The 144,179-nt window shown below is 43.7% G+C and overlaps 2 protein-coding genes across 3 annotated transcripts; both read right to left on the reverse strand.

Annotated features, from left to right (window-relative positions):
- Positions 1–7,699: 7,699 nt before the first annotated feature.
- On the reverse strand, positions 7,700–103,771 carry PAX3 (paired box 3). 2 transcript variants are annotated; one of them, XM_046019501.1, is made up of 9 exons: positions 103,687–103,771; positions 102,154–102,389; positions 100,665–100,791; positions 99,419–99,553; positions 36,993–37,198; positions 26,461–26,626; positions 25,003–25,217; positions 8,278–8,524; positions 7,700–7,781 (listed from the first exon to the last, which is right to left on the reverse strand). In XM_046019501.1, exons 1-9 carry the CDS (start codon positions 103,769–103,771, stop codon positions 7,747–7,749), a joined length of 1,452 nt encoding a protein of 483 aa, XP_045875457.1. In that variant the 3' UTR covers positions 7,700–7,746. The 2 variants fall into 2 exon arrangements, with proteins under 2 accessions (XP_045875457.1, XP_045875458.1); XM_046019502.1 differs by having other exon boundaries at positions 100,665–100,794.
- Positions 103,772–125,163: 21,392 nt separating this feature from the next.
- Positions 125,164–126,366, reverse strand: LOC123950304 (RING finger protein 225). Its single transcript, XM_046018058.1, has one exon. The coding sequence runs from the start codon at positions 126,283–126,285 to the stop codon at positions 125,272–125,274; it is 1,014 nt and encodes a 337-aa protein (XP_045874014.1). The 5' UTR covers positions 126,286–126,366; the 3' UTR covers positions 125,164–125,271.
- Positions 126,367–144,179: the final 17,813 nt, after the last annotated feature.

The following is a 144,179-nucleotide window of genomic DNA, read 5'->3' on the forward strand; positions in this document are numbered from 1 at the left end:
GGGAGCCAGATGAGCAGGGTCAAAAGAAAGTTGTGTTTTCAGTCCCGTGATTAAAACTCTCCTGAATGCCACAGGATCACAAGAGCCTGGGGCATGAGATGTCAACACACCAGTTGGGAAAAGCCCAAGCACTGCTGATTTTTGTGTGGTAGGGCTTTGTAGATTTCCAGCTGGAGATATGATGTAGTCGTAAAGCACTGCCAATCCAACAGTAATTCCACAGATTTCCCCCTTGTCCAGCATCGCTGACATGCTGCCTCTCCACATCTTTCCCTCTGGCTCAAGAACTGTGGAAGATCAGGCTAAGGAGACTCCAAATGCCAAAGTGACCTCTCCTCTCAGCTGTGCTGTGATGAATGACCCTCACCACACCTTCGAGCCCAGAAAACACATTTGCCAATTCCCTGGTCAAGTGTGGCCCAGGCTTTAATTCAGCTGAAAGATTCTCTTTGAGCTCTTGCTTCATCAATCCTCCCCGTGCCTATCTCTCTGGATTCAGAGTCACAGGTCTGGGTTGGTCCAGACACCCAGGTTTCTTATAATTAGTTAGTGCATAATTAAAACCAGTGCTCTCAGAAATCACCCAACCGGTTCTTCCCCTGCCCTGTGCCATCTGCCTCAGTCAGAAATACCAGAGATGTGGCTTCAAGCGACTTGTCAGGGCCCCTTGCATCCCACTCTTTGCCTAAGGCTTTGTAGTAATCCAATCTCAAGGCAATATGTGATCCTTGGGTCTTATCTTAGACACCTAGCTGGTGCCCTACCCAGATTGCAATCGATCATTGCAATATCAGATTTTTTCAATCCAATTCAAACCACACACCCTTGAGGTTGAACTCCTTTAGAAGATCATGTTGGGACAGTACAAGAGAGGCACTCTTCATTCATTCATTTATTCAACAGGCAGGTACCGAGTACTCATTATGAGTCAGATATAGTGCGAGGCTCTTGGGATACTTGGTCAGTGATACCGAAGAGTGGAGCTGTGAGAGAGAGAGTAGCTTATATTACCAGCATTTGACAAGAAGCCTGAGCCCAAATCTGTTTTTTCCCTTTCTCTCACATATCATCCAACACTGATTCCAGACCCATGTCTGCTTGCCTAGGGCCGAGGCTGGCCTTGTGGATCACTTTGCATAAATATTGCCACTCTTTGGTTAGGTTTATTCCTAGGTATCTTATAGTTTTGGGTACAATTGTGAATGGGATTGACTCCTTAATTTCTCTTTCTTCAGTCTTGTTGTTGGTGTACAGAAATGCAACTGATTTCTGTGCATTGATTTTATATCCTGACACTTTACTGAATTCCTGTACAAGTTCTAGCAGTTTTGGAGTGGAGTCTTTTGGGTTTTCCACATATAGTATCATATCATCTGCGAAGAGTGATAGTTTGACTTCTTCTTTACCAATTTGGATGCCTTTAATTTCTTTTTGTTGTCTGATTGCTGAGGCTAGGACTTCTAATACTATGTTGAATAGCAGTGGTGATAATGGACATCCCTGCCGTGTTCCTGACCTTAACGGAAAAGCTTTCAGTTTTTCTCCATTGAGAATGATATTTGCGGTGGGTTTTTCATAGATGGCTTTGATAATATTGAGGTATGTGCCCTCTATCAGAAAATTATAAAGTACTCATGAAAGAAATTGAGGAAGACACAAAAAAATGGAAAAATGTTCCATGCTCCTGGATTGGAAGAATAAATATTGTGAAAATGTCTATGCTACCTAAAGCAATCTACACATTTAATGCAATCCCTATCAAAATACCATCCATTTTTTTCAAAGAAATGGAACAAATAATCCTAAAATTTATATGGAACCAGAAAAGACCTCGAATAGCCAAAGGAATATTGAAGAACAAAGCCAAAGTTGGTGGCATCACAATTCCGGACTTCAAGCTCTATTACAAAGCTGTCATCATCAAGACAGCATGGTACTGGCACAAAAACAGACACATAGACCAGTGGAACAGAATAGAGAGCCCAGAAATCGACCCTCAACTCTATGGTCAACTAATCTTCGACAAAGCAGGAAAGAATGTCCAATGGAAAAAAGACAGCCTCTTCAATAAATGGTGCTGGGAAAATTGGACAGCCACATGCAGAAAAATGAAATTGGACCACTTCCTTACACCACACACGAAAATAGACTCCAAATGGATGAAGGACCTCAATGTGAGAAAGGAATCCATCAAAATCCTTGAGGAGAACGCAGGCAGCAACCTCTTCGACCTCAGCCGCAGCAACATCTTCCTAGGAACAACGGCAAAGGCAAGGGAAGCAAGGGCGAAAATGAACTATTGGGATTTCATCAAGATCAAAAGCTTTTGCACAGCAAAGGAAACAGTTAACAAAACCAAAAGACAGCTGACAGAATGGGAGAAGATATTTGCAAACGACATATCAGATAAAGGGCTAGTATCCAAAATCTATAAGGAACTTAGCAAACTCAACACCCAAAGAACAAACAATCCAATCAAGAAATGGGCAGAGGACATGAACAGACATTTCTGCAAAGAAGACATCCAGATGGCCAACAGACACATGAAAAAGTGCTCCACGTCACTCGGCATCAGGGAAATACAAATCAAAACCACAATGAGATATCACCTCACACCAGTCAGAATGGCTAAAATTAACAAGTCAGGAAATGTCAGATGCTGGAGAGGATGTGGAGAAAGGGGAACCCTCCTCCACTGTTGGTGGGAATGCAAGCTGGTGCAACCACTCTGGAAAACAGCATGGAGGTTCCTCAAAATGTTGAAAATAGAACTACCCTATGACCCAGCAATTGCACTACTGGGTATTTACCCTAAAGATACAAACATAGTGATCCGAAGGGGCACGTGTACCCGAATGTTTATAGCAGCAATGTCTACAATAGCCAGACTATGGAAAGAACCTAGATGTCCATCAACAGATGAATGGATCAAGAAGATGTGGTATATATACACAATGGAATACTATGCAGCCATCAAAAGAAATGAAATCTTGCCATTTGCGACGACGTGGATGGAACTAGAGCGTATCATGCTTAGTGAAATAAGTCAATCGGAGAAAGACAACTATCATATGATCTCCCTGATATGAGGACATGGAGAAGCAACATGGGGGGGTAGGGGGATAGGAGAAGAATAAATGAAACAAGATGGGATTGGGAGGGAGACAAACCATAAATGACTCTTAATCTCACAAAACAAACTGGGGGTTGCTGGGGGGAGGTGGGATTGGGAGAGGGGGAGCGGGCTATGGACATTGGGGAGGGGAGGCGAACCATAAGAGACTATGGACTCTGAGGAACAACCTGAGGGTTTTGAAGGGTCAGGGGTGGGAGGTTGGGGGAACAGGTGGTGGGTGATGGGGAGGGCACGTTTTGCATGGAGCACTGGGTGTTGTGCAAAAAGAATGAATACTGTTACGCTGAAAAAATTAATAAAAAGGGAAAAAAAAACATTGCCACTTGTCACTTGCTCTACTGCTCAATGTCTAACACTAGCTCTCCTTATCCATAAATAATTCAACACCAAAAATCATTTGTTTACTCAGAATGATTGAGGCCCAAGCCTTCGTCCCCAAATAGATTTCCTTTCAATAGACATCTTGGTTCTGGTTCCCTGTGGTAATTGTGTAGTTTCAGGATTGAGTCTTCCATGGCATGTGTGCAAAAAGGACATCAATTAATCCATCCCCTCCCTCATTTAAGATTCTATAAACCCACAGCCATGAACCATTGGCTGGTTCTGTTGCCAGAACTAATGAAGATCCCTCTTAACGTAGGGTGTTCCCCAAATAACCAAGTGTGTGTGAATACATCTTTCCAAGTGGGCCCCGAAAAATATGTTTGTGTCCATCACAGATGTGAAGTGATACATATTTCTAGGAAAATGGCTGCCCAGGAAGGAACGACTCTGCAATTGACATTAGTATATCCATGACTTAATAATTTTTAAGTTCTAATTTTCAGTTTTTACTTTAAAGTTTTCGAATTAAATTTGGTAACTATATGGGCAAAGAAGAGTGATTAGATACAAACCAAAAAAAAAAAAAAAGTCAGGGAAAAATTGATTTACAGAGATTTTCAACATGAGAAATATGAACTGAGCAAAAGATCTCAGAGACATGCAGAAATAAGGGCAGAAAGAAATACATCAACAAGAGATGTGAGCAGGGTGCTGGGTAGCTTAGTCGGTTAAGTATCTGTTTTCAGCTCAGGTCATGATCCCAGGGTCCTGGGATGGAGCCTTGTGTTGGGCTGCCTGCTCAGAAGCTGCTTCTCTCTCTGCCACTATCCTCCTCATGCATGGGCTCTCTCTCTTTCTAAAAAAATCTTTAGAAAAGAGAGAAAGAGAGAGATGAGCCACACACACACACACATGCCAAATTCTGAGACTGGGAAGGGAGGGAAAGTGACATGGAAGACAGTTCTGTTGTGTAATCCCAGCTCCTGGAAGCATTGCTCTCATACTGGGAGTGAATTTTGTTTTGTAATACCTGCTTTCAACTTGAGTTTGGCATGAGGGTAGGTCGATATAATGAAGAGTCACCAGCAGGATTTGGAAAGGTAAATGAAGGCAGGTTCTGCCATCAGGCTGAGTGGAAGTCAAAGCCTGCTTCTACTATTTCTGATGTGTATGACCGCAGCCCAACTAACGAACAACTCTGGACCTCAGTCCATTTATGTGTCATTTGGGGCTAATAATCCCCACCTCACAGGATTTCGTGAGGACTAAACAAGATACCAAAAGTGTTTGGTAAGGATTACCTTCCTTTCCTCTTCCTAAAATATTTTTGGACTAGCTAATCGTTGGAAAAAGAGCAAGAACATCTAACACATTTAAAGAACTTGGACATTTTGCATACCGCACTTCATGTCCTTAGGCTGTAGATCAGCACTGAGGAGCAGAACTTTCTGCAATGATCAAAATGGTCCAGATCTACACTGCCTGATACCACAGTTTCTGCCCTCATGTGGCTATTGCCCCCTTGAGATGCCATTAGTGCATCTGTGGGACCGACTTCTTAGTTTCATTTGTAGTTATTATACTTTAAGTTGTTATTTATTTATTTGACACAGAGAGAGAAAGAGATCACAAGTAGGCAGAGAGGCAGGCAGAGAGAGAGGGGAAAGCAGGCTCCCTGCTGAGCAGAGAGCCCAATGCGGGGCTCCATCCCAGCACCCTGAGATCATGACCTGAGCTGAAGGCAGAGGCTTAACCCACTGAGCCACCCAGGTGCCCCAAGTTATTATAAATTGAAATAGCCATATGTGATTAGCTGCTTACTGAATTGGACAGCACTCCTTCACATCTGCCTGGTTCGTTGACTATAAGGTTCTCCTGCCTTGGGGAAGCAGCAGAGTGAGTCGAAGCATGTAGACTCTGGAATCAGTCTGCCTGGAATGAAATTTCAGCTCACCGCTGGCAGAGCTCACGTCAGCACATTATGCCTTGGTTTCTTCATCCGTGAAAGAGGAATGTCAATGACAACAACCGTGCCTCATAGAAGACGTTGGGAGAAATAAATGGGTTAAGGCAAGGAAGGGCACTGTGATTATTTACTCGATAAAAACAGTCCTCGTGCTTTGCTGCAACTGTGCATTTACCCCCCTGGGATACCCACCAGGCTATAAGCATTGTCATAACACCAGTGCCAAGGACCATACCCGGTACAATTAGACTCTCAAAAAGTAAGTGTTTAAAAAAGTATTGAAGGGACAGAGGGAGAGAGGGAGAGAAATGGAGAAGGAAAGGGGGAAAGAGGAGGAAGAAAGAATGAGTGATGTAGGCAGTAATGTTTTCCATGAAGAGTGAAGAAAGCCTCTAAAATAAAGCAAATGACAGAATATGAAAGCTTTCAATAAGATTTTCAGTAGAGATGACCACTGAAGATGAAGACGGAGAAGGTCCTCTGGGGGAAGACATAATCCCAAGACAACAGTGAAGGGATTTGATAGTTCATAGAACCACAGAGAGAGAAAGGTGAACTTAGGGGTCTTGTTAATACCACATCTACAAAAATAAAAGCTTCTATCATTTAAAATTGTGTTCAACCAAGCTTCTTCAAGAGAACACAGTTTTGGACTGTGTGACCCTATCTGTGGAGGTTACAGTCTAATTCAAAAGGCACCGTTGGCAATGAAGCATGTGTTTGTAGGTTTTCCATTCGTAAGTTTTTATTAATGCTACGTGCACCAGTTCCCCCAAGAAAACAGTATTGGGCAAGTTTTCATAACTGTTTATTCATTATAAATAGTAAATATTTACTGCACTTTTTACATGAAAGACATTTTTACAACACATTGTTGTTGGTTGAGACTGCAACACAGAGAGAGCACTTCTCTTGCCCCATCACCCTCTATGACCAACGCATGAACTAAACTGGAACTACGTCTAGTCTCACTACCCCACTACGTCATCGTTCTTAACTCTAAAGGGAATGTACTTGTGCCTACCTCGTTCATGGTTCCAAAAAGAGAAAGAAATAAATAACACTGCCTTCCACCTTCTCGTTCCTCTTAACAGCTCGAAAAAAACAAATTTATTGACATTCTAAAATGTCACCACACAAACGTATGTAAACCTCGGTTCCTATAATCTTTCCATATTGGATATCCTTGTATAATTTAAAAGTACATGAGAGCCACGTGGACATTTCTGCTCTTGCCCTGCCTTTCATAGAAAAGAGAGGAATGTAAACGTCGTCATTGTAAAAGCATGGTTCTCGAACACGGTCTCTAGTCAAAGGGAGCAAGCCAGGTGTTGGTTGTCCATTAAATGGCGAACATCATGCATTCTACCGCAATGAATCATGGGCTGCGAAAATAAAGCACCTGCAAAAATATAGTTCTGGTTCTGTTTCTACGGCCCTGGCCATTGCCAAAGCATCCGTGAGGTACACAGTATTGCACACTGATAAGCAGCTGTGGGAATGCTCGTCACTTCCTCTCCACCGCGCTTCCTTCTCCCCACCCTGGCGAGGTTGGCTTCAAAATGAAAATGAGCTGGGAAAATGTCCCATACCTCTCCCCACACTGAGAAAGAAAACAAGCTTTTTCTCCCCGTTATCCCATATCCTGTTCACAAGGCTGTCCGCCCTGGGACCTTTATTGACAACTGGGTTACAAATGAGGACAAGATCACAAATAATTTATTTGGGAGGTCCTTTACATCTAGTCTAACTTCCTAAAAAATGGTGCCATTTATGTTTATGTCAATTTCCAGTGTGTAGAAAAGTCAAGGATTCCTCCATTCCTGCTTCGTTACAGGAGCAGTTTCAAAATTGTGTAAGTGTCAACATTGAACATCAAACGTGTTACAGTTTAGAGTACTCTCCGGCTATATTTTAGAACATTCTGCTTGCCTGAACGAGTCCAGATAAATCTCACACACAGAGACACACACGCACACGCGCACGTGCACACAATTGGAATGTTTTGGCTCCTTGATCACCAGCACTGAAGAGTCGGGGTATTTGATGTGTAGCCATGTTAAATCATTGCCTTCAAATGTTGCATTTGTCTTTTCACTGTTCCAGGCCCTTCCTTTCTTCCACTGCTTTTGTCCAATATGTTCAAAAGAATTTGAAACCAACTACTGGAGGAAAAAAAAAAATCAATCACTCTTCTTCATCTCCTGGCGAGACTGCCCCCCAAAAAGGTGATTTTTTTTTTTTTTCTGAGAAGATTCTTCATGTGTAGGCTGTGGAGACCGGAAACAGGGCCAGTTTTAGCTCCAAATGGACAGTTCACTTATGCGATATCTGGCTTGAGATAATGAAAGGCACCTGTAAGGAAACACACATAGCTTTTTAGGTCATGCTGGGACAATTCACAGCAAGGGGCAAAATCAGCTACAGGCTGACAATGTCATATTTAATACCATGGTATCAAAGGATCAAGACTAATATTTTTATTCCGGAGACAAGTTTGACACAAGTCTGTGTCCTTGGGATTATATCCCATATGATCCTTGAGCTGACCTCATTAAGAACATGTGTTCCTAATGCCAGGGGTTATTTCATTTCGGCCAACCCTCGTGTTTCACCTAGTGGCAATCAGGCTTCACATCGCGGCAATTAATAACCGCAAGATGTTGTTGACATCACTTAAGAAAATAACAATACAAGGGAGCCCTTGCTGGAACCGTCGGCGGGCTTTGCCACAAAACGGATACTGGGATGTCAGGCCTAATCACGCCGCCGCAGCCGCCCCTTTCTTAAGGAAGGGTGGAGATTTTTCATCCTGTCAGGAGTAATTAGCCCCAGAGAGACCAAGGCTTACTTTGTCCATACTGCCCATATTGGTAGCCTGTGACAGGGTCCATACTGTAGCCCGTGGTGCTATAGGTAGGTGGACAGTAGGACTGAGATGTTGGCAGACTGTCCAAGCTCTTCATATGGTCTAGTCTCTGACTGCAGCTGGCCGACACCGTGGTGGTAGGTTCCAGGCCCCCGGTGAGAGGGGAGAGAGCATAATCGGTCTGGGGCTGATGGGGTACGCCACCGTGGTTGGTCAGGAGTCCCATTACCTAAAATAAACAGGCAGATTGGGAGGAAGTAAGAATGCAGGGAGGACCAGATCATAGCTGAGAGCTGAAAGGATAACTGGGAAAGTCCCATTTTTATTTCTTTGGGAACCTGCTGGGACAGAAGACACTGACCACAGCGCCAAGGGACACAGACCCCGCACCATGCCCAGTGATAACATCTGACTGCGGCTTCAAAAAAAGGAAAGGCAGGAAGGGAAAAGAAAAAGAGGTGGAAAGAGAGCCTCACCACGCTTCTAGTGATAAAATGGGACTAGAATTTCAAAGGAGGGAAAAGGAAGGAAGGACAGAAGGATGGAGGGAGAAATGATATCTGTTCATATAGCACAATGGCTAATCATATATTACAGCTGGAAGTTCTACTTGTGATTTTAAACAGACATTCACTTATTTTTTTTTTTTTAGTTCAATGGATTAAAATGAAATTCTTTTCGTGTATTTTAAGATACCTGTGTCTATTCGCGGAGTGTTCCCTCCAAGAAAGTTCCTCTCCCTATCTTGGCCATCCTTAAGTAATCAGAGATAGTTACTTCCTCCCAAATGCTCCTGAGTACTTTTCTCATCCCTCCCACTGTGCAGTCATGACTTTGGTCCCCTACTTTGAATTATGAGAGTTTTGGGGTCAATAACCGACTCATCTTTATATTCCTAGCACCTACCTTTGTACTTGACACATACTAAGTACTGAAGGAAGGAAGGAGGGAGGGAAGGGGGAAGGAAGGGACGAGGGGAAGGAAGGAAGGGAGGGAGGGAGGGAAGGACAGACGGAGGAAAAGAGGGAAGAAAGGTGGGAGGAAGGAAGGGAAGGGCAGGGAAAGGAAAGGAAGGGAAGGGAGAAGGAAGGAAGGGAGGAAGGGAGGAAGGAAGGAAGGAGTGGTGAACAATTCTCTAAGTAACTGCCTCCATTCCCTGCCTTTTCATTTCTTATCTAAACATTTCATATGGAAAAAGGTGTTAAAAGGAGAGAAAAACCTGAAATGCGGGGCGCCTGGGTGGCTCAGTGGATTAAGCCGCTGCCTTCGGCTCAGGTCATGATCTCAGGGTCCTGGGATCGAGCCCCGCATCAGGCTCTCTGCTCCGCAGGGACCCTGCTTCCTCCTCTCTCTCTCTGCCTGCCTCTCTGCCTACTTGTGATCTCTCTGTATCAAATAAATAAATAAAATCTTAAAAAAAAAAAAAAACCTGAAATGCAAGCATGTTCTAAAAACTCTGTTCAATTTTGTAAAGAACGCTGGAGACTGAGAGAACTTAAAAAACAAAAAAACAAAACAAAACAAAACAAAAAAATCACAACCACCTTGTGACTAACAGAACAACTTTCAGATCCCGGGGAAGTGTTTCGCAAACTCAAGCTCACTGACCCTTACAGCTCCTGGTGATGGAAGTTAAGTGGCTAATTAATTTGGCAGCTGGAAAACTGCCACTGAAGAGTGGGAGCGACTCTTCTCAACTTCAAACCATCCAGCATCAGGGGTCAAGAAAAAATTGCAGAAGAAATCAGGTACTCTGTGAGGAGCCTGTTGATCAAGTATTTCATCATCTCCCTGCTGTTTTGGGGTGAGTTTGAAGCATATAGGGGTTAAAGTTATAAATAAGAGCAAGAGCAGAGGGTAGCAGTGAGCCCCCAGCCGTGACTCTGGCCTCACGCTGTCTACTGAGGCAACTCAGGCCACAGAATCCTGGACGGAGGGCTCCCGCAAGGTGGGAGAGAGGGACTAGTCTTGCATCCCGGAAAAGACATCTGAAATTAGATTCCAAAATCAAACCCTCCCATCTACACCAAATCTTCTTGAAACGCAGCTTTAAACTGATGTATGTTCAATTAGCCACAACCGACAAAAGTGGGGGTAGGTCTGCTTAACCAGTTTCCATAGGAGACTCTTTCTTCCTCTACCTTAACAAGGCGCCAGTTTCCCCCGCCTGATGAACAAGAGTGGATAGGGAAAATAAAATATGACAAATGTGACCATGGCAATGAGAGGGGGAATAATGACATGGAGCACAAATATTTTATTGTAAATAAACTGTGCTAAGTAAAGTCAAACACTTAGCAAAAACGATTTGGTAATTCTATTAATCCCAAAAAGAAAAAAAGGCCAATGGAACTGGATAAAATGGAATTATATTTAAATTAATAGCACCCTTCCTGAAAATACTTACTTGAAACCTAGTTAATGTTATATTCTTTTAAGGGAGAAATGGAATACTCGATACACAATTATTGTTGAAGAGCGAGAACAAACTGTTATTCAAAACATGCACACACTCTCTCATGAGCTACATGTACATTTTTGTGATAAATGTATTTTTTTAATCCTCTGCCATATATTTCTTGTTTGCATTAACTTTGAAAGCAGTAATAATTTTGTCCATGGGAGAAAACCATGAAGATCCTAAAAGAGAAAAAATGAGTCCTTCCTCCAAGCCAAATTCAGCTGATGATTCATGGCACAACTTTGTGCAGTTGCTGAATTAGAAAATACTTGAGAACAAGATTTCAATCTAAGACCTAGAAATATATCTCCTGGAGGATGGAGAAGATGCAGTAGGATTTGCCAGAGTCAGATTTCAGGGCAAAAAGAAAGATAGTCCCTTAAGGTTCCAGGACACATTGTCCTGAAGACATCGCAGAGCATGACCCAATGAAGAGGGATGGCTGCTGAGCAAATGGAACAGGAGGAATCCCTTTGGGGTCTTCCTTTCAGTATTCCCTGTACCCCACACAAAAAGCCAGTGACAATTTCCACCCGCAGCCCAGTACCTGCAGTGGCTAACGTGAAAACTGAAAAAGACCAAAGACCAACCCATCTTTGCTCCCTTTGACTTCCCCGATAGAGCCCAAGAGACAGACATTCTCCCACAAGTTCTTATGTCCACTGTGGTGGTCACATACTGTCCTATGATTTCTTCCTCACAATTATACAAGGATGGGCAAGAGGCACTAATATTTTCCTACACTAATATTTTCCTAATTTCCTGAAATGGAAATTAACAAATAATTAGAAACTAACATGATTTATTCCAATGTTTCACATGGAGAAAACTTGAGAATACGTCTTTTTAATAACTTCTAATTTAAAAAATGAAAAGGAAATCTGCGTTGGAAAATAAAATAGCAAATATATCAATACAAAACGGATTACTTTCCCCTAACATAATTTAAAACCTCAAGTCTCTATGGAAGGGTCCCATTACACTTTTATGTACATTTCTTTAAAAGCTATTTTGTATTTCATGTGGTTCAAGGGAAACTATGGAAATTTCTTTTTGCTACACAAAGAGGTTAGTAAACGATCTTCTTAGAACTCCCCCAATATGGTTATGGAATGTCTTGCAGTCATATTTTCTTTCTAAGAACATTGTGGCAATTTCTTTTGTACATGCTTTTCCTACAGCAATTTGTCATTCAAAGCCTAAAATAAAATGGGGTATGTTTCCCCCCTCATAAACCATTAGTAAGCTTTTTCTACAACAGACTGGCACTTTTGCCTTAATTTTGGTGGGGGGGGTTTGAGGGAACCATAACTGTCTGGTTTTCACAAACAATTTCAAAGAAAAATAAACTCAGGGCTAATGATTTCTGTCTACAGAACACCGACCGCACTCTTACTAAATGCCAGATAATCAGTCCAGGAGATGCAATGACCAAGAAGAATTTTCCTGTAATAAAGATCTCTGTTCCATCCCACTGGGAAGGGGTGTGGGAGGAAGATTTCACACTGAGTACAACTCCTAGGTGAGGGGTCTGAAAAAACCACTCTTAGGTGTCTTTCTAAATCGCTACCCCCCAAAACACTTCCCAGACACTCTTTCTAAATTGCTTTATGGGTAACCTTTTTAAAAAGTCCAAAGTCTTGGAATCATGTGCCAACACGTGCACTGATCCTTCCATCCTTTGAATTATTAGAGACATTCTCGAAAGATCTCTTTACGGTCATTCTCAAGTTTCAGAATTCCAAATAGTTTGTTTATATCCTGATTGGAAGATTATATGGTTCAGGGGGGGAAAAATTCTTTACAATTGCTTCATGCCATATTTCTCTTGAATTAATTTTCCTATTGGGAGATTAAATATATAAAAGACAAAAATTATGGGCCAAATGAAGATTTGTGTTTAAACCAATGAGTCTGGAAAATATTTGTCTTAGCCTAAGTGTTATGGTTTTGCCATCAGCTCATCAGAAATCTCAAACAATTTGGTAAATTATGGTGAACATCTTGGTGCATCTTTTTTCCTTAGTAGGAAATCCTGGTTCATGTCTTTACTTTCTTTTTTGTTCTTAAGTCATCAGACGTTCTTGTGATTTAGCATTCAATGATATACATTTCTGTATGTTTTAGAAAAACATGGCTTTGAAATAAAGCTATGTATGATAGCTTCACCTCCAAAACTGTATATACTGACTGCATATATTCTTAATTTGGATAATGTATTTTCAAAACCAAACAAAAATACTTGAATGTCTAAATGGTTTTTGTTTTTTGGTTTTAGTTTTTTGGTTTTTGGTTTTGTTTTGTGGGGGGTTTTTTTGTTGTTTTTTGTTTCGATTTGTATTTTGTTTTGCTAACACAGATGCTGCAGGAGTCCTCTGTCTGATGGTTAAATTTCAGTGACTGTATCTTGGAGTCTGGAAAAGTCTAAATTTGAACAACCGAGAACCAGAACGTTGCCTTCAGATTCAAATGCCTTAGGAATGATCCTGCAGTTGATTAGAATCTAAATAATTAGATTTTTGGCCCTGTCTGTTTAAAAGCTGTAAGAGGGAAGTTGCCTGAGGGCAGAAGTTTCTTTAAGGTAAGTATGGTGACCTTCTCACCCACACCCACAGTTATGAGAAGGGCATGCCTGACCTTTCTTTACCTAACCAGATAGAAAACCAGTGTTTGTAACATGTCCAGCTAAACACATCCTTATTCTTTTATTTTACTCTTTAGCTGACATTTTGCAAGTAGCTATGTTTAATGCATGATTCAAGAGTATGAGTGCCAGACAAGTGCGGGTCATATGCTACATGGGCTTCTAAGTTTTATTTGTAAAGAGCAGAGTCAGTACTGTTTCAGATCAACTCTGAGTGACAGATGTGATTTAATCTCCAGCCCTATGACCAATCACAGAATAACTTCTATTTCCTCAATTCTTTAGAGTACCTATTTCTCAATAGTGCTAAGCTGTTAAATTGACAGCAATATTCTTTAGGCACTGCTGACTAAAACATAAATCCAGGCAAAGACTCAGCCCAGAAATGGCTTGCAATAATGACATGTACACACACATGCACACACACACACACACACACACACACACACACACACATACCTCTTGTTTACTTCTAGCCAATGATGATCATGTCCATCTATTATCAGTAAAATATAGCCCATTAAGAAAGAGCTTATTCCACCCAAATGAAAAAGGTGCCAGTTAATGCAGTTGGTATTTGACTGTTAGACCCACCATGGGTCATAATAAAATTCTCATATGTTTTAATTCATTTACGCATGCCTGCATTTAATATGCTTTGTGACCATGTCTACAATTAATATGATTTATGAGAAAAGAACATGTGCAATATTGGGGGTGGAGGGGTAGAGCATCCACTTTTCTCCTTCTATGAATGAAAAATACAACAAAACGGCTCAAGGAAAATCGTTGGCTGTTAGCATATTGAGATGGACTGACAGAGCCCTGAGTAAACTTGAGGGAGTTAATGATATCCTCTTATCTGACCCTGACACATTTGCAGCATGTAATTTACAGAAGCTCTGTCCAGGGAGTCTTGACAAATGCTCCTAACGATGTCAGGGCAATGTTCCATTCTAATGTAAAACAGATGTGGGTCAGATACCCTCATTCATCACTTAACACAGAGAGTCTCAAACTCTCTCCGGGAGGAACGGCATTACCTGCTGTTAACTCTTCCCACCACCAGAGCAGTCCTCTGAAAGGTAAGCACTCAAACCCATCACCACTTCAAAAACCTGCCTGAACACGTGACTGTGGAAAATCAAACATATATCTTGCTTTAATTTCATGACGACTTCAGGACATGTTTGCTAAATATTAATGGACCCTCTGGGACCTGGGATTCCAAATCTAGAAAGGGAAAAGCTTTACACTTGGGCATCCCACAGTACTTCAGGGAGCTGGATTAAAACTTCCTCTCTGATTGCCCGTACGGGAAACCTGCATTCAAGGAACTGTGGGGTTGAGTCACTGTCGCATGACCACTCATAATGCACATCTTGTGGCCCCTTAACTGCCCAACTCTATCTAAGATTCACGCACACACACACAAACTTATAATAAATTAAAAGTCCACGTTGGCTTTTAGAAAGAAGGGCTAAACTCTGTCCCTTTGAAACAAAAGATGTTGGGCAACACTGTATTCTCTCACCCCTGAAATTTTCCCTTCCACCAACATCCTACCGACACCAAGGACAGAGGCTCCAGCCTACTAAAGGAGGACAACAGCGGCCCATCTCAACAAGGAAATCTCTTCTTTCTTCCAGACCAGGTGTGAGGTAGGCAAATATTTCTATGGCTGCCAAAGTCAAGGTCATAAGATGCAATCTACAAATGCTTAAGAAGCTTACCTGTCCTTCTCTTCATGGGAAAGAAGGTATGTTCTCAGGGTAGAAGAAAGAGTCCAGTGATAAGACCAAGTGATACTAATTTAATGAGTAGATGTCAAAAAGGCTATTTCTATTAACCACAGGAAAGCAGAGGACAGCCTTGCAAAAGCCTAAGAATGAATATATCCTCTAGGAAATGTGTTCTGGCCTGTCTCACGGGCTTTGTGGTAAGGCAGAATAAGCATCCATCCAAGATGCATGGAAATTTGTAGTTACTCTACAGATATGGGACGTCTGAGAATACAGTCTTCCAAGAACCAGAAGCTACTACCCCACTAAGCTAAGATCCTGTGTACCTCGATTCTCTCCCTTACCCAATTCCAGGGACACTGAGCCAATTAAGATGTGTTGCTTTTCTGCCTGCAAATTTATTTATGTCCTTGATCACAAATTGGGCAGCGGCTGTGTCTCCTATCGCACAGGAGACTGATGTTTATGCTGGAAACACCTAGGGCCCACAGTGAAACCACTTATAGAGTTCTTTAAGCTTCAGAAACCACATCTGCTCCTACAGGTCTTGACAAAGTAGGGTCTTTGTAATTTAGTGATTAAAAGAATACTCCCCAATTGGTAACTCAAAGTTGTTTGGTCAGATTGTCCCTTACTCTCTAAGACCTTTCCATTGTACCTGTTGTCTTAGCTACTACCTCTACTCTTCTCTGAAGAGGGAAGCATAGCATTTGTCAGATTCCCTTACCTTTGATGTATCCAGTACTATAGAAGCTGGCTGCAGATTTTTAAAAATGTGTCCGTGTCAATATTGTATTTCAGTAAATCAAAATAAGAATTAGGAAAGGAAACCATCAGGAGAACCCTGTTCTTTCCCCACTCCTAGCCCCATGGAATAAAGAGCCATTGGCTCATTCTTGCTGTAGTGAGTTTTTATGTATTTGTAATCTGAATTTCTCAAACAAAATCAAGTTGTGTATATCATACTTCTGGGGACTACTGTATCTCAGGCACATTACACTTCCTTCATTCTGAATGGATACCAATATTCTTTAAAATGTCTGAATATGGGGTTCCTGGGTGATCAGTGGATTAAAGCCTTTGCCTTTGGCTCAGGTCATGATTCCAGGCTCCTGGGATGGAGTACCGCATCAGGCTCTCTGCTCAGCGGGGAGCCTGCTTTCCCCTCTGTATCTGCCTGCCTCTCTGTCGACTGCTGTCTGTCAAATAAATAAATACAATCTTAAAAAAAAAAATGTCTGAATAAAACAACTGAAAACACTCCACTCGACCAAGAAACTGCCATCCTTTTGCTATCACTCAGTTTCCACATTTGTCTTTGGCAGGGACAAATATAATGTGTTTGTTTTTGGTCAGAGGTTCATGGGCTATTTTGGAGTAAACAGTAGCAAAAGTCCTGTTGCATTCGTATTACTGCTGCATGAAAAAGCATTTTCAAATTTCCAAAGTACTGTGTTTCTCAGCCAAGCTCTACTGGACAATTTTTTGTTGTTATCTTCCCCCTTTAACAAGAAGATGAAACAGAAGCAAAGAGTGTTTAAGCAACTTTCCTGAAGACACACAGCTAGCAAGTGGTGGGTAAGTGTTGAAATCTGGTGCTTTTGACCTTGAGGCTCCTTCTTTAGATGGACGAGTTACCTCCACACTGCAATCAAGTCACTAAACAGGAACTCTTTCCTTTCTTTATGCCCTTCTCTGCCTGTCTAAACATTATTAAGCAGTTCACAGCTTCTTCTTTAAAATTACTCTTTTCCCTGCTAATTTTTCTGCAGAGGGGGGTACAATGTGTGGAAGGAAAAGGTAACATCGGACATTACATAAAAAGAAGAGTCATTCATGAAAAAAAAAATCAAGGGAAGCATTTTAGACATGGATAAATTATGAGCAGGTCTCCAACTGTGTTTTCTCTCATTCTGCACTTCCTAGGAAATGTTCCTCAAAACTTGGTAGTTTAATACTCAACGAAAGGTCTCCATAGTTAAATCAGAAAACATGGAATGAAACGAATATGTTTCTACACTGCAAGATTTGTCAGAGCCTTTAGTAGGCTAATGTGCCCTGGGACTTTGAAAGAAAAAGGGATATAATTTGTAACATTTATCAAGTGGTTGATTCAGAATCCATTTACCCCAAACCACCTTTCAAGGAGCCCACTATGGGGAACAAGCCTTTATGATGAGGCAGTGCTTGGTTCTTGGGTGTTCCAAGATGATTGGAGCCTACTATCACTATAGAAGCTCATAGTAAAGAGGGGAATGGATACATTATCATATAATACAGTGTGGTATGTGGTACGTGTTTTCACAAGGTACGAACACACCAACGGACATCAAGAGAGGCTAAAAGACAAAGTTCTGCCTGCATGAGTCATGGCAGAATTGCCACTGAACTAGAAATTTTCCTGTGGAGTCACACACTGTTCCTGTTCCAGGTAGGAAATGTTCCCTTCCAGGTGGAACTCTACCCTGTGAGTCTGTAAAATGCAGTCTCACAACTGCCCATCTTTCTCGTTGATCAGCGGGAACAGTGCAATCGCCAGCCTCAGAAAGTCTAGTTCACTGCACTCTAGCTAAATGTCAAGAGTAATTTTTAAATATTATACTGTACATTGAAAAATATACACCTCTGATGAGACCCAGACTGTTTCACAGAAACAGATTTCTTCAGAAAAAAGAAAACAAAAAATAGTACACAACTAATGAGTAAATCCAGTCTTCTGTGTCTGCAGTACAAAGCACACATTCAGCCCCTAATTGAATAAATATGCAAGTATTCAGATTTCTGTAGATATTGCCATTTTGCAAATGCAGTAATAAATTAAAAGCTTTACATTGCATTCCAACCACACATAAAGAGTTGATTCAGACCACTGGCCTCACACTAGAATCCAGCACGGCTTTGCTGGGCTTTACTGACTACAAAGAAAAACTTTTTATTCTAGTAGTTTAGTGATAGACCTAGCAATCACACTCAATTTTTTTCTCCCCCAATAGCTACAGAAATTCAAATGGGCCCCAAAACCATGAGGCTGTTGCCTTTGATTTGTCCAACATATGAGGGAAAGTAGCTGATGGACTTTCTCTTTAAATCAATACAGCAGACCCATGAAAAAAAAATGTAATTCAGCAAGAAAGGTTTGCTTGTGGCTCATTTCAGTGAGATGATGTAAGATTCAGTCATTGATGCTGCTCCCTCCCTTCCTTAAAAAAATGAGATTTGGGCCAAGTCGTTGTTTCTTGCACAATTCTCCCAATCTGTAACAAACTCAAGAGGCTGCGGCCAGAGCTGACAAAAACCAGGGCTTGCCTCCTCTTCTTTAATGGGAGCAACCACAACCTTCGGAGAAAAACCAAAGGCACCGGGTCAATTACAGCCCGCACCGATTCAACAAATGGATTAGCAGCAACGTTTTCAGTGCGGAGCAGAGCATCTCGAAAACATAGCATGGCAGGATGGAAACATGCAAATGGCCCATAGTTATTCTGGTGTAGCTGAAATGGGCTCATTTATAATCATAAACATCCTGGAGCCTTCGTAAACACGTGAGGCTGCAGCGCTGGCTTTGAGCTCACGGGCTGCTTCAGAAATGAAACAGAAGGCCGGAGCTTTGGAGGGGCTGCCACTTTTGCATGGACTGTCTCTCCGTCCGAGCTTTGTTTGACACCCAACCAATCTCTTTAATCAAAATCATTCCTTTTTCCCTCCACAGGTGAATCTCTGGAAAGTGTCAAGGGAAGGAAGTGCCTCTGTTGGGAAACGGGCTGGTGGTGGCAGGCCACCTGCTTGTCCGGTTCTCCGCAATGATAAAGGAGGGCTGAAGGTGCCGAGCCTGCAACCTGGGTGTGAAATGGACAAAACAAATGGCCGGCATCGAGCAGCTTCTGCACGCGTGCCCGAAAACGGGCAGAGAAATAGCTCTCCTGAAACAGGAGCCGCCTCCACACCCCCGACCAGGGTAAATCTTACCGCTTTTCCATGGATCAACGGTACAAGAAAAGGTCAAGGAATTACCACGCCACAGTGAAAAAGATTTCTCCTTCTACGCCATGGAAAAGTACCCATCACAACCATTCTTAATGATGATACTGCCTCCACTTAACAGGCTAATCTGCAGTAAGTCCTTATTCCTCCTCTGGACAAAGAACCACCATCCTGCCTTGCAGCTATGGAATCTGAGATCATTGTGAACACCGTGGTGCAAAAAATGACAAGCAAAATCAAAAGCAGTCTTGAGTTTTGTGTACACATATTAACACTTAAATGCTTCTCCCTAATAAGTGTCGGGATTAACAAATGTTTGTCAAAAGAAACTGTGCTGAGCAATTGAAATCTGATTTGAAATGGAACCACGATGGTCTAATACATATATGCATGAAATGAAGATGCGCCCTAATAAGCGTGGCTCCCACCAAATATCCAATTTACATACATTACACACTAATAATCTCAATTTTAATATTGTTCTTTAAAAGTGACTGGATGGGTGGTTGAGTTAAAGGTTTTCTTTTATAAAATGGGGATAAGAACAAAAGTTGATCCCGGTTGTCCTCCGTCATTAACCACCGTCTCGTTAGTAGGACGATCTACCTGCTCTTTCTTGGGTCCATTCCATCCCCACAAAGCCGTGATCCCACAACCAGATGGAAGAGATGCATGGTCCACAGGCTTGACGAGATGTACAGACCTACGCTTTGTTCCTGAGGTGTTGAGCAGCAAACAAACATTCAAGTGTTTTTAAGCCTGGTCCATAAGGCTTTATGAGCATTTTTTTCTTTCCTTGGTAGATTATTCATGAAACAGGACAGGTGTACTGGTTATTCAATTACAGCTTATCCAAGACCTGGACAAAAATTTGAAATGAGGCCTCGGAGCATAGCTCTTACCATAGGGATTTATTAATAACAGTTAGACGTTCCTCAAAAAACCCTTTTTTTTGGTAATTTAAGCCCATTTTCTTATTTTGTCGTTGGTTTCACTCATAAACCAGAAACGAAAATCTGCCCATCTGCTCTAAACATAAAATGTGTTCATAATAATCCAGATTTATGCCAAATGTATTTCTAAGTATTGACGAATTGAGAGAGTACTCAAAATTTACAGCCTCTGAGGTTGCAACGAGGACCTCCTCTCTTTAAGGAGGAAAATGCTTAAAATGAACATAGGAAAGGCTCAGAAAGCTTCTTGGATATCAAATGGCTCTGTAGGAAAAAAAAATGTCAATGATATAAGAGTAAATGAATCAAAACCATATGGATCAAATTTTCCCTAAAATACACAGTTTGAAAAATTAAGGAGGAAAAGTGCTTGGCAAAATGTGTTTTAGGTTTTACCAAACCCAAAACATTTGAAGAATCATTTGCAATGGTTGATGAACCCTAAATGCAGCCAAGTTGGCCCATTTTTGTATACAACATAATAGTAAAAAAAAAAAAAGCTTTCTAGAAACCATGCAACCCCAATGATACTGTATTTCACTCAAGAAATCATTAGAAACCGTCACGAAAAACTGTGGCAATTATAGCCATGGGATGGGGCTGGGGCATGAAAAGATAAAAGTTTGTTAAATTAATTGGCCTTGTTTTTGGTGTTTGGTTCTGTGTGTTCTGGACATGGCAGGGTGGGGGGGCAGTAAGGGTAGTGTTTCCTACAAAGGAGAGTTAATTGGAAGAACATGGGCCAAATGTTAATTAGTCTCATGTCTTAAGCATATGGTAGGATTTCCCTGGCGCTCTGTATTCCAAGTCAGCATTCCTTCCTCTCTCCTCCATGTGCAGCAAGGTGCTGGGAATGTGCCATCTGAGTCTGGAGGGGAAATACATGGTCTCTGTTTCTCTGTGTTCTTTCTGTACGGTCCCCACACCAAGACAACACAACCTTTCCAAAGAAGGCTGCTACTGCCTTCTGCTACTGCCTAGTGAGAAAGCCCTCACTAGAGTGATGTGTATGGTCTTCTCAGAAGCTGTTTTCCATTCAGTCTGAGGAGACCCGTCTCTTACAAGGAGTATGTGGTTCAGACGAAATGCAATTCAGAGACAGCAGAAAAGGCTCAGGTCATAGCCTATCCCCTCTGTCACCCATGCCTGGGACTCTGGTCTCAGATTCCCCGACAGATCCAGTCTCTGGGAAAATGTGAAGCCAACCCTCCATTTGGCGAAGCCTTTGGATGGCGCCTGAAGGAAAATCAGGTCAAATATCAGTGCTGGACCTCTGGAAGACTAGATGAGCCATTACACTTCTTCAGCAAGTGAAATGTATCATTTCTGTTTATATGAGAATTACTAACAACTGGAAGAGAGAGATTTTTGGCTCTGACATCCGCCAGCTGCTCGCCCTGCCATTTAGATCATTGTGCGGCAGTGGTCTCCTCAGTTTTTCCACAAGAAAAATGGCCCTATTCTTCAGATATAGCTACTGATTCCCTTGGAACAAGAGAAGTTTGAGGAAGGATGCCCACATTTCTAAAACGTTTTGTGAATATTCTGATCTTTTGTCAAAATACACGTCAGTCTATTGCTCCTCAAATCTGACCAGCCAGACAGGTGCGACCTCCTGCATCACTGTGTCACACCAGTCCCTCATGAAGTTGAGACCCTCCCTGAGAAAAGCACTGAGGGCATTTAAGAAATGCCCCCGGGCTGATGGCTCTGATTCCAAGCTCTAGAGGAATCCTGCCCTGAGGGAGGAGATATGTCCAAGACTCAAGAAGAAAACCGACACTAGGACTCACACATAGAGAGAAACAAGTCTCATGAGATCCAAGTCTGAATGGCCAGCACCACTAAGAAGAAAGTCAAACGCGATGCACACATTATTTTGAACAGGTCAAACAGCCTCCACTGAAAAGACCTACAATGAATTGATTGAAACAATTCAAAAGCCTTTAAATCCAATTCCATGTAAGTGAGTTGGTGGGGAAAGGCCAATGCTGAAATGTTAAGATAGAAAGCAACATGGAAAGCTATGTACACTATTATTTCCATTATATTTTTTTAAAAGGCATAAGACCCAAAAGAGCTGGAACGCAATATGTAAAAATATTAACAGAGGTTGCCCAGGGAAATTTCTTTTTTCTACTCTGAAGACACTTTAAAATTGTTTTTTCCATTTTCTACAATAACCATGCAGTAACTTTATTATCAGGGAAGTTAATAGGAAAAGTGTGTAAAGCAAAAAGCATGTAAAGAACATATTAGCAAAAAGAGTGTCATTTAACATGAACCAAAAACTTTTAAAAACTCATTCATCTCTATTAAGTGGTTTTAAGATGTGATGAAAGCCCCCTGCCTCTAATTTCATGAAACCTCTTCCCTCTCTGCCCAACCACGTACTCTCATGGGGGCGATCCTAGACTCTGAGCCAAGGGTCCCAGGTTCCAGCCCCAATTCTCCCTCTAGCCCCTGGTGGTCTTCAGCAGGCCTCGAGCTCTCTGAGCTTCTAGCTGTCTCCTCTGCAGATTAGATGTCCAGAGAGAAGCAGAGGAAGTGGAGGAGGAAAAGAAGAGGAGAAATGGTAAGATTAGTTCCATTTTGAATATCCTACGATCCAATCTATTCATAAGTCCTTCTATCTAATCAGCAGGAAGACTGAAGGGCTTTTCTTTTCTCTCTTCTTTAGTTGACAGGTAAACCAGGCTGTTCAGAGTGGGCTATCTTTGAATTATCTTTAGGATATTCCTAATAAAACCAGGCCACCAAAAGTAGGATTGGTCCCCCCTTACTTAAATAGAGGCAATCCTCAGAAGAAACAAAAAGGAACTTCATTATACTATCTGCCCCTTTTCTAACTCGCTGAGCATGCAGCAAGGATGAAGACAACATGGATTCCTACTGGTGGTTTCAGGAGGAAATATATGATAGAAACGCAAAATATCCAGGATATGTACAGAGTAATAAGTAGGGAATTAACATATAAGAGCATAATAAAGAAATACAGGAAGGGTTGCCTGTGGAATTTTCCATTGTTTGATATTGGAATGATTCCCACCCTACTGCCAACTCTGGAATCATACAATCAAAGAACAGTTCCAAGATTAAGTGCCAATGACTCCAGTTACATAATACTAATAGAATAGAATAGAATGAAATAGAATATGCTTATTATAACATACAAGCTCATAGACTTATAAAAAGCTATAGGACCTTCACTTCGAGAATACAGATCTGTGTCATTACTTCTTGTCTGATTAACACGGAAGAAAACCAAGGGTGTCCTGGGTCTCACCTTGCAGAAGAGGTTAGGGTTAGTTTACTTTTTATGAAAACTTTCAACCCAGTCGTGTTCAAAAAAGTTCCGCTACGGCCCCAAACAATTGATGTTAAGAACCACAGAGATAATTGCTTCTGATGTGCCTTCTCAACTGTGGAGGAGGCTTCTATAAATCTGTATAAATGCTATAAATCTGGCCTTTTAAAGAGGAATCTACTAACATAAGTCCATGATATTCATGCAAAATCCCATTCACACATGCCAGCGCTTGGAAATTAAATTTATTAAAGTCCTGTAGGAAGGCATGTTCATTGTTTTTCATGTTGTTATTTTTCGGCCAAGGTTTAAAGCCACCTCTTATTTCTTATCCCAGGATGGGCTATAGGAATCTATGAAACTTAATTACATTGACTGTTACAAAAAAGGATTTATGAACTTTTGCCTTGAGGCAGAAATGTTTATTTCATTGCCTTTGCTATTCATTCTTTTCAACTCCGACGGCTTTGAACTTTTCAGCTGCTCAGAGTTATCACCGTTGTGCAGAGCCTAGGACCTGCACTCCCAAGACACAAACCACAAGTTGAAGAAAATGAAGAAGGCAAAGATATAGGAGTCGTTATTTTGGCCACCCTTTGTGCCATTAAAATCTCATTTTCTGCCTATTAGAATGCCCTCTTGGTGCTTAGGCGGCGGTGATAGTCAGTGATTAGTGTGTAATTGAGTATAATTGTCTTTTCACTTTTCATTTCTGTCATTCTGAGCTTCTCTCTGTTTTTCTAACCACCAAGAGGAAAAAGGGGGTTAAGAAAAGATAAAGCTGTTGAAACTCTCACTCTCGGACCTGAAGAGATTCTCGATCGCAATTATAGATTGCAACCCCGTTGTGACATTTCTCCAAATTTAGTGGGCAAATATCCTCGCCACCTGGGCCAAGAGCTCTCTAATAAAATCAAGCGATCTGTATTTAAACAACTGCTAATAATGTCAACCTCAGACAGATGCCACATGGAGGAAATTTATCCAACCCTCTGACATGCAATTATCAAGGCAATTTATTAATATGATCTCTCAAGAAAGACTCATAGTCCAATGCAAATTAGAAAAACAATTACAACATTCAAGTATCTATATATTCCCAAAGTAGCAGTAATTCTCCTAATTTGTGCATTTATAACTCATTTATCCCAGACTTCTGGACCATCATCTGGTTTCTCTCCACACAACTTGCTTGCTTCCTCTACAATTGTTTTAAAAAAGCGTTGGTGTTTTCCTACTAGGTGCTTTTGTTCACAACCAGATCAGCTGATCAATTACCTTTTTTTTAAAAAACAAACAAACAAACAAGAAATGTGTCTAAGCTTCTGACCCAAAGCTCAGAACTAGGGGGTGGACGGGACCAGTGCCTTGACGAGATATAAACACAGACTCTCCCTGATTACATTAAAAATCACTTGGATTGTAAGCCCAAGCTACAACTTTTGATACAGCCCGTAGGAAGGGTGGAGAGAAAGGAAACCAGAAAACTGAAATCATGTGGCTTGTATAAAGAATACATTATGGTTTAAATTTGGCAATTCATTATATGACCGCCTAGGGGAATTGACTGTTTGGTTCTGGGATACAGCAAATCGTCTGTCTGGAAACACAGGACTGACCTGAGGTGAAAGGCCATTGCCAATGGCGGGGTTCATGGGGTTGGAGGGCCCAGACGGAGGCACAAAGCTGTCTGTATAGCTGGAAAATCCATGCCGGGTGCTGGGGAGGCAGTAGGCAGAGCTGCTGTCTGGGTTCGAAGGAATAGTGCTTTGGTGTACGGTGCTCGGAGGAAGCGGCTGAGGTCTGTGAACGGTGCTGCTGGGATCCGACACGGCTGCAATGAAGAAGACTGTCAGCTCTTAACACGGCTCGCAGGCTGGCCGGAAAAGTGCCGGGCCAAAGTTCGCATCCCTGAGCCACCAGGAGTATCCGTCGCTCAGACCAAAGATGAACTTGAAACTGCGTTTCTTACCATGCATAGAGAACCACTCATGGCAATTAGAGCCCCGTCACTGACCAAAGCGCAAGGACGTAACTTCTTTATATACCTTCAGAGCAGACTCACCCAGAACACGAATGCAGAAATCACATGAACAATGAGAACCAACCTATTTTGGGTAGCGAATATTACGAATCAGTCTAAGAACAAACCAGTGTCAGAATCGCAAATGCGCTTTCAAAGCACCTAAATATTCGTGTGAAATGCCTGGAATGCTATCTTTCATAATCCCAGAGGATTCAGTCTTCTCACTGATCCCTCACCTCTCTGTGACGTCCAACAGCGACCTGATCAAAGCTTACCGTTGCTCTAAGGCTACTGTGGTTAGTAACTCACAGAACTTCAGTGAACTGCTGACGGGAGTGCAAAGGTAGAAGCAAAATTTTAACCAAAAAAAAGCAAATGGCGTATTTATTTAGGAAAGTTGTTTGGTTTGGTTTCATTATTTTGTTTTGTTTTAAAATACGGAAACAGGGGTTCCTGGGTGGCTCAGTGGGTTTAAGCATCTGCCTTCAGCTCAGGTCGTGATCCTGGGGTCCTGGGATGGAGCCCCATGTTGGGCTCCTGGCTCCGTGGGGGGTCTGCTTCTCCCTCTCCCTTTGCCCCTCCCCCACTCATTCTTGCTCTTTCTCAAATAAATAAGTAAAATATTTTAAAAATAAAATAAAACAGGGCGCCTGGGTGGCTCAGTGGGTTAAGGCCTCTGCCTTCGGCTCAGGTCATAATCCCAGGGTCCTGGGATCGAGCCCCACATCGGCCTCTCTGCTCAGCAGGGAGCCTGCTTCCTCCTCTCTCTGCCTGCTTCTCTGCCTACTTGTGATCTGTCAAATTTTAAATAAAATCTTTAAAAAAAATAAAATAAAATACTGAGACAGTGTTATAACATAGCTCATCTAGAGCAATCCAGCTATGTCACCGAACAATGTAGCTTTCTGAAATGGGACAGGTAAACCTTCAGGACAGCCTGATACCAGGTCATTAACACCCAAACAACGACGATGTCAGCATCAAGGAAGATCTCACAGCAGCAGAGAAAGCAACAGGGAGTTCTATTTTATCCCCTCGACTCCCTCCGTACCTTGCGGAATAGCTGTGGGCTGGTAAGACGTCTCCGACAGCTGGTATGTTGGCAGGGTCGGCATGGCAGTGGGAGGGAACCCCCCCGGAATGAGGTGGTTGAAAGCCATCAGCTGATTGGCCCCAGCTTGCTTCCTCCATCTTGCACGACGGTTGCTAAACCAAACCTATGGATTTAATTTAAAATTTGAGGACTTCACTGATGAAATAATAGTACATTCTTAATGAAATTTTCATGCTAAAATAGATTAAAGGCCCCTGACTGTCAGGGCAAAGAGATGCAAGAGCCTTCCATCTTCTGTGTTGTATTGTGGAGAGAAGAGAGAGTTCAATGTCAGGGGTCAGGAAAGGGGCTTCCTGGAACTTCCATGGTCCTGCAGAGACCCCACAAGCCCCGGGATGACCATGGGCAGGGATGGCTGAGCAGGATTGGAAACCATGGGAACTCATGGTCACCATCACCAACACCTACTTGCCTTCACCTATCACAGCACTGTAGGGAGCGTGCATGAGCTTCCTTGACCCGTATGTGACCTATGTCCTAACTGGGTCTTGCCTATCACACTAACTTTAATATATTTAATATTTGATATTTTTATTAATTTTTTATTTAATTTATTAATTAATTTAAATATTTAATATTTTTATCAGTCCATCTTTGCATTTCTATGATCATTACAGGCATAGCTCCTCTATCGTCCTATAAACTGACCAGGAGGAGAAATGGAGCCATTGTACCATCCCTTTCAAAGTTGAGACATTGCTCTGATCTTAATGGAAATAAATGCCAAAGAGGTAAGTCAAGAAATGAAAACATTGTTTCTAAGAAGATCCCTTAAATAATTAGTTTATTATTTCTTCCAACAACAGCTTTAAGCACCTGTAATACTCCGTGTCGAGTACGGAGGTACATTCAGAAAAAATTGGTATAATATAATAAAATGCCTTTGGAGAATTCAAAGCCGGTGTATTTTGGTAGGTAGCTGGGGAGAAATGGTGATAATGGGAGTAAGAAATGTAACTGGACATCGAAAACGTTAAGGAATTGTGATATTAGGCCTTTAATGGGCCCCATCTCCTTGCCCAGGTTTTCATCTGCAGTTAAATGTGGAACTTTGGAGGATTTGAGAGTGCTTTTATGATGTTTCTCCCAAAATTATAGAGTATTTCTACGAATTAAAGGTATCTTAATTCCTATATGGAAAGTTCATTGAAAACTTCATAAAGATAAAATATCGTGCTTGCAGTCGGAAGGATAAAGGGATGAACCTTGCACCCCAGTAACATCCAGGCTTATCCTCTGGAATTCACAGAGCCCTCAAGGAAACCGAAATAAGAGCTCACAAGAGGAAGAAGCTCCATATTTGGAAATGCAGAGAATCAGGGAGAGTTTTGAGTGGAGAGAGAGTTTGAACTCATTTTAGAGTATGGATATGATTTCAACAAAAGGTCACTCCAGACGGAGGTGATAATGAAGGAGACCAACTTGTCTAAGGAAAGGTAAGACTTAATTTCCTTATAGAACAAAATTAACAATCATACAACTAACTGGATTTTTCTGAAATCGTGGAAACTCTTAAAAGAGTGGAGGCAGGAATTTCTCCCTTTTGGAGCAAAAAAGCCCAGTTTAACAAATACCTCGCCAAAGTATCTGCTTAAACTTTTGCTATTAACCCAAGCACTTGTCTGAAAAGGAGTCTGGTCTTCTCCAGGCCCATCATATGATACTGGTAAAGAAAGCTGTTGGAACTTTCTCAAAATACTAACATTTAATACTCTTTAAGTTTCCAACAGGAAAAGAAGGTAAGTCAATATTTTCCCATGTTGATACATAATTGAGTTAGAGTTTCACTTAACTTAATAAATTGCCACCTGGGATAATAGACCCATGAGCAAGCCAGCACTCCATTTCAGGTCTGCAGCAACTGTGTTTGCTCACTGCGAATCTGAGCGTCTGTAACCAGGTTGCGCCCAAGTGTCTGGAACGAGCTGTTTGGGGATGAGGAGGTGGAGGGTAATAAATGGGGGCCACTTCCGTGCCTGAGTGTGCTGTGTTATATCACACACCGTGGTCGTATTTTACATTAAAAACCTTGAGATTAATAAATCATCCCCAGCTCAGATGTAGCTGTCTCCAACACTGATCTCAACCAACCTATATCCAGGGCATCTCCTGCTTTATGCTGGGAAGAGCATTGAATTTCCCAGAGTTCCAAGGTGATTTCACCCATTCAGACTTACTAGCCTCCATTCCACTGGTGAGATCCTTTAGGAAGAACCCAGAGCTCACACTTCCATCATTTAAATAACACGCCTCTAATCTCTTTGGGCCAACTTCCTCCTGTAACCTTTAGATAAGTAAAACAGGTTTGATCTACCCAAGTGGATGGCTATGCCTGATCACCCTCATTAAGCTCAACCTACTGTTGATCCAAGATCATCCTCACTCCTCCATAACTCAATTTTTTTTTTTTTACATCAAACATGTCTTTGCTCAAGTAATAGATCAGAAGAAACATCGTAACTTTCTATAGATAACTTCAGATATCCAAAAGACTGGGGATATAAGGTGTTGGGGGTTTTCTTTTCATTTTTCCAAAATGATCCAAATACTGAAGACACTGAGTAAACCCTCACCAGTTTCAGTAGAAAGTTCTCACATTTACAATACAATATCTATTATGCCTACCAGAAAAGTTGAAGAGAAATAGTTGGGAAGCAAATCTTTACTAAGAAACAAACTTTCAACAGGAGGTTCAAGAGTCTGCCAGTGGAAGGAATTCAACTGATGTTTAAATTTAGGCTACATAAATCCAGAGGGCTATTTAGTCCTGAAAGAACCAGAGAATCCTGATGAGTGAGGACTATCCTTCCTGTCGCTGGCCATTTAACCAGAGTTTTTATCATCCTGCCTTTGTCAGCCTTCTGCATCTCCTAAAACCAGCTGTGTCTGCCAAAAGTAGCATTAAAGATACATACATACATACATGCACTGAAGCTTCAAATCAGAAAGAGGTCCTTGCCTTCTTTATAATTTGAAACTCATAAAAGACATATCTGCTATTTTTAAAAGGAAAAGGATGCCCTTGAAATAACCTTCATTTTAACGATCTAAACCGACCAAGCACAGTGATCCTGGGATACTGCTATGACTCTGTCTTTACTTGAAAGGCATTCCTTTTAGTACCCAGAGGTTTTTGATAACTCCATATTGTTTCACTAATTCCTAACAATCAATAATAGTCTACTAAATGAGCTGCTTGGGTGTATAACACTAGAGAAGTTCATCTAAACTGGGTGGAAATCATTATGACTCAGTTGTTACAACTACCAGAAACTTCTCTCTGTTTTTAAAAGAGTAGCAATGGCCACAGAAACAAACTGGCCTTTGATGTTCTAAAGGAGAATATGAGTGTTCTGCCAATGTCTTAGCCAGTAGGGCAGAAAGAGCAAGTTTTACGAAGTTCGCTATCACCTGTTAAATGTAATTCTAGGACCTATAATTCAATGTAATCCCACTCTCCCCACACATAACCTGGCCTTCCACACTACAGCTAACACGGTTACCAAGTAGGGCAGGAGGCAGATGTTGGTCGATAACTACCATTACCTACAGTTAAATGCTGATAATTGCCTATATATCACACAACGTCAAAACCCTCCCACAAAGCAAGTTTTTAACTTTAATTGATGAACTACAACCTGGTTCATTTTCATCTGCCCCTGGATCTTTCCCTACTTGTCTGTCTCTTTGCAGAGCCCTTCCACAAAGCTATATTCATGCTTTTTGGAAATGATCTTCAGACCCATTTCTGAAGTAATATAATATCCAATAAATTTTCAAAGCAAAATTTCGATGGAAACATCCTCATGACATCACAGTAACTAGGGAAAAAGGATAAGGACCCACAAAAAATAATGATAATAATAAGATTTTCAACATTTTTTCTCTTCGTGGATCAAAAAAGTAACCAATATGTTCAGACTCTCAAAAATATGAGTTGGGGAAAACTTTGTACTTTATTTAAGATTTATTTATTTATTTGAGAGAGAGAATTCATGAACGGGGGGATGGGACAGAGGAAGAGGGGGAGAGTATCTCAAGCACTCCTCCCCTCTGAGCACAGACCCGACATGCGGCTCAATCTCAGGACTCTGGGATCACCACCCGAGCCGAAACCAAGAATTAGACATTCAACCAACTGAGCCACCCTGATGCCCTGAAAACTTTGTACATTCAACAATGTAGTAATATTTTTTATTCACATAGATGAAATGCAGACCAGGCAAAAGTTGACTCCCAGGCCCCCCACCTTGCTACCTCTGTGACCCTGAACAATCTGTTTACTACTTATGGGACTCTGCTTTCTCATCTACTAAATGGGAGAAATAAAAAACTTCTTCACAAGATTGTTGTGACAATTAAATGACACAATGCGATCAAAGCCCTCGGAAGAACACCGAAGAGATATTAAGTGTTCAGTAAATGGTAGCTATTGAGTATGAATGTCACGTTGCCATCTCTGTCTTAGCCATCCACGAACTAAAGCTTTGCTTTGTTTTCTTAGCTCCGTGGTCTATAGCCAAAGCCTTTTGTGCCCATGAGCAAACAGGAAAGTGCCTACACAACACCTCAAATAATTCAAAGCCAGCTTGGCTTGAATGGAGAGTTAGGTCAAATTTGCTTCCAAGTTTCATGGATTAGTGCTAATTGTCCCATGGTGTAAGCCTAATTTTGCCCATCGAGAAATTACTCGTTCCCACTTTTGGTGTGGTCCCCAAAGGCAATCTAACCTGCATTAGTCCAGATGAGTTGTTTCAAATGCAACTTGAAAAATGGGAAGAGAATGAAATGCTTAATGCTCAGAAAGAGAATTCACAAGATTTAAAATGCCTGATTAAGGGCACCTGGGTGGCTCAGTCAGTTGAGTGTCCAGCTCTTGATTTCGGCTCAGGTCATGATCTCAGGGTCACGGGACTGAACCCTGCGTCAGGCTCCCCGCTCAGTGGGGAACCTGCTTCCCCTCTCCCTCTGCCCCTCTCTCACTCAAGCTATCTCTCTCTCATGCACACTCTCTCTCTAAAATAAATAAATAAATTTTTTTAAATAAAATAAAATGCTTGATTAAACACTAGATTCAGTGATGTCTAATGTGACGATGCCCAATGCCCAATATAGTACTTTCCAAGTAGGTAAATTCAGGGCCAGCTGTTTATCCCTGGGCCTTCTCATTTACTCTATAGCCCATCTCTTTCCACATCACACTCTCCCAGTTTTTCTATCATTGCTGTTCTCCAGCTCAGACCACTGGACAAAGAGCAGGTTGGGGAGAGAATGCATAAGGTTGATAAGGAGAGGCACCATGCTTCCGGGAATGTCCGAGGATCGTGGCACACAGGCACACTCAGCTGCAGCTTCATTCATCCCAAGGGCAAACTCCAGCAGCGAATTTCATGATGATCATATTTTTGCACCATTAAGGAATTCAGGGCCAAATATTCTATGCCTATCTTAACTTCTAAACTATACAGCTCTGTTGGATGATTTTAAATCCCCACTGGATCAAAAACACAAGAAACAAGTGTTGGCGAGGGTGTGGAGGAAGAGGAACCCTCGTGTACTGTTGGTGGGAATGCAAACTTGTGCAGCCACCATGTAAATCAGTAGAGAGATTCCTCAAAAAATTAAAAATTGAACTACCTTATGACCTAGCAATTCCACTACTGGATATTTTTCCAAAGAATATGAAAACATTAATCTGAAAAGACATATGCACCCTTATGTTTATTGCAACATTATTTACCATAGCACAAGTGTCCTTCCATAGACGGTTGAAGAAGATGGGGCAAGTATATACGATGGACTATTACTCAGCCATAAAAGAAAAATGGAATCTTGCCATTTGCAACAACATGGAGAGATCCAGAGAATGTAATGCCAAGTGAAATAAGTCAGAGAAAGACAAATACCATATGATTTCACTCATATGTGGAATTTGAGAAATAAAACAAACAAAACAAAGAGAAAAACCAAGAAAAAACAAACTCAACTATGGAGAACTGACGGTTACCAGAAAAGAGGTAGATGCAAGGATGGGTGAAATAGGTGATGGGGTTTAAAAGTACACTTATCGTGGTGAGCACTGAATAATATATAGGATTTTTGAATCACTCTATTGTATACCTGAAATGAATAAATCATTGCATGTTCACCGTACTGGAATTGAAATTAATCAATCCATCCCTATTGGGCTTCTGTGAGAATCTCTAATTACTGATGATAAGCCATGCCCCTACTTACTTTTAATTGGGAGATAGGAAGGGGGGCAGTGGTATTTGAGAATATAACAAAACCAGGGATACCCCTCCAGTTAATGCTTGTGTACACACACACACACACACACAGAGGCAGAGGCAAAGGCACAAAATTGTGTGTACAAATCTCAAGTCTCCTAGATTTCTTGAAGTCCATCCATGATTATTCTGGTCACCTGAGGACCCAGAGCGAGATCATCTGATCTAACCTACCCCGTATTTTAAAATTAAAAGAAGGGGCACCTGGGTGGCTCAGTGGGTTAAGGCCTCTGCCTTCGGCTCAGGTCATGATCTCGGGGTCCTGGGATCGAGTCCCACATCGGGCTCTCTGCTCAGCAGGGAGCCTGCTTCCCTCTCTCTCTCTCTGCCTGCCTCTCTATCTACTTGTGATCTCTCTCTGTCAAATAAATAAAAAATAAAAATCTTTAAAAAAAAAAATTAAAAGAAAAAAACAATCTGAAGCCAGCAAGATTACAGCAGAGTTAACCTCAGCAGAACGCATTTGGCAAGCTGACACCAAAACCCCCATCTTCGGACTCCTGCTTCAACACCGTTTCTCGAACAGCTTCCTCTGCTCTCTCTCATTATCCTGGGGATAAAAGAGGGCTCCCTCCCTGCTTTGTGGAGCTCTTGGGTGGAATATTTACTAAAACTGTGGCACATCATAAATATTTGCATTCTTCCCCATGAAACTTTGAGGCTGGCCATTATTTGCATAATAATACCCAGGAGGTGAATTAGGCAAATTAGTCTTTGGTGTACAATAATTCTCCGATCGCATCCCCAGACTTGGCTGTGATCAACACAACAGAGCTCCTGGCTAAACAAGTACTTAGGAAATACTGACAAAGGCCTGAGTTATTATAGGTTTAGTGCCATCTCTATCCAGAAGACTTTAGAAATACTTTATTCAGGGGAAAAAAATATGTAGAATGTAGACCTGTTTGAGGGTTTTTTTCCCACTGGGTGTTTGGTTTTCCCAGGTGCCCCAAATTAAACTCACTCACACTTTCTGGCTATCACTCAAATGGAGCTGACGTTGCTACTGCTTTCCCAGATCCTTCTAAAAACTAAAGGATTTTGTTCTGGCATTTTAATCAGTGATTAACTACTCCCTTCTTTTTCCTGCTGTGTTAAGTAAAAGATCCATATGCCGGGTGTTGTAGGGAATTTGTTAGGCCGTAGATCATAGCTGTGGTGCAGGACATGATGTGTCTCAAGGGAACTAATGAAGCCATAAGGAATGTAAAGAGTCATCGGGTTAAAGCCACATTAGGACAGCTGTTAGGTTAATGAGGGCCCTGCTTTGGAGAGGAGGTCACTGTATAGAAAAATATGAACCACTCTTTATTGGTTTGATCCCGTGTCCTCTGCAAGTTAATGGGCCTTTCTTATTCTCCTCAGACATCCATTGAGCCAGATGTGAATGCTGGGCACTGCACAAGCCACATGGGTTTGAGATTTAGTCTGTCCCCATCTTTGTTTTTGGCAAAAGCAGGAATGACGGACAACACAGAACCCTTCCAGTTTTCCAGCACTCTCTTTGTTTGATTTCTTTAAAATCAATGTTTTCTTGTTTTTTTGTTTTTTTTTAATACTCTGAGTGCAGAGCTGATCTCCTATCTGTCTGAAGCATGGACTCAGGATGTGGGCTTAGCCAGACAGGAAATATAGGGATCAAATCCTGGAATGCAATGGGCACTCTATAAAGGTTTGCTGGAAGAATGGAGATGTGAACAGATCTGACTTCGGATTTAAGCCAGGTGTCCACAGAACTGTAATAAAAGCAATTAGATTTGATACATACAATATTTATAACATTGTTATATATAGATCATATCATGATTCATATACTACATACGGTATTACATCATGCAATATTTATGTATGTAAGTTATCATAATTTGTGGTTAATGGTGGTCATTTCTGGAGAGGAACACCATATCCCAATGTAACAGGTAGATACAGTCAATAGTTCCCGCTGTAAAACACCTGTACTGTAAGGCTCCACGCATCTGTGACTCCTTTCTTTGCTCACCCTTCCACCCACTTCCAGCTTACCCAACCTGTTGCCTACCTTCCACCTTTTGCCACTGCCCTTTCTTTCCGTTCCCATAGCCCCGACCCATTCATGCCACGGCCTCCACTGCCCATCACATCAACTGTGAGAGCCCTTGCCTGAAACCCAAGCCCACCACAGGATGTCCTCAGCCTAGGTTTCCAACCATATTCCTCCCACCACCCTACTTCTTCCTACCCTCCAACCAAACTGAACTAGTCCCTATTCCTTCGACATGAGCCAAAATGAAAGATCACCAGGTATGTAATTCACATGCACCCAACTCTCTGCGCTTTTGCTCACGTTATTATTCCCTCTTACTAATACACTCTCCCCACCCTCCCTGTCCAGAGAATTTCTATTTAGCTTCAAAGGTTCATCTTAAATCTGCCTTCTTTGAGAGATTCTCTTGTTATCCAGCAAGATCTTGTTCTTTCCTCTTCTCTACTCCCACTGCACTTTGTTTCTCTCTTAGACTACTTATAATAACTGGCTTTTTTAACTATCTGTGTTTACCTCATTAACTCATTAATATTAGACTGGAGCTCTTTGGGAGACTTGTCTTAATACCTCTTAGCATTCCTTCACTTTCTTACCTCTACAGTGATGTATGGCAAGTCAGGTTGAATAAGACAATCACTCTGACTAGGCTCTGTACCCTGGGAGAGGCTATTTCTGTAAAAGCCTCGAATAGGAGAGGTAGTGAGCTGCATAGAAAGCAATGATCCATCTAGAGACCCTATCAACTGATCAGTTTACCTCTGAGTCTCCAGGCTTGCTTTGACGATGAAAGTCAAGTAGCTGGAAAGAACACATTTCTCTATAAAGTAACTTAACTTGGGGAGTTTCAGGATACCCTAAGACATTTTTAAGCCTTCAAATAGTGTTTTACTATCTTCATTAATGCTGAAAATGTTACTCTATCAATAGAAACCTATTAAACCAAAGTAGTCTTTCCAGAGAGTTCAGAGTCCTTCTAAAAGTTCAGAAGATGCTTCAAACTATTCCTAAAATAATAGTTATTTGAAATGTTTCAGGACTATAAGAGCCTTAGAAGGAATTTTTCTTTATACACCTTTGCCCATCCTCATAATTGAAAAGTCATCGAGAGCAAGTATATAGAATCCAACTACATCTATCACTGACTAGTTTTAGGACTTTGGGTGCTCACTTCAATAGTCTGACAAAAAAAAAACTGGGAGTAAATAATAGTATCACCCTACAGTTCTAGTGACGAGTAGATGGGCTAATTCACATAAAGCACTTAGAACAGTGCTTGCCACGAGGGGACTACTCACAATTGCTTGCTATTATCTATGTGCCACCCCTGAAGTCCATATAGTGCCCCATATGTAACAAGGGTTCCTGAAATGGGGAGTGACCAACAGGAACTGACACACTTTTATCAGATATAATTGTTTTCTCCTATTAATGATAACCAAAGACTAAAATAAGAATGCACATTTTCTTAAGTCATAAAAAAAAAACCCTAAGAATGCAAAGCAAACAATTAGATCATTTTAAAACTGATCCACATAAAATACTTGTATCCAACAGCATAACAGAAAAGGAGCCAAACATACTGATCACATTGATAAATTTAATTAGACTTACCAACCTCTTAAGTGAGAAAAAAATAAATAATTGTCTGACTGGTTAGCAAAGTAAAATACTGCTGGATACAATAGACGTACCTAAAGCAAAAGAAATTTGGTGGGGGGTGATCAGGCAAATACATATAAAAATTAAAAAGAGGTCAGGGTAGTGCCATCAGGACAAGGCAAAAGACAAAGAAAACACACTAGAGAGAACGTGGTGGAAACTTTATGCTACCAAAGGCTACAATTCACAGTGAAGTGCCATTCCTAATGTATTTATTCTCCAGGTTTAAAATCTGCTTTAGGGGAGTCTGGGTGGTTCAGTGGGTTAAATGTCTGTGTCAGCTCAGGTCATGACCTCAGGGTCCTGGGATCGAGCCCCACATCCTCCCTGCTCCATGGGGAGCCTGCTTCTCCCTCCCCCTCTGTTGCTCCCCTTGCTCATGCTCGCTTTCTCAAATAAATAAAATCTTAAATAAAATAAAATCTGCTTTAGATGAGTAGACACTACTTTGCTTCCTGTCCAGGTTTAATCAGGGCGTGGATGTTTAGAGTCGGTACCTGAACTCGGGCCTCGGTGAGCTTTGCCCTCTGTGCCAGTTCCTCCCTGGTATAAATATCAGGGTAGTGGGTTCTCTCAAAGGCTCGTTCCAGTTCTTCAAGCTGTTCTGCTGTGAAAGTCGTTCGGCTCCTGCGCTGTTTTCTCTTTAGTGGCAAATCTGGTTCAGAGTCGATGTCGGAGCCTTCATCTGATTGGGGTGCTGAGGCTAAGTGCACGGGAGAGAAAAAGTGGTAAAACAGGAGTCAAAAGACAAGTTTGACCAAGACTGAATGATTCAAATCCTGAAGCACATCCCCAGTGTCTTCACACAGACACCAAGCCCCTCTGTGCCGTATTGCATTATTAAATGATATTTAATCTCTTCCCCTATTTTGTCTCCAAGCCCCCAAGGCAGAAATCATTGTTCTTTGCATCTGTCACCCTAGGTCCATTACGAGATCTTAGAAAACAGGGACGGACATGATTCCATTTTTATGGCCCTCGTGCTTCGCACTTCATGGGTCCTCCACGTGTGTTTGGTGAATGAATCAAATTTAGTGTGGTTCCAAATAAACTTTTGCCACCTTTTACAGGAGGAAATTCATTAACAAATGTGATTTTTCTTAATTCCAAAATTGACTTAATATCTAAAAAGTCAATAATAGTAAAGCAGGATTCCTACAAATTTATAGACTCTACTCCCGTAAGAGAAATTATATTTAAATTTATGATCTTATTACCACATATTGAAAAATGTTTAAGGAGAGTTTAGATATTGTTACTGTGAACCTCAAGAACGGACTCGAGAAAAAGCAGGCATAGTCTAGCAAACTGTCCCTAAACCAAAGTTCAGAGTCTGGGTCTCTGCTGAATGGTGAGCAGCTGCTCAGGACTGCTGCCTAATTTGAGGAACACAGTGCAAAATAAAAATAAAAATGCAAGTCCCTGTGTTCAAAAATTATTGCAAATCTTGGGATGGCCGCACAGAGCGTAAAAACCAAACACAGAGCCCTTCTAACCATGGGCCATGGGTAGAAGACTACATAGGTCTCATGTCCCAGAAACCAGCCCTGCTGCAGGTCCCTCCCCAGCAGAGTTTGAATTTGCCTGTGTCAGCCTGCATCAGGGAAGGAGGTCTTGCTTATTTAGTGGGTGAGTATCTACAGAAGAGAAAGAGGGACTGGGAAATTAGATAGGAATTTACACTGGTGATACAATATGGCATCTATGGAACTGAGTACCTGTCAGCCTTAGAAGGTTCTGAGGTTTGAGCACATAGCAGACACAGGGATCTGGGCAGGAAAGCAGCTCTCTCTCAGAGGCCCTGGACATCAGGGCAATAGCTGAGGGCCATCAGAGAGCTCTCGGGCACCTACTCTGAGCAGAACTCGGGAGCCCGTCCGACCATGCTCCTAAGCATATCAAATACACTCTGAAAACTCCCCAGATAACTGGGGGATCCTATGGAGAAGGGACTGAAATGTGCTGTTGGCAAATGGGGAAGGAAATCCAGAAAATTGTAGATTATTAATGTCATTGTCAAGGTAAAACTCCTTTGCACTCTCAGGCTATAGGACCTGGGGAAATCCAGGTGCTACCAAAAGCAATGTCAAAATGCAGTATTTCCCACACCACTCATTCTCTTTTTTTTTTTTTAAGATTTTATTTATTTATTTGACACACAGAGAGAGATCACAAGTAGGCAGAGAGGCAGGCAGAGAGAGAGAGAGGAGGAAGCAGGCTTCCCGCTGAGCAGAGAGCCCGATGCAGGGCTCGATCCCTGGACCCTGAGACCATGACCCAAGCCGAAGGCAGCGGCCCAACCCACTGAGCTCTGCCCTACAGAAATCTAAAATTTCATTCTACTTCAGTACATTATAGTATAAGCTGCCCAAAGGGGTGTACATCCAAAATAACCCATAAATAGAATTTTAAGTTCTTTTAACATTTAAAACTTTACAATTTATTCACATTCAAACTGTAAAATTAAGAGAGTAAATTAATAATCTATATGACAAATTAAAGAAAAGTGCTTATAGATAAAAGTGAAAGGGAACTATGATATACAGTATATCTACTGTACGTTAACCATTATGCTTAGGGTTTCAATTATGTTGTCTAATTTGATATAAAATGGTCTCATTTGATATAAATCTTATTTTAGGATACTTCAAAAAATGAAACTAGACTTGCTTTAAGTGTGGGAATATTTTAAAGGAAAATTAACATGCTGAGAAATGTGCATTGCATTATAAACTTCAAAAGCTCACAATACAACTTACATGTGTTTGTGTTTGATAAATGTGAGTCAAATTAAAAAAGCAATAATTTGCACATCACTGTAGAGCAATGGATCTTGAACTTTTAAAGCATCAGAACCATCTGAAGAGCTTATTAAAACACAGCCTGCTGCCCCCACAAATTCTATAGTTTCTATAGTTTTGGGGGGTGGTGGATACCAAGTCTGCTGGTCCTAAATGATCCTCTGAGAGCTACCTCTATAGGATAATCTAGATTATTTTTTTCTCTCCCCAAATTCCCAATTACATAAAATATTTCCTGCTGTAACTTATCAAAACAATGGTTCCACATACATATTTTTAAATTTTAAATAGTTTACTTCCCAAGAAACAGATTATTCATTCCCCTAAGATAATAAATCACCATAAAATGTTTCCCTTCCCTGACCCCAGTTTCTGTTGCCCTGACTTTTCTATCTTCTGTGAATTCAGGTGAAAAGCCCAATAGCATTTAAGGACTGACCCAAAGCTTCCTTTGCCTGTGAGAACCTTAAATCTTTGGCTGCACTTTCTCTTACTATGATCCCATTAGGATAATAGTATGTGGAAATTTTCATGTTTCCTCTGGGAGTCTCAAAGGTTATTAAATCCTCCCAAGTAAATATGATGTGCCATGCACTGTCAGGTCAATTAATCAAAATCATCTCAGTTTCTGAAGAAAAGGGGCTCCTGAAATGTACAAGTACCAGTGAGAGTTAATTCTGAGGGTCAAGATCACCATGTTTCACCTTAACAACATCCCCCACAATGTAAACTTAGTGAGCTCAAGGCCTTTCTCTGTCTTGTTCCCTGCTAGACACCTTGGAACATAGTAGGTGTTTAATAAACACAATTGACAGAATGGAAATGCCTGGTAGAATTTAAGGTTTGAACCAAACTGATTTCTCTGCCCCTGCTTTACACCTTACATGGAAATTCTGCCCTTCTGAGTCTCCCAACATCTACTGAAATGAGATTTGGGAATCTGTAAATCCTCAAAAAATTATTTGGAAGATTTTGCAAGTATTTGAATTCCTGAATGTTTCTGGGAAATAATTATCAACTTTTTCAGAAGATTGTGATTTAAAAAAAAAAAAAAAGATGAAGAATCACCAACAGCTAATGATTAAAAGACTCAGAATGTCTGGGAGTTCAATAGGACAGCCTTCATCACTCAAAATAAAAATTTTTTTAACAAGCTAACAAATCACTACTTGTACTTCTAGACGATTTATGCAAAAGCAATCCAACAGTTGTACCTCACTAAGAAAACTTCCATAAAGCATCATTTCAAAAGACACTGAGAAAATGACTTGCCTGACTTTTCTGCTGGAAAGTTATCTGAACCAATGATCCTTCTTGGCAATATGAAGCCACCATTGCACAAGTGAATTCTGACCTTCCTCCATCTTTACACCCCAAAAGGATGGGGGCTTTAAAATATGTTAAGTCAACGACCCAAGATTAATCTACGAGCTAGGAACTACTAGTTATTTCTAAAGATGGAAATACTGCTTTTTTTTAATGTCACTCAATAGAAATAAGATTTACAGAGAACATGATAATGTCATGAACTTGAATCATTCTATTTTTATCAAAAATAAATCTGGTACTTACATCCCATTATAATAGTACCCAAAAAAATCATTTTGTTGAAGTCCGTCTATTTTACATATTCAACATTAGATCCTCAATACAAAGCACCTCATTTGTTAAATATTACACCAAAGTAAAAAAACAAGACTTTTTTTTTCCAGACAGCTTCACAGAAATAAATTATATTTGTCTCTGCCCAGAATATCTAATGCTCTGACTTGGACATTGCAAGCACCACCAGCAAGAGAGTTATCTAAATGAGCTCATAGACTATGAGGATATAGCAACAAGATTAAATACGATCTCTTCGGTAAAATCTCTTTGGGTTATTTCTACTCTCTGGCCCTAATATTAAGGGGAGATTTAAAATTACATTTAAGCTACTCAGTCATATTTTACACATGCCTTCACAAAGTTTGCTTGATTATTCATTAAATAGAGATATTGTTCCCCAGTATGAAATACCAAAATAGGGCTCATAAGAAATCCATATTAACATATACTGTATGTTAATTAATTGAATTTAAATTTTTAAAAAATTTTTAATCTATATTAACATATAATACATAGCTTTTTAAGTGAAGATTGTATTGCTTTAAATTGAATGATTCTCAGATTTTATCCCAATCCATATTCTTATCAGATTTTGAAAGTTTTTACTCTATTTTCATAACCTCCTCACCATCCATTCTCTGACTTAGACATTCGTGTAACTCAATGTCTCCAATGAACCTGGAGCAAAACTTTCCAAGAAGATGAGGATTTCTCTCTCTTCCCAATGCAACTACACAAAAATCCTGTGAAATAAATACGTTATTCTACAGAAAAAGGAAACTGAGACTTAGAGACATTGTTCAGATCACACGACTGGGGAAGCTAGGATTTGACCCTGGTCTATGGGGCTTCAGACTTTCTCTCTTCTAGCCTGGTATGTTCCAAATAGGTGCTGAGTTTCTTTCTCTCTTTCTCTCTCTCTTTCTCTTTCTCTCTCTCTCCCTCTCACATACACACACACACACACACACACACACACACACACACACACACAGAGCAAACAGTCCTTCTAAAGAGGAGTACCAGAAACAAATCCAAACAGGAATTCCAATGCAAATTATTCAGTTGATTGCCACCCTACCCCTCCCATTTGCCCCAGATTTTCAAAAACGGCCTAGAATCAAATGAAATTTATGAAAACACAATAGTTTGATTAATCTTATATTCCAAATCAAACAATTTTCTAATTGAATTTAATTCAAGTCACGAACATTGAACTCTTTGCATCTTCAAGTATAGTTGTTAAATAAGGATAAATCTCTGAGAAATGAATCAGTTTGCCAAGACACTGAATGAATTTATTTAAGAAAACAAAATAGTGTGACCATTTGCAGTAGCTCTTAAGAATCATCACGGATGGGGCGCCTGGTTGGCTCAGTGGGTTAAAGCCTCTGCCTTCAGCTCAGGTCATGATCCCAGGGTCCTGGGCTGGAGCCCCACATCGGGCTCTCTGCTCAACAGGGAGCCTGCTTCCTCTTCTCTTTCTGCCTGCCTCTCTGCCTACTTGTGATCTCTGTCTGTCAAATGAATAAATAAAATACTAAAAAAAAAAAAAAAAAAGAATCATCACCGACTCCTGGTCCTAATCATGACCTACTCCTGGTCCTAAGATCCTGGGTCCATCTAGAACATACTACTACTGATCACAAGCAGTTGAACTGATCCCTCATTTTATATCTTAACTACATCCTTCTTTTTTGTTATTAAAAACATGTTAGTGAAAGGATCTCAAGTGCTGCAAAGTAACCTCAAACTATTTTCAAATAAAAGTGTGAGAATAAATAACTTGAAATCTGTTGACATATTCACAAGTTATTCAGCAGACACCCCAGAGTGATCACAGGAAAATACTGTCTCTCCCCAGGTACCTCAATATTTCAGCTCTTTGCTTTGTAAGAAAGTACATTTCTTCTTTTTCTATATTGAGCTAACTATAGGTCTTAGGAGACAAATTTTTAGTTACCCAAATAATTTAACATTAAGATTAACCTTGGAGAAGTGGACGAGATCAATTTAAAAAATAAAAATTAAAGAAAAAGATCAAGCATAGACAACAATCATACCCCACAGGATTACAAATTCTTCCTTCAAAAACAAATCAGACTGGGAGGAGAAGGCAGAAGTATTACCACCAGCGGACCAACCATGAAGTTTAATTAAAGAAGGAATTACAGAATTAGAGAGTATGTCTTTGTCCGTTAACCCCTTGTGACCTCTTCTGTAGCCTGAAGAAATGTTTCATCCTAGTTAACACTATAATACATGAGATCTTACCTCAATTTTATAGGGATTTAGTCACGTGGAATTCTATAATTATTGGTTTCCAGACCAAAATAATTCAGAGATGGGAAACAGGCAAAAAATGGAGAAACAAAATAATTCACAAGCATGAATTTGGCACACTATCTTTCTTCTCAGCAAGACCTTTCATTTGAATAATTAAAGAATCAAAACATGACAACCATTTAAACTCTATGTTTGTCCCAGATATAATACAATGCAATTTACAGACACAGAGAAGTTGGGGGGGGATCTCTCTCTGCGGGCTCTGAGGCTGACGTCCTTAGTCATCGGTCATTTACTAGAAGATAACCCCACACCAAATCAGATGGTCCTTCCATCTCTACTAATCTTGGCAAACTAGACCTGTCAGCATCGGTACTTAAAGCTGTGTCTCATCAATTCAAAAAATAATCATAAAATAAAATTAGGAATCATGCCTTAGCACTCCCTGAAATCATTTCCTCCCCAATCAGAAGGTTTTAGGGTATCTGGCAGGTATATTCTACAAGATCTTTAAGGGGTCAACTCGAAGTTTGGTGCACCTGCTTGGCTAATTGCAGAATGTCTCCTGCATTTGTGAGTTTTACCGTCCAACGTGAAGGGGGTGATGGGACAACTAACTGTTTTCTGATGTGAAGTGGCCCTTTTACACTGAGAGAGATGTGAATGACCTCTCTCGTGTTTACTCGGGTGAAAGCCAGGAGGAGTGAAGCAAGACTGATATTCCCTCACAGGCCCAGAGTAAATGACAAATGACATTTTCCCTTTGTGATCTTTGGGATTTTTGTTGACTTATTTGGAGGCTTTTGTTGGATCCCAAGAAATGGCCTGTGGCTGAGGCCTATTCTACCGATTTCCACGCTCCATCTGTGGAATCCATCAACGGGGCATTTACCCTCATTCAGGGCTCTGACACCTGCCTGGCAGGGAGCAGCAGACACAAAGAAAGCCGGGAGTGGATGAGAAAGAGGAGGTTGGTTTTCTTTTCTTTTTTTTTTTTCCCCCAAAGAAGGGGGGTGGGGGGAGAGGTTGAAATGGATGCACAGTAGGGGTTAATCCAAGCCAGTTGAGAGACTTCAGCACCTGGAATCTCCTCTTCCACATTAATTCACAAGCTGAGAAGTAATCGTCGACATTATTTTTTTTAAGTGTGTTTAAACCGTATAGATGTCAAGAAAAGGAAAGGCACACACCTCTGAAAGGACAAACGGACGATTTAGGACGAAATCCAAAGGTAGATCTAGAAAGTGTGTGGGACCCAACACACTTCATCAAGCCTTAAAGCCAACCTCCCAGAACTCCTAACTCACAGATAGGATTTGAGGAGCTGTTAGTGAGTCACAAACTAGGAGAGATGGTTTATAACCTCATCAGTGGTCCATCTGGGTGGGGGTCCTCGTTTGTTTCCGTGGCCTCTACAACATCTCCAAATGTGCCAGCCAAGAATCTTTAACAAGTACAACCCCCCCCCCCCCAAAAAATGTAGGGCAGTCTAGGGCAAGAATATTGTGGGTTTTCCGGCAGAAAGGTTCTTTTCAGAACCCGAAATCTCCTTAGCAGCCTCCAGCCCTGCCCACTCCTGCTCCTGCCCCGCGGTCCCCACTTGGGGGGCTGGAGCAATGGAACGCTATTCCCCTCCCCTCTGACCCAAGTCCTTCCCTCGGAAGCCGCCTTCGCCCAGCACGGGGTCATTAGAAGGAAAATAAGCTCCTGCCAGGTTGGTGCTAATCAAAATAGCACAAATAAACCCTGACACTCAACAACTCCCCGAGTGCCTGCTGCCCCGGAGGAGAGTACAGATTGGTTGTGAATATGGCGGGCCACGGGGGCGGCCCGAAGCCCGCGTGTGCTGCGCGCCCGCCCGCCGCCCGCCGGTGATGGCAAATGCGCAACACGGCCCGTTGGGTGTTTATTTAAGATAAGGGCTGACAAGCCGAGCAGGCAGAAGTGGCCCAGCGGCCTCCGAGGCGTGGAGCAGCACGGCCCCCAAAGACCCCCAGAGCCTAAGGTCCCAATAACGTTGAATTTCAGGCGCGTGCTGGATCCCTCCCCACGTTACACTGAGAAGCCTTTCTTGGGGTGGAGTTGGGTCCCAACCGCCATCACCTGACCAGGCATCCCTGAAAAGGCCCCCTTTGTAACAAGGAAGCTGGAAAGAAAGCCTTGCTTTCCCTTCGTTCATCACAGCCCTGCTGGTGATGATTGTTAGTTAAAAAACTACATTTAAGTAAAAATGTGCTCGTGCCCCTTCTCTTCCCCTGACAGAGCAGCGACCAAACTGCGTGTTTCAGCACTTCCTTGCAAAGGCTTGGCGGGAAGGAGGAATCACTACTTTTTTCAGAGACCCTGAGGCTGTCCCAAAAGAGCTCAGTGGCTTCTAGAGCCCTTTAAGACCTGCGTGTGACAAGAATGGCTTTTACAAAACGAATCTCTCTCACCAAGAAAAGATGAAGGCCCACTTCCCTTCCCCACCCCTGCCTGCAAATGATTTTTTGTGTGTGTGCAATTTTTTAAATGGCTTTTTAAAAACTCCATGGTAACTGCCACCAGAGCATTTCAAAGAGAAAAAGAGAGGAAAGCCCCAAGAAAATGTGTTGCTATTCAATTAGGAAAACTGATTAGTTAACTAATTAATCAGTTAACAGCTTTCTAAGAATAGTCTCCCGTGATAAGAATTTCCCCCTCAAGAGCTTAAAGGTCAGTCATAATTAAAATTAAGAACCAGAGCTCTATCCATGTTCTGTCTCCATGACCCTCAAAGCAGGGAGCTAGGTTCTGAGTCACCGGGACTGGACTGCATGAGCAAAGAAAGGTAATTTGCACACTGAAGGAGAACAGGAAAACAGTAGTTCTCGTGAAAGGATAAGAGCCAAGTGACTTTTATTTACAATTGCCAAGAGAGAGGCCATTATTGACCATATGTGCCACAATTACCCTCTTATCATGGGCTGGCCATCATGTCCTTTGGGAGCTGTTAATGAACTGGGTAATTGAGCTGCTGACATGTGTTACCAAAACAAAACAATAGGAAGAAGAGACAAATGAACGTTTTATTTGCCAATCAGAGTAGGTTCAGCTTTTCACAGAGCTGCCGCTAAGTAACTGACTGAATACAGAAAACAGTGCATTGAAAGCAAGCAGATGCAGACGCAGTAATCGTTAGCTGACAGCTTATGGCCCATCTGTGCTGAACATTTTGTTAAAGAAATTACTTGACTTGCTAAAGAGACAAATCATACAGCTGCCCCGAGTGCTGCCTTATAAGAGATAAATCATTAGCTAAACTGTTTCATGCTTAAAATGACAATGCTTATTAACAGTTATGTTGGGACATTTTGTCAGCACAGCTAGACACAGTTATTACTTGCTAAAAATGCGACAACTCATAGATATTCAGCGGAATGGACTTAGGGGGGAAAAATCAGAACATTGTGAACGATGTGAAAGAACGATGGGCATTTTTAATCTCTCCTCGTGAAATAATCATTTCTAAGATGATACAAATGGGAAAACAAACAAACCCAAAACCTGAGAAATGGACCGCAAGATCATGTTCCATGTGGTAATTATGTACCTTTCCTCCATCGGCACCTTATTTATTCAGAACTGGGGAATATTAGAAATTGCCCTCATTCTGGCTTGAGTACCATTAATGTCACCAATGATATCAGAACAAAAAATAAGCAGCTTAAGAAATAAATTGTGTGTAGTCACTGCACTTCCCCCAACAGAGTCACCTTCCTCCTTTGGAAAAGGATCTCTTTAATAGGGAAAGAAAAACCGTGTTGCAAAAGACTGCTTTATGAGGAGATTTAGCTTATGTTTTTGTTACCGCATCTGAATTGAAACCACATTTTTTAGTCCAAGAGTGGTTCATCCAGGGCCATGCAGAACAACTTACCTCTGAAATCATTTCTGTGTAAAATGGTTAACGAGAGACAGAACACGGATATCTCAAAGCCCTTCTTGTGATGGCTCCTTCAACATTCTGGGCAAGATTAACTCAACAGTTATATAAGAAAGGCTGCTATTTGGACTCACTGAGAGCTCTACAGCTCTCTACTATATATTCTGTATACTATCATCCCAGGAGTAGAGCTCTAGTATAGAGCCCACTCCTGCTTCTTTCATCCTCGATGTCCATTTTCTTTCATTTTCCCCAAAACCCGTATTGTCATCCCCATCTTACAGATAAGAAAAAAAAAAAAATGAGGTCTAGGGAGTAATGTAACCTAACTGGTCTATGAGAACTCGGAGAGGTTATCCAAATATAAGATCACTTATGTCGAATATAAGATCTAATTAACATTGCCATTTGAGGAATAAGGTTGATGTGGGGTTGGAAGAAAAACTGTAGCCAATACCATCACATTTTTTTTTTCTTCCTGGTCTACCGTGCCAAGACTCAGATGTCACAGTCAACCCTGTAAATCAGTTGTGAAAACATGACCATAAAAGGTGAGTGGTATTCTCAGTGGTGGTTGGAGGATGTGAAAATTATGTTACGCACAGTTACTAACAGAGATTTCTGGCTATGAAACATAAACCCTAGCTATATATACACAACTTTAAATAGGACACAATTAGACTCGTGACACGGTCGACAAAGACGAAGACTCACCCTGCCTTCATCTTTATTTCCCACTATTGGATATTTTTACTATTATGTGCACCAGTCATTTTTAAGTCAACAAATAAACCCAAACGGGATACAAAAAAAGAGGTAACAAGTTACACAAAGAGCCTTTCAGGGGAGAGGAAACAAAAGAATGCTTTTGCCACCCTTCTTAAGACTACTAAAGACACACAAAACTTAAATAGTTTTATCGACAACTAAATTTTTGCCAAGATTCGCATGACAGGAGATGTTTGGAGAAATAGAAGAACGGCAGATTTAAGAAGAAAGTCAAATACTACAATTTTTGTGCCAGAAATCTCCATGAAGTTCTCTATAAAGAGATCAATGACTAAGAGTCTGGATATACCAGGGCAAAGCATTTACAGAACTGCAGAATCATCAGAAACCCTAGGCCAGTGCCTGCATTTTGTAGCTGAAGCCCAGAGAGCAAAGAGAGTTGGCCCAAATCACAGACCTTCCATAAACAGTTACGGGCTGCCTCAGATGTGGCTGATACTGTTCACGGCACCAAGGATGCAAATATGAATCATGGATAGAGCTTAAACTCAAAATAAAACTCAAATCACCTAGCTCCCACCGCAGTGCTCTCTCCATGGAGGCAAAGTAGGGGTATATATAGAAGATAATCCAGCCATGCCCTACAGCAACAGGAGGATTAAATGGCCTCTCCGGGCTGAAAAACCTAGATACATTATTTACCAAACAGCAGAGCCATAGAGTCTGTGAGCCTGTGATCTTTAATATAGAGATCAAATTAATACATCAATGCTTTCACTGACACCTCCCATATGGTATTTCAAGATTGTTTCTTTGCTTTTTATTTTCAATGGGGTTCCATAAGGGTAAAAAAGGGGCAGCTCAGGGAGCTTGTTTTGAAAATCCAAATCTTATCTGGGTCAATTACGGGTTGTTGGAAGGCAGAGAGGTTATAACTGGATACAAATGAAAGAGGAAACTCTTCTCCTGAGGGCAAAAGAGAAGGCTCAGCTTCATTCTGGCTGGCACGGGAGTTAGTAGCAACATCAAGGTCACCATCAGAAATCACTCGCGGAATATCCACTGAGCAAGGACTTTGCCAGAGGCCAGGAGGAGAGGGATGATGAAGAAGAGACAGTGATTTGTCCCCTTCGTCCTGCAAAGTTACGAGGCTCAGGCGTGGGAGATTGGCAAACCAGTTGAGATGACTAAGTAGATGATATGAATGATTTATCACCGCCCTTAGATGGGGACAGCTGCTTTTTGAAATTTTATGTTCTTCTCTTTGGGTGTGAGCAACAGTCACGATTAAACTCAAAAAAGGTGATTCCAGAGGTTTGGGCAAACGAAGACCTATGTCATGGTGGTCACATGCTCTGGAGACAAGTCCATCTACTCCGGATGCCCACTTGGCCACTTCCTCTTTGATTTGGGGAGAGCTGCTTATCCCTCCAAACCAGTTTTTTCATTGGTAAAAATGTGGTTTAAAACACCTGCTTCCAAGGCTGACTTAAAGGAAAGTTGACAGTTTGTAAAGCACAGAACAGTTCCTGATGCACAAGACACCCTCAGCAAATGCGGCTCCCTCTGCCTGCCTTCACCTCCATACTGTCCAAGCCCACCAGGCACAAAGGAAAAACATGAGAAAAATCGTCCCTGTATTTTAAGACCAGGAGAAAAGTGATCACCGAACCTTTGCAGGAATTCCCAAATTTGTGAGATGAGATTCTCATCCACTGTGTCATCTGCTTCCTCTTCTGGAGATCCTGCCCATAATCAGCCAATATGTATGTATCTACTTAAAAGGATATTCAGCTCTTGCTCCATATCCAATTCCCTTAAAAATCCAAAATTTTGGCCAGGGCAATTCTATTCCTCCTGGCCTAGGACACGTGCCTGTGCTGTGGGATCAATGATGTAGGCAACTATGAAAGCAAATAAATTCTGTGCCCCCAAGTACCTCAGGGCCTAAACAAGAAGGCTGACTGAACAAAAATCAGGCAACTAGCCTGAAAGAAATTAAGTATACTTGGCCTCTCCTTTATGCCAACGTTCATTCTGGTTTCCATGGGAAAGAACTTTGAATACTGTTTGCTTGGAGGCAAATTCTCATCCTCTTTTATGTCTATTAATACATGTCTGAAGAGCAAAATGAAATATAGTTTTGAGCAATTCACTCTCTGATCATTTTGATTGGTGTCCACAGCCGATAGGAATAGGTCAGACACTCCATCTCGAAAAAAAAACAAAAACAAAAACAAAAACCAAGGGTTTCTTCAGTAGCCGGCTGCTACATGAATGACTAGACAACTGCCTTGCCTTTTTAGGAACAGTGTTTCAGAACTGAAGGGAAATGAATAAGGAAGTGCTAGGTAGCAGAGGGTAATGAAGAGGAGAAAAGAAAGAAGGAAAGAGAAAAGGGTCAACTTTCCATCGTGCAAAGACGAGTCATAATGCAGTAAGTGATTTCAGAGTCAGTGGGCTGACCCCAGGCACTCCTTTCCCAAAAGACTGATGACAAGTCCTTTTGAGTTGGGAAAGCCTGCTCTGAGGGACAGGAGTGGGAAGAGTGAGGGTCTGAAAACATGTCCTGATCCTTGGCAGTTTTGAATAAATTACAGACCCTCTTGGATGCAGACCAAAGATACTCCTACTCATGTTTCCCACCCACGCCAGCCGGTGGTTTTAACGGGGAATCACCCCATCAATACGTCAGGACAGTGCCAATATTTAATTCAATTCAAACTCAAGTCCTACTCTTCACGACCCAACCATAAATTTATTCCTAAGAAGAGTTTCTTGGACAAAATATATTTCCTATTTTTTGTCCATTTTTGTTTTCACATTATAAATGTACATTACATTACAAAATGAATTTTGGGCAGTGCCTAAAAATTTTTAAAAAATGATAATTCCAGAATCTAAAACAATCACTATTGATTTTAAATTAGGGACTTAGCAAGCAGAGAGAGTCAATTATCATATGGTTTCACTTATTTGTGGGGCATAAGAAATAACACGGAGGACATGGGGGGATGGAGAGGAGAAGGGAGTTGAGGGAAATTGGAGGGGGAGATGAACCATGAGAGACTATGGACTCTGAAAAACAATCTGAGAGTTTTCGAGGGGCGGGGGGGAACGGGGGGGTTGGGCCAGCCAGGTGGTGGGTATTGTGCAGGGCAGGTATTGCATGGAGCACTGGGTGTGGTGCATAAACAATGAATTCTAGTACACTGAAAAGTAAATAAAGAAATAAATTTTTTTTTTAAAATTAGGGACTTAGATTAAATAAATGATTGGATGGATGGATGGATGGATGGATGGATGGAGCAAGTAAGAGTCAGATATAGATTGATCAAACTTCTTTACTTTCTTTCTTTCCATCCTTTTGTTTTGTGCATATCATAAACAAAATGTAAGTTTTCAAAAACTCTTTCTTGATTAGCTACACATTAAAAAGGTAAAGGAAGCTCTTCCCTCCAGCAAGTATTCAGATAAATTTATCTTTGTTGTTTTAGTTATAACAACAAATTTGGTTGATAGTATTACTGATGTGTGAAAATTTTAACTTGAGTTCTGAAATTACGCAACACTGTCCCTTCCAGGTTGGTCATATACACCTCTAGATACATTTGAACATGCAAATATGAGCATTTGCCCATCTCTCTATCCGAGGACCACAATAAATGGCGTGTATTCACATTGTGTCCACACGATGCAGGTATATAATTCATTCAAACACAGAAGCTGTTCCTGTACATCTCACTATAAATAAACCAGTCGTAATTAAAGATTAAGTCCTGAAACATCAGAGATGGTTGTCTTACTGACCATTCCTCTCAATCCTTATCCCCATTTCTAACCAGGCTGTAACTAAGAAGGAGCACGTAAAATGCTTCCTTCTCTTTGATAGAAGCCAGAGCAGGAAGAGTGTGTGAATATTTAGGCATAAGACTGTGCACAGAGACAGAGAGCAGCTAGAGAAGAAAACCAACAGGAGAAAACTAGCCAACGCACAGCAAGACAACATCCTGGGTAAATAATAATGCAAATTGCAAGGGGAGAAATTAGGAATATGTCACTGCTTAACATCTTTCTTTCCACTACTTGCTAGTGTCATGCTTTCTATTAAACGTAATGCTTCTCATAGAGCTTGAAAAGCAAGAAACCACTTGAAATCACCATCAGACCATGCTTTACAGATTAAAAACACAACAAAACTGAGTTTCAAATGGATGACAGGATACCTCTATCAACACCTGGCTTATTAGTGGCAGAGTTAAATCTCAAAATTCAAGATCTGTGAGTTCTAAATTCTGGTTCTTACCTCTGTATCATACTGTCAACTCACAATTTTCTGTGGATCTGTGGTTGAATTGACTTCTATTTTCCAATCAGCTACGGTAGCTAGAGTCCCCCTCCCAGAACCACTGAATATGAAGACAAATGAGGAGTACCTGGCTGGCTCAGTCAGTAAAGCATGTGACTCCTGATCTCGGGGTTGTGAACCCCATGTTGGGTGTAGAGCTTATTTTGAAATAAATGAACAAACAAACAAATAAATAAATAAAATACCTTTTAAGAAAATAAAGAATGAGATGAAGCACTTTAGACTCAAATTGGGCCGGGGGGCGAAAATAAACTTTTAGCCTCTCAACCATTCTATATACATTTAACCATTACATCATGCTGGTTTTGTTCCTGACTTTTAACATTGTTTACGTCATTAAATCCTTATTACAACTCCGTGCGTTAGACATCATTATCCTTTTCTTAAAAATAAAGCTGACACTCAGCATGTTTAAAACGGCTTGACCAAAGTCCTAGCAAACCAATGAGGTATTGAAAGGATAATTAAACCAATTAAGTGTTGAGAGGATAATAACCAGTCTTCCCTCTTAAAATGCACAAAAGTGATTTCTATCATCTATTTCTTAGCATCATTCACAAATTTCTTCACTCAAGTAACATGTATATTCAAATATTGATCACTAATAACCATTTTATAAGAAATAATGATTTATGTATTTCTAAGTCAGCTTTAAAATGTAGAAAGTTATCAATTAATGTGAAGTTGAACATGTGCACAGAAATCTGCCAAGAGTTCACCAAGTGGAATTTAAAGTTTTCAATGGATCTGAACAAACCTACTTTCCAGAATCCCATGTGCTTGCCGAAATGGACCAAGGTTTGGTCATATCTTGATTTTTCCACCCTCACTAACTGGTCCACCAGGATGGCCTTCCTACCCATCTTGACATGATGCCCACTGAGACCTCAAAACCCATGTCCACAAAGCTTTCCCTGAACCTCTGACTCATCATTACCTCTCCCTTCTCTGTACTTCAAGAGCACGTCATATTTTCCATACATTCAGCACTTGTCATTGACCAAACTTCGAGGTCAACTCTTTTGCAACCCCACATTTGTAAGACTGACCACTTCCTCGAATTTGTATAAATGTAGTTGTGGGTCCCAGCAGTGCTTTTTCATGTCAAGGGTCTAATAGTCAGAGGTCAGCAAAGCAACGAGTAAGTTCATACAGACAAATTTAACAAACGCAAACAGTGCCTAAGAGCAGGTTTGGAGGGATCTTGGTTCTTGGCTTGCCAGTTGAGTAGTTTTGCAAGCGAAAAATTAGAGGCCATTCTAAGTGCAATGGCTTTGTGTGTCCAAGTTCAATGGTTATTTTGATGGCCATGATGCTGGAGAACTGACAAAAGAAGAGAAAGTGAGTGACGGTGTCGTGGCTTTATCACAAAATAAAGAAAGAATAATTGAGAGAAGCACAGAAACTATTCTACCTCAATCTTTCATAGGATTCCAGTTCATCTGAGAGGCATCCAGGGACCATAGATAAAGACACCCTTTCTTGACTTCAGTAGTTACCAATGAGAGAAAAATATGTGAAAGTATTCAGTAAACTGTAACATTCACAAAACATACATGTTTTTATCATCATCATCACCACCACACAGTCATTATTATTATAGTAGATACTATAGCACCAGTTCTATAAAACTTATTAACCAATATTTTTAAAAGATTTTATTTATTTATTTGACAGACAGAGATCACAAGTAGGCAGAGAGGCAGGCAGAGAGAAAGAGGAGGAAGCAGGTCCCTGAGAGCAGAGAGCCCAATGTGGGACTCGATCCCAGGACCCTGAGATCATGACCTGAGCTGAAGGCAGAGGATTTAACCCACTGAGTCACCCAGGTGCCCTGCCAATATTAAATTAAACTGGCATTATATTAAGCCTTTCACTTTCTCTAGAAAATAAAAACTTGAGTGTATAAGAAGTTCTTCTCTGATCAGCTAAAGACACTTGCCACTCTCTTTCCTCAAACTTCTCAATTTTCCTTGAATACAGGAAGACACCAACAGGGTCTACAAGTTCCTTTCCCAGAGAAAATCCTTCCTTTTCACAGTTTCTTCTTCAATCTTAGGCCTTAGAAAAGATTAACTCACTCTCAACATCCAGAATCCCTCATGTCTCTCAACAAAGATGTTCTTCTCCCTTTCCAAAGAAGTTTGAGTAAGTCCTGTCTGAAAATATAGAGCCAGAAATAGATCAGTATTTCATGGAGCCTACAGCTTCTACAGTTTTTTTTTTTTTTGGGGGGGGGGTCCTTTTTAAAAAAAAAAAAACACAAAACTAGCTTAGTTTTGCATGTTTTACAAAATCACATGACCATGTGACACATTTTGGGGGCCCTTTGCAGGAATTTGAAAGGAGTCCTTATAAGTGAAGGCCCTGAAGTCTGTTTCATTGTAAACCCACTTCCGCTCATGAAACCTCTAGTCCAACCAGAGAGGCCCTAAATGCAATGAACAACAGAAAGACACTCTCTTTCTACATCCACCCTTCCTGCCATCAAAGGTGTCAACATCCCTCAACAGCAACAATGACACCCCATTCTACCATAGGTAGCAGGGACAGACAAGTCAGCCCATACTCATGACTATAAACTACCTAGAGTCTTCCATGGGGAGGGATGGCATTTCTTCCCCAATTCTGCTGAAATCAAGCCTTGATCTAGCCACTTCCTCAGTCTATAAATAAAGCTTATCCTATACACTATAACAGTGGAGACATGCACATCATAGATAGTTCACAGAACTCGTGATAAATATGAAAACCCACTTTGCTTTGTTTTCTACCGTTAAGGAAGTATCTTGGAACCTGGAACACACCCTAGGTAGCAATGTCATGAGTGTGGGGCTATCCTCAAGAAATCACTACCATGAGTGTGACCCCTCCCCATGCATGTTGCTGATACTTTTTAGGTCTCAAAAGGAATGCATTGAAATGATTTGGGAAGTTCCATTTTAAATACTTTTGTGCAATAAACATTATTACTTTTATAATAATGGAAACAGTTCCAGTATTGAGAAGTATCCGCAAAAAAGCTTGGGTATTTCGACGAGAATTTGCAAACAACCTTGTGAGTCAACGCAACATTTTTAGCCAGTGTGTGAAGTCTTGTTGTACCTAAAAGCATGGCACCACTAGCATGTCACGAACTTGAAAAAAATATCAGAATAATAGTAACAGCCCCATGAAAATGTCGTGCATGTAATTAACTTTATAAATCTAGCCTAGGAAATATTTGCACCACAGAGACTTGGAAAGAAATATTGTGAAAAACGAGACTTGCACAAGACTCAGGTTAGATATAATGCTCTTGGAAACTGAAGTGGAGGGGTACCTGGGTGGCTCAGTCATTAAGCATCTGCCTTTGGCTCAGGTCATGGTCCCAGGGTCCTGGGATCTGGGTCCTAGGATCGGGCCTGACATTGGGATCCCTGCTTGGCTGGAAGCCTGCTTCTGCCTCTACCACTCCCCCTGCTTGTGTTCTCTGTCTCTGTGTCTCTCTCTGTCAAATAAATAAAACCTTAAAAAAGAGAGAGAGAAAGAAATTGAAGTGGAAGAAATGGAACAATCACAAAGTTAGAAGGAAAAATAATGCTTTTCATTCAATTGCTTGGCTATTTCAGGCACAAGGGTGTTAGAGCTTCATTTACCCAAATATTACCTTGCATTTCTTACATCTTTACCTGCATCTGAAGATGTGGCTTTATTCTCATCTGAGATCTCTTAAATTCTGAATATGATACAGGATCGCACATAGCTTTCCCCCGAAAGACTCACTTGGGACCAGATTTCTTTACATTTCTTCCCATTTGTAAATAGATCAAATGCTTATTTCTGTTTATTTCACACTCCTAACATATCATGTAAGAACGATTTACTAAACATGAAACTTGGAGTCGACTTTGCTAAGACTCCACAAAAGTGAAAATGCACGTTTCCCTTTATGGACCACCTACCCCATCACTCCGATTGTCTTCTAGAAGTGTTCCATTTGGTGAGCCCATTTGGGGTGAGTGAGGAAGACTGTTGACATCCCATCACACGCTTTGCTGCCTAACCAGAAGCTGCCCACAGAAAGAGCTTGAATGATGGGCACCACCACAAACACAGATGTGGTCCTAAGGAATAAAATAATTTCTTCCATATTGAAGATGTGAAGGTCTCTACCACGAATCAGCCAAACACAAACCACTGCCTGTATTAGCATGTCCTATAATCTAAGGATGGTTTTTACATTTTTAAATGGTTCGCGAAATCGAAAGAAATCTTCTTTCGAGAAATCGAAAGAAGATTGATATCAGCACATGAACACTTAAATCTTGGTGTCCATAAAGAAAGCTTATTAAAACATAGCCACACCCATTCATTTATGTATTTTTATGATCACATGCTATAAATGTGAGCTGACAGAGACGAAAGGTCTTCAAAACCAAAAATACTCACTCATATATCCCTTTACAGAAAAAGAAAAAAAAATTACCTGGCCTAGCCAATAACCAACATTGTATGGGTACTCACTCTGCACCAGGTACCATGTCAGACATCTTGACTTGCTTTCATTCATCTCCTCCTCCAGTTAACACTATTATCATCCCTTATTTACCGATGAAAAACTGAGGAACAGACACAGTGACATAGCTAGTATGGAGTGGAGGTGGATTTGACATAATGTATGTAGATACTCATGGTCATAAACTCTGTGCCAAACTTCATCTCCACATTTCTCGTCACAACTAAAGCCCGTCATCACTACCACCATCCAAGGGCGGGCAAAATGTAGAGCTCAAAACTCGCGCACTTCCATAGCATGACACAAGTCCCAATCCTTCTGCAGTGTGGATAGAGGGATGACCTGCCCATTCTCCCGCTGCTGTCATTTCACCATGTCCTGGTATGAATGAAGCCAGACTTGGGGGTGGGTGGGGGGAGCTTTTTCCCATGAGAGCCCCGGTCTCTATGCTGTTGCTCACTTTATTGAGGGAGTGCCAAGTGTAATCCAGGGATTATTTACACCCAAGGAACATGCCATTGCTCAGTTCACAAGAAGATAGAAAATAAGGAAACTCTTTTAACTGGACAATGGTTTGCCAGATGATCTGAAGTCTTGCTGCCATGGTTACTTTAGTTTAATGTTGAACCTTGCTTTGACTTCAGATTCTTGGATTATCTTAGAGCTCCACGAGATTGCCATGAACAGAGGACTCTGCCATGGTGGCCTCTGCCATAAATGACTCACTGGCTACACCCACAGAAATGCTAGAACCACAGCTGTCAACTCACTCCCTAATCCTCTGTCCTGATGCCCCATACACCACTCCCATCCTCTCTATCTACATAGCCAAACCATGGCAGCAAACTTACCTATCTGGTAAACAAGGAAGCGAAAGGCAGCACAAAATAAAGGAGTGGTATTCTATTCCCAGGATTCTAGTCTCAACCCAGACGGTCTGTTGAGCAAGCTGCATTGCTCTCATATTCCCCATTTGTAAAGAAGTAATAACAGGGGCACTTGGGTGACTCAATTGGTTAAGCCTCTGCCTTTGGCTCAGGTCATGATCTCAGAGTTCTAGGATCAAGCACCACATGGGGTTCTCTGCTCAGCAGGGAGCCTGCTTCCCCCTCTCTCTCTGCCTTCCTCTCTGCCTACTTGTGATCTCTGCCAAATAAATAAATAAAATCTTCAAAAAAAAAAAAAGAAGAAGAAGAAGAAGAAGTAATAACAATCCACAGATGATCATGAGGAACAAATTTACAGGGGTATGAACAAACTCTGAAACACAGAGAATACTATAGAAATCTAAAATAAAGGTAAGCTACATTGTTGAAGTATCAAATGTATATCCTAGTTTGACATTATTATGCTAACTTCCTCAACACTAAAGACATTTTGGGATTTTGATTCAGGGATCCAATGAAGACCCTGACTGTCTCTAGGAGTCAACCTAGATGACGCACCATCAGGATTAACGGTAGGACAAGTTGTCAAAGATATAACCAGAGTCTACATAACAGGACATAACCCACACCATACATATGTTTAGACATACACTTTCTCTTTTCCAGAGCAAAAAAAAAGAAGCCAACGTTTTTTAAAAATCTCCTCACAAAATTTTCCTCTATCTTCAGTTATTGAGGAAATGTTAATTAGTGCCCCTCTATGTCCAAGTCTGTGCAAAGCAATATATGCAAAAAGGGGAGCAGAACGGAGATCACACCCTTGCATTTTTAAATTCTGACATCCAGTCTCCAGGAAATTTCAATTGCCAATGTGTGTTGTTTTTTTTAAAATGGAGAGTTTCACTTCAAGTTTTCAGTCAGACATGTTAGATGGTTAACCAGATAATAGTTGGACTTCTAATCCCATTTTCTGTTCAGTGGATATGTTATTTGCCAGGGAGTGGGGCAGGGGTGGGGGAGAGGTAGCTGTCTCAGACTTGTCTCACCTTACATTTACATTGGTTTTGTTGGACTGAAATAAGCGTGTCTGTTCTGACATGCTTCCTCCTGCAATAAGTACCATCAGTTATACCCTGAAGGTCTGAAATTCAAGGTCTGTTAGATGTCCAGAAAGACCTTTGGAAATCTGATTTTCCCAGAGTCTCTGAATATTATTTTATCTCAAAGGCATTTCAGAGACCCATCTCTGGGTCTGCCCCTAAAGTGATGGAGACATCAATGCCATGATTACTTCAGATGTAAGAGAGTACTCAAAGATCTCTTCCAGACTTTATTTTCCTATCACTCTATAGTATAAGCACATTAAACATCTCAGTTAATATCACACACACATTTATCACAGAATCCCATATGCTTAAGGTTTACTATCAAATATTCTATTCTCAGTTTGGTTGAGCACAATGCAACATTATTAGAAATAGAGATTTTGTTTGGTTCAATAGCCAGGCTCCTTGACAGATTTCATTGGAGAAAGAGGGAATGTATTGTCTTCAAAAACATGAGTCATGGGATCTGATTTTATTACTGAGAATGAGTAAGGTACTCCTACTCTCAAGGCATCTGGTAGAAAATCTAAATTTGATCGAGGTCTCGAGGAGATTTGGGTGAAGGGGCATCAAGGAGCTCCTTGCTGGACAGCTGTCATCAGGTGACAAAGCCTTAGCATCACTATTAAATGGGAATATCGTCCCAACTGTCTACCAACATCTGCATCAGAATTACCTGAGGTATTTCGTGGGTTTGTGGGGTTTTTTTTTTTTTGAGATTTTATTTATTTATTTGACAGAGAGAGAGCAATCACAAGTAGGCAGAGAGGCAGGCAGAGACAGAGGGGCAAGCGGTCTCCCCACTGAGCAGAGAGCCTGATGTGGGCCTCGATACCAGGACCCTGAGATCATGACCTGAGCCAAAGGCAGAGGCTTAACCCAATGAGCCACCCAGGTGCCCCAGAATTACCTGAGGTTTTGAGGGAAGTGATGATTTCTAAGTTGTACCCCAGAGCTGCAAAATCAAAAGCACTTGAAATTGATCCTAGCAATATACTTTTAAGCAAGGAGCCCAGAAATTAATTGTCATAGTGAGGACACCTGTCTGGCAGTCACCATGTCGGTCAATGTTCGGAGCACTTTATATATACTCACTCCGGTTCCCTTATGTGTGACTGGTAGAGTCCATGAAGCTGGTGAGCCATGGGGCTGGATTTTGGAGTAACACGCAGAGGGGCAAATCCTGGATGTGTCATTTTTCTCGTAGCATGGCCCTCGACAGGTTATTGAACCTCCTCCGAGCCCAGCGAATTCATGTGTGAAACAGGGGTCAGAATTCCTAGTTTGCATGGAGTTGAGATTATGGCCATCCTTAATTGGGCAGTGATGGTACTCTTCGCCCACAGCTGTGAGATACCAACTTAAGAATGAGCCATCACCTCCCTACAGTTTGCGTAGGACCCTGTTATTGGAAGCACCAGAGCCTGTGGACTCTTCATCCTCCTTCTGGGACTGGGAGTCCTGGAAGCAATTGGGAGTATCCCAGAACCAGTCACATTCCAAGGGGCCAAACCAGCTTGGCAGGCAGGCGGATGCATCCTCCTAAGTGTTTTCAAAGTTTCCATGAAGGACTTTTTCTGCTCACAGAGAACCATTCTTCCCTCCAACCAGCCCAAGGACTTTGCTCACCATCCCCTGGAAGATTCCTTGATCCTGCCGGACCTCCTCTGGGCTGCTAATGCCCCCCCCTCCTTCTCAGAGCCCCCTGCGGTCTCTCCTTGATCCCTCGGCTCACACCGGGGAAGGCACTTCCTGATCCCTCCCGCTCCCCTCTCGGCTCCCACCGAGACAATCCCCCAGGCACAAAGACCCCCTAACCTCCTCCAGGCTCAGCCCGGGAGACTCGGAAACTGCTCTTTGATTTCTCTACTGCAAGGAATTAACTGTTCTTTCCTAGTAGCCTGGAAGTCTCCATTTCTCAAAAATACAACATAAAATACGATATGTAACGGTGGTGTTTAAATGGGCAATCTTTTCAATTTCCTCCCCCTAAAAATCCGAAAGGGCATACAAATACAGAACTTTACGTGGGATGCTTGGGGCTAACACAACTTGTTTTCGGGGAAAGTAACCTGACTCCGTCTCAGAAAGCAGTCATTGAATTTGACAGACTGGCTCTCCATTTTGAAATTTTACACTGTCCCTAGACGGACTCTCCCTCTGAAAGCACGCCTGCTGGGGGGGGGGTGCCCCCCAAAACACCAAACTCTAAACTTCGGCTCACCCCGAATCACTGGAGCTGACCCTGTGGTTGTGAGATAGTTTCGTTTAATAAGGCAAGTTGGAGACAGTAAATATAACTAGTAATAGTTATAACATGCTGGATAATATGCTGGAAAATATTCACAGGAGGGGCACACACAAGAGGAACAGGCCGCAGGCTGTTTTTTGGTGAGGGAAACAGTACGATCTGAGGGTGGGGGGGTGAGCATCCACAAAGATACGCAGTTTAAACTGTCTACACTTACTTAAATGTCTCCGGGAGCCTTCTCCCAACAGGGATGCAAAACATATTTGTTCAGGAAATTGCTCAGCATGTTTCAACCTTCAGGATTTCTCATTCTTCACCCTCTTTGTCCGATCCTTGGAGTTTTGCACATCATGGTAATTCAAGATGGATTTCATTTTCCTTCGCTTTTAACTCATGCAGCCAAACTTAAAGGGCCCATTAATAATACACTTTTGTGTTTTAAGCATTAGTACAAGCCCAGAACAACTCTTTCACTGCCCACCCGCCCCCCAGCCACCAGGAAAATGAAACCCTGCATAGCTTGTGAATTTTTAAATCATTATTTGAGGCTGTATCACACTAATTATGGAGACGCCTGTTCTCAAAGCTCTCCCCTGAGAAACTGCCTGTTTTCCAGACATTGTTCCAAAATCATCCTTCATTTTGGGGTAGAAAACCTCATCAAATAAACTACCTGCCTGGATTCCTCGGTCGGAAGGCCTAGAGGCATGCACGCTGCGGGCCACAGATGCAGAAATCCCCCCGATGTATTTTCCCAAGAAACAATGGGGAGTCGTGGTGACTCCGGGACCCTTCGCCTCTGAGCGCCCCGCAAAGTCGGGGCGACCGGGGCTGGGAGGCTCGCGGGCCCCGTCGTAGCCGCCGGTGCCGCCTGCCGCTGCGGGCCTGGGCCTGACCGCTCCCGGCGTTCCCACCCCAGCCGGCTATGGGAACCCAGGCAGGGGACAGAGGAGCTTTGTCACGGGACCCGACCAACCGCAGACCCTTTTGGGGGGGAAAGAGGAGAAAAAAGACGGCTTCAAGGAAGAAGAATATTTGAGAGACTCCTTTCCATCCTAATACCGATTTGGTTTTCTGGAATGCTCTGGAGCACATTTATACTTTATGTTCAGTCAAATTAGAACTAATTGACAACACCACCATCATTTTTTTTTTTTGGAGGAACTAAAGTGATGGAAGAAAGTGCAATTATCTGTCCCTTGCTATTTTCAACTTTACAAGAGGTGCTCATGTGTCTTAAGCTTCAAATATCTCATTGGCAAAATGGGCATATTTACCTCACAGCATTGTTTTGACGACTGAACTACATAATGTATGTGAAGCTTTATTTTATTATTATCATTACTCCATGTTAATCATAAGTGAGAACAATTTTTATCCCATTATTAAATAATCTCTGATAAACCGTAGAGGGTAATTTAAAAGAAACACTGAGTACCTTGCCACAAATTTATTTAAATACAAAGCTTATATTCAGAGCCTGAAGGATGGCCCTCCCCCACCCCTTTTCATTGACCGAGAGATAAACTTTGACCCCTTGTTTGATAATCACATTTTTCTGAAGATGCCTTGTTCCCCTCAAGAAGGACAGCTTGACCCCAGAATCTGGAAATTGACATGCTTCAATATACCTCTTTCCTCCCTCTTTGGCTTGCCAGCAAGAACCTTTAACCTTTAGACTTGATTCCTAAACCTTGTATATTGTTTGCAATGTGAGAGTATTTGGGGCAGAGGGAAAATTTGTTTCATTCTAAGTTGTAATGGGTTGCTGACTCTATCTGGATCTGAAACTCAGTTCTTTAAAAAAAAAATTTCTCTTACTGGTAATGCTGAGATTTTTTTTTTTTTTTTCTGAGTCTTATTCTCCTGGGTCAAATCTGGGATTGACTGCACAGCGCTGATTTAACACACACTATAAAAATCTCAACCCCTGAGGCATAGTGTGAAGTGAGCGGTAAAAAGACCTCGACAAGAAAACTGGATCAGGCAACTTTTTCCCGCAGAATTGTACTTCTATAGCTTCCTTTAAAAAATTCATCTCAAATTTTAAATTTTCATGAACTAAATTAATTCTATATTTTACTCTATCCACAGCAGCTGAGATTTAGTTTCCAAGCATGATTTATTGGAAAGGAAAAACCTGTTCTTACTGCTTCTAGCTGAACATGCACATGCGCGTGCACACACACACACACACACACACGCACACGCACTTGGAAGCAACCAACACAACTTATCCAACAAAACATCATTGTTGAATAAGCCCATTCCCTACTTCTGGCTGCATTCTGACATGGAATTTGGAATTTCTGGAATCATGTTACATTAAAGACAGGAATCACATTGCTTCTGCCTGTTTTGTATCTAGATCAAAAGGTAAGACCAAAAGATTATAACAAAGCAAACAAGCACTTTGCAGGTATTATAATGCTATATCAAATATAAAGACTAGGCATAGCATGATACCAGTCAACATCTATTAAGAACATCAAAATAAAAGAGCTTTATAACTACGAGCCCAAACACAGAAATTATGCTGGGAAATAACACTGATTGTGTTTTGAGAAAAAAAAAATGCAAGTGCCCATATTTAAATATATGAAACATGAAATATTTTTCATATAGTATATGAAATATTTATTATTTAATATATTCTTCTATTCATATATTCATATATTTCATATATTATATGAATTATTATGTATCATGAATTTTTATAATATATGGATATATATTGACATATGAAATGAATATATTGAAATATTGAATATATGTATATATTGATATATATGAATACATCAATGTATGAATATATTGATATATATTAATATAATATATAGATTATATTATATGAATGTTATATGAATAAATACTTTATTTCATAAAATATATGAAATATATATATTACAGTAGTTCAGTACTTTGGAGTCATCATTCTCACAGATATTCAGTAGACATTTCTTTTATCTAAGAATAAAATGCCATTTCACATTGGCCCCAGGAATGCTGTTCTCATCCTGATTCTGCTACTTCCTAGCTGCAGTGGCCTTGGATGAGTCACTAAAGTTCTCAGAGCCTTTTTGATCTCTGAGACAGGAGAATAGAGCCCTTCTGCAGCCCACTGCAACACTGATGTGGCCCATAAACACTACATGTAAGAGAACAATAGAAAAATAAAGCATTGGAATGATCATTGCTGGATTGTGGTAGTTTTACTCAGCTACATTCCTAAGTTTCTCTTTAAGAAATCAAATCACAACTTTTCATTTACATGTGGCTGTATTTTTAACACCATAAGGTCTTAGCTGAGGAACAAAGTATTTCTGACCACATAAAACTTAAGAGTCATACTTTTCTTAGGACCATTGAAGAAGTACATAGAGCCACCTAAACTCTGTATTAGTGATGAAATTGAACTCAAGTAGCCATGCACATGGGCAGTCTCAATGCAAAACTCCTAGTATTACTTAACTGATAAACTGGAACATTGGATATTCATCTCAATGTACAGTTTTTAAGGAGTCACCTGAATTAAGCAGACTTATCTACTCCAAATTTTCCAAAATTAGATCAACAAACTGAACTATTCTGGCAGACCCGATATGCACAGAAGAAGCTGCCAAGATGTCCAGGATGACGGGTTTTAACAACCTCCCTTGAAAACCAAGGAGTTTTATAGGCAATTTCTGCCAATTTGAGATTCACATGTTGAATCTTCAGTTATGTTTGAGATTCATGTGTTGACTCATTGGTAAGTGTTAAATGTCAATTCTAGGGGCGTCTGGGTAGCTCAGTGGGTTAAGCCTCTGCCTTGGGCTCAGGTTGTGATCTCAAGTCCTGGGATCAAGTTCCACACTGCGCTCCCTGCTCAACAGGGAGCCTGCTTCTCCCTCTGCCTCCCTCTCTCTATCTCTCATGAATAAATAAATAAAATCTTTTAGAAAAATAAAAAATAAGTGTTAGTTCTATTCTCAGTGTTAGAAAATGGGTAGGAGAAGACATGCTAACAACTCAGCACACGTGTCAGTTTCTATAAAACATGAGGACAGAGCATTCAAAGTTCACTGGAACTTGGCAATGAAATTCTAGACTCGGAGGAAAAGATACCAAGAAGATTATAACATCTTTCTCATCATCCCCTTCTGAAGCGAACAAGGGTGGTTTTTTTCCTTCATTCAAGCAAGAGAAAATAGCAAAACTTCCTACCCTCTTCCTGCTCTGAGTTCCTGATATTTTAGCTTTAAATTCATGGGCCAGAACATTGACCTGGAAACCCTACAATATTGCACATTTGCAAATGTTTTTGAAAGGACCCAAATACTTAAAATCATATATATTTAATAAATGATTTTTTAAAAGCCAAGGGCAGATTGACCTATTTTTCTCAAACATGCATCAAAAATGCCTTCCTTGTTCTCTGAGACTGATTTTAAGGGTTGCATGACAAATGCAGGAAGCAGGTGAAACATGTGGTGATTCAAAGTTCATCTCTGGTGTAGACATGACTTTCCTCAGCTTCTCTGACTTACAGCCAAACACTAAAGCTGAACACACTTACACAGAGGAAGAATTGGTAATAGAACGACATCCCCAATTTGGTAGATAGTTTTATTAATTTTACATGTAATAGAAGAAGTAGATCCATTTATCACTCTCTGATTTCCAAAAGTCTTCAAAAGCACAACAAAATAGCTTTCAATAAATACATTTTCCCCAAAGGAATTGTTGTAGATACAGACAACTGTAAATGGAAAAGCAACAGAATAGTTAAAAAAAAATTTTTGAAAAAGAAGAAAAGGTTGGAGGAATCACATTACTGGATCTGAAGAACTACTGCAAAACTACAGTGATCAAGGCACTGGGGTACTAGTAAAGGGATAGGCACATAAATCAATGGAACAGAATAAAGTACAGAAACAGACCCACGCAAATATGGCCAGTTGATTTTGACAAAAGAACAAATGCAATTCAGTGAAGAAAGGACAGTCTTTTCAACAAATGGTGTTGGAACAATTGGACATGCAGATGCAAAAAATAAATAAACAAACTTTGCCCTAAATATAAAACCACATGCAAGAATTGATGGAAAATGGATCATAGGCCTAAATGTAAAATCTGTATTTTATATGAGAAAATTTTCATGACCAGAGGCTAAGCAAAAAGTTCTTAGATGTGCTGCTAAAAAGCACAACCATAAAATTAAAAATTGACAAACTGAACTACATTGAAAGCAAAAGATTTTGTGTTGCAAAAGACACTATTAGAAGAATTTTAAAAACAAGCTAGAGACAGAGAGAAAATATTATCAAATCACATATTTGACAAAGGACTTGTATCCAGAATATAAAAAAGAACTCTCAGAACTTAACAATAAGAAACATAATAATTATTTTAAAATGAGCAAAAAAGTTGAGCAGACACTCACCAAAGAGGCTATATGCATGGCAAATAAGCACATGAAAGATGTTCAAGATCATTAGACATTAAGAAAATGTGAATTAAAACCATGATTCAGAGGGGCGCCTGGGTGATTCAGTGGGTCAAGGCCTCTGCCTTCAGCTTGGGTCATGATCCCAGAGTTCTGGGATGGAGCCCCAGGTCGGGCTCTCCTCTCAGCGGGGAGCCTGCTTCCTCCTCTCTCTCTCTCTGCCTGCCTCTCTGCCTGCTTGTGATCTCTGTCTGTCAAATAAATAAATAAAATCTTAAAAAGAAAAAAAAAGTTAAAGTATAGTTTTAAATAAAAAACAAAAAACCATGATTCAGGGTCCTGAGTGGCTCAGTCGGTTAAGTGGCTGACTCTTAATTTCAGCTCAGGTCATGATATCTGGGTAGTGGGATCGAGCCCCACACTGGACTCTGTGCTCAGCATAGAACCTGCTTAAGAGTCCTTCTCTCTCTCTTCCTCTGCCCCCCTCCCCATTCCCCACTCATGCTCTCTCAAAAAAAAAAAAAAAAAATTAGGTTTTACTGCATATTCATTAGAAAAGCTAAAATTTTTAAATATTGACAATACCAAGGGCTGGCATGGGTACAGAGCAACTAGAATGTTCATGTATTGCAGAATACAGCCATTGTGGAAAACAGTGTGTCAGTTTCTTATAAAGTTAAAACGTGCACTTAACATGTGACCTGGCAACTCAATTCCACTTCTAGGCATTTACTCAAGAGAAATGATACCTGTGTTCACACAACACCTTTACACAAATGTTTACAGCAGTTCTGTTCATAATGAACAAAATCTGGAAGTAACCCAAATGTTCCCCAATAGGTATGATTGATAAACAAACTATGACACATCCATTCAATAGAATATTAGTCAGCATTAAAAAGGAATGAAATGCTGATACATGCAATGACTTGGGTGAATCTCAAAATAATTCTACTAAGTCAAACAAGCCAATCTCAAGAAGTTACATACTGAATGGTTCAATTTATAGGATATTCTTAAAAGCAAAAACAACATTGATAGAGAACAGAACAGTGGCTTCCAGGAGTTAGGGGTCGGAGGAGGGTGTGATTTGAAAGGGATAGCAGGGGGGAGCTTGGGGGCAACAGAACTGTTCCCTGTCCTGACTGGGATGGCGGTTACATGAATTTATATGTGTGTTAAAATTCAAAAAAAAGAACAAATACACATACACATGCATTCATAGCAGCACTACCCATAATAGCCAAAAGGCTCAGATGTCCACCAATTATTCAGCCACAGAGAGGAATGGAGTACGGATATATGTCACAATATGGATGAACCTCTAAAACATGCTAAGGTAGGCAAACACAGAAGGTCATATATCATATGATTCCATTTATGTAAAATAATCAGAATAGTTAAGACCATAGAGACGGAACACAGTCATGGTTGCTAGAGGATATGGTCCTATTCCTTTTACATTTGCTTTAAGGGTGCAGGGTTTCCTTTGGGAGTGATGCAAATGCTTTAGGAGTAGACAGCGCTGGTGGTTGCACTACACCGTGAATGTACTAAACGCTACTGAATTGTTCCATGTTATTTGAATTTCACAATTACAAGAAATCCAAAGAGGTCTATTTTACTCTATGATGATTTCAAAAAATAAATGTAAAGTCACACAAAAAAGGAGACTATAAAAAATGAATGGGTTTGTTACGCCATGCTCTGATTACCTCCTTGAAAAAGTATAAAAGCAGAGTCGGCCTAAGTTTGTTACATTCTAGAAGGCCTCCCATTTCTGTACGTTACACTTTATTCTTCCTGAAAACGTTCCAGCAAAATGGGCACTCATAATGGGAGAATTTTTTGTCCAATTCAAAGAAAAGAACTCAACTTACGAAGTTCATTTTCTTTTCAAACAACGCTTAATAACCAAAGTTAAAACTGACCTACCTATTGGAACAACGTGGATAGATCTTGAAGGCATTATGCTCAATAAGCTAAGTAGACAAAAATAAAAATTTGTGCGATCTCCCTTTAAAGATTCTATTTACTTATCTGACACACAGAGAGAGAGATCACAAGCAGGGAGAGAGGCAGGCAGAGAGAGAGGGGGAAGCAGGCTCTCTGCCAAGCAGAGAGCCCGACGCAGGGCTCAATCCCAGGACCCTGAGATCAGGACCCAAGCTGAAAGCAGAGGTTCAACCCACTGAGCCACCCAAGTGCCCGTGATCTCACTTTAATGTAGAACCTAAAAAGGCCAAACTCTTAGAAACAGAGAACAAAATGATGGTTACCAGGGGCTGGAGGGTGAGGGGACAGGGGAGATACTGGTCAAAGAGTACAAACTTCCAATTATAAGATGAATAAGTTCTAGGATCTAACGTACAGCACAGTGATCATAGTTAACAATACTGTGTTATATCCTTGACAGTTGCTAAGAAAGTAGATCATCAATATTCTGACCACAAAAAAAGAAATAGTAATTATGTGATGCGATGCAGATGTTAGCTAAGCTAGTGTGGTAATCATTTTGCAATTTATAAGTGTATCAAATCATCACAATACACACTTTAAATTTACACAATGTTATATGTCAATTATATCTCAATAAAGCTGGTGGGGAAAAGTGACCAACTTAGTCTTTGGGCAATGTGGTTGCTTTTTTTTTTTTTAACAGGAGAGAGACCAAAAAAGAGGAGCTTATTTCACATTTTAAGACTGAGGAATTCTGGTGACCGGACCATATTTTGTCTTCAGCACCTTGCCAACTCCTACCTACACTATGGGTTTAACTGCTCTGTGCCTTTGCCCATGTTGTTCCCTTTGCCTGGAATGCCTTTCCTCCTCTGTGCTTTTCGCTCTGGCCAGCTCCTAGTCATCTTGTAAAATTCAGCTCTGATACCTTCTCCATGCAGCATCCCTGAACCTGTGGATGGCCAACACTCTTCCCCTGCATTCCCACAGAGCCCTGGACTTTCCAAGCAATTCAACAGGTGATTGGCATGATCTGCTCATATGACCGTCCTCCCCTCCCCCCTCCCCCCTCCCAGGTGATAGGCTTCTGGAGAAGAGGGGGCATATCTTGTTCATCATTATTCTCTCCAGTAACTACCACAAAGTAGGCATTCAATACGTGTAGTTGGTTTGTGCGGATTGTTGTGTGTTTCTCATAAAACAATCCGAATTGGTGTCTGGACAAGTTCTCGGCTCTCCTCACGCACACAGGCTGTTGTCCTTGCTTTACAAAGAATTCCGATTCTCCAGGTCCTGCTTTCCCAGTAGTTCTAAGTTAGCTCATGTGGACCCCTCATATGTGGAGAAAGGCTTTTTCTTCTCTTTCAGAATACCAGGAGTTAGGACATTTGGGAAGACAGACTTCAAACAATTCCAGAACAGGATGATGGTTTTGACATCTTTAGCTCATGCACATATGCATAAAACCTGACAGAACAGCTAGAATTCTCTCAGTTCATGCCTGTGAATGAATCAGACTCTGAGCCAACCAATCAGAAAAGTAAGACATCTCTTTCTTCTTGCCAGAACCTGGCTCCCCAGTGTCAACAGAGGGTATCTCCCAAGGGCTTTTGTTTTTGTTTTTTAAGATTTTATTTACTTATTTGACATACAGAGAGGTAGCAAGCAAGAGAGAGTGCACAAGGGAGGAGAAGAGGGAGAACCAGGCTTCCCGTGAACAGGGAGCCCAATGTGGGGCTCGACCTGAGCCAAAGGCAGTTAACAGACTGAGCCACCCAGGTGCCCTTCTCCCCAGGGTTTAAAAGCAGGACCAACACAATGGTGCTGGAAGGATCCACTAATTGACCTCAGTTTTGAGGGACTCTCTTTTTAAAATAGATTTACAGACACGGGAATCAGCAGGTGTTGGAATGGATGTGGAGAAAGGGGAGCCTTCTTAACACTGTTCGTGAGAATGCAGACTGATGCACCCACCCTGGAGAACAGTATGGAGGTTCCTCAAAAAGTTAAAAATAGAACTACCCTATGATTCAGCAATTGCACTGCTAGGTATTTACCCAAAGGATACCAAAAATACTGATTTGAAGGGATAAATGCATCCCAATGTTTGTAACAGTATTATCAACAATAGCCAAATTATGGAAAGAGCCCAAATGTCCACTGATTGATGAATGGATAAAGAAGATATGGGGGGGGGGTGATGGAATATTATTCAGCCATAAAAAAGAATGAAATACGCCATTTGCAATTACGTGGATGGAGCTAGAGAGTATTATGCTAAGTGAAATAAGTCAGAGAAAGACAAGCACCATACAACTTCACTCATATGTAGAATTTAAGAAACAAAACAGATGAACGTGGGGGGAATAAAAGGAGAGAGACAAACCAGAACAAAGACTCTTAACTATAGAGACCAAACTGAGGATTACCAGAGGCGAGGTGGATGGGGGCATGGGTTAAATGGGTGGTAGACATTAAGGAGGGCATTTGTGATGAGCACTGAGTGTTGTATGTAAGTGAATCATGATGACTGGTGGATCACTAGACTGTACATACCTGCTTAGAATGGGAAACAAAAAATCATGGTAAGTTACTGGAGGTCCCTTTCGTGTGTATCTGTCCAGGCAATTTACAAGGAATGCTTACATGGAAACAATTCATGATTGGGGCGCCTGGGTGGCTTAGTTGGTGAAGTGTCTGCCATCAGCTCATAGTCCTGGGATCGGGCCCCTTATCAGGCTCCCTGCTCGGCAGGAAGCCTGCTTCTCCCTCTCCTTCTGCCCCTCCCCCTGCTCCTGCTTTCTCTCTCTCTCTCTCTCTCTCAATAAATAAATTATATCTTTAAAAAAAAATTGGTCGTTGTGCCTGGGTGCCTCAGTTGGTTAGACCTCTGCCTTCAGCTCAGGTCATGACCTCAAGGTCCTGGAATCAAGCCCTGCATCAGGCTCTCTGCTCAGTGGGGAGCCTGCTTCCCCCTCTCTCTCTGTCCTCCTCTCTGCCTACTTGTGATCTCTCTCTCTGTCAAATAAATAGATAAAATCTTTAAAAAAAAAAATTGAAAAAAAAATTTGTGACTGCATCCTGGTTTCCTTTCCCCTCCTAGAACACATTACAAAGCCCAGGAAACTCCCAGTACTCTCAGGGTTCAAGCATGTAAGAGTCCTAAACTTTAAACTTAATTAGCTTCCTGGGAATCCCACATCTGAGCCACACCCCACAGATAAGATTAGCAAAGACAATACCTAATGCCTACTGAGGGGCACAAAGTGTCTCTGTGTATTCTCTCATAAAATTTTTAATCATAATTCTATAAGCCAAACACTATTATCGGTCCCGTTTCATAAACCTCCCAGCTGCGGAGGCACTGGGCACGCTCCCTGAAAACAGAGCCACTTCTCAATATTTGCTTAATGCAGCTTCTCTTCCCAGAAGCCACAAGCCACTAGAGTGGCACTTGGAACCACAAGTTCTAAAGTCAGACAAATCCGGATCCTGAGCCCAGCTCTGCCTTTACAAGAGGCACTCCTCAGTCTCTCTAAACTGCATCCTTAACTATAAGGTAGGAAGCACATTATTTTTTTATTTTTTTCTATTTTATTTATTTGTTTGAGAAAGAGAGCAAATGAGAGAGAGCATGAGCAGGGTGAGGGAGAGGGAGAAACAGACTCCCCTGCTGAGCAGGGAGCCCAATGTGGGGCTCTATCCCAGGATCCTGGGATCATACCTTTAACCGCTTAACTGAAAGAACTACCAGGACCCCCCTAGGAAGTACATTCTTATGGTTGTTTTGCTGTTATCTGTCTGGGCCCTAAATGGTTGGTTGTCAATTCAAGGGTAAATTGTAATTTACGAGAACCATTAAAACCATAAGATCCCAGAGGTCATACAGATTCTAGGAATTCCCTACATACTTCCAGGAAGCAGCTTTGGAATGAGAGAAGTGGGTTGGGAGCATCCTAAAGCTAAGAAAGCACATGGCCTTGAACCTGTTTGTAGCAGGAGTTACAGTGTATCTGCTCTGTAAGCCCTTTCCATCTAAATTCACCAAGGGATAGGCAGAGCCCATGATATAATTCATCTTGACTTTCAGAGCCACAGTCTCACCTAGAGGTGGCACAGAATTCTGACTGTGGGGTAGCTGGGCAAATTTAAAACGGGAGGAAAAATGGGAACATAAATTGCTCTTCATCTTCACTGTTTCCAAGCCATCACTTCTTGAAACAAAAATTTGGGGGTTGTGTGAGGAAAGGAGGAAGAAAAAAGAGGCTAGAAGGATACACGGTGGAAATTGGCAAAACCACCCAGAAGTGGGGAGAACACCGTGAAAGCAAAAGCTCTCAGTCTTCTCACTAGAACCTATTTTGATCTGAAAGATGCATCAGTATTTTTAATATTCCAGGATCATGGACATTTCCTAATATTTCTGGGTTCTATGATTTTTTAGTCACCCTGAAAAAAGGGCCTCAAAATGAGTCCTTTGAAAAAGTTACTTGGAAAAAAGAAATGCCCTCCTTCTAGAAGTAGAAAAGTATCCATGGTTACTACTGATGAAAATGCCCTAGCGAATTTATTCGATTTCTACTGCCTAAGCTTTCTTTATTTTACAGTTATTGTTTAGTTAGGTTTTTATTATTATTTGGGGCATTTTGTAGTACTTTCTTCGCAAGGCACCTAAGGGAATTTGCAAATTCATGTAGCAGATTTCTTCTAGTTAAGCAGCTAAGGCTCTGTTGACTGTTTCTGTGGTAGAAACGCCTCCTACCCCCTCCAACGTTGTTCTGTTGTAGCATTAAACAGGACTGGAGGGAGAACAGGTAGGTAGATTCTACTGAAGAGCTGAAGTTATTCATAGATTCAAAAATTAACCATTTAGTGTGTTTTTCTAGTTTTGTAAACAAATCACCCCCAAATCAGGATTTTTTTTTTTTTTTTTCTAAAAAGGATAGGGTGCCTCGGTGGCTCAGTGAGTTGGGTGTCTGCCTTCTGTTCAGGTCATGGTCCTGGGGTCCTGGGATGGAACCCCATGTCCGGGGCTCGCTGGGGAGTCTGCATCTCCCTCAGCCTCAGCCCCTCTCCCCTCCACTCATGCTCTGTCTCTCGCTTTCTCTCCTGCAAATAAATAAATAAGAAATATTTTTCAAAGGACGCCTGGGTGGCTCAGTGGGTTAAAGCCTCTGCCTTCAGGCTCAGGTCATGATCCCAGGGTTCTGGGATCAAGCCCCACATCAGGATCTCTGCTCAGCAGGGAGCCTGCTTCCCTTCCTCTCTCTCTGCCAGCCTGTCTGCCTACTTGTGATCTCTATCAAATAAATAAATAAAATCTTTAAAAATATATATATATATTTTTAATTTAAACAGTTGTTTGTTTTTTTTTTTTAAATCCTGATTTGGGGATGATTTGTTGGTGTGTCAAAAGGCAGAGTGATTGAGTACTTATTTCAATAATGGACTTTTTACAAAGCAGAAACTTTTTATATTAATAGCTACATTCTGGAACAGTATGTCAAAAAGCTGCACAACAGATCCTTCAGATCTATTACTGTCTCTCTAAACAAAACCCATGATGCACGAACACAACATCAAACAATTTTCCAACAGCCCGTGTTACAAATAATCTGAACAGCGTCCTGAGGGGTCTCTTTAGAAGCCAACTTTTGTGTTTTGCAATCCAGCGACACCATTGGACCCATCTGCAGACATTCACCTGGCTACCTGGGCTATTCCCTGTCTCTTACCTATCCCTCCCTCCTCCCCCTGGAGAAGCCTGGAAATCTTTGTTTAAGTCAGTTTGCTCACACTTTCAAAGAAGTGCTTGGTTAATGAATGAGGTGTGTTTTTTTTTCATAATGACAAATAAAAGTGGAATCTAAAATTATCCTGCCTCCACACACTAAGAGAAACTGACCCAGCCTCCAATCAGACCCTCAGCCCTGCCTTTTTGCCTGGCCTATCTAGGTGAAGTGGGCACGGAGGACGACTCCCCCCCTACCCCTGCACACACACACACACACACACACACACACACACACACACACACACACCACCAAGGGTGTGTCAACAGTCAGGCACAATGGGGAAAGCTCAGAGACAATCCAGCTTCACTCTGCATCTCCTCTTCTCCACCGGGGCAGGATGGGGCGTCAGCCAAATCCTTCATATGATTTAAGCACAGCTTTTGCTGGCTGAATTTTTTTTTTTCTCTCTAAAAAGGAACTTTCCTAGATGGGTAAACATGTTTGTCTTTAAGGGTTGTTAAGAGAAGAAATCCTGCATATTTCAGCCAGCTCCAGCTGAAACAAGTTAAGTGATTCTCCAGCAGGCTAATGTTTGAAAATGCCATATTTGTGCCATATTTGGACTTCTTACTAGGAACTCGTCTTCAATGCATCCCCCGCCCCCTTCCAGCCCCTTCCCACCCCCCTCCTCCTCCTTTATGTATATATGTTGCATAATTATGGAGCAGTGAGTATTTATCACCTTTTCTGGGCAGTAAGCAGAAAGAAATATAATACCATTACTTCCAGTTACTGCCTTTCCCAAGATAATTAGGTAACACAGCGGAGGGAGCCTCCGTGGGCCTAATGCTGTCCAAGTTAAGTGATTGACATGGCTCTGTCTGGCTGCTCTATTAACTGTTTCATTTTGTTGCTATTTGCAGTTTGCTTGGCTAATACTCCGAACAAATACTGACTGTTTCTTTAGCCTCTTTTTTCTCTTTGACCTTCTCCTGCCCATTTTCTTTGACTCACTTCAAACTGCCTTGAAAAGGCCTGTTGAATACACACAGTCCATCAGAGGCCCAGGTTCATCCCTACCCTTGCTCTGAATGCCTTACTTCAAAGATGGGCCGCATTCTTTAATTGCCCTTTGAATTAATATCAAAGGGTCACAATGCGAGTGCCAAAAGAGAAAGGGGCTTTAATGAAGCGAAGAGCTGCCATTCATTTGCAGATAAGCACGTTTTTATGCCTGAACGGTCACCCCAGCTAAAGGCTTGGGGAAAGGGAGGCTGTCCGGAGAGGTCTTTTCCTTAAGTAGTGATTAGTTCAAACAAACAAGAGTAAACAAATAAAAAAAAAAGAAGTCTACAAACAGCGACCACATAAAATAAATAATAAGGCTAAATTCGTGCGCTGTACATGCCCCTCCCATCCTTCCTTAAAAAAAAAAAAGAAAGAAAAGGAAAAACTGCATGTAATTAGCAAATCCATTCACCATTTTTAATCCCATATTTCAACACTGAAATTCCAAGGGCCGGGCTCAACAACATGTCTGATGAAGTATTTTCAGTCTGAAATTTTGCGCCACAGGTAATACAGAGGGAAACTGTGATGACTTTAAAATGTACGGGAAACCTGTAACTTTTGAAAAAAAAAAAAAATAGCCCCAGAGCTCAAGACACAATTACTCCGGATATAAACATTTGTGTTTAAATTATTGATGCTTTATGAACTCTTACAGTCCAGAGGATTTAGTGTGAGTCTTACATAATAAAACACATCTATATATCAATCGTCCATATACTGAACCAGAGTTCTCCCAGGGAAATCACCACGTGGTCCCCTTGTAACACTGTAGCTGCAAGTACAGAATGAGGACCCCAACAGCATCAGAGGTCAACAGAAGGTAAAATACAGCTCAACTCATAAATGATTACAGAGTGAAATAGTAAGCCATGCTTCCTCTCTTCATCATTCTCCTTTTGGAAAGGCTGATGATTAAGGAAGGATTCCAGTCCCACTGAATTATAATCTTAGCTAAAACTCAGATGACATCCTTGGTGCCGGGCGACAAGGTGGACGGTTGGCCTCGGGTAGACATAACATTCGACCCATCCCCTAGACGTTTCTCCCTTCAGCCGATGCCTGATCAACAGAGTTTATGTTACTCTCAGTAACATACCAAGGAAGGTCCTTGTTCAAATGTTTCAAGCGGTCTCCAAAAGCTAAGGGGCCCATTTTGAATTCGTGCACATAAAATTGCCCCTGCCAGGTCAAAAAGAAAGAGAGAAAGCGAGTTCTGTCTTATCTTTGAAGAAATCAAAAGCATCTTCTCTTCACTGGCCTTATTTTCCATGAGCTTGTCCATCTGGTTCATGGTTGCCAGAATAGAGGGAGAAAAGGGCAGCAAATAAATGTCAGAGAGTCAGCCAGTCTGCATAAATCTCCAGCTCCTTCCAGAGAAACTCCTTCCTGGCCTGCTGGGCTTTCTAATCTTGTGACATGAGCCAACAGGCATCAGAACAATGTGGAACTCAAAAGCCTTATTTTGCCCAAGTCCAAAACCCTAACAGCAGCTTCCCCCAAAACCCGCTTACCCACCAGATATGCACCAGGATGCTGCTTTGCAGGAAAGCAACGTGATCTCAGCAACCAGGTCTCTTCTATCCTGGATACAGAAGGAATTCTGTGTATTTTGGACTGACCACAGGAAGATCCACTTAATTCTTATTAAACTGTACTCTGAGAAAGCATCAAGGCGACCCAATCAGCTACCAAATCTTGTTTCAGTAAGTACAAAAGCAATGAGCAGATTATAAGTAAATAAGTCTCCATATCCATCAGAACTTCGAACGCGTTCAGGACCACTGATACATCACCACAGTCCTTTGAGGAGGGGAGCAAATATTATCACTGCCATTTCCGAAGAATTCAGCCCATAGTGGCTGGGGAGTTTCCCTTGATATCACAGTTAGTTAAGAGAGCAAACTGGAGCAAAAAGCAAACGTCTTCTAACTCCAAAGGCTTTCAGAAAATCACAGTTACATCTGGTGCAGAACTACACTGGGGCTGTCCAGTGGGTGCTCTGGTTTCTTCCAAAACCCACAAATGGAATAAACTTCAAGACACTGCAAATTCAATGTAATGGGCCACAAGAGAAACATTTGGGCCATGTATTTCAGTGCTTTCCAGGATGCTAGGAACACCGTATAAATGCAACCGTTGATCGGCTCCATTCAAACAGAGCAATAATAGTGATACCAATGGTAATGATTCTATTTTTGCATTTGTCCAGGCCTTTACACATAAAGCGTGTTCACACCCGCTACCTGACGGAATGAGGTGATTTTTTTTTTTTTTGAGATGAGAAAATAAATGTTTTCACTTTCATTTCAAGGGCCTAGGAATAAGGCAATGCACATCTCCAGTATATCTTGGTGTCGGGAGAAGTAAAGCCATGTGAAATTCTTAAATCTGAATAGCCTGGTCCCTGAAGCTGCCTGAGTAATAGGTTTCTTATTTCCCATGTTAACTCTCAATAGAACTGAGGGACATTCGATACTCAAGCAAAATTTTTATTCCCAAGGGACAAATCGGTCAGGATAGCATTCTCTCCTCCAGCCACCTTCCCGTGTACAGCTTGGAAAAGGGCTTCTGAAATCCAGGGTGTCCCGAAAGACCCCTCTCAGAAGCTGAGGAGCCCCCATCTGCAAAGATGCAACAGGAACGGCGTCCCCACTTCACAAGCAGCTGTTTTCAGAAAGGGCTTCCCTAGACTTAAATGAAAGGCCTGTCCAGAGGCCAGCTGGACCTCCGAACCGAAGGTTTCCACTTTGTCTCTATCACCAAGTCATAATCACAGAGCTGCCCGGCGTGGCGTGCGAACCTCCAGTCGGACGAACTGGACCGGAGATCTCACGAATATTTAGCACGGGTATTGCCCTTCACCGTCCACGCTTTCTGCTTTCTCCCCATTAGGAATCAGAAGCACGCCTGCAAGAAACGCTCACCTTCAATGAAGAAAAATGCGGAGCAGCCTGTCCCGAGATGTGTCAACTTACAGAAGTCGTACTCGCTTGACTTCTTAAAAAAAATAGAAGTCCCGTCTGTCTATCCCTTCCGCTCTTGCTGCCACTACTCCCAGGAACCAACACGGAGTAAGTGTTATGTCAACCTCAGAGGCTTAAAGGGGAAGAAAATGTGATCTAAACAAACCTCCAGGAGCAGACATCCTGCTGTAGGCTTCAATGGGAAACATTTGTTATGAAGTAATAAGAATTTGCATAATTTTGGGGGAAGACTGTTTTCAAAGTCATTCTCTTTTTCACCTGCTTAGGCCTTTGCCATGTATGGCTTTGGTTAAGTTTTGTTGATGGAGGCTCATGTTTAACCAACTGTTTTTAATTTACAAATTAAACTTGTCAGAAGTAGAAATCCTTCCCTTGGAACTCTTCCAATATGTCAAGAATTAATTCTAATGAAAACGGCATTGCCTAAATGCAGGATGGCCAGTCACTTATTTTATTTACACAAAGTCCTTCTCAGTTTCTTTGATAAAAGCAGCTAAATCTTTTTCCTCTTTCATGTTTTGTCAGCACTTGATTCCTTTTGTCCCTTGGCTATTTGCCTAGCTGTGGACAATAAGGCAGGAAGAATAGAAGCAGATTGTTGGAATGGCCCTCAATAAACCTAATTATGACATGTTGACTGCCCTCACCATGACACAGTCAAGGGACCCAGGCTTATTCAATTACCCTTGCCAGGTTTCTCTTTCAGACCTAAAGTTATCCTTTGACTGTTTGTATTTCTGAACAGTATTCATGTTCATTGTGAAAGAAAATCCCCTGGACTTTGAGGGGTTTTTAAGTTGATGCTGTTATTGTAGCTAATTTTTATTAACTGAATGATAACATGATAAAGAAATAGACTTTTGTTATGTAATAAGAACAAATCAGTGTGTGTGCTGAAAGTTACACCTCTCTTTCCTTTCTCTTCTAGCCAGCCAGGCAGGACATGTAACCTGAATTAATAAACAAAATAATTTCTTCAACTTGCTTGTGCCTTACAACGGGATACTGAGTCTGGCTCCACAGGACAGGACCATTTCTTCGATGTGATTCTTCTTAACTTAAAAATAATAATGACATGATTGGGGGGTGGTTTGCATGTGTGCGTTCTGTTTTGTTTTGCTTTTTAAGCGCCAAGGAGGTTCTTTGCCCTATTAACACCAGAGAACATAAGTTCATTGATACCTTTATGCCAACAGCTATTTCTGCAGCTGTTTGAGATAGACAAGATGAACAGTATTTAATTAAAACTCTGGCTGCTGGTTGGAGGAGCCCTTTCCTGCTCGAACAGATTGTTCAGAGATCACGCCAGTGGTTCCCGCAAAGCCCGGGTATAAAAGCTGTGTGTCAAGTGAACAAAAGAGTGGAAAAATGAAGGAATGCCAAAAATCAGCTTCTGATCCATCCTAGCTTTTAAGTCAACTAGGTCTGATAGAATTAATATTCAATTGTATTTAAAGCTGCACAAAGCTTAGCAGGAACAATTGTTTTGTAAGTTACAGCATCCCTGGGTAATTTCTTTTTCTTTCTTTTCTTTTTTTTTTCTTTCTGTTGAGAAATTCATTGTTCTTTTTAGTAATTTGGCAGCCCTTGGGACTATGAAAGAATTAAAATTCAACCACAATATAACAAGGTAGGTGCTACAATTTCTTAAACTTGTTTGTCAACTCATTTCCCTCATTAGAAAATTCCTATCATTCAAATAAAAGCAAGTCTAAACCGTACTCCGCCTTTGCTAGTGAATTTGGAGTTTGGCATTTATTTGCTTTCTAGGGAAAACACTTTTTTTTTTATCTTAACGTGAGAAATCAACTTCGCAACCAACCTGAGAAGTGAAATATACAGAGTCCTTAGTGCCTGACAAATATTCCGGGTAAGTACTCTCTAGAATGTGTTCTGCTCTGCTGGCCCCTCTCCTTGCACACAGCAACACTTTCACTTTCTCCAAATTCTAGAGGGATTTTTTTTTTAATCTCAAACATCCAAAATGAACTGTACAACAAAGTCTTAAAACATCATTAATATAAATAATTTCAGTGGAATGTATCTCTAAATTTTACAGAATGCCATTCAACAGTTTACCTTTAGCATTTAATTTCATTTCTTTAATGCATATAAATCTGTATTTATATTGACTTTAAAATCCCTCTGAATAACTGCAAAAAAAATAATCCTAATAGCACTCTACTTATAAATAAAAAACGCCTCCTTTAATAGCAGAGAAAACAGTCCATGTCTCACCACTAGAAAGCTGAAGTGTTCTTCCAAAGTGTTCAAATTACTTTAATCGACAACTGTAACCTCCTGTATAAAAGAAGTTTAAAAAATAAGTCTGCTCTTGCTACTTTATAGTGGAAATGTTATTAAAATATCCAAGATGTCTCAATATTTTAACCTGAAGCATATGTATTTCTGCATTCCCTAAAATGCTTTAATGTTTTTATATAGTTAAATAGAATGGAAATTCTTCGACTCTCCACTAGCACTTCCCTAAGAAAACATTAAAAAAAAATACGTAGAGGAAATCAAATACATTGAGTACTACTCACCACCCCAAACTTGGCAAAGCATTATAAATGCTTGCCTAAAAGTTCTAAAAGTTATGTTGTTATCTTACTATTCGAACTATATGAAACAAACGTATGCCATAACTCTCACCAATTCTCCTTCAAATGTGTCGGGGGAGCATAAACTCGGGCTGCGGTGTAAGTCGAAGGTTTGCTTATGGACACAGAAAGGAGAGTCGACAACTCGAATTGTTTTGATGTATGGAGTTACAGACAAAAATTCTAATGGTGGCTAAAAGTAGCTACGATCAGATTTCTTCTTTAATCTACAGGTCAAGTAGAAACTTTCTCTCTTATCAAAAAATTTTAATTTGCGATTCAAAGTTCAAAATCGCAATGCATTTGATCTGAGTATAGGATAATCACTAAGAAAAATAGAAACAAACTCTTTCATATGGTAAACAGTAGTACTTATTATTCTGAATGTATAAAGAGGTATAGTTCCTCTTTCTGATGTTCTCATTTTATAATGTTCGGCTTCTATGTCAAAAGATTAGTAGATATTTTGTAGCAATATTCACTCACATGTGTTTCCTCAAATCTGTTTGTTTAAGATAAAGAAAACTACAACAAACCTTGAGCCATAGATTATTGGATACATAAGAAAAATTATGCACCCAAAGATTAGTTTGGATATTTTATATGCTCTAAAAATTCTTCCAAAAATAAATTTTCACAATGTATTTTACATTGTTAATTTTGTCATTTGAGGTTTGCTGCATTTGAATGATTCATAGTCTGTTTGCAGAATATATACCTAAAAAGTCAATATGTAGATGTTGACTTTTGAAATAATTTTCTTCTACAAAAATAAAAGAGTAAAAAAGTGAAGAAAAAAAATTATTAAAATCTCTTCTTGGTAGGCTATGACATCTTGCCTTGAATTATTTTTAATATAACAGAAACATTTCTTACATTCAAGTTTCTGAAATGCTTAATTGTAAAGTCCTTGCAAAAACAGTAGGTTTTCAGACTTCAAATTGCCTACTGTTTTAGAGTTTTATCTAAAACTCTGCTTTTCATGGAAAATTTTAATTGATACAAATCCGATTTTTGTCCATGAGCCTCTATGCATGTCCTTAAACCGAAGGCAAAACCAAACAAACTTATTTATCTGATTCAATTTTTGACAACTACTAATGAGGGAGTTACTTTATATTTAAAACACAACAGCAGAAACAGATGAAGTGAATGTACCATCATCTGATTCTTTTTCCTCAAGCCCAGTGTTTAGCTTTGACTTGGTCACTCCCAGAAATCTCCTATGCCTTCTCTGGTCGCTGGGAAAAATGTCCAGACACAGATGATTGATTTGAAAGAGGGAATGTTACCGTTCTGCTTAAGCAACTCTCACTTAAGGGGAAGCTCTCTAAACAATACCCGTTTCCAGACTCTTCTAGAAGCCACAGTTTTGACAGGAGCTGCAAGAAACCATCCATTGCCCAGCATGGATGGGGAAGAAGACCATGTCCACCTGCCCAACAACACAGCAAACTTCTGTCTTCACCCTCGCTGTTTCAGCACCTGAAGTCCTTCCTTTCAAAGATGAGATAGGTAGGAATTCCTCATCCACTAAGATATCGAAAGGCCCCAGGCCTCTCCATTCTTGCTCTGTTTCTCCAGCTGCCTGGAGGCCTCACTGTTTCTTCAAACAACTGCCTCGGGTGGCGGAGAGTCTCCTGAGAATAGAACATGACCGTAGCTGCCACATCCTGCCAGCGCTGAGAGAGACCATACCCTTCACCTCGCTAGTGCTTCTGTTTTCAAGAAGGGAGAGTGAGGCCCAGAGAGGAAAAGCAACCTGGTCATAGTCACGGTTCGGGAGACCTACAAGAAAGATCTAAAAATTGCCTGACCCAACTTTTACAGCTGAGGAAATCAAAGCCAGCCCCCCCATTCCCATGTCCAAATGAAGGCTCTTGCCCACCTGCCCATACCCCATAAGAGGATGGATGTTCCTTATCTTCTTGTAAACAATCTGTTCAGGATCCTTCTAAGGGGCTCCCTGCAAGGACAAAGACTCCTATGCAGTATAAGGGCCACACCAGTAAATTCTCAGTAGCTGTGGGTTGCCAGACCCAGACTTTGGCTCCATAAGTAAATGGGGTAAGGCATGAGAAAGAGGAAACATCCTGGCAACCCTAACATCCAAGACATAGTTGAGGGGAACTGAGTATGATGATGATGATGATGACGATTATTATTATTATCATCATAATGATCATCATTATTATTTCGTTCTCACACACATCTGTGCCAGGCCTACACCATGCACAGGGACCACCTCTCCTCCCCTCTACCTTTCCTACCCTAAAAGAACAAGGACAAGGATAGATGCAGTTTTGTAGGACCTGAAGCTTTTATAATTTCGGGATCGGGGCACCTGGGTGGCTCAGTGGGTTAAAGCCTCTGCCTTCGGCTCAGGTCATGATCCCAGGGTCCTGGGATCGAGCCCCACATCGGGCTCTCTGCTCGGCAGGGAGCCTGCTTCCCTTCCTCTCTCTCTGCCTGCCTCTCTGCCTGCTTGTGACCTCTGTCTGTCAAATAAATAAATAAAATCTTTAAAAAAAAAAAAATTTTCGGGAGCCCTTCTTAAAAAGTAAAAATCAGGCATGCCTGGGTGGCTCAGTGGGTTAAGCCTTCGCCTTGGGCTCAGGTCATGTCTCGGGGTCCTGGGATCGAGCCCCACATCGGGAATCTCTGCTCAGCGGGGAGTCTGCTTCCCCCTCTCCCTCTGCCTGCTCTTTGCTGACTTGTGATCTCTCTCTCTCTCTGTGTCAAATAAATAAATCTTTAAAAAAAAAAAAAGTGAAAACCAATGTATCTTCATTTTGTCACATTTGCAAAAACCTAATGACATGAAGCGGATGGAAGGGCCCACACAGGAGAAGATCCCTAGAACTCAAGGTTCATTCCCTCTATGGTGAGCTCACCTCCAACAAGGACTCCTCTTTCCTCCTCTAGTGGAGGGGACCGGGGGGAGATGTAGACTGTTTCTACATGCTTGTGTCTGCTGTCATTACCTAATACTTATAAGACATCGATCAAGTCTAAGTGCCAACTTTGGGGGCTCAGCAGGAATTCAAGATCATTCAAGAGTTCACAGACATGACAGGCTATTTCAGAACCCCATATATCATGGGTGGAATAAATCCCAGCTGTTCCACTGGGAGGTTCATGGCTTACATCCTCCAAAACAATGTGTTGCTGAGGCTCTCCAGGACCCCAGCACTGAGAGTCTAGGAGTCACTGGCCTTCCAGAAGACTCCTGGAAGGGCTTCAGTGCACTTTCCAGAAGATTTCCAGCCAGCAGACCCATCATGGCTGCCCCTTGGGCCCTAGTCCCCTTGAGGAGGGGAGCCTCATTTCTTCTAACCTCTGACATCAGTCCAGGTACCACGAGAAGTGTAAGAGCTCAGGCACCTGGGTGGCTCAGTCAGTTGAGCATCCAACTCTTGGTTTTGGCTTGAGGTCATGATCTCATGGATCGTGGGACTAAGCCCTGCATCAGGCTCTGTGCTTCGCAGGGAGTCTGCTTGAAAATTCTATCCCTCTGTCCCTATCCCCCTTCTCTCTCTCTGAAATAAATAAATGAATAAATAAATAAATAAATCTTAAAAACAAAAACAAAAAAATGGTGTGAGAGCTCAGATCAGATGTCTGTTCCTTGGGGAGGGTTTTGAGCTCTGAGGCAAGATGGGTCCCACTGTACCCTCCCAGACCTTTCATGTTCTTCTGGCCCTGCTCTTTGCCAAGAAGACCAAAAAACACAAGCCAAGGCTCTTCTCTGGCACCCGGTAAGTGTGGAAAATCCATCTGTGGTGGAGAATCCTCTCAGCCTCACCTGGACCTGCCTCGCCTGGAGAACTCACCAATGTACCATGCCCTGGGAGGTCATACTCACCGGCAAGAAGCTCCCTCATTTCAGAACTAGTCTTGCCATTCACCATGAAGATAGGGTCCACAGGGGTGTGTTTTGAGTGGCAACTGAAACCTATCCCTTGCCCCCCTTCAAAGGTTTCCTTCCTACGTGGATACCTGGCATTCTGCCATTAGGAATTCGTTCCTCCATGTTAGGTTATCAGCAACCAGCATCCTGTTGGAAACTGCCAACATCCCAGGGAGAGGTAACCAGTTGAGTCTCGTTGTGAATGAGGAAAAGCTTGGTGGAAGCTTCTGTTGTGTGTGTGTGTGTGTGTGTGTGTGTGTGTGTGTAGAGTAGGGTTGCACAAGAGGAAGAAGGTAAGCCAGATGGAAACAGGACGGGGGGGGCACACAGGGAACAGAGGAGACAGACCTCCCTCTTTTTACCCAAGGTCAGCCCAGAGACGCCTTTGTGAAAGGAAAATGGGAGAAACATTTCCAAAGGATTTCAAAGGCGGAGCACTGGGGGTAGGGAGATTTTCAAACATCCCTGCAAAAAGCCCAAATTGTTCTGGTAATATCATTTCCTATAAACTATAGTTTGAGTGACAGTTCTATTTTTCCTAAAACTTTTCCAAAAGGATTTTCCAAGTACTAGGAATTTCAATGTGAAAGATAGTCATTGTCTTTCCTAATGAATTTAATTTGGGTTCTCAATTTAAAAAAAAATAAAAAGGATTCATTTCAGGGGAAGAATTGTTAGTTTAAACCAGTAACATTAAATTATAATAATTCAATAAAATGATAAAGTTAGACAGCAAACAAAATTTAGATCAAATTTGGTTTTCTATGTCATTTGTATCTTGTTATAAGGAAATGGGTCCCCTTATCGGCCCAAGGTATATGCTAATACTCCATTACGAAGAGAAGCTCAGGGGAGTGACTTGGTTTCAATATCCTGGAAAAAGGAGAGACGACGTGACACCAGAATGTGCCAGGTAATGAGTCCTTGCTGCCACCTGCAGAAGATCTGTAAGTGTCCACCCTCCACTGACCACTTACTGAGCCTTTGAACGAAACAAGGTGAGGTGGTCTTCCCAGCCACCAACTGACTTTTGGCTCAGGAATGCCCTGAGACGCCAGCTGGTACTTTCCACGTCAAGAAGACATTAAGAAGTTAAGGCCCAGAAAGTTAACTGGAAAAGCCCAGAAGCAGAATCCCAAATAGGCCAGTTGAGTTTCCACCCTGGCTTCCTTCCTGGAACCCAATCCCTGGATGATGGGGGACCTGCCAAGACCCCGGCATCCCTCCATCCCCTGGACCCTTCATCCCGGCTCTCTGCTGTTTCCGACCTGATGCTGAGATCCCAGTCTCCCCTTTGCCATCTTTTCTTCAGACAAAAATTCAGCAACTATTCAGAGCTTGGCAGGGCCAGTGACCACAAGCAGACATTGGCTTCCAGTAAGAAATTATAGAAGTTGCCTTTCTGCCGCCCTCTGATGAATGCGTGTCGCGCGCACACAAGCCCCGGATGTGCCCTGTCTGCACAAAAGCCAAGTGAGTCCACCACCTGGAAAGTTTCCACACTGGATAGCTTCCCAAATCCTATTCCTCTCTGGGGTATTGCTAGTCTCCCCCCCCCCAGGTGCTTTGAGGAGACCCCGTTTATTTGGGGGACTTCCTGACATGGACTCCCAGCCCCTTTTAGAAATGCACCCAGAAGATGGTAGAAGCTCCCATCTTTTTCAAAGAGAACCAATGATTCCAGACACTGAGATCCCATTCATTTGCAAATCATGAAATGTAAAGTTGTCTTCCCCAAGAATCCATGGGTCCCTCTTTATTATTTTTTTAAAGATTTTATTTATTTATTTGACAGAGAAAGAGACAGCGAGAGAGGACACACAAGCAGGGAGAGTGGGAGAGGGAGAAGCAGGCTTCCCATTGAGCAGGGAGCTCAGTGAGGGGCTCAATTCCAGGACCCTGGGATCATGACCTGAGCCGAAGGCAGCTGCTTAAGGACTGAGCCACCCAGGCGCCCCCGCCCCCAACCCTCTTGATTTTAAAAAGCAACATATCTACCAGTCAGGAGAGAGAGCAGCTCTCACACCTAAGTCTGTCCTTGCTGACAAGGAGCCAGCCCCTGGACGACGCTCTCCCTTTACTGTGTAGGGGAGAACAACGACGTCAGAATCTAAAGTGTGGTTATGCGGCCGACACGTGGGTCTGAAAACTACTACATATTTTCTTCCGGTCTAAATTTCTGTTGAGAACATCACAGCAATCTGACAAACAAATCAAACTTTCTTTCAGAATTAACCCTCCTTTGGCCCTCCTCCCTATAGAGAGAGCTGTATCCTTCTGCAGGTAGTAATCAGATGTCACAAATGATGGGCCTGATTCAATCCAAATTATGCACAGAGCTGGGCGAGATGGCGGGGGTGGGGTGGGGGGGAGCTGCTTTTGATTCTTTTCAGCTCTTTACAGATGCTCTTAACACCAGGCCTGTTTACGTGTCCAAAGTGACTCCTTCAGATTTCCATAAGCAAGTCAGAGGGAAAACAGGGAGAGAACCCAGAGCACTCATCTAGCTGCCTTCTATGGAAGCCAAGACGAAAGTTCTAGTACCTTCCCTCCTCTGCCTGCCACAACCGTGCTCTTGAACTGGAGGCAAGAAAAGTCAAGACAGAAGATTGGATTTGTTTTTCTGTTATTTCTTTTTTTAAGCCAAATCAAGATCCTGCTTTTCAAAAATAAATCCTTAGCTCCCAGCTCATTCTATTTCTGAAAGGCCCACTCCTCAAAAGGAATGACCTGAAATGTTTACTTCGTAATATTTACTGGCATTTCCATCTTCCGCTTTCCCAGGAGGGTTTGGAGAAGGTTGTTTTTCTCCTATGGTTGGAACACGGTTCTTCCTGGCTCATTTCACGGACTCAGACTTCAGCTTAGGTAGGCCAGGTACGCAGCAGCATCAAGAACTGAATTCCTGGGCATCAGATTTAAGGGAAAATAGGCTGAAATGATTTGAGGGAGGCAAAGTATGTGCAAAACCATAAAAAGTCCTTTGTGCATCGAAGGGAATGGATACATGCCCCTTAAAAGTTTGTAAAATTAAAAATCAGCCTTTCCCAAACTCAAGAAACCCCAAGAACCCAGGCCAGCACTTCTCAAAAATTAGAAATATAAGACCCTGTTTTATTATTCATGGCCTGCTCTCTTACTCGTTCAACCCTGATTTGGTGACCTGACAGACAGCTTCTCTCTTGTAACTAAACAATCAGAATAAGTTGCCTCAAAATTGCTATAAAATTGTCCATAATTTTTCTAGCACAGAAAGAAAAACAGCTAAGAATGTTTATCGGAAATATGTTAATATATGATGGGACATGGGGACTGAAATAAGCAACAGATACAAAGTAGAACCAAAAAGTAAAAAAAAAAAAAAAGCTTTCCCTGCATTTAGAAACTGTTCCATTTGGAGCAATAACAGCTTAGAGGAATTTCCAGAGGGCAGTCAATGTTGGCAGAACAACTCCCTAGGCAGAGATTTCAAAACCTGTTCTCCAATACGTGTACAGTGGCAGAGAAAATTTTCGTTTTTTTCATGCACGTGACCACAGACAAACATGCTTCTGCTCTGCACTTACGAAGCAAGCCTTCCCCTGTTTGTTCTCAACATAGTACCAAAATTCCACCAAAGCTATCAAAATTACAAATGTCTTCCCTTTGTGCCTACCATGGACAAATTATTTTTACAAATAAACACACACATGTGCCAGATGGTTTCATTTAATTGGAAACTACCTAATGCTAGATAAACCATCATTTGCCAATGCGATGGAATACTATACAGCTGTACAAAGGGACTGTGGAATCCCCCAGACCCTGATGCAGAGTAATTGCTGAGATACAGCCTTGGGGGGGTTGCAGGAAGCAAGGCACAAAACAGTTTCTATCATGGGCTACCATGTGCACAAAAGGAGAGAACATTTTTTAAAGAAAGAGGAAAATGTCATTGTTTATTTATGCGTAGACTCTAGAAAGGTGACCAAGATACAGAGGGACACAGATGAGAAGAAAACCTGTTACTGTCTATCCCTCTATATCTTTGGAATTATGTAAGAGCGAAGGTTTTACCCAGCCAAAATAAACAGAATAAAAATGGAATCTGACAAAGTATGCATTTCACTCGAGTTTTTGCATCCACAAGAGGGCAATCCCTGGAATCAAAGAACGCTTCCCTTTTGAGGCTGAGAGTCAGCCCCCATAATCCAGGGATCCTCTTGCATCTCAAAGCCTTTGGGATGGGGGTGGGGAGGCTGCACGGTCCAGAAGGAAGGCCCTGTGGCTGGCCAGCAAGTTTTCATCAGTTCACTGGGGGCCGCCAAGCAAGGCTCCCAGGCTGCCTGCCGAGAGCCTAAGCCCCAACAGCTGCATAAACTTGCCGTGCCCCAGCCTGACCTATTTCGGAGACAGGTCAGACCAGTGCATGCGGGGATAAGAAAACAACCTTCCTTCTCTGCAGTGGCTGCACTAGCAAGCTGCTCCAGCAGGGGAAACTCAGGGCAGGCGCTCTCCAGCTCCCCAACCTCACAAGCCAGGCTACTTTATTTTCAATTCTTGCATTGCACCGGGATAACACAAAAGTCCCCAGCTTTGGGAACTGGTTGGAGGGAAATCAAGTAGAAAGGTCATTGAAATGTATCCTCCAGCTTAACAAATCCTATTTTGGAAAGTTTCTTTAATATTTGTGAACTCAAATTTGATAGGAGAGGGGGTTAAGTAGAATCATGCACAAAGAAAGAGGAATGTACACAGTCTTACATGGGGAGCTAAGAAGATACTTAAGAACAACGAAGTAGCCTGAAGAGGGCACAGAATGAGAAATTGTGCAAAAGCAATTCCGTAAAATGAAGCATTTCGACAGAATTTCAGGAGCACAAAGGCATGCGTGCATGAGACCTATTTTCAAAAAGCAGCCTGTTTGTCAATGTCTGATAGCGTGAGAAGAACCTGTTGAAAAACAAACAACGAAAGAAAGAAAGAAAGAAGAGTTTAATTTGGAGGACTCTGAAAAAGCCAAGTTAATCTAAGAGAGAAGAGTAATCTTTGCAGAACTAGAAGAAAAAAAAATTCAGAAATATCTTTTGACATCTCAATGAATGGCTTTAGAATTTTGCTATTTTTCTTATCTGGTAAGTCAATAAAATCTATTATATTAAATAGCGCTTACAAACTCTATTTTTTGAAGCAGTGAAAGTGAAGAGTGTGTGTGTGTATATGTGTGCGTGTTCCTTCATTGCTGCTCCTAAACTCTGATTTAAGCTTTTATCTGCCTTTGGGCAGAGCCCATCTGCCAGCAGGCTGGTCACTTTCTGCATGTTGGGAGGGCTTCCTCCCCTAAGATTTTGAATTTTCCTATGATACATGTAATTTGCATACAACTTGCATCTTCTCATTTTCTTCTCATCGCGCACTGGGAAGCTGGTATGATGTGGCCCATCTTACATACGTCAAAACTGATGTTCAAGGGGTCACACCTAAATGTGCTTGGTCCCAATTTTAGAGTGAAATACGGGATGCAAGAACAGGCCACTTTTGCCGTGGGTAATAGGCTCTTACAGTGCAAGCAAAGGCAGGAAGAGGGACTTGGGGTGTGTTTAAGTCAGAACAGACAACACTCAAATAGTTTAGTGGACCTCAATCAGGAAACTGGCCAAGTAGGGATTCAGAAAGAAGAAACCTGTTGCTTTTCTTATAATAAAATGAATTGGACCAATTAATTTTCTTTAGTTCAGGTTTAGCTCAACCATGGTAATTCACACACACACACACACTCACTCACCCCCACTGGCCAAGATTTTCTTAATCAAGATAATATATTAGAATATTGGGAGAATTTTAAAATACGTTTGAAGATAGACTCTCTAAGCCTACAATTATTTAAAATAAAATTTTCTTTAAAAAGATAGGCCCTATAAGGGAAATAAGGAACATATTGACGTCTCCATACAATGCCCAAGTGCTTGTTGGCTGGAGAAATTATGTCTATACTAGGGTTTGCCAAAAAGAAAAGAAAGAAAGAAAGAAAAAAAGGTAAGAGGGGTATGTTGGTGTACTGTTAGCATATCTGTGTACCTGTAAAATCACCAGCCTACAAATGCAAATTTCTATTTGCTTTCTATTAAAAATGCAAATTTGTATGTCACTATGTAAGTATTCACTAGAAAAGTACACAAACATTAAACTAATCCCATGTTACAATATAAACTGCACAGCAATTAACTTTCCTTTCTTAACTATTTTACCCTAACTTATTTACTGTTTCCATCTAATGGCATAAAGGCGGGGACATTTAATTCTGCAGTTGTTTCCAGAAAAATGCCTACCAGCCGATTATAAAAATTCTCAAAATTTACATTTAAGCCTCCATAAAACTGTATTATTTGAACTCACAATATGACCTTAGACATTTTTTAATGCTAAAAATCAGTGGTATTTCCTCTCCCTCTGTTCCATGTTGGTCAGCCAAAAAGAGTCTCCCATCCTTGTCACAAGTATTTTGATTAGCTATTTTTAAATGGAATCCATCGATGAACTCCTAGAACCAAGATTTTGTTACTCTACTGCTATCGATGCATTAAATCTGGCCAAAGAAAAGTACCTACAGTCATGAAATCCCTAAGTGGGTTGAAGGAGACAAACAACCAGCTAGTTTGTTATTGCCTGTCATAAGTTCTAATTTGTTTTACTGAGAAAGATTGACTTCCCAATCACTGCAGTAAGGAGGGCATAAAAACTCAGACTACTTTGATCAAGTTGCTTCACCCCAAAGAGAAGAGGTTCTCTGTTGTTGTGTTGTTGTTTACTTAAAATCCTGCAGCAAAAATCTAAATGTTACAAAATTTGCTGCATGCAAAGTACAAGGTACCTCTTTCTTAGGATTTTCCTTCCTAGGAGAAATGTGCATGAAATCAAATTCTAAATTGTATACCACCCTTTAGTAATATACACTTTCTTCTTTAAAGAGAAGTGGCCACTTCTACCCTAGAAGTTATCTGTTCATCATTTCTTAGTTTTTTTCAGGAAGTTAGGAAAACAGACATTGAAGGTAAGAATTCATTGAACCCTTCCTTAAGCATCCTCAGCAACTACTTTCTTTGGTTTTCATATTTCTTTTAACATTGGTGAAGTTTCTAACTCATCCTCCTTGAATAGAGGTTTTGTAATGTTAATGGGCATTTTGATAACTGTGCATGTTCCTTCCAGGTACAAACTGGAAATTATATATATTCTGGTTATTTAGGAGCATAATCCTAACACAGATAATTTGAGAGAAAGCTTTCTTAGAAGACAGAAGTCCCGATTCCAGCAAAAATTCAATGCTACTGGGGCTCAGTGTTTGGCCCAACACTGCAAGACAGAGCCGAGAGCTGAACTGTGACAATCTCTACCAGAGACCAGGAGCAAGAAAAGCTTTCCCAACAGAGCAGAAGATGGTCCTCTGTTCTCCTCCCCCTCTTTCTCCCCCTCCTCCTCCTCCTCCTCCTCCTCCTCCTCCTCCTCCTCCTCCTCCTCCTCCTTCTTCTCCTTCTCCTTCTCCTTCTCCTTCTCCTTCTTCTTTCTTCTTCTTCTCCTTCTCTTCTCCTTCTCCTTCTCCTTCTCCTCCTTCTTCTTCTTCTTCTTCTTCTTCTTCTTCTTCTTCTTCTTCTTCTTCTTCTTCTTCTTCTTCTTCTTCTTCTTCTTCTTCTTCCTTCTCCTTCTTCTTTCTTCTTCTTCTTTTTTACAATAGTATCAAAATCATATTTAATTTTCCCAACTTTTTTGAGATATAATTGACATAAGCCAGTTCTTGAATCAGTAATTCTTCCCTGGTACTGAGATCAGACCTAGTTTAGAGCCCAATTCTGCTGCCCTCCCTGACAGTATATGAACACATAGCCTGATACTCAAGAGAGGAAAGTTACTTTAACTCCACGTGTATACGAAATATATGTGTACATGTGGAATACACAACAAAGAACTCTCTAATGTTGCATCTGGACCCAGGACAAGGTAACCAAAACAGATCTGAGCCAACTCACCCTTCCAGCTTAATCCATTTCAGACAGTTGCTCTACACTGAAATGATTTGGGTTGTATCAAAAAACATTTGAGCATAGGTAGAATATTAATTAATTAGGAGATGATAATAGAATATATTAGAAAATATCCACTACATCAAGAAAATAAAGATATAGATATGACATATAGAAAATATCTGTACGTCAAGACTCCTCTTATTCAAGAGTGAACAAGAGGGCTCCTGGGTGGCTCAGTTGGTTATGCGACTGCCTTTGGCTCAGGTCATGATCCCGGAGTCTCTGAACGAGTCCCCAGCCAGGCTCTCTGCTCAGCGGGGAGTCTGCGTCTCCCTCTGACCCTCTCTGCTCTCTCTCTTTCTCTTTCAAATAAATAAACAAAATCTTTAAAAAAAAAAAAAAAGGAGTGAACAAGAAAGAATAAAACCAAAATGAAATAAAGATATAGTCCTATGCACAATTATTTAGTACTGCAGTGAGCACAGTCAGAGAAGGGGATTCAGGAAGACAAATCCATGATGCACATTTGAATATCCAAAGCCTGAATCTGGCATAAATTTCACAACCTCAGAGTGATTTGTTGGCATTTGCAAATTAAGCACAGAGATGGTATTTCCAAAAAAGCCCTTGCAGGAATTTTAGCTCTCATAATAAAAGAAAAAAATCGATCCAAATATATTGAATTCTTAAGCTAAAACAAACAAACAAAAAAAGGCTAATAGTTCATCTAAAAATCAACAGCCAAGCAGTCATAAAATCATTCAGGGGAAGATTTTTTTTTCCTAGCATTCAACAGCAGTGCTTAATCAGAATTGGGAGGCTATGGTGTTACCTCAAATTCTGACGACTCTAGAAGTGTAATCCACTGGACAAATGAGCTTTTATTTTTGTGCAACTGGAAATAGTTTACTGCCAGCTTAATTCATAGTGATGAACTTATAAACTCTAACGATGCACAAACTATACACACAAATACATGTATACGCCTACATTGTAGGGGGTTAAAAATATACATGAGACTTCTATAACCATCTATAAACACACAAAAATATAGAAACACATGTAGAGAAATGTAGTCAGTATAACTCCCAGTTTCCCGTGTATTTAATTATTCCCCACCCAGTTTCACATAAAAAATCTGACATCTTTCCCTTCCATCCTTCCAGCTTAGAAGGCAACTTCGGTGAAAGAAAGTTCCATATTTAAAAATTTAGGGACATGCAGATAGTAGCTTCCATGCCTCCGGCCACCCTCTAAAAATGAGAATCTATTTGATGGTAAATTCACCATCTTAGCCTAAGCTCTAAACAAGAAATCACCATAGGATAATTAAAAACACCCCATGAATCTCTTCTCTACAAACCTACAACATGTAACTGGTTTGGGTTCCTATTTCTTAAAAAGAATTTGGTCAATCCTCCTTAGAGGTTTCAGAGGAAAAGGAGGATTTTCCAAGACAGATAAGTTGAAATGATCCCGCTTTGATCTCTGTGGTTAAGAATCCCTCACAATAGAAGATGGCCACTGAGGGGCCGGGATCCCGGCCTTTTAATGCGTAACAATGCTATCAACAAACAGCTACTTAATCAATATTTGGCCAGAGCTGCTGAAAACTTCCTTTTCAGATTTTAATTCCTAGTTGTAAAACAACCCCAGAGCAGCCAGTGAGATAAGGCATTAAACTGACTGCTTAATTGTCTGTTAGTGTCGTGTTAGTTATATATGTACATTCTTAATGGTTCCTTAATCTTTATTTACCCGCATAAATAAGTTACCTGTCTAGAACCCCACCGAACTGAAACTTCTCTGTCCCCTCAGTCCTGGACAAACTCTGTCTCACTCTTTGTAGCTGCTGTTATAACTTTTAATTTTCATTGGCTATTTACTTTCGTAGGACTTAAACATTTAACCTCATGGTTAGGAAGGATTTTTTTTTGTTTGTTTGTTTTTTTGGTCTTCAAATATATTTATTCATGGATATTTCAACTGGGTTTTAGTGGCAATGCTCTTATTCACCTGATTGATTTCAGCATATCCCACTCTCCTGAACCGCGGAGCACTTGCTGGTTCTGCCTCAACGCCCTGGTGGGTTTTATTGCAAAGCCCTGGGGACTCTTAAATGACCCTTCAGTAATTATTACGCACTTGAAGCCCCTACATCCCCATTCCGGTGCTATCAACAATCAAATCAAGCCCCAAAATAAACATATGATTTCAAGCATTAATTAGAAAATCTGCATGTTTTCAATAAGGCTAGAAAGTAAACATGCCCCAACCAACCAAACAAAACAAATAAGCAAAAAAGAAAAACCTACAAGACCCAAATTCTGGTGGTTTGTTTTCTTTCTTTCTTTTTCTCTTTCTTTCTTTCCCATCCCAGCAGAAAAATCGTTACCGCTATGTCCTTGAAAAGAACGCAACGTGGTGTTTTAATTTGATTGAAGTTTTGATATTTCCAATACACTTTTCAATGGGTGCTATTTTCTTTTTGAGCAACCTAAGGGCTTCAGAAAACAGAAAATTCGCTCAAAAGACTAAAGGCGACATAGGGGTCAAATTTGGGATTCTGACAAATGGACTTGGAGAGTGGGCTGTCCACTTTAATAAAGGTTCCGATGCCACAACCCTAAGATCTTATACCCCATGATTTCAGTCTGTGGGAAAGTTCCTTCCCCCCACCCCACCCCAACCCCGCCTCCCCCGCTTTGCCTAGCGCCAAAATGTCCTTCCTTGCTAAGTCGGGGGGAAGAAACGGCCTTCCGTTCCTTTCGACTTCAGTAGCTCCGCTAATGCTAAAGTGCTCTCTTCGTGATTCCACTGGAAATGAAATAGTTCCAGGGCCTTTAAAAATTTTCTGCATTTGTAATTGCTTTCTCCTATGCCCCGCTGAAAAGCTGACGTTGTCCTAGATGTGTCAAGAAAAGCCCACAAGTTTACAAACAAAACGGGATTCGAGCAAAACTTTTGTCAGTTTTACTTTCTCAAATTAAAAAAAAAAAAAATAGACCTGCTTTTCATAAATGTCAAATAGGAAGGGAATGATTCGAACGGAGTATAAGCCTGAATCGACATATGGTTGGGGTCTCTTAGCCTAATCTTTGAAATCGTTGCAAACCTCCCACGCTCACTAGCGATTTTTAAAGGAGGAAAGCAAAGTCCTATGAAAGTGTATCTCCAGCCCCAGTCAAAACATCAACTGGGCAATCTGGCCTCTCTCCCCCTGCGCTCCCGAGCTGCCACTTCAAAGCCGCTGCAACAAGTCAGTAATTGTAACGTTGCATCTAAATATTTAAGCGAGAGTCTTGCCGTCGCGTGTCCCATTTACAGTCCTCATCTGTCCTCTAATTCCATTACGGCACAAAGCAAAAATGTTTCCCAAAACTCACAAACAGGAAAAGCGTCACCCTTCTGGGGGACGAGGAGGAGGAGGAGGAGGAGGAGGAGGAAGAGATGAAGGAGCAGTTTCTATTGATTAGTCACTGCTTTTGTGTTAAGGGCTTTCTTTAAAATAGGGGGAAAAAATGGGGGGAGGTTGCAGAAATTTCACTAATGTGAGCCTCAGGCAAGAGAGAAAAAAAAAAAAGGAGAAGGAGGGGGGGAGGCGGGCTGTGTCTAGATGAAAGTGAGAAGGACATAAAGGAGGCAATTGAGTCGGCTGCAGCCCGGCGAGCTAAGCTTCGAGCCGGCCGGAGCGCAGGGGAGGGGGCGGCGCGGCGCGGCGCTTTGGCGCAGGGCGCAGGAGTGGGGGCCGACCCATTGTGGCGGCGCCCGCGGGCCCTCTCGGCCACTCTGGGGGAGGAACAGAGGCGCCCATTGAGTGGCCGCAGAGGAGGCTGTACCCACGGCCCCCGATGCTGCGACCGGGGCTTGGCTCCTCCGACTGCGCCTGTTCCGATCTCGGTGCTGGCCGGAGGCCCGGGACCAGGCGCTGGCGGTGGGTGGGTGAGGGGCGCTTTGCTGTCCCCGGCCTCCCAACCTTCTCATTCCATCCGGGCAAAGGAGCTGGAAGGATGGACCCAGGAGAGGTGCACAGCGTCTAGTGCGCGCCAGGGCACAGCGGCCTGAGCGCGCCGAGTCTGCACGCTGAGCAGCTCTTGGATTGGGCAAGGGACAAGGGAAAGTTGAGAAGGTAAGGGGGGTCACCTAGGAGAAAGGCCAAACACTGGAGAGAAAAATGAGAGCAGCTCTGACATCTTTCAGGGTGCTTCTCTACCTGTGTCCTAGAGTCCGACAGGCAGGAAGATGTCCCCCGGAAAGCCAGTCTTAACATCCCCTCTCCTTCCAACTCCCCCGCCCCCAGGAAGCTGGAACCTCTAGAAGAGTGCCTTGCCCTGCTCAGGGCACCCAAAGGTCCTTTCTCGGCCAGCCTCCTCCCTCTGGGCTAGGGAGCTCGGGTCGCTTTCTCAACAGTCATTCTATTTTACAGGTGGAGCAGCCGCTGACTTTTGGTGCCCAAACAACAGGGGTAATTTTTTGAGATTTCTAGACTTCCCTTTAAACGACCCTTCACTCTGTCCTTTCTCTGTGCCCCTCTTGCCCTCCAGGGCTTATCTGGAAAGGGAGCTAGAGCCTCTTAAAGAGAGGGACGCTGCATCTTCTCTGACAACCCCAAATTAAATTAGGCTTCAGCCTCTGTGGAGTGTGTGTGTGTTTTTAGCGGTACAGCCCCTGCTGGGGGAGAATACTCTGATTTTAAAAATGGTAGCAATTGCCCTTGAATGGCAGCCAGCCCAGCTAGACGGCCCAAAAGACTAGAAACATTTTGTAGGTGAAATAGCCACTTTTTCCACGCTGGAGAGTCCATAAAACTTCCTGGCGCAGCAGCTATTGGAGCTCATTGAATAATTCATCCCTCATTGCAAGCCCATAATGTCTATTCTCGGCCCTTTGTGGAGCTGTTTTCTCTTCTTTTCTCCTTGAATTATAAAAAGGTTGCCTTCCTTTGTTCACATCAAGCTGCTGCGAGCTGGAGCTTTGTCTGGGCCGAGCTAAAGTGTGAGTTTCAATGGACTCTCCAGGCTTTGTCTCCCAAGTTCATCTCCAAGTGTAGATTGTGTAGAGAAGGCCTTCTTTGTAAAAGCTGGAAAAGTTGTACAAATGTTTGACCAGCTCATTTGGGGCGTTTTGTCTCCTGGGCCTTGGTTGCCTGTGCTGCGAGGGAGCGGCCAGTCTGCCACCAGGCGCCTCCAGCAACAAGTAGCCAAGCTGTGCTACCCCCATGCTGCTTCTTGAGCCTCTCTGATAGCTCTGGGCTTCTTGCCCCTCTGCCCACAGGGGCCCGTTGGGTTTGGGATTGGCTGGTTTCTCTCCTTCCTCCTCCTCAGTACCCCTCTCCTGCATCTAAGCCTGGAATAAAAGCTGGGGTGTCTCTTGAGAGACTAGAGCAGAAAAACACCGCTCCCGAAGGAGGGGCTTAGGCTAAGACCCTGTGAGTCCCCCTACAGCCTATGTATTTCCCTGCCCAGCGAGCCTTGGTTTTTGGTGTCTTTTCCTGATTGCCCGTGTGTCCCAGAACATCGACGCTTCTGTTGATCCCTGAAATCGGCTGTTTGAGTTAGTCACATCTAAATCTAAGAGTCTCTTCAAGGTTGTGGACAGATTTTGCCTTGGCTGCTGCCATCCACCTGGGCTGGGCAATGAAGGCAAAAGATGTGACCAGTTTTCTACTCACAGTCCTATCCTGGAGAACACCTGCAGAGGGTACAAACCCAGCTGGTCACAGTGGGTGTTCAAGCCCACCTGAGCAGCCTCCTACCCTTCCAGGACAAGTCAAAACTCAACACAACCCACCTAAGTCCCCCAGCCCTGAAGGGGGCAACTCAGGGTGTGGCAGGGGTGCCAGGCGCCTCCTGACCCTCTGCAACTTTGAAGAGGTGTGACCATCCCCAGGGCCAAAGCTGCAGAGTGGAAAACTGCCGTAGGGATCCCTTTCCGGTTCAACTTCCAAGGTTGGCTTTCCTTTTGGGGAGAGGGAGATACCTTTAGATTCTCCAGACCATGTGTGGCGGGTATAAAGGAAGTAGGCTGCACTTATGGCTCCGAAGGGGAGACTCTGTCTTGAAGATGACAGGTCACAGCTAACAAGGAGCAGGTGGCTTGCACCTTCGGATGGAGACAGGGCACCAACACCACAGCCCCAAGAACCCACATCTTAAGCCGATTTTCCTTCCTAGACACACACACACACACACACACATACACACACACACACACACACACACAGAAATCAAACCCCATCGCATTTGAAAACCAATTTAAAGCACAAAACAACCATCTTACATATATATATGCATGATGTACTCTGTATGTATTTACAAGGCAGTCAAGGTGGTGCAACTCTGGGGCCGCACTGCCCCCAAAGAGTTTCGAGTCCTCCTCTCCCCTCCCCTCCTCTAATGATGGGAACCTATCTAGAGATCTGGGCCTTCAACCTCCAGAGGCTCACAGACTGTCCCCAGCCCCTCGAGCGCTCCGAGAGGCCCGGCCCCGTACACCTGAGGGCAAGAGAGTTGCCCTGCACCAAAACGCAGTTCGCAGTTCTAGACTCTGAGCGGCTGAGTCTGGTGCAGAAGAAAGACTTGTAAGTAGAAAAAGAAAGAAAAGAGATTTTTGTTTTAGTTTCAAGTGCGCCTCTGGTCTTTCACTTGAATGCCCTTTCCCGGGTGCAGTGGATACGAGCGAGGAGGGACCTTGACCCCAGCCGGGGTCGGCCCGCGCGCTCGGGCCCGCGACGTCAGAGCGCGGGTGCCGCCGAGGCGCGAGCCCTGGGCGCGCCGCTCAAGCGCGCCGCCGCTTACCTCGCTCGCTCAGTATGCCGTCGATGCTGTGTTTCGCCTTCTTCTCGCTCTCCTCGGCCTCTTTCCTGTCCAGGTCAGCCTCCTCTTCTTCTCCTTTCCCGAATTTACTCCTCAGGATGCGGCTGATGGAACTCACTGGGGGCAGGAGGAGGGTGGGAGCGCGGACGACTGAGCCTTGCCAGGCCGTGCAGGAAGGAGCCCCGAATCCCCAGCCCAGACCCTAGAGCGGCTGCCCTGCCCAGTTGGCCTGTCTCCTCCTGCATCTTGGGGCATCCTCGACCTTCTACCGCCCCTTCAACCTCCCGCTCTAATCCCTGCCCCCACCCCGAAATCCTCACCTCCAAGTTAGATCCAAGAGAACTGCCGTCTCTGTCCCTCTCGTCCCGGCGGAAAGCATTTCCCTTTTACATTCTATAGACTCTAGATCTCGACTCCAAGAGATTTCTCCCGCGGCAGCCCACCCAGCATCCCCTACCGCCACCTGGGTATTGGGCCTCCGCGGTTGGCGTTAAGGGAGGAAGAACCACAGAGGACCCGTTCCCTGCAATTCAGCTTTTTTTGAGCCTATAAAGGGTTTAAATTTCAACTGCAGAATCGTTTCCTATTGTAAAAAATCAAAAGAAAATGCACTCTCCCCCATTTATTTTTTCCAGATTCCAGTCTGGTAAACAAATCCATACTCTTGAAATATCTCGTTCTCGAAGGGGGGAAAGGGAGTTTCCTTTTAATTAAAAACAAACTCTCCCGCGCGCCCTCGCGCTCGCCCCTGCGTTTGTCCCTCTTCTCCCTCCGCCTTCCCCCAGGATGCCCGGGGCGCCGGATGGTCCCTGGGACTCTCGGGAAAAATCCGGGCCGTTGCCGAAGCCTTCCCTCCTTCGCGCACAAGGGAAAGCCTCGGCTGGCGCAGCCCCATCTCCCTTCGGCTGGGGTTACCAAAACATTTGTTTCTCTTTAAAAGGGAACATCAATATTAATAAACGCCTGGTCTCCGCCTCGCGTTTCCTGCCTTTGCCTCCTCGACAGAATTCCTCTTTGGGGAGCCCTTGGCGGTCTCTCAGCCCCAGGACCAGCAGCTCAGCCCCCTCTCGATAAAACACTACGAGCGCGTCTGGCTCGTGAATATTTCAGGGCCCTGGGAGGGGCTGCCTCCCGATCGCCCAGATCGAGGGTATCGTGGCTCGGATGACCCGCCTGGGGAATAGCGTGTGAGGACCGTGCCTCAGGAAGACGTTAATGGGCCTGGTACCTGAGGGCACAGTGTTTCGATCACAGACAGCGTCCTTAAGTAATTTGTCTCGAATTTCCCAGCTGAACATGCCCGGGTTCTCTCTTTTGTATTCCTCAATTTTCTTCTCCACGTCAGGCGTTGTCACCTGCTTTAAGAGAACAGGCAGGCAGGCGTTGGTACCCAGTACTCTGGGCCAAATGTGGGGGCCCTACGGCTTCCAGACCCAGTGGGATGCTCTTTCCTGCACCCCTGGAGAAGCCCCCTTGTCAGCAAAAGGACCCCAGCTCTCTGAAGAAGTTCATTTTCAGGAAGGAGTAGAAGTGAGATCGCCCTGCCCCTGGGGTACCCTCATCATCCCTAGGTAAGCTTAGACAATCAGGAAAAATTAAGAAGACTCATAACATCTTGGGGGTGGGCGAAGGGTGTACTTTCCAATACCTGAAACTAAAGAAAGTCAACTCCTACACAGAAACAACATGAAAATGAAACTAAAAAGGGGGAATGTTTGAAAAAGAAGCAAAAAAATCAAGTTAGATCTGCAACTTGTACTTCTCCCAAAAAAGCACAAGATTTTGGCTAAATTGAAGAACAGAATTAAATGCAAAAGCTAATTTTATAGGCTTTAAAAAAGTAATCAAATATGGATAAAAAATATGGATAATTTGAGAGACTAGCTATTTTCTTTTCTTCTTCTTCTTTTTTTTTTCCAATAAAAGTAGTTCCCAGAGATTCTTGGAGAGTTTGCAAGGGGGTCTGGGGCGGTGGGAAGATGGGGAGCAGGGCATTTGGAAGTCTTCAGTTTACCAGAACCCTCCTTTTGATTCTGCCCTGTGGCAACTAGGAAATTATACTGGATTTTCCCCACGTCCAGAAGAAAAGACAGACCTTGTGTAATCCCCTCCTACTGAGTCTTAGCCAGTGTGACTCTTTCATTTTTTAAAAGGAACCAAAATATTTTGAGGATAGTACCAAACTGCTTTTTAAATGCCAAGTCATCTTCTCCTTACAAAGAAAACAAATCACCCTGGCTTTTGATTCCCTGAAGACAATTTGGACAGGAGGAGATTGGGGACAGAAGGTGGGAGAGAAAGCCAAAAGCAGCTCCTTTGATTAGGTTTGGCAAGGGCAGTGCAGTGGGTGGGAGTTGGGAAGACTCTTGAGGAAGAAACCAGCAACAGGTGGGCATGTTTAGGTGTCTGCCCATTAAAATAATTTGGTGAGTATACTAGGGTTCCAACACATTTTTAACAATGCTTTATCTCCTTTGCAAAAAGGCTGGAGTTTTCCCTTAACATTCATGGAGGAACAGGGGCCCAGGCAGCAACCGAGTCTTCCCACCCCCACCATACGCAAGCATAGAGGCACGTACACCCCAAAGGACCCTTCCCGGTCTTGAAAGATAACTCCTTAGAAAGCCCCAGATGACAGTCCTCGCCCCCTGCCCAATGTTCCCTACACCGGGAGACCACAGACCCGGAGGCCTCCAGGCCCAGGCCCCCGCGCTCACCTTGGGCTTGCTGCCGCCAATGGCACCAGGACGGATGGACCCAGTCTCCTGGTACCTGCACAGGATCTTAGAGACGCAGCCGTGGGACACACGCAACTGGCGGGAGATGACACAGGGCCGGATTCCGTGGTGGGCCATCTCCACGATCTTGTGGCGGATGTGGTTAGGTAGCGGCCTGCCGTTGATAAACACGCCACCAAGCTGGTTGACGCGGCCCTGGCCGAGGGGAGTAGACACTGGGCGCAAAAGGCAAAAAGAGAGGCAGAGGGAAAGTCATTGCCAGAAAACAGAGAGCAGCGGGGAAAACAAGCCCACGTAATTTCACACTCTTTCGGACAATCAGCATGTCACAGTCAGAGCGCTGAAACTGCTCGACACCCAGCTCCCAGCCCCAGATCCTTTTCCAATCACATCTGTTCAGATTATGAAGCAATTCCAGGGCAAATAATCTTGTGTGAAGGAAGCAACAAGGGCAAAATAACTTGCCTCAGAGAAACTGTCTTCCTTTTGGGCCCAGAGAATCTGGCAACTTTGGGAGGTGGGGAGACCCTGCAGTCAGTATCTTGAGGTTTGCTCAAGAAACAGCGTCCTGGCTGAGAGAAAAGTTGAACCAGACGCTGGCCTTCTGGACCTCCACTCACACCAAACCATGCTCAACTGGAACCACTCCCTTTCTAAGGGACTTGGAGGAAATGACAGCCATTGGGGTTTCTGGCTAAGAGTGCAGAAGGCAAAGGTCAAAGAGGGTCCTAAAAGGAGGCTTCAGGTGGCAGTGCGTGTCACCTGTTACACCTTGAGATAAAGCCCACAGGTGGGTCTGCTCACAGACCCCCTCACCTCCATTCATGCTCTGGGTATGATATTCTACTCTAGACCCAGCCTAAAGGGCCTGCAGCTGGATCAAAATCCCCTTTGGGCGCTCCAGCCTTGCAAACTCTCCAGAATCACTCAGGCTTGCAACTCTTCCTGTTGGGAGTCCCTTCCAGATGACCAAAAGGCAGTTCCCCAAAAGGGTTATGGAAACTTCAAGATGCCACTTGAGATGAATGGAACTCCAATTAATTAGTCAATTAATACTAAAAATTCCCAGCATAATGCCATGGAGTGTCTGCCCCTACACTTTGCACCGGTAAGAAAATTCTTTCGGAACTAACAAGAGCTTAGCAAATATGGGTGCTGCCGGGACCATTTTGAGATGCTTTGGTTTGGACAAAAGGCGGAGAAGTTGCTTTCTGGTGCTCAGGAGCTGGTTCATCCCTTCCCCACCACGGCATTTCCAAAACAGCAGGAGAAAGTGGACCCGCCTGGAACAGGCCTGGCCATCAGGCTCTGCAAGGGTTTGCAGAAAGAACTGCGCTCTGTTCGCAGGGAGAAAATCGAGTGGAGATCTCGACCGACTGTTAGCTCCTGGTGTAGGGGTGCCCAGCGGATGGGCTCCCTGGGCACGCCAAAGAAGCCAGTGGAGACCCTGGGTAGAGTGGAGCAGCCCGGCTACGGCCCTGGGCTCCGGGCGGCGCCGAGGCCCTCCCTTACCTTCCAGAGGGAAGCCGCTGCGCGGGTAGTTCTGCCCCGGGCCTGGCCGCATCATCCTGGGCACAGCTCCGGCCAGCGTGGTCATCCTGGGGCAGCTCCGCTTGGAAATTATATCCAGGTGAAGGCGAAACAGAAAGGCAAGCGCGGCTCTTGGCGACCCTCGGAAACTCCCCGGAGCGTGGAGAGCCCCTCCCCAAAAAGGCTGGAGAGAGAGGGAGGGACGCGGGGAGGAGGACTGCTAGTCCAGAGCGAGGCTCGAGAAGGAACCGGGGAAAGGGGCGGGCAGGGAAGCCCCAGAGTCCAGGATCGCGAGCCCAGGGCGGAAAAGTTTGGTGCGAGTCTAAGCGAGTGGCCCTGAGTCTGGGGGCGCTGGGGAGGGGGCTCTGAGCGCCGCGACGAGCCGGGGAGGGGGGATGGGGGCGGGAGTGCGGCCGGCCTGAGTCTCCTCCCGTCGTGACACCGAGTGTCGGGATCCGGGCTCGGGAGCATTTATTAGTTCTTTCACCCAAAGCTTGGTCAGGAGCCCTGAGCTGCGATTGGCCGACGGGGAGACCGTCCCGGGTGGCGGAGACACGCGCTGATTGGGCGACAGCGGCCACTTTCTCTTCCCATCCGCGGCGGTGCCAAGGCCTTGGCCGGCCCGGCGAGGGACCCACGCTGCGCCTCTTCCCCGGAAGAGAAGGGCAGACCCGTGGAAACCGGGAGAGACAGCCCGAGGGAGATAGCCGCTGCAGAGAGAAGAGGAGTCCCTGTTTCTCTTTCTCAATCTACGTGTGTGTCACTCTCTCCCTCATTTAAACTATTTCTTTGTCTCTGTTTCTGTGCGTATCTCTGTGTCTTTCTCTCTCTGATTCTATTCCTCTCATACCATCTCCTTGTCTGTGTCTCTGTTTCTCTACCTGTGACTTTTTTCTCTCTCATTTTTCTTGGTTTACTACCACGGGAGGGGGCGCAATTCCAATGAGAAGGCACTGGGAGGGCCCGGACACGTGCAGCCTGCCTTCCTCTGGCCAATGCCCCTTTGGCCTAGGTTTGTTGTAGGGGTCCTCCCGGTGGGACTCCTCCCAGGAGGAGTCCAGGGTGTGCTGATAAGTTCCTTTGTCTTCTCAGTCTGGGAGCTGGAGTCCTGAGTGTGAAGCTTAGGCAGCCGTGGGAGGCCCTAGGACTCAAGCGTTGAAGTCTGGGGAGGGGAGGGAGAAGAAAACTGTCTCCTCTTGATTGAAAAATCCACTCTGGGAAGCTCTAAATCTCGAGGTGTAAGTCCCCAGTACCACAGCAGAGATGTGTCTATATGTTAAAGTTCTGCCGGGCTGCGGCGTTTGTTCTCAGGAATTTATTATGGTATTCAGACTAAACTGCTGGAAAAATAAAAGGAGCGAAGTCTTGGCTAGGAGCTGAAGTGTCCCCAGCAGGATATGACGCCAGGAGTGTTGTAAAGACTGTCTGTCCTTAGAGAAGGTACCATTGTGCATAGCCTTTTATTTATAACTTGGTAAGTGCCAGAGAACTCGCCTCCTTTACACCCCCGAGTGCCAGCGCCGCGCTCTGCACTGCGCTTTATTCGCTCCGATCCTATTCAGGGACTGTCAGTCCGGGACTGCGAGGTATTCAGGGCCTTAATCAATCAAAAGGATGAGAATCAGGCAGGTTTCTCCCTTTGAAATAAAGGAAACAATGACTTCTGGGCTTCAAGTTCCCCCTTTTCCTTTTACAATTTTTTAAATATTTCCTGTGCCGGAGTTCTCCATTTCTCCACACATCTCTCTCTCTCTCTCTCTCTCTCTCTCTCTCTCTCTCTCGGCTTCCCATCCCCCAACTCCTTTGACAGTTTTTAAGAGAACTCGGACCCCAACCCCACTTCCCCACCCCCTAATTAAGGCAAACACAGAAGGGAAGATGGACGGGGTGGGGGTAGCCGGGAGCGTATAGCCGTTCAGCCCTCCCGGAGTTCGTCCTTTAAAAATCCACTCGCAAGTGGGAAAAGCAGGCAGCTTTCGGCTGGGCTTCCACACGAAAAGGTTTGACTGACCTCCGGAGCAGCCCTGCCAAGCCTCTAGAACCAGGGGAAAAGTCTGGACATCTCCTCACCCATCCAAGAGGGGAGGGCCCACGTGTATTCACAGTACAAAGGAGAGACGCTGCTTAGAATGAAGCCCTATTTAACCTGATTTTACGTAAAAGGATTCAATTTGCCAAGGGGGAAAACTTTCTCAGTTCCCTTCTGCAAACTTTGTGGTCACCCAAGTCTGCTAAACCACTTCTCAGGGACTGCATCTCGGGATCTAGAATTTTTTTTTTTTCAAGTTTTCCGTCTTTAGAAGGTTGAGTGGAGCAGACAGGGAATTTTCTAGGGGCAGCTGTAGTTGGGAGAGGAAAGTACCCAAAGTGTATTTTCAGAGGACAAATGCAGACTCAACTCGCCGCTGAAAGGACCCCAGAAACATCCAGGACTGAGTCTTATTTGTTTCTGAGCGGAGGGCTCCATCGCCAAACCCTGTCGGCGGTGACCCGGCGCTCTTCTCGCCCGAGCTGGCAGATCCCGGAAGGGACGCGCTGACCGCGGTCTCGTTCTCCCGGGTTGCGCGTTCAGTCACGGTGAGCAGCAGGGCCAGGGAGGTCCCGGAACGGCAGTACTGCGGCTTGAACTGGATCAGGAGTACCCACGGGAGCCGGTCCAGTACAAGCATCCTTAACACGACCACCACTTGCTATTAAAATGTACAAATAGAGACCATGAGGCTGTGTGGGGGATTTGGGGGGCTGTAGCTCCAGGGTCTCTCCTTCTCGGCTTTTCCCCTGCCGGGGCGCTCTGAGGTTTTTCTGCAGCCAGAGATCAGCTCGGCCCCTCTCCAGACAGGCGGCAGTCAGAAGACCCCAGAGACCCAGGACAGGGTGAGAGGGCACCCTCATCCTCCCGGCGCTGTGCCAGTAGGGCTGCAGGGGGCCCCCTTTGGATCTAAAGACCTCGGGGAGTCCAAGTTCCCCGAACTTGGTATAGCTGAAGTCCGACCCCGGAAGGCCAGGACCGCGATGCTGGCTGAGGCGCCCACTCGCAGCTAAACCAGACCAGGCCCGAGCCCGAGGCTGGACAAAGTCGAGCGCAACAGGTCGCGCGCGAGGGCGGAGTGGTTCCCGGTTTTCCAGACTGATTTTGAAAACGAACGCCGGCTCTACACTTCGGCCACTCCTTCCCTAGCTCTGAAGCTTGTGCCTCCCCTTCTTTCCAAGGTCCCTCCGGAAAGAGAAGCTACCCCCGCCCCCACTCCCCAGAGCCGGAAGGGAGTGTCCACCCAGGCCCCTTCCCGGGTCCCGGGCCTGTGAGCCAGAGTCTCCCTGGGGAATCTGGGCGCGCTATGAGCGCTAATTAACAAAGGATTGGCCCCACAGTGGGGCTTGGAAGGCAAGCGCCCGCGCCTTGCAGCCCTGAACACGGGTTTGGGAGGCAGCCTCATACCCCCAGGCTGACAAATTACCCGGAAAGCAGGCAGTAGAGTCCCGGCCACAGTTTAAGAATGAAGGTTGCGTCCATCCACGCTATCTGTGCACGTGCAAAACGACTGAAGCCTTGAGAGTAATAGTAAGATAATTGGCGGGGGCGGGGGTTGCGGAATAACTTGCCGATGCCTCCTCTGCCCAGAGTTTCAGAGGAACTTCAGGTGAAATAGCCGGCTGTCTGTTCGAGCCCGGGGCGAACATTACCCATTCCCTTGAAGGTTTTTCCGCTCCCGAGTTTGGATGTGTGGATCCACAGTCCCACGGTTGTTGAGAGGCGTCTGCTTGGGCCGCCGGACGCCCTGCAGAGCGCAGCTTCCGCGCTTGTGGACCCAGGCACGAGCCCTTCGTGGTCCACGGACTTCTTGTGGCCTCTAAGAGGTGACCTCATTTCTAGCCAGACACAGGCCTTAAGAGAAAATTATGATCTATGTAAGATAATATCCCTGGCTTGCAGGGGTGGGAAGACGTCTGCCACCCCGGCCTTTTTTGCCCCAACTGGAGGGCCTGGCGGAGACGCGCCTGTCCGCTCGCTGGGTCCCAGGCATCGCTCAAGATGCAGTCTGTGGTTTGAGCCGACACTATGAAGCCCTCGACTCCGCAGAAAGGCTGCCCCGCGTTCACGCGTAGGAAATCAAAGGACCGAGCCCTTGACCACGCGCTTCTTGGCCGGATGCAACGATACCGGATTGGTAAATGCTTGGGTTAAACCCCGGCCCAGCGCAGTGCCAGGCGAAGCGACCTTCATTAGGCCCCCCGCGGTTGTTTGTCAAAAGCTTTGGCGCCGCTATTCTCCCCACTGGAAAATCAGCCGGGATGAGGTCGGATTTAGGGACTGGATGGGGATCTGGGCGCCGCACTGAAATGTGGTGTGGGCCAGCCCCAGTGATTTTGCCCCTGCGTGTCCCTACGGTGCCCCTGCAGCTGGGGGAGTGGGCTGAGAACGTGTGAGCGGGTTCTCAATAAAGAACATATGGTTCATAGGAAGAAAAGAAGGAAACGAGGAAAGGGAAAAGAAGAAAGGGGAAGAAGATGGATAAGAAAAAAAGTATTTTTTAAAGGGCAACGAGGGAGGAAGAGAATGAAGCTCACTGCATATTGTCTCCTAGAGACATTTGTTCGGCTCTGCAAAAATTATATTTTATGCAAATAAGGAAGACTAGATGCCAGAGCCCAATTCTCCCTGCGGGGAAAGAGTCTTGCAAAAAAAATTAGAATAGATCCTCTCTAATCTTCAAAAATGCTCTGCCCAACTCAGTGAGAGTCCATGGGGGGTGGAGAGATTTGAAGTTTAGAAAAGAGATCCGACAACTGCTTTACTTTTGAGAATGCAAGTTGTGTGCCTTTGGGGGGAGGTCCTGTGTTTGCTTGGGGGTAAAGACTGAGGGGTCTTGCCGAGGCATTGTCTCATGTTGGAGGCAGCCTGAGCCTTGGGAAGGAGGCGGGTGTCCTGTGGTGGAGGAGGGAGTGGAGCTGGGGAACATTGATGGGAATGTGGGGGTTGGGGGAGGTGTGGGGAGACTCGAGGGTCTGTTAGGTTTCCTTGAAGTCTGGAGCAAAAAGCAAGGCAAGTGACCACTCCAGGAACTCCTGCCCACCCCACCCCCCGGCGTTTGGGAGCACGCTAGGATGGAAAGAGTCCTAACTGGGTTCCAATCGCAGAGCCCTGAGTTGGGGTAGGGTGGGGGAGATGGAGGTTGTGTGGGAGCAGTAGGCGAGGTCGGGGAAAGCTAACAGGCCTTTTGCTTGGATCAGGCCAGGTCTCTGACTCCATGTCACTCCACTGTCCAAGTCAGAGCCCTGAGCTGCTGCTGCTTCCCCTCAAAATATCTTCAACCCCCACAGGAAGTTTTTCTCCCAGGTGGACTTCAGAGGGAGGGATGCAAGGAGCAAGAAAAGAGAGATCTGGGGGAAGAATGTCCAAACCCGGTCTCTAGTTAAGCCTGGATGCAAGCGACAGTGAGGGCACGGGAGCCCAAGACTGCAGAGCTATGAGTAAACCCAGGACCCACAATCCACAGGGATTAAAATCTGGGCTGGAGCGAGAGACTGCACAGCCAACTCCGTGTTGTAAGCACAACAGGTGGGGGGAGGTGGAAGAGGCTGAGTCTCCTAAGACTGGACAGGCAGACTGGGGCAGGCGGGGGACAGAAGGAAAATCGCAGGAAACATGCAGCACCCACACTTCCTCCAGGTGGCCCCTGCAGGCTCTCTGGGAACAGACCAGAGGAGGGGATGCGCGTCCTGGGATGCATCCTTTCCTGACCCCATCAGCCTTTTGTAGGGGAGAAGAAGAAGGCTGCTAAGGAGGAAGAGGAGAAGGAAAAGACAGAAAAAGGAAAGAAAGGAAAAAGGAAAGGAAAGGAGAAAAGAAAAAAGAAACCACCACAGGCCCAACAGGATGCGTCAGCCCTTCCAATTTCTACACATCATTAATTCCATTATGTTCCTTCATAGACCTGAAACTTTCTCTCCATCTCCCTTCCCCCAGAAAAGCAGCTATTTCGTGCTTTAAATTAGGTTTTTCTTTCAGGGGATGGATCTTTAAATGAGTCTTGGGTTTTAGAGTGAGAAGTGGAAGAATAGTTTCCATTTAGAGCCTTGGAGATGGGAGGAACCTGGAGGGGAAATTCTGAAAAGATGAAAACTGACCATTCCAGAATGGTCGATCGAAAGGAGCCTGCCAGACCGGGTACTTTATTTAGCTGGAGGGAACCTGGGACCGAAGTGCAGACTGGGGCTAACCAGCTGCCCAGAACCTTGTCATAGAAAGCTGTCCCACATCCCCTTGGTGGCCCTGTGTGCTGGTCACTCTAGCGGTCTTGCTTCTCTCCTCCAGAAAACTCTGAGAGGGGTATCCCAGCCCTCAGACCCACAACGCCCAGCCCACGCCAAGAGTTAAGACAAGTAGCCCCAAGAGGAATGCACTTCAGGGAGCCTTTTTCTTCTTCCCATTTCTAAACGAAATCTAATACTATCTGGCTGCAAATATATATATCACTGGCCCAGAGAATGAAAGATTAACATTTGGATATGTAGGAAATGTAATCTGCATGGCTAATTGATTCCTAGAGTATCAGTTTAAAGGATAAAGATCGATATCTACATGATGGATATTGTATTAATAGGGGCATAAATAAAGGCCGAAGAATCCTTACCGAAACCTTTGAAGCCTCTTCCTGGCTCTTGGGCCCTCCACGCTGGCCACTCGGCTTCCTCCACCTTTCCACCCCCAGCCCCTGCTGGGTGGAAAGCATTTGCTTTCCCCACCCAGGGGGAGAAAGTCAGACTGCTTTGACGTGGTGATGCTCAAGGGAAAGGCGGCACTTTTTTCCTCGGCTGTAGCAGGTGGACAGCAAGACCGGAGAGAGAGTGTTATTTTAGCAAAACTCTCCCCTCACCTACTTAGAAAACACAGACACATAAGATTTACACAGGGACATACACAGTCTCACGCGTTCACACACATTTTCACACAAGATCACACATACATGCACACGCAGAGGGGAGGTTCCAGAGTTTCCTGAGAGCCTCTGGCCTCAGGGACATGGAGCCAGCCCCTCTTTCCATCCTGCACCCTCTCCCTGACAGCACCAACCGGAGCCTGGGCTGTGCGCAGGGATTGGCGACCAGATCTCCTGGATGTCCCCTCTGGTGCTAGAAAGGGGGTGATTTAAAGGCGCAGCGGGGGGCGTGTGGCGAGGGTAGTGCCCTCCAGGCCCGCCCCGTCCTTTGAGGGGATGCAAGCCCACCCAGAGCTACGGTGGTTTCAGACGGAGTTAGGGGGTGGAGGTGTAAGGCCCTTGGAGTAGGTCCCGTAGACGGCGAGGCGAGGGGAACAGGACGGGGAACACTTCGATCCGTAACTGGACAGCCTCAACCGGGTGATTGCCAGAGTCTCCTGGGTCCCAGCAGCCGCCCCCGCCGCGAAGCCCGTGCGGCAGAAAGCCTTTTGCAAATGCAAATAAATCACCCTTCGCGCCCTTCTCTCCATTAATTAAGAGGGACATTTCGACAAAACGGGCGTAATCTTTATTAATTACGCAGCCCTCAGAGAGCCGTTCGCATCAATTGCGCCCAAAGCGAAAGTACAGCGGGCGCCTAATCCCTTCCCAGAGCGCCTTTGTAGACCGGGCTGAGAAGCTGGCATTTCCTCTCTCACGTCCACCTTTCGCGTTGCAGTCGCGGCTCCAGGATCCGCGCGACATGGTCTTTCCCTGAACCCAGAGCCCGCTGAGCACGAGCCCGATGGCTCCCGGAGCCCCGACCGGCCCGAAGGTCCCGCACTCCTGTCCCTGCCTCACCCGGGCACTCACTCCTATACACTTACGGAAATTGACACGTACAGGTGCCAACACAACCCAAACCCGTTTCTTCCGCCCTAACCCTCCACTCCCTAGCCAGCCCCACACAGTTCCCCTCCCTCCTCCCCGGGACGCTCCGAGGAGGAGCCGGACAAAGCTAGATTCTGCGGAGCCCAAATCCCCGCCGAGCAGCAATCCTGGGGCCACCAGTTTACTCCTGCGTTGAGGCGACACGGGTGGGGGGGGGACAGCAAACCCAGTCCAGGGACCCCAACGACGAAGGATGACCCGAGGGTACAGTGGGGACGATCTTAGAAGTCCTGCAGCTGGCCCACTACTCCTGGGTACCTGGGGCGCCAGAGGACGCTTGCGTTTCACAGGTGGGGTGGGGGTGGGTATCAAAGCTCCAGTTCTTGGCAGGGAAACCCCGGAAAGCCTGAAACCGCCAAACCAGGTGTGGGAAAGCTGGCTGGAGATAGCAGTTGACAAATTCAGGTTCCTTTCCAGCAGCCCCGCTGACCTCTGAGGGCAAGGACCCTGTGCTCTCTCTGGAGAGTGCCCTAGGAAGGTGTGTCTCATGTAACCATCCTTCCCGACATGGCCCCCCGGTTAGTCAGAGCCAGAGAGCCCCTCTCACCCCCATCCATCCAACACCGACTTGCTGCTCCAGTCTTCTCTGTACCTTGAATCTGGACAATGAGGGGCTGAGAATTTTTCCAGTGGATCCCCTTAAAGAGATTCTGCTGGATTTAAAAAAAAAAAAAAGTGGGCATTTTGGGATACAAATCTAACGGAACAATGATTTCCGAGGCCGTAGCAGATGAGTTAGGAGCTGTGAAAGCCTCTTCACGGGTTTTCTGAGCCTTCTGTGCTCTGACAGCAAGGATCAGACCCGGAGGGACAGTGTCGGTTCCTAGTTGCCTTTCCTGGTTTTGCTGCCCAGTTATAAATGCTGTGTCAAGCCTGGTATCTGAGGTCTGGACCTCTGTTGATTGGGCCTCAAAGCACTGGCCTGTCCACCCTTGCATCCTTGGACACCCTTGGCCCCAGGAAGTCTCCCCTGAAAGTGGAAAGTCGAATTAGCTCCGGGACCCAATGGCCAGCCGAGAAGCCCGACCTGTTTTGCTGTTTTGGGCCTTTCTGGGCTAGCCAAGAGGTGTGGAAGCTAGTAGCAGGCTAATACCACCTCCTACCAGTTTTCAGTTTTCGCAGCGCCTGGAGCATCGCCCCGTTCCCCACTGCATTCTTCAAGACCAAGCTGGAAACACTTTCTTGTCCAACATTATCCCATTCGATCATCCATTAACTCCTCGGAAAATTCTCATTAAGTGCTGAGGCTCCTTTGCTCACTGGTCCCCTCCAGGGTCTCAGACACCTGCAAAGCTAGTTCTTAGAGCCATTTCCTGGGAAAGTTTTGATTGTTTTATCCCACCTCTTATCTCCAACTGAATGGTCAGTTGTCTTCTGCTGTGTCCTCAGAGCAGGTCACAGGGTTGGCACGCAAGTACTTTCATTCATTCCGCACATACTTATTAAGCTTCTACTCCATGCTGTTCCAAGAGCTGGACTACACTAGTAAATGAAACAGATCAAAATCCTCCTTCCGACAGAGCTGATGGTCCAGAAAATAGCTAAACAGAATATAAATGGTCAGAAGATTGGTTGCAAGGATGAGGCTCAGCACTTGGGGGAGGAGGAGAGGGGAAGGAGTGTGCATGGACCACGAGAGTTGGGGGGTGGGGTGCTATTTCAACCAGAGAAGTCTGGGCAGCTCCTCTTAGGTAGCTTACTGAAGAAAGGGGAGTGTAGGAAGGAGCATGTGGTGGAGAAGTCCAAAGCAATGGAGTGAAGGAGCTATATACTACTACTGTAGTGAAAGGCAACTGTCCAGCAGACATTCTGAAGTCCTGGCAATTTGGACAGGCCCTGGCCATCCAAACCTATAGATACGTTCTGCCAGGAAAGAAGCAGTTTTGGGGTCTTCTTGGGACTCAACATCCCTCTGGAAGTTCCCCCACTGTCCTCTTTCTGAAGACACTTCCTTCAGGGTATCAAACCAGTGACTGAATTTTCTCACGAACAGGTGGAAGCTTCTTAGAGACCAACCCCCTCTCTGCCTCTGGGAGTAAGGCAGATGTCACTGTTGGAGGTCAGGGGATTGGGACATTCTGATCCTAGAGAACCAGTCATCATTTTCCAGTTGGTGGCTTTCATGAGATAAATGGAAAAGAATGCGGGACATTCAGGAGAAAGTCTTCACAAGGCTCAACAAATTACTTATATAAAGGCTTTGAGAACATTTTCCCTGAGGAGATTTGGGACCAGGGGACCCAACAGAAAAAGTGGAGGCAACAGCCAGTTGCCTGCAGTGGGGGCTTGGAAAGAGGCCACAGATCTCTCAGAACAGTGTACCAATACACCGCCCAGCCAAAGGATTAGCCGTTCTTGTCACAAAAACTACTGATGTAACGAAACTGGATGAGATATTTGAGTTCCCTGGCCGAAGAGAAAACAGAAACCGTGTAGCTGTGGCCGACGTGAGCAGGCTCATGGGAAAGGGAATCCCAATGGCATCTCCAAACCTGAGTTCTCTGTTTTCAAAGCTGGCTGAGAAGGTTCTCAGAAAGCCCAGGCTGCCCTGTCACAATGGGGTCATATGAGTCACCTCTAGAATAGAAATGATACTTTCAGGTCCCTCAGAACAAGGTCACATTTCCCTGGGGTGAGGGCAGGGGTTGCACTCTACTCCTCTGATTGGTAAGGAAGCCCCAATTTCAGAAGAGCAAACAGTGTGGTTTCATCAGGGTAGATGACCCAGGAAGGCAAGATCCAGACCCTGGGGAATTCAGGAACAGAATGGCAGGTCACCATGGGAGATAGAAATGAAAGAAGCTTTTGGAGCTTAAAAAGAAGGAAGTGCCACAGAATGAAAGGTTTGGAGCAGGGAGGGAAAAAAACCCAAAACTAAAAAAAAAAAAAAAAAATGAAAACTTCTGGAAAGACAGGATTGTTTTAAAACTGGCAAGGGTAGAGGAGGGATGGAGGGTGAGGGAGGGAGGGATGGGGGGAAGGGAGAGAGGGAGGGAGGAAAAGAGAATATGACCAAATGCAGGAGAAACAGTATGACTAAGATATTTCTGGAAAAAAAAAAAGAATCCTAATTGATGTCGGTCAAGGTGGGTTCATACTAGACAACAATGAATGACTGTTTCTAGTTTGAAAGACACATTTGCACTGGAAGCAATCTGAATTCCCATTTCACCGGTCCAGAATATGTGGGCATGGAGGGCATACTCTTATATTAGGGGATAGCAGGATATAGGGGATTGAGAGGAAGAAAAGGACATTAGGACGGAAAGTACAATAGTTGTAACGCTACTATGTGCAAGATATGTCATATAGACCCTTACTTAATATTATTGACTTAAGAATAATTCTAGGGGCGCCTGGGTGGCTCAGAGGGTTAAGCCTCCCAGGCTTCAGCTCAGGTCATGGTCTCAGGGTCCTGGGATCAGCCCCACATTGGGCTCCCTGCTCAGCGGGGAGCCTGCTCCACCCCCCTGCCTTTCTGCCTACTTGTGATCTCTCTCTGTGTGTCAAATAAACAAATAAAATCTTTAAAAAAAAGAATAATTCTATGTCCTTTGCTCTCAAAGTCTTCACATTCTTTCATGTTAAAATTAAATGAAATAGAGGTTGGGTTTTGCCAGTTTATACACTGAAGAAGTGCGGTGCGATGTAAGGAAGGATGGAAATAAGTGAAATTAACCCTCAAGACAAACCCTTTTAAAGTCTCAGTTATGTTAAAAAAAAATACAAATCAGGTCTCAGTTATGAAAGTGCCAGGGTGGGGCAATCAGGGAGAGGGACTCCACCCCCTCCACATGCCACCACAGGTGGCCATGCCATCTCTCAGCCTCCCTCCCAGGATTCAGACCACACTTTCCAGGAGACTTCTCTGAGGACATGTCCAGTGCCCTGGGGTTGGCAGCGTGAGAGCTCAGAAGGCTTGGTGTACCTTGAGGCAGTTGCTTGGATTCAAGCTATTTTGGGAGAACTGTAAATATATTAGGGAAAACATAAGTCCACTTTGACCAGTGACACTAGGACATTATCATCACATAAGTATATAATAGTAATATTATATAATCACACTAGATTACTATTTTATGGTTATTACTATGATAGTCTATTATATGTTATAAAATGTGATATATGTATTATATAATAGTAATAGCTTATATTTATTGAGCATTTTGAAGGTGCTGGCATTATTCAAAGCACCTTACAATTTTACAATTTACCTACTTCTCCAAACAACCAGATTATATCTAGTTAAAAAGAGGGAAGGGGGGGGTGCCTGGGTGGCTCAGTGGGTTAAAGCCTCTGCCTTTGGCTCAGGTCATGATCTTAGGGTCCTGGGATCGAGCCCCGCATCTCCCCCTCAGCAGGGAGTCTCCTTCCTCCTCTCTCTGCCTGCCTCTCTGCCTACTTGTGATCTCTGTCTGTCAAATAAATAAATAAAAATCTTTTTTAAAAAAGAGGGAAAGGGGTCACAGAGAAGTTAATTAATTTGCCCTAATCACACAGTTAGGAAGCGATAGGGCAAGGTTAATTTTTTAAACATTTTTAAAAAGATTTTATTTATTTATTTGAGAGAGAGCAAGAGAAAGAAAGAGAGAGATCACAAATAGAGGGAAGGGTAGAGGGAGAAGCAGACTCCCCATTGAGCAGGGAGCCCCATGGAGGCCTGGATCCCAGGGTCCTGGGATCGTTACCTGAGCTGAGGGCAGTCGCTTAACCGCTTAACCGACTGAGCCACCCATATGCCCTCGGAACTAAGATAAACCCAGGGCATTATATTGCCAGTCCTGTTCAGTTAGAAAGCCCTGATTTCTGGGTTGCTTACCTAGCTCAGTGGGTAGACAATGTGACTCTTGATTTCCCAGTGGTGAGTTTGAACTCCATCTTGGGGGTAGAGTTTACTTTTTAAAAAAATAACATTTAGGGGCACCTGGGAGGCTCAGTGGGTTAAAGCCTCTGCCTTCGGCTCAGGTCATGATCTCAGGGTCCTGGGATCGAGCCCCGCATCGGGCTTTCTGCTCAGCAGGGAGCCTGCTTCCTCCTCTCCCTGCCTGCCTCTCTGCCTGCTTGTGATCTCTGTCTGTCAAATAAATAAATAAAATCTTAAAAATAATAATATTTAAAAAATGAATTAAAAAAAAAAAGCCCTAGGTTTCCACCACTCTGATTAGACCCCAAAGTGATGAGATCTGGGAGCTGCCCAAATTCTTCATCTCTCCGTTGTTTGCTTTGCTCTGGTTGTAAATAAATTCCAACTAAAGTTACCTTTAATGTTTCTGGAAGGCACTGATCTACCTTACCTCTATTGAAAAGAATGTGGAAATTTACTCCACCTCCGTCTTCTCTTTTAAAACACACTCAACGATATAATCCCACTTTTAAATTTTTGCTTATTCTAAACAAGCCCCCTTTCTCCCCACCACCCCATAGAATTTATTAGCCTATAAATAAATGTATAGACTGGCATCATCCATCTGCCTCTGATTCTGGCCGGACAAGCGGTAGGCCAGCTGAAGATGTGCAGAAAGAATCCAGCTCTTCTTGGGGCGCCTGGGTGGCTCAGTGGGTTAAGCCGCTACCTTCGGCTCAGGTCATGATCTTGGGGTCCTGGGATCGAGCGCCGCCGCATTGGGCTCTCTGCTCAGCAGGGAGCCTCCTTTCCTCTCTCTCTCTGCCTGCCTCTCTATCTACTTGTGATCTCTCTCTGTCAAATAAATAAATAAAATCTTAAAAAAAAAAAAGAATCCAGCTCTTCTTGACTCCCTGAAGACTGGCTCTGTCTCTGGACCGTGTCATCGTTGGGGCTTCTTGAGTTCCTGCCAGGCGTCTAACCCAGGGGCGAACCCCGCCTTCTGCTGGGCAGGTGGTCCTGGAAGGTCTGGGGTGGGAAGCTGGCCTGGGGCCTGCAAGGGAACTCCAAGGCATTGACAAGGGAAAGCTAGGGACTCTTAAGGTACTCCCAACTGCTCCCTCAGTCCCCTCACGTCCACCTAGCGCTGGTCCGCGGACCCGACTAGGGCAGGGTTTGTCGTGACATCTTTTGCGTCTCTGAAAGCCGTGGCGGGGGTGGGTGGGTGGGGAGTGGGGAGTGGGTGGAGGGGGAATGGGGCGGATTTTCCAAAAGCCCTGAAAGCACAGAAAGAAGGAAGGGCTGGACTAACGCGACTCCGCGCATCCCCCGCAGGCTACACACCCACCGCACTCTCAGTCTCTTTTCTTCTTTACCCCTGTATCTGGGGGTTCTCCGCTATTTTTTAATAGTTTCGAACTCAGAGCTCTGAGCCGGGCGCGGGGAGGGTCCCGTGGGCACTAGGGGACTGTAAATACACCATCGGACCATAAATTACAGACCCTTCAGGCCCTGCAATAGGGTTGAAGCAGTCACAAAATCCGGGACAGTAGGGCTGAAGACCAGGTTCCAGACAAACACAAACAAAACAAGCTGAGCGGAAATGTTGGGTGCCGGAGTGGGGATGACAAGATGCTCTGCAAGCCGGTCCCCATCCCACCCGTGCCACTCGAGTGGGCCCTCTGAGAGGGTCCTTGCACCTTCGATTTCCACCCGCGCCAGTGTCTGTCCTTCTGGGTCACAACTGCGCGCGGATTGCGGGGCGGAGGACTGGGGCAAGAGGGCTCGAAGGGGACAGGCTCGAGTCGTTGGTCCAGCCGTTTGGGGATCAGACTGTCACCCCCGAGCTGCCTCAGGTTCCCTCCAGCCCAGGAGGCTGCAGGAAGATAAGGGACATAGGTTAGCCTTAGGAGGCGGGATTCCACCGAGCGACCCGGGGGCCGCCCCCAGGGAATCTGTTTTGGTGGCGGTCCCCGGCGGTTCTCGCGGAGTAAGCCGCGACAGCCATCAGCGCTCCCACGAACCCGCTTTTCCCCTGAGAGTACTTTGGCCCAACAGGGAGCCACCACGGGCGTCCTCATCCAGGGACCTCCCACCCACAGCGGGCAAACTGGGTCTCGTAGCAAATCCATTTACACCTGGATCCAAGAGCGTGGAATTAATTTGCACGCTGAACGGCTGCTCAGAAGGGTCCTTTAAAAGCATTTAAAAGCTCTCCTAGTGACTGTTTTAAAACATGACTCTGCTAGATCTACTCAAACATCCATCCTATTGGCGACCAGCAGATTCTCCCTCAGCTGTCCCTGGCAATGACACCCACAGCTGTCACTGGCAAGGTTTTGATAATTTAACCTCGAGACTTTCCTGGTTATCCACATAATCTGCCCCCAAATCCCCTCATTTTCACTGAATTTCGATGACTGGGGAGACTTGGAAAGCACTCACCTATTTTGCGGGAAGGGGGGAAACCCACAGAAGGAAGAGTCCCGTATGGCCAGCCCAATCACCCAGCCCTCGTTAGGAAAGATCACAGCACACCAAATGGGTATGCAAATATTTGCCTAACTTTCCTGGGAACGCAAAGTCAACAGGAGTGGGGGTGGGGGGAAGTCAATGACCAAAGCAACGATTGCATAGTTATCCAAACTAGTTATCTAAATCATGACCACTTGGAAAATCCCAGCATTGCTCCACCATCTCCCAGTTTCTAAGAAACCTGGTGGGGTTTAGTTCATTAAAGTGAGATTAAGGAGAAGTTCGCATTTCAATAAAAACCTTGTGAAATACAATGGCTTTCAAATCTTGCTGCACAGTATAATCACCTGGGGTGCCTTTTAAAAATACTGATGCGCTTCCCCTCCCTGCCAATTAAATACATGTCTCTGGGGGCCAGTCGAGTACTTTGGCTTTCTTTCTTTTTTTCTCCCAAGTTCCAGGTAATTCTAACCAGTGGTCAGCATTGAGAACTTCTGCTAAGGTTCCCATCAGGCAATAAGTTTGCTGTGTGTGAATTTAATAAGTAATGAGCTCTGTAGACAAATCATTTGCCTTGCAGAGATTGGTCCCAAACATTCTTCCTAAGCAGTAACTGTCTACTTCTCACTTGGAGTTAATCCTTCCTTCAAACTACAAGTCAGGTGCAATTGTTTTCTACCACTTAAGTTTGACTATAAAATATTTTTAAATGCACACACAGACGTATAAATGTGTTATTTCTATATGATGCATATAACTCCGTCATTGTGCTAAGAGATATCTGAGCGACCCAGGAATTGCCATGGTTTTTGAAATAGTAACTGTCAAAATAATGGTGTTCTGTCCTTGAGGGATTAAACACTTCCTCTCCTCTTTATTTGGAAAAAAAATTTTTTTTAATATTAGGGCTAGGAGAAGCTTTTTGCGTATCCTCTTTCTTCTCCCTTCAACATTCCCCCACTCCACCCCATGGAGATGCGGTATTTCTAAACCAAAGATAATCCAATTTTACATGCAAAGACTTTTTTTTCTAAAGGAAGTGTGCACATTCTTCCTGAGCTCCTAGGAATATTCTTGGAAATTGGATGTTGAATACTTTTATTTCCATGAATGTATTTTATAATCAGGAATGGTGGTAAATTTATCACAGAAAAAACTTGGACATTTTAGTTTTGCATAAAAGAACAGAAGCTCGGGGGCGCCTGGGTGGCTCAGTGGGTTAAAGCCTCTGCCTTCGGCTCAGGGGCTCAGGTCATGATCTCAGGGTCCTGGGATCGAGCCCCGCATCGGGCTCTCTGCTCAGCAGGGAGCCTGCTTCCTCCTCTCTCTCTGCCTGCCTCTCTGCCTACTTGAGATCTCCGTCTGTCAAATAAATAAATTTAAAAAAAAAATCTAAAAAAAAAAAAAAGAACAGAAGCTCGGAGTTTGAACGATGGAGAGAAACATGCTTATGGTATACATACCAAAATTTTCTTAAATAGACAATCAAAAGAGATCTAGCCAAAGATAGATAAAATCTCTCACACTTTCTTCACTCATAGGACTTCAGATTAAGATCTGGCTGCAGTCATTCTTAACATTAATTTCAGAATTTTTTTTTTCCTGAGGTAAGTATTAGATATTCCCAAACTTACACTGCAACACATACAATAAAAACAGATGGTTTCAAAGGGGAAAAAATGTAAATGCATACATAGCAGGGATGCAGTTCATTTCCTAAGACATGAATTTAATTAACTTTGCATCATAGCAGAAATTTAAAACACAAATATTAGCTAATGGGAAAGAAATGATTAAAGAGGGTGATCTGGATCCCAGACTAATGGGGGATTACTCAGCTATTAAGATTATAAACTTAACAAATCAGTGAAGGATAAGTTATTTAAAATGGCAAAGACTGAAGTATTAAAACGGAAAGTAACAAATGATGAGAAATTCAGATTCAACATTGTGGGAAATTTCACTGCAACGTGAACATGTCCCATCAATGCAGGGGCAGTGATGTTCATGCTCGTGAAGAGAGGAAGCCGAAAGGAGGAAAGCCTCGTGAAGAGGAAAGCCTCAAAACCTCACAACGCAGAAAATGATTGGAAATTGAGGCCAAATGCTCTTCAGTCTCTCCGGTGTCTTCTGTCACTGAATATAATGCACTGAAGATATTCACTGTGATGAACTGATTTTTCTCAAAAACCAAAGTGGTTGTCTGATATATTTTTTCACATTTCAAAAATCCTTATGAAGTCAGGGAGGGGTGGGGGAAGCAACTGTTTACCTAAACCCCACAGGGTCTGTTGAGTTATTAAGAGGTAGTTTGAGTAAGGGGAGCCAAGTTGCTTAACATTCTAGTCCAGGGGCTCCCACGCAGCCAACTCAACAGACTAGTTATCTGCCACTTACCATATGCTGAGGGCCGAGTAAGGTTTTATGAGAAAATCCGTGACCAGACTAGGTTTCTGCTCTTATTTTTGCATTCTGTTTGCGGGAGTTTGAGATAAAGCGTGTAACGATGAAAGAAGATCCCTACAGACAGTAATGAGTGCTAAGAAGAAAATAAAACTGGTGGGTAGTTCCTTGCAACAGAGTGGTCAGGGCAGACCTCTCTTGGAAGGTCATATTAGACCCTAGGAAATCTGAAGGAAAACAAGGCCACGGATCCACACAGGACTTCAGTTTCCAAAGCATTTCTACTTACAAGTTCTCTTGTGCATACAAGTCCTGAAACCCACCCCATTGAGGAAAGCAGGGCTGATACTTGGTGTCCCATCTTGTAGCAAACGAGTCCAAGTCTCAAAGGGATTAAATTAATTACAAAAGTCTTTCCAAGAAGGAGAGAGTCCCTACTGACTCACATCTCCCGGGTTACCAGTCTTTAGACCCCGCATCAGTGTTCTTTCTAGATATGGACATCGTTTGAAGCACAATGATAACTCTGACCTGCAGCTCCAGAACCTAAGTAGAGCTCGGGCCATTGGAAAGCCTGAGCTCTTGAGCAGGTGTGCAAACCAGACCAGGGCTGGCTTTTTATAGCGACTTTATTGGCTGTTAACACCCATGAGCTAGAGATGTGCCCAGAATTGAGTCAAGCTCTTACAAGAAGATGAGAATTTCCACGAGAAGGGAGAAAAGCACTCCGTTGCCGCCACGAGCCCTCTCTACAACTCACTGACCATTTCAACAATTATTTTTTTAAACTTCCGTTTTGTCTATCTAAGGTGCTGGTGTACCAGGACTTCTCACATGATGTAGGAATGACTAAAGCACTTAAATGACCTGTCATTTAATTCCTGATAAGGAAGTCAGAAATTAGCAATAATATAAAGTCAGCCAAGAAAGAAAGAAGGAAACAAACAAACAAAAAACTTCACCCTGTTTAGGTACTGAACTACTAATTGCATCTATTTTGTTTTAAAGTATTCTAACTCAGGGCGTCTGGGTGGCTCGGTCATTAAGTGGCTGCCTTCTGCTCAGGTCATGATCCCAGGGTCCTGGGATTGAGCCCTGCATGGGTTCCTTGCTCAGCAGGAAGCCTGCTTCTTCCACTCCCACTGATTATGCTCCCTATCTCACTGTCTCTCTCTCTGTCAAATAAATAAATCTATAAATAAATAAATAATTCTAACTCAAATTTCTCATTACAAGAAATTTACATGTGCAGCCTATGAAAGAAGCGAAATGTGGCTTGTCTTGTGACTGAGGCAATTCAGATATCTTTCTAGTTTATGAGGAATAATTCACTTTAGGTCGTTGGTGTATCTTCCTCTGTGGAACATAAATAAACTCTCTAGGAAGCCAGCTGGTCCCCGAGTAACTTTAGATAGACTTCCAGGTTGCCAGTTTGAGGGAGTGAAAGAACAAACGTGTGTGCACACATGTACATATTGTTACATCCACAAAACCAAGTTCTGTTACTAGCACACATGCACACGTAGATGTGTGGATACACTTGCACAACAAAACAGTTGTGAATATAAACAACCTCAGCATTGGAAGTAAACAAAAAGTAAAAGATAAAAATGAACATAGAAGGGGCGCCTGGGTGGCTCAGTGGGTTAAGCCGCTGCCTTCGGCTCAGGTCATGATCTCAGGGTCCTGGGATCGAGCCCCGCATCGGGCTCTCTGCTCGGCAGGGAGCCTGCTTCCCTCTCTCTCTCTCTCTCTGCCTGCCTCTCTGCCTACTTGTGATCTCTCTCTGTCAAATAAATAAATAAAATAAAATAAAATAAAAATGAACATAGAAGTAATCCAAGTCATTTGTCGGAGGTATAAACAAATCAAAACTAGTCTCTGAAATGCACCTCCTAGTATTAGGAACATAAAACCATTAGGAACCTGAAAATATTCATCAGAAACTGAACACAAAATCCGACAACAGAGTTTAGTTTTAGTGGACGTTATATTAGTGGGTGGGTAAGCTGCTGCTTCTTTCAAAATACAACAGATCTCCCTTGCCCTTCAGGAGTCCTGTTAAACCTTAGAAATAGTGCCATAAAATGCCCACCCTAGCAATGCACATTCCTCCCTTGTGTGAATTATTTCTCTCAGCCCCATTCAAAATGTGAAATTAGGATTTGGATGGGAAAGTGTATTTCAAGAAAAGTGCTATACGAACAATTTGGAGCATGAAAACAGGTTTTTCTAGAAATGCTTCTTGTTTTTATTAAGACAGTGCAGAGATAAAACACACCATATTGCAATTCCTAAATTGCAGCCATACCACTTATCAATGACCAATAAATTACTTCACTCTATGATAGACACAAATGCTCCATTCAAATTCAGTTAATAGAATAGTGTCAGGATATCATGCAGACAGCTTGCATAAACACATGAGGAATAATAGCATACCCTCAATCGCTTCTGTGATTTCTAGACATGAAAACTTTGTCTTATTCCAAATTTCAAAAGATGGAATATAGAACGTTTTCATATAAAATACATTTGGAACAGTGGGGGTTTTTTTTCTTTAAAAAGGCATCTAATCCACTTGCAACATACACTCGCAACTCAGCTTTTTAGTTACAAAATCAGGTAGATACGTATTCTTTTTCATCTAACGTGACCAATGTGAACATCTCAGTGATTTCCAATAATAATAGTTAAATTCAAAATATTTTCCTGATAAGTGTGATATATATTTGTAATCAAAGGAAGAAAGACTTGTCAGTTAAGACATGTGACTTTCGTCTTTGGGAGCTATTTTCTATTTTATCAGATAATTGAAAGTCAGTAGTTGTTTCACAGTATAAAATCTTGAATCAATTACCAACACGCCTTTATTTTCTGCTCCTTATTTTGAAATGTACTTGGACTGGAGGTATGGGAGAAATATTACTGTTTATCAAACACTTTCCTGGAAATTTCAATGCACAAAATTTCCAGATTAATACATCCTAAAATAAATTATTTTTAGAAAAATGAAATTAAGAAAAAAGACGGAGGAAGCCTACAGTTTATATTCTGCGTGAATAGCTTTCAATATCTTCCAGGTGGGGGCAACAGTAAGTCAGTTTTGAGAGGAGAAGAGAGATCGGGCTCTTTAAGCTCCCTGAGTCCAGTTACAGAAGATGAAATGATTTCCTAGTAGTAACAACGTGAATAAAACCACCATAAGTTTCCAAGAGATGGGACTTCTGCACTCCGCCCGGCGGGAGCGGCAGGACCCACCGCCTAGCGCGAGCCTTCACCTCTCCATTCCGCGGACTCCGCGGCAGCCCGGGCGCGCACGCGCGCTGCGCACCTGCCGGGTGGGGGCGGGGGGTCGCCCAGCTGCGAGCGGCTGCCGCGGGCCGCCGCCCCACTCTCGCTCTTGGTGCCCCCGGGCGGTGGACCTCGCCCTCGGCGCCCCGGCTCCTTCGCCGTCCAGGACCGCCAGGAAGCAGGGAAAGCCTTCCCTCACGTTGACATCTCATTCCTTCTTACTCTGGACAATTCAAGTCCTTTCACAACAGCCGCAGACGAGCGCGCGCGCACCTCTTCCCTTAAACTCTCTAGTCGCGGCCGCCGGAAAACCAGCTCTCAGGCCGGGCGGCGGGGGTCCCACTCCTTGTGCTCTCCCCTTGGCAAATCTTCGGGCTCTGGGGAGGGACGGTCGTGCACTCTGGCGAGGACGAGGGTGGTGCGTGAAGCGGCGGTTGACCTTGCACAGTCTGTGGAGACGGGACTCCCCGGCAGGATCCCCGCCTCCTCGGTTTCCCTCTCCGACCCCGCGCGGAGGAGGCGGGGCGTGGGAGGTCGGAGAGGCGCGACAGCCAGGCCCGGAGGTGGCCGGGCGTCCGGGGCCCGCATGGAAAGGGCAAAGCTCGAGCGCGCGGAGCCGGAGACCCCTTCCTCTCTGGCGGCGTGGGGCTGGAGGTGCCGGCGGAGGCCCGGCTTGCGGCCAGGCTACGTGTAGCTCCTCCGCCTGCCGCCGCCCGCAGCAGCCCGCGCCCTCGGGCCACCTCCGCCGCCCCCAGCCGAGCCCGCGGCCGCGCCCTCGGGCCGGTACTTGAGCCAGCAGATGACCCAAGTGACGACGACCGAGAAGAGCGCCAGGATGCTGGCCACCGACAGGCAGATGGGCCCCACGGGCGAAGGCGAGGGCGACCCAGTTGCCGGGGCAGCGCCAGGGGGCGCCCCGCCGCCGGGAGGTACCCCCCCGCCGCCGCCGCCGCCGCCGCCGCCGTAGTGGTTGACGAAGATGAGGCCGGTGAAGAGCAGCACCACCATGGAGAGGAAGGAGAAGACGACGCACACGCAGCCGGCGGTGAGCGCGGCGCGCTTGCAGTTCTGGCAGCTCTCGTAGGCGCCCGGGGCGCGCAGGCCGGCGCGGGCGCGGGGCCCGGGGGCGGCGTCCTCTGAGGGCGGCGGCTGCGGACCCGGGGTCGGGGCGGCGGCTGGCGCGGCGCGGCGCGCGGGCAGCGGCGGGAGGCGGTCCTGGGGCAGCGGGTCTTGCGCCGCTCGCAGGGCCAGCGGGAAGGCCTCGGCGAGCTTGGTGTTGTTGGGCAGGCCGTGCACGCGGCTATCCGGCAGCGGCGTGCGGTGGCGGCACACGGGGCACGCGATGGCACCAGGCGGGCCGTGCCAGGGCGGCGGGCGCAGCGGGCGCTCAGGCGCGGCGCTGGCAGAGGCGGCGGCGGCAGCGCGGAGCTGCAGCTGGCTCAGGCACTCCTGGCAGAAGGTGTGCAGGCACGCCAGCAGCTTGGGCGCGCGCCGGTCCGCGTCGAAGTAGTTGTAGCAGATTTTGCACTCGTAGTCCTCGAGCGGAGGGAGGCCGGGGACCGTCACCACGGCGCTCCGAGCTCCCGCGTCCCCGTTGTCCCGGGCTCCCGCCGCGGCGACCCCGGCTCCTGCCGAGCTCCCAGGGCTGCTGCTTGGGCTTCGCTCGCCGCCGCCGCTGTTGCTCGCCGGCGCTGCCATGGCATGATCCGCCCCTCATCGGGGGCAAGGTGAGGCGCCTTCTTCCCCCTCGGTCGCCGCCTCGGTTCCCGGCGGGGAGGAGGCGCTTCTGCCTCCCCCCTCGGGCTGCTGTCGCCTGGCGGGGGAGGCACCGCTAGCTGGGCCGGGCGGGGGCGCAGCGGCGACCGCCTCCCCTCCCACCCCCTCCCTGCCCGCTGCCCCAAGGCACGGGCGCCTCGGTCACTCCCAGTCCCCTGGCGTCTCTCTGCCGTCCCTCTTGAGCCTCTCAAGGCCACTGTCCTGGTCCCTTTGGATGTCAGTTTTTGTTGGACTTGGAAGTGGAGGGTTGCTGGGGGGCGGTGCAGGAACGAAATCTGGGGTGCTGCTGCTTAAGGATGTGTCGCCCTTGCACACACCCCCCTCCCCCTACCCCGCAAACAGACAGCGGGTGGTGGTGGGAAACCTGGTCCTCCTTTTTCCTTCTTCCGCTTCCTCGCCCTCCTCCCCCTTTATCCTTATTCCGTGTTTACTCCCCTTGGTCTGGGGCTGAGTCCCTGGCGGAGCCTCCTCTCCCCCCACCAGCAAGAGCTCACCGGTGATGTAATGCGGGACCCGCTCAGGGAGGGGAAGCAGCAGCCTGGGCAGCGGCGGAGGCAGCGCTGGTTCCTGTCCTTGGTGAAAATCGTGATTTCATTTCTCTGTCCAAGGTCGAAAGCCAGTAATCAACCAGATATTTACACTTTCCACTTTGCATTAGCAAAGCCCCGGTAACCCTGCAGCATTCACAGGCTGGAAGCGGCGGGCTGGCATTTTCATTTCACCATTTGGAGGAAATTTTGGAGCTAAACGGTATCTTTCTTTCCCCGTGAAATATTGCCTGCTGAGATTTAAGGAGGCACAGAGACACAGACTCATAGTCAGGTCTTGCTGATCTTCTGGTGCTGACCACAGGGGAGGAGGTAGCTATTTCGCTGGTGCGCAGGCGTTTATGGAGGCAGCAGGGGGAAATGTTATTGTCAGGTTTGCGGAATTGAAAGTCCGGGTTAAACTAGCCCCTGGCACCATTCGCCACCTTCCTCCACTTAAACTTTTAATATGCAAATGTAGAGAGCCCCAAATTCCTTGAGTAACCTAGGATAGAGCTTCCTGATTTATTATAACTAATGGAAGCCGCGCTGGGCAGGTTAGCAAGAAGCAGTACTTCTTGAAGGAACACCCAGTAGAATACAGGACTAGTGGTTGTGGGGGACCATCCAAAAAGTGCTGTTCAGATATTCCTAACCACAAAGTTCTGTTCCCTGTTTCTCCAGGTTGGACGTTCCCCATGAAGAGAGAACCACAAGGGAGAGGAAGAGGATGGTTCTCTGGGTTCCTAAGAGATGGGAATGTTTCCACTTTTTCTCCAGGTTCTCTGCGGAAGGCAGTAAGATGCTCCAGAGAATGTTTGTGGAAAGGACAAATGAACGGGGAAGCAGATGAAGAAAAAGGACAAAAAGAAACTGAGAAGCCACCAAATGCAGGAATTGTCATAAACAACTAGTAAGTTTCCATGACATTTGAGAGTAAATTTACTTTTTACTATTGATGAATTATGAATGTGATAGATGTCTTAAGTGTGAGGGATCTTAGGAAAACTCATTAAAGACCCTTTAGCTATCCATTTCCTAGTTTCAAATTTTATAAATATGATTTGGGGTTAAACTCTTTCTTCTTAAAATATATCATTTTGTGATGGGGGCTATGATGAACAGAGCACAGGATGATGGGACATCAGGAGAAGGCCCTCATCTGGCCTTGGAATATTACAAAGTTATGCAAACCAACTGCTCAGTGAAGTAACTGGGTGCCTGTCCTTCTCTTTCCCTCCTTGAGCTGTGTGATTGTGATGAGCCTGGAATCGTGCATTTTAAAAAAGATTTCATTTATTTATTTGACAGAGAGACAGAGAGAGAGGGAACACAAGCAGGGGGAGTGGGAGAGGGAGAAGCAGGCTTCCCTCTGAGCAGGGAGTCCAATGCAGGGCTTGATCCCAGGACCCTGGGATCATGACCTGAACCAAAGGCAGACACTTAACAACTGAGCTACCGAGGCACCCTTAGAATCATGCATTTTATGTGCAGTTTTAAACTGGGTTCTTCTACTCAAGCCCTTTCTAAATTTTTTATTTCTTATTTTTAAAAAGATTTTATTTATTTATTTACTTATTTGAGAGAGAAAGAGCATGAGCAGGGGGAAAGGCAGAGGGAGATGCAGACTCCCACTGAGCAGGGAGTCCAACTTGGGCTTGATCCCAGGACCCTCATATCATAACCTGAGCTGAAGCAGATACTTAATCCACAGAGCCACCCCTCTTCTACTTAAGCCTTCATTGCCCCTTACTGAGAAGAGACATAATGCTGATGTAGGAAACATTTAAAAACGGGGCATGGGGGAAAAAATAAGCACAGAAATAGGAGAACTAGTGTGTATTTATGTCTTGTCCTTCCCACCCACCCAGTTCCTAGGACAGAGGCAGCATCCATGCCAAAAGGGGATGGAAAAAGTGTTATGAAAGTCCACATGTCTGCATTGGGCAAAACAATGGAAGATTTTGAATTTTCACTCAATTATGAATTCTCAGCATTGGATGGGAGAATGGAGAAATAGATAATGGGGCTAGAGCAGAGTTTCTCAGTCTCAGCACTATTGAAATTTTGAGCTGGAGAATTCTTTGTTGTGGTGCTGATCTGTGCATTGTCAGATGTTTCATGACATCCCTGGCCTCTACCCACTTGATGTCAGTATCAGCCCTTTCCCAGTGGTGACATGGGGGTAAACTCATCCTGGGGGGGTATACTTACCCCTGCTGGAGGATCACAGGTCTCTACCAAAGTTACAGATTTGGTTATGGGGAAACTAAAAGAACTAACATTCTCCAGCTTTTAACTGGTATAAGTGAAGATAGCCTTGGAGTCAGAAGTAATTATTTAGCAGCTACCAACATTTTTTCTACAGCTCATAGTCCCTTAGATACCCTAGCACACTCTTTGAGAAGTCCATACATTCTACTGATGGGATCATAAACAATTGCCAGGATTCAGTTAGCAATGCTAGAATTTACTCTCTGTTTGGATGGCTTTTAAAGGGACCCAGCATCTCCAATCATTTATATTCTAGGGCCAGTAATTATTTTTAGGTCTCATAAAGATGTCACGTGGGGGCTTTTGTCAGTGCAATGAGAAGCCACAACATACCTGAAGAGTGTGAGTTTGGATGCTGTAGGCCACAGACATCTGCCTTAATGAGCTGTTAAGGCCCAGGGCTCACCATGTCGCCTGCAGCAGTAAATAGTGAAACTTGGTCATTCATGTAGGAATTATGCTTTCTTTGTGGTGAAAACTGTGTTGAAAGGGATCTTAAGTCAGAAACAAGGAACTCAATATTCACATCAGGGTTTGAATTGGCTTTGCTTGTGAATCTTGTTTAAGCCTTGAATGTATTAGGTACTCAGTAGTGGCTGAATTGTTTTCTTTCTGAAGACCTCAATAAATGAAAGACACCACTAGTCTCAGGTAATCTTTTATGTATATTTCCTCCATCAACCATCTAGAGAGAGAATGTTTTAGTTTTAGGATTAATCATCCTGGGTCCAAATGCTAGCTTTCCTCCTCACCTCCTGTGTGGCATTAGATATGCTAGTTAGCTTCTCTGTGCTTCTGTTTTCCAAACTTTAAAATGGAGATGAGTAGTGACATAAGTCTGTTGTGAAGACTGAGTATGTTCTACACATAACACACAGAGTTCTCGACCCCTTTCCTTTTTTTTTTTTTTCCTAAAGATTTTATTTATTTATTTGACAAAGAGAGACAGATCACAAGTAGGCAGAGAGGCAGGCGGGGTGGGAGGAGCCGGCCCCCTGTTGAGCAGAGATTCCCTATGTGGGGCTCCATCTCAGGACCCTGAGATCATGACCTGAGCCAAAGGTAGGGGCTTAAACGACTGAGCCACCCAGGCACCCCCACCACCCCGACCTCTCTTAACACTCAGTATTGTTTCTGTCAGGTGTTTCTATTCCTGATCTCATCAGTCCTCACAACTACCCTGTGAGAGAAGCCCAGAAGGTTTGTGTCACCAGCCCAAGGTGACAAACCTGTCGTGACAGAGCAATTCTGAACCAAGTCTTCCATCATTTCAGAGATAGAGATGCACTTAGCATCTCAGTCAGAAAGACAGGAGGAGGAACCCTGACCTAAGAATCTAACCACGTGTTATTGATCTGTCAGTTGTAATAAATAAAGCCGTGTATAAAATATGAGGACAAAGTGAAGTCTTGTTGGTAATATTGGAAGAATAGATGTATAGTCAGATAATGCCACTCAGAAACAAGGAGTAGATGAGTCAATCCAAAAGTTGACATTTTAAGATAGAAGCTGGGTTGATTCAATGAGACGTCATTGAGGTCCTACTCTGGCAGGCATTATTGCCATGTGATAAGGTACCTGGCCTCCAGAAACTAAGACTTTAATCGAGGATATTAAATGTGTGCAGAACTTGGAGGCAGAATGAGGCAAGTTTGTGGTCCAGGGACAAGGTCTGCTGGGAATAAGGAGGAGAGAGAAGTTATTTCTGTTCTAGGGAGTTAAGAGGTTTCCATAGGCTCATGGTCAGTGATTTGTAGAGGGTTTAGAAAAATGCAGAGAGAAAGGCAGCAGCAGGGAAAGCAGTGGGTTGAGGGCATGGCTAGTGGCCTGCTTTAGAGAGAGTATGTAGTATGTAGGACACTGTTGAGGGAAACCAAGAATGCTGTACTAGGAGGGTTGGGCTTAATTCCATAGACAGCTGTATGGTCCACAGTCAACATAGGGCAAGAGTGTCCTTGGGTGGTTGAGCTTGGGTGTGGTAGGTGGGCCAGAATTGGTACTGACTCTCAGGAGAGACTTGTATCAATTAAAAGGTTACTTTAGGCACTAGATCTCACTGCTCTATATACTGCAAAGATATAACTTTTAAAGAATTAATGTATTCCATTTATGGTGATAAGTTTTCTCCTGTTGTGTAGAGACAGTATGGCCTAGTGGTTAAGAACACTAGTAGCTGCTTACTAGCTGTGTAATCCTGGAAAAGTTACTTAACCTTTCTGTGCCTCAGTTTTCTCTCCTGTAAAATAGGAGTTTTCTCTCCTGTAAAATCTACTTCATATGGTTGTTGCAGGGTCAGAATGAGTTGATCTTTGTTCAACCTCAAACAATGCCTAGTGCCTGGTAAGTGCCACAAACATGTCAAGAAAAGAAGCTAACCAAACAGGCCTAATCTGCAATGATTCAAAAGGTACTCTTTTTCTGGGGTGCTTGGGTTGCTCAGTGGGTTAAGCATCTGACCCTTGATTTCAGCTCAGGTCATGATCTCAGGGTCATAAGATTGAGCCCCTCTTCAGGCTCAGGACTCAGCATGGAGTCTGCTTGTTCCTTTCCTTGCCTTGCCCCTCCCCCACTCGCTTCTGGGCACATGTGCTCTCCCTCTCTTTCTAATAAATAAATAAGTAAATAAAAAAAATTTTTTTTAAACCCAAAAGATTTTTTTTTAGGGAAATTATCATTTGTTTTTTGCTAAGTAAAAATGACTCGTAATGAAAACTCTCTCAACCAGGTGATCAAAGTTCATTTCAATAGTGGTAAGTCAAACTGATCACATATACCCTTAATATGATATGTGGAGAATGGCACTTTCTGTGATACTCCTCTCAAAAACCCATAGCCCCAGTTTAAGCATGGGAAAACATCAGAGAGATCCCAACAGAAGGATATTCTATCAAACACCTGGCCAGGATCTCCCCAAACTGTCAAGGTCATGAAAAACAGGGAAAGTCTGAGAAACTGTCACAGCCTTTAAAAGAGCCCCTAAGGAGACAGGATGACCAAATGTGATGTATCCTGGATGGGATACTGGAACAGCAACAACAAAGACGTTAGGTGAAAACTAAGGAAATCTGAAAAAATCATGGGATTTCGTGTTACCATGTATCAATACTGGTTCGTTAGTTATGATAAATGTGGCCTATTAACATAAGATATGAATAATAAGGGGAACTGAGTACAGAGTATATGGGACTCTATGCTGTCATTGTAATTTTTCTGTAAATTTCAAACTATTCTAAAATAAAAAGTTTATTTTTTAAAAATGTGGTCAGTTCATGGAGATTTGCAATCACAAAACAGAAGATGTTTGCTTCACTTCACTAACATCCCTGGGGATTAAGACATGTCTGCTTACTGTGCATCCCTATCACTTCAGGTAAAATCCAGTAAGCGAGGTTTGAAAAGCCTTACAAGGAAACATTAGATTTAGCATTTACTGCATTAGAGTATTTTAATACTTTTTATGATGTGCAATTAATAGTAATTTTTTAAAATGTATAGAAATTGTGGGGCACCTGGGTGGCTCAGTTGGTTAAGTGACTGCTTTTGGCTCAGGTCATGATCCCGGAGTCCTGGGATCGAGTCCCGCATCGGGCTCCAAGCTCCATGGAGAGTCTGCTTCTCCCTCTGACCTCCCTTCTCATGCTTTCTTGCTCTCTCTCTCTCTTTATCTCAAATAAATAAATAAAATCTTTTAAAAAATGTATAGAAATTTTCAACTACTTCAAAGAAAATTCAGGAAAGAGAATTTTATTATTGTTTTTACGTCATCTCTACGGGCTTGAACGTGCAACCCTGAGATCAAGAGTTGTGCACTCCACTGCCTGAGCCAGCCAGGTACCCCAGAAAAGACAATTTTAAAATAACCTATAACCCAGTACTTTTTTTTTTATGGTTTTTTTTTTTCAGCGTTAACAGTATTCATTGTTTTTGCACCACACCCAGTGCTCCATGCCATACGTGCCCTCCCTATTACCCACCACCTGGTTCCCCAACCTCCCACCCCCGCCCCTTCAAAACCCTCAGGTTGTTTTTCAGAGTCCACAGTCTCTCATGGTTCATCTCCGCTTCCAGTTTCCCTCAACTCCTTCTCCTCTCCGTATCCCCATGTCCTCCATGTTCTTTGTTATGCTCCACAAATAAGTGAGACCATATGATACTTGACTCTCTCTGCTTGACTTATTTCACTCAGTATAATCTCTTCCAGTCCCGTCCATGTTGCTACAAAAGTTGGGTATTCATCCTTTCTGATGGAGGCATAATACTCCATCGTGTATATGGACCACATCTTCCTTATCCATTCATCCGTTGAAGGGCATCTTGGTTCTTTCCACAGTTTGGCGACCGTGGCCATTGCTGCTATAAACATTGGGGTACAGATGGCTCTTCTTTTCACTACATTTGTATCTTTGGGGTAAATACCCAGCAGTGCAATTGCAGGGTCATAGGGAAGCTCTATTTTTAATTTCTTGAGGAATCTCCACACTGTTCTCCAAAGTTATAACCCAGTACTTTAGCATAGCTATTCCATAACTGAATTTATTCACTTAGGCCTATGTTTTACATAGTTGTAATAGTAATATGTACTTTGCTTCACTTTAATTTGATTTATTCATTCAAATTACTATTTATGGTGTCTACTGTATATCAGACAGTGTTTTTGCAGGTTAACAATGTAAAACACACAGTGAAGAAAACAGACAAAATGCTTGCCCTCATGAAGATTATATTCTTGTGTGTGTGTGTGTAGGCAATAATAAATAAATAGGTAACATGATAAGAAGTGGAAACTGCTATGAAATAAAATATAGCAGGAGAGGAGGACAGGGAATATTAGAGTGTCAAAAGGGTAGGTTGCTATTTTAAATAAAGAGGCCAGGAAGGTCCACATAATAAAGTGATATTTGAGCAAAGACACTAAGGAAGTGAGGGATGGAACCATGTGCTACTCCACGAGTGCGCCAAGCAAAGTAAAGAGCATGTTCAAAGGTCCTGAGGTAAGAGCATACTTGGTATGTTCCAGGAACAAGGAAGCCAATAGCAGGAGTAAAGTGAAGTAGGGGAAAGGATGAGGCCACAGTAGGTGTCAGAGTGGAGATGATCGTGTAGGGTTTTGCACATCATTTTAATGATTTTTGGTTTTAAATAAAGTCTTTTTTTTTTTAAGAATTTTATTTATTTATTTGACAGAGAGAGATCATAAGTAGGCAGAGAGAGGAGGAAGCAGGCTCCCTGCCAAGCAGAGAGCCCAATGCGGGGCTCAATCCCAGGACCCTGAGATCATGACCTGAGCTAAAGGCAGAGTCTTAACCCACTGAGCCACCCAGGCACCCTGATTTTTGGTTTTTAATTACAATGAAATGAGAAGCCGTTGAAGGGTTCTGAGCAGAGAAGTACAGGATCTGCTTTAGGTCTCCAAAGAATCACTCTCACTGCTGTGTGAAGAATAGATTAGAGGGCAAGTTTAGAAACAGGTAACCTGAGTAGGTGACTCTGGTTAACAAACTAGATAGAGGGGGCACCCGGGTGGCTCAGTGGGTTAAGCCTCTGCCTTCGGCTCGGGTCATGATCCCAGGATCCTGGGATCAAGCCCTGCATTGGGCTCCCTGCTCCACGGGAAGCCAGCTTCTCCCTCTGCCCACTCCCCCTGCTTGTATTCCATCTCTCGCTGTGTCTCTCTCTGTCAAATAAATAAATAAAACCTTAAAAGAAAAAGAAAAAAAAAAACGAGATAGAGGAAGGTGCTCGATCCCCTGGGACTACTTGGGTCCTGTTCATGAACGTGAAGCTGGCCGCGCTCGCGGATGTGGGGAGCAAGGGACTGAGAACGGTGTCCAAGGATGTTTCCAGGGCTTTTGTCCTAAATCCAAAAACTCCAGCGTACATGTTTTAGTCAATAGCAATCATTAACTTAACAACTATGCAATAAGCATTTTTCCAGGATATTGATACTTTTTCTAATCAGGACATCCTTCATTTCCTCGTTCAAATATAGTAACAGTGATGCTTGCTGCTGACCATCCAATCCCAACCTGGAACCTCCTCCCCACCTCCTGTCCTTACTCTGCTGTATTTCATTCTGTAGCTACAATTGTTGGGGCCCAATGCAAATTGAAAATGTGGAATATTTGTTAAAAAATTATTAAGAGCTTGGGTGGCTCAGTGGGTTAAAGCCTCTGCCTTCAGCTCAGGTCATGATCTCAGGGTCCTGGGATCGAGCCCTACATCAGGCTCTCTGCTCAGTGGGGAGCCTGCTCCGCCCCCCCCATGCCTACCTCTCTGCCTACTTGTGAGCTCTCTCTGTCAAATAAATAAATAAAATCTTTAAAAAAAAATTAAGAATTTCAAAGAAGCTTAGGGTGCCCGGGGGCTCAGTCAGTTAAGCATCCGACTTTTGGTTTCTGCTCAAGCCATGATCTCAAGGTCGGGGGAATAGAACCCCACATGGGGCTCTGTGCTCAGTGCAGAGTCTGCTCAGATCCTTCCTTCCTACCCCTTTTCCCCTCCCCGCTCAGGCTCTAGCTCTCAAATAAATAAATAAAATCTTTTTAAAAAAAAGAATGTCAAGAAGCTTGCCAGAGAGCATTAGAGCAAGCCATCCCGGCTTACTCATGTCATATATTTATTTAACTAGCTGTTTTGTTTACTGTCTGTCCCTCCTCATCTTCACATAAGTCTGTGGAGGGTAAGGTTTTTGTGTTTTGTGCCCTGACCTAGCGCAATGGCTAGACTAGTACCTAGCACATAGTAGACACTCAAAAAAAATTTTTTTTAATATTTTATTTATTTATTTGACAGACAGAGATCACAAGCAGGCAGAGAGGCAGGCAGAGAGAGAGGAGGAAGCAGGCTCCCTGCTGAGCAGAGAGGCCAAGGTGGGGCTTGATTCCAGGACCTGGGATCATGACCTGAGCCGAAGGCAGAGGCTTTAACCCACTGGGCCACCCAAGCGTCCCTCAAAAAATATTTTTGAATGAATAAAGTGATTTTTTTCTTTAAGATTTTACTTATTTTTTTGAGAGAGTGTGTAAGAGAGAGAGAGAGAGCATGAGCAGGGGGAGGGGGGAGAGACAGAGGGAGAAGCACACTCCCCACTGAGCAGGGAGCCTGCCACACCACTCAGTCTCAGGACCCTGGGATCGTGACCTGAGCCCACGGCAGACACTTAACAGAGGTGCTCCAAGAATAAGTGAGTTTAAATAGGTGATTAACATTTTATCCTATTACTATTATTTTATCCTATTTTTTATCCTATTACTCTCCCATAATTTTCTTTTCTTTTCCTTTTTTTTTTTTTTTAAGTAGGCTCCAGACCTAAATGTGGGGCTTGAACTCATGACCCTGAGATCAAGACCTGAGCTAAGATCGAAAGTTGGATGCTTAATCCACTGAACAACCCAGGTGCTCCTCTACCATAATTTTCTTAAGCATTCTTTTTTTTTTTAAAGAATTTATTTATTCATTTGACAGAGATACAGAGAGAGGGAACACAAGCAGGAGGAGTGGGAGGGAGAGAAGCAGACTCCCCGCAGAGCAGGGAACCTTGTGTGGGGCTTGGTCCCAGGACCCTGGGATCATGACCCGAGTCGAAGGCAGACGCTTAACTGACTGAGCCACCCAGGCACCCCTCTTTTTTTTCTTTTTTTAAGATTTTTATTTATTTGACAGAGAGGTCACAAGTAGGCAGAGAGGCAGGCAGAGAGAGAGAGAGAGAGAGAGAGGAGGAAGCAGGCTCCCTGCAGAGCGGAGAGCCCGATGCGGGACTTGATCCTAGGACCCTGAGATCATGACCTGAGCTGAAGGCAGAGGCTTAACCCACTGAGCCACCCAGGCGCCCCCAGGCACCCCTCTTAAGCATTCTTTCATCAGGGGATATTTGGGTAGAATATTTTGCTCCTATAAATCCTGTGGCAGTTAAAATATTCAACATATAGCCTTTGCTGTATTTTTGGATTAATTCTCTAAGACTAAATCTCAGACATGGAATTTTTATAGACCATTATCCTTGAAAAATGCAATTTGCAAAATGTATTTGCTGGATGACTTTACATTATATTAGGCATTAATTATCCTTTGACAATTTGAGTTGTTATTTAGAAACCATTTTATCACCCAAGAAATTGCTTTTATTCTGTCAATATTTGTGTTTATGAAGGAGGAGTTTTGTTTTGTTTTTTTTTTTTTTCAAAAAGAATAACGTTTTTCTCTTCAAGAACATTATTATAAGTATAAAACCATTTTTTTTCCTGTTGCTTGTTTTAGTTTTGTTTCAGCAATATATGAGTAAAGAAAGAATAATCAGGTAGGTTTTGTAGTTAACATAATAAATTCACCCCATTTCCTCATATATTTTGTTGTTTCATTGGATTTTTGGTGTTTTAAAACTCAGCTTAAACTGTAGTTTATGCAAGAAAATGCACGTCTATTGTACTCCCCAGGGACTCTTAGTAGTTGCTTTTGAGAGTTTTAGCTTTTCCAGGGGCACCTGGGTGGCTCAGTTGGTTAGGCCTCTGCCTTCTGCTCACGTCATGATCTCACGGTCCTGGTATTGAGTTCCGCATAAGGCTCTCTGCTCAGCGGGGAGCCTGCTTTCCCCACTCTCTCTGCCTGCCTCTCTGCCTACTTGTGATCTCTCTTTCTGTCAAATTAAAAAAAAAAAAAAAAGAGTTTCTCTAAATGTGATTATTCGAGCTGCCCCCCAAAAGAGAAAAGCCAGAGGCTTCTGGGGTTCCTAATCCTGTGTATTTCCCATTGCTTATGCAAACCTAGGAAGTGTCTAATGTCCCAGAGCTTATCCCAGCTGGCAGAGTGATTGGTATTCTGGTTGGTTTCTGTGTCAGCTGGCCATCACCAAGGCTTGTCAAGTGTCTACTCCCCAACACAAAACAGAATCAGTCCTAAACAAGATGGGAAATAGGTCAGAGCATCAGATTCTTGTGTCTTAAAATGTTTTTTTTCTTTAATTAAGAAATTTGAAAAATGCTTTTCTGCTCTCAAATTTGTAGATCTTCACAGCAGTATTTGGCAGTTTCTTTGTTTTTCTGCTCCCATTTCACAATAAGGGTGCTAATATAGACCAGGGAAGTCCAAATTGTTTACCCCAAAACCATGGGATAAATTCAGCTAAAATCCAAAGCTGTATTTCTCTGAAGGCTGTAGGGTAGAATCCATTTCCTTGCCTTTTCCAGCTTCTGGAAGATACCCTCATTCCTTATCTCATGGCCACCTCACTCCAAGCTCACATCTCCTCCAACTCTGACTCCGACCCTCCTGCTTCCCCCTTACAGGGACCCCATGTTTATACTGGACCTTCCTAGATAATCCCGTATACCTTCCCTATGTCAAAATCTATAACAGCAAAGTCCCTTTTGCAGGTGTGTAAAGTAAGATATGCGTAGGTTCTTGGGATTCTTGGGCGGACATCTTTAGGGACTATTATTTTCTTGAACACAGTAGCTCCACGGCCCCAATAAGGCTGCTCACAACTGTTGACTGGTCCTTATGTTGCATCTGCCCCAGCCCCCACTCAGCTGCAAAAGAGCTGAGAGAAGCCCACCAGTGGGCTGCAGTAGACCAGTTAGGGATGTTTGCCATAAAATATAATAATATAGGGGCACCTGGGTGGCTCAGTGGGTTAAGCCTCTGCCTTCGGCTCAGGTCATGATCTTGAGGTTCCTGGGATCGAGCCCTGCATCCAGCTCTCTGCTCGGTGGGGAGCCTGTTTCCCCCCTAGCCTCTCTCTGCCTGCCTCTCTACATACTTATGATCTCTGTCTGTCAAATAAATAAATAAAATCTTTAAAAAATATATAATAATGTAAAAGCAGATTTTTTTTTTTTTTTTTTTTTTTTGTCATAGGAGTCCAGCATCCACATTTCCATCCTTGGGAAATTTCTCCTTCAACCAGAGCCTCCTTTGCTGCCTGGAGTATTGAATTAATTCCCCCTGGAGTAGCCCTCCACCAAGGACTAATGAGACCTGGTGTATTCCTACACTGGCTCCCTCGTCCCTCCTCAGGCAAGTGAATTCTGGGGCATGTGCTTTCTCCTTGCTCTCAGAGTTTCCCCAGCAGAGTGAAGCTCCAGAGTGAAGCTCCAGACACTCATAGTGGGAACTGTCTCTACAGGGCACCCTTTATTTTTTTTATTTTTTATTTTTTTAAAGATTTATTTATTTGTCAGACAGAGATCACAAGTAGGCAGAGAGGCAGGCAGAGAGAGAGGAGGAAGCAGGCTCCCCACTGAGCAGAGAGCCTGATGTGGGGCTCGATCATGAGACCATGACCTGAGCCGAAGGCAGAGGCTTTAACCCATTGAGCCACCCCGGCGCCCCCGACAGGGCACCCTTTAGTGGCTGCTTCCCTCTCCTGCTTCCTATTCTTTTTTTTTTTTTTTAAAGATTTTATTTATTTATTTTACAGACAGAAATCACAAGTAGGCAGAGAGGCAGGCACAGAGAGAGGGGGAGGCAGGCTCCCCACCGAGCAGAGAGCCCGATACAGGGCTCAATCCCAGGACCCTGGGACCATGACCTGAGCCAAAGGCAGAGGCTTTAACCCACTGAGCCACCTAGGTGCCCCCCTACTTCCTGTCCTTACCCATCTCATTGGTGTTCCCTTGGGATCACACTCTTATTTCCTGGTTCACTTCTGGAAGAACTCCAGTTAAGATATGGGGAAAAGCTTTGAAAAGAAGGGAAAGCAGAAAAAGAATGTTCGGACACATTTTCAAAAGCTTTTCTTGTTGAATCCCTCTTGAACTAATAACTGGAGTGGGGGTAGTAGTAACCCATAGATATATATTTTAGGGGATTTCAGGATGTGTATGTTTGTTTCTCACTTTCAGAGCATTTCCTGGGAAGATTCCAAGCCCCTAAGAGAAGCTGCACCCCAAAGCCCCAGAGTATATTGTCACAGTGGTGCAGGGGCAGTTCCATGTGGAGAGAATTAGACACAGCTCACTCCACCCCCCAGTTTCAAGTCGCCTGATGCCCCAGTGCACTCCAGGAGAGCGCACAAAACTTCTTGAGCCTGAGTGGGGAGCAGATGTGTCTGAGACAGTCCAAAAGGAGATTGTGGTTGGGAGAGGGAAGAGGCAGATGGATCTGAGAGGGGAAGTCCCAGCAACAGAGCCTCAGATGCACCAGGGACCAAGATGGGATGATGGTCTCCCGAGCAGAGGCCAGCAAGGACCCAGTTGCTCCTCTCTACCTCCTGCCTCTGCCCCCCTTGGCCCCAGATATTGTCCAGAGTAAAAGGAGAGAGAAGGCCAGAGTCCTGAACCGACAGAGCTATTATCCCAAAAAGGTGATTTGTAAACCGAAAAAGAAGTGACTGAATTATTGGAAAATTAAGTTGGTTCTTTTGCTGTTTTTCAAGAAAAGTTGAGGAGGGATTATAAATCAGAAGCATATAATATTGCACCTGCCACTGGAGAAGATGCTTCATTTCCCATTATTTGTTTTAACTGTGGTCTACCTTTTATGTGGCACGGTGAAAATAACCTGAGGAAAACACAGGTTAGCTGGATAATGTGGAATAACATAAACATATTAAACTAAAACCAATTTATTTTTCAATGTTCACATGCATGTGCACACACACACACACACACACACACACACATGTCCCCATGAACTGCTTTGCCCTTCTGGCTCTAAGGAAGTGGGTGGGGTCAATGCCACCTTGGGAAAGAGGCCTCAGGAGGAGCTCAGATAAGGCTAGCCTGGGAGGGGTCTGCAGGGAGAAGGGACAAGAGACTAAGGTGTCAGACAAATGTGTCCTGGCTCCCTCCTTTGGGCCAATGAACCCAGACAGGTGAGGTGGAGCCTCAGAACTTGTTATTAAGTAGTATGAGGGGATTATTATTGATTTTGTTTGGTATAATAATAGCAGTGGGATTATGAAAAAATTTCTTACCTTATGTAATGAAGTATTGTAGGGGAGTGTGATATCTTGAATTTGCTTTACTATACTCCAGCAAAAATAAATATATAGATAAATAAATTTAAAAGTGGGAGAGGGGCGCCTGGGTGGCTCAGTCATTTAAGCGTCCAATTCTTGACTTTGGCTCAAGTCATGATCTCAGGATCACAGGATCAAGTTCCGTGTGGGGCTCCATGCTCAGTATGGGGTCTGCTTGTTCCTCTCCTTCCGCTCCTCTCCTTGCTTTCTCTCTCTCTCTCTCTCTCTCTCTCTCTCTGAGATAAATAAATAAATAAATAAAATCTTTTTTTTCTTTAAGTGGGAGAATAGAAGAAATACATGGTTGTCACCATGAATAAAAATTCTTGAAGTTGGGTGATAGGAATTTAGGTGTTCATTATACTACTTTCTTTTGTAATATTTGAAAATGTTCTTATCAGTTGTTAGTCTTACAGACAGACTCAAAATTGGCAGCATTCTTATTAAAATAGCTCTAATATGGCTCACATATTTGAAGGTCTCACTGGCACTTTGTTTTAAGAAAATCATCTTGAATTCGCTCTTTCATTCATTATTTCTTCTTGGCTCTTCTCTCAGCCTTCTTCAAGAAATCACGGAAGAGCTAAGGGAGCGGTCGGGAGCCCCGTGTCAAACCAAGCCTTTCTGAGCTCACCGCCCAGTGTAAGCCCTACAGGTTCTTCTCTCCTGTCTTGTCTTCTGCATGCTGCTCAAGCACCATCGGAGCCCAGACCCCCACCCTTTTCATTCCAGGTATCTGTGAGTCATTGCTCCAAAACTCGGAATGAGTGGAGCAAGGGAGACGGAGAGAATGTGTTGGAGGTTATCGATGAGTGCTATATGAGCAGAATGGAGAAACTAGAGCTTCCTATGCATGACCACACATGGTCTGCGAAGCTCTTTGTTACTCAGGTCTTTTCGAAGATTCCGAGAGTTGCAGGTCTTGGGGGGCGGGGCCTCTCCTCACCTCAGAAAGTCTATGAGGCTAAAATTGCCCCACCTTCATCTCTGGAAGCCATTCAAGAGATTGTGCCTCACGTGCCAGCCAGCTGCAGACTCACTTCTAGTCCAGCTTCTTCATGCTCCAATCATTTGGTATCCTTTGCATGACACAGGCAAAATTAACTGGATGCATGCAATGTACGTTTCTCCAAAAGGCCTTTCTGCAGCCTGGCCCTTTTAATCATGTCTGCATGATTGGTGGGGAAAAAAAATTTCCTCTCTTGTTAAGTCTGCCCTTTGACTAGATGCTATAAAAATAATTAAGTAGAAAATGTGTTTTAAAGTTAGAAAAGCTCTTTCTCCTTGAGCTATGAACCTTCTCTTTTAGAGGCAGAAATCAAGTGCAGTATTTTTGATAAAAAGATAAGCAGCCTCTTGGATGCCATCCATGAGAAAAGGAAGTTGCCAGTTGTATTGCATTTCTGACAGTGTCTGTGACAACGCTTCTGTCACTGCAGGGACTCCCAAGACTCTGAAGGCTGCCCAAATGTGGGAAAATATAAGACACTGGGCTTCCCAGCTTGACACTAGAGATTGTCTTGACCTCTAGGGACAAAGATGGTATGAGTCTGTACGCACAATATCTAAGCGTACCTTCACTGGAAGGAGAGGGATTGTGGGTGCTCGTGGACCGAGGGTGTTAAGGAGATGGCCCAGTCTCTGAGACTCTAGCCTGTTGAATGCTTTGCAGAGTCCTGGGTAGCAAAAGGCTTCTCAGACCGTGGATGACCAAGCAGTTGCTTGATGAGTTTAATCTCCAACTGCAAAATTTGAAAGGAAAGGGAATTTCAAATGAAAATATGTCGAATTTAAGAAATAAAACAGAGGATCATAGGGAAAGGAAGGGGAAAATAAGATGAAATCATAAGAGACAAACCATAAGAGACTCTTGATGATAGGAGACAAACTGAAGGCTGCTGGAGGGGAGGTGGGTGGGAGGATGGGGTAACTGGGTGATGCGCATTAAGGAGGGCACGTGATGGGATGAGCATTGGGTTTTATATAAGACTGATGAATCACTGAACTTTACCTCTGAAACTAATAGTACATTGTATGTTAATGAATTTAACTTAAATTAAGTTTAATTTAAAAAACCATTTCAGACCCATTGTGAAATTCTCACTCTTTAGCTCTTTTGTTTTACACACCTGTATAGTCAATTTATAATCTCTTAAGAATTCTGGCTTTAAGAGAAAATTTTAAAAAGAATATCTACATTTGGTTAGAACAAAAGTGAAGAAAGGTAAACAAAAGAAGCACAAAAAGTGTCTGGATGTAAATGACCTCAATTCATCTGTGAGTAGTTCTAGGACAGTCACTGTTCTTTTGTGTTTGTGTGGTTAAAAAAAAATATAACACACAGTTTACCATCTTAGCCATTTTTAAGTGTCCAGCTCAGTAGTTTTCAGAATATTCACATTGCTGTGAAACAGATCTCCAGAACTTGTTTTTTTTTTTTTCAAGATTTTATTTATTTATTGGACACAGAGAGAGAGATCACAAGTAGGCAGAGAGAGATGGGGAAGCAGGCTCCCTGCTGAGCAAAGAGGCTGATGTGGAGCTCGATCCCAGGACCCTGAGATCATGACCTGAGCCGAAGGCAGGGGCTTTACCCATTGAGCCACCCAGGTGCCCCAAGAGCTTTTTAATCTTGCAAAACTGAAACTCTATACCCATTAGACAGACAACTTCCTGTCTGCCCCTTTCCCCCAGACCCCGGTAGCCACCTTTCTACTTGCAATTTCAATGAATTTAACTACTTTATTTATTTTTTTTAAAGATTTTATTTATTCAACAGACACACAGTCTGTGAAAGAGGGAACACAAGCAGGGGGAGTGGGAGAGGGAGAAGCAGGCTTCCCACTGAGCAAGGAGCCTGATGTGGGGCTTGATCCCAGGACCCTGGGATCATGGCCTGACCCAAAGGCAGACGCTTAACAACTGAACCACCCAGGCGCACCTGAATTTAACTACTTTAGATACCTCATATGAGCGGAATCATACAGCATTTGTATTTCCGTGACTGGCCTATTTCACTTAGCATTAATAGCCTCAGGGTTCATCCATGTTGTAACACA

This window comes from Meles meles, chromosome 9, assembly GCF_922984935.1.
Source record: "Meles meles chromosome 9, mMelMel3.1 paternal haplotype, whole genome shotgun sequence".
Classification (NCBI taxonomy): Eukaryota; Metazoa; Chordata; class Mammalia; order Carnivora; family Mustelidae; genus Meles; species Meles meles.

Coding starts and splice junctions, on each gene's coding strand:
- PAX3 (XM_046019502.1), bottom strand. CDS start 103,771: ATGACCACGCTGGCCGGAGCTGTGCCCAGGATGATGCGGCCAGGCCCG. Junction 100,795..102,153: donor TTGGCGGCAGCAAGCCCAAG/GTGAGCGCGGGG, acceptor GTTCTCTTAAAG/CAGGTGACAACGCCTGACGT. Junction 7,782..8,277: donor ATATGGGCAGTATGGACAAA/GTAAGCCTTGGT, acceptor GTTTCCTTACAG/GTGCCTTTCATTATCTCAAG.
- LOC123950304 (XM_046018058.1), bottom strand. CDS start 126,285: ATGGCAGCGCCGGCGAGCAACAGCGGCGGCGGCGAGCGAAGCCCAAGC.